A 121896-nucleotide genomic window follows, 5' to 3' on the forward strand; every position below is an offset into this window, starting at 1 on the left:
ACTCACCAGCTGTATTCACTGTGCTTTGTGTTTGCCATTCATGAATATTCCAGTCAATATGTAGATTTGCGGAATATGTGCTAAACCACCTAATTTTATTTACTAACATTTATTAAAGCTGAACAGAACTGTTGATAGAACAAATTGTTTTCCTTGCATATGTGTCAAAAATGAAAGTAAAATACAAAACAGAAAGAGGAGGGTTGATAAGGTGTGAGGTACAGTAGGTATTTGTACATATTGCTGCCTTAAAAGATAATGGAAACAAAATTAAAATTTGCATATTTGCACTGTTTAACCTGATTTTGATCCAACCAGTGGATATACACAATGTCATGGACCCTATATGTCCAAGCAAAGTAACCAACTTGGCTCAAATTTTGAATATTTTCTTGGGAATTATCTCAAAAAGAGGCATCATTTGCTTTGGGCCAGATTGTGAGTCCCTTTCTCACATTACTTAGCATCTACTCTAATGCCTAATCCTGTTGATTTCAGTGGAACCATTCACCCAAATAGCTGCTTACTAGTGAAAATGAGGGGCTCATGGTCTGGCCTTTCATTTATTAAATAATCCAGTGTACTGAACACATTCACAAACATTGCAAGCAGGCCAGGGACAATTTGCACATGGAAGAAAAGTCAAAAAACTTTGAATTATTTACTGCAAATGTATCATCCAGATTTAGTCCTTGTTGTCCCTTGGTCCAAGCTTGGAGGCAGTTGTTCTATATTTTCTTACCTTTAATGATGGTTCCCTGTCTCCTTGCCACTTGCTGCCTACCTTGACCACATGAGCATGTGACCCTCTCTCTCATCTTCCCACAGTTACATTTCTCACAGATAGGAGGAGTACTTCTTCTGGGCAGCAGGAACATTCTCAAAAGCAATTCTCTTCTTCCTTTCCTGACCTCTGACCTCCCATTTGCCTCCATTGTCTACAAGTTTGGAATCTGCCTGCACCTCAGACTTTCTTTCTTCTTCCTCATCTTTTAGGTCAGCCAACATGGCTATTGCCACCTCTGCAATGTTTTCTGTGTATGCCATAACTCCCTCTACACGTCATCCAGGACTATGATTGAAATGTGAAAAAGGCTGGACCTAGGCAGGTAAGGAAACTCTCTCATGCACACAAGTACGTATGGTTTTGGATCAATTATGTAATGAGGACAAAGACGCTTAATGACACAGTATTACTTCTGAGGGTGTGGGGGTCCCTTGTTTTGTACTAAAAGTTTTCTTATGATTCCTTGCGGGACCTCAGAGATATGTTAATCCCTTTCCAGCAGAGCCTGTGGGGAAATCCGCTTTTCAACTATCTCAGCTGTATCTTTGCTTGGATATAAACATGAATGATAGTGTGTGTGAATGTGATCTTCTAAATAGCAAACACTTAAATTACATTGATGTGACCTATTAAAACAGCCTTAAGTACCCAATGATAGTTTGTTATTGCAGCTTATTTTGCCCTCTGGTGCAGGATTTATTAAATATACTTCAAAGAAATTACATCAGGAAAGCATTGTCTGTGCCCTTTATTAGTAATCTCACTATATGTGAGGGCACAAGGATGGTCTCATTAAAACTGAGAAGGATTTCCATGCTTACATCACTGTGTTGCTGATTTAAAGAACAGGCTCCTGAGACACAAAGGCTGTGATATGTCAGGCCAAAAGGAAATCTTAGTTAGCAAGGGTCTGGAGAAGCACAAATACCATCTTGTTCTATGCAGGCTTATATATTACATGGTAAATACAAGAAAATACAAATAACTTCTATGTTTGCCTGAAATCGCAGAGGAAAAGAAATCAAGAAATCCAGAGTTGAGGCTGCCACTTTACTTGTTTGCTCACCTCTGTTGTGTGCAAATATTGCAGCTCCCATAACAGTTTATGTGGGAACAGTGGGTAATCAACTACAGGATTGTTCATGGTGGCTCTCCCAGGGAGAGATGGGTCAGAGGACACATGCTGGTGAAAGGGCAACTTGAACTAGTAGCCAGAACTCCCTGCTGCCTCAGAGCACTGGAACATCCCAAATGTGAGGGCCTGGTGGGTTTGTATCTTATATTTTCCACACACACCAACAGTTTCTGGGTTTCGGCCAGGGCCTCGTATATGACACCCAATGCTTGAGTCTAGTTAGCACCTAGGTTTGCAGCTGCAGTTTGGCTTTTAACAACAGTGCCCTACCAGTGGGTAAGAAAGAGCAAACTGACCTACAAATTATATTTACACAAGGAAATTAGCCCATGATTCCCTAGCATTCCAAGATGGAATTCACTAGCATGGCACTATGGTATCGATGATATTTATTAAAGTCAGATTTGGTGTTTCCAGAGAAAAACATTTATTCCCTGCACATTCCATGTGCTGAAGATAGTGATATTACTCGCCATTGGCCTCCCTTCTGGAGCTGAAGCACTGAACCTTACAAATTATTTCTGGGACTGCAAAGTCAGTTTGAGTTTACAAACACTTTTCCTGTCATTTAGAACCACAGGGGTTTTCACCAATATGAATCAATTTTAAAAAATTAATTTAAAGTTTGTCTAGTGAGAGGGAAGCCTGTGCTGTAGGACAGAGAAGAACTGCTCAAAAGCAGGGCTGCCACAAGAAGGGAGCCTGTACACAGTGAAGAGGTGAAAGTAAGCCGGTCCGGTCCGGTACGGCGTACCGGCAAGAGCCAGTATGCCGGGCCAGATCGCACTGGCTTCCACAGATGGGATTAAAAGGGCTCTGGGCTCCCCGCAGCGGCGGGGAGCTCTGAGCCCTTTAAATCCACCCCGCAGCTCCGGCAGCTGGGCTGGGGCCGGGATTTAAAGGGCTCCGAGCTCCCTATAGCCTCGGGAGCCCCGAGCCCTTTAAATGCCAGCTGGAGCTGCAGTGGGGATTTAAAGGGCCCAGAGCTCCGGGCCCTTTAATTTGCCCATGAGCCCCGGAGGCTCCCAGCCACCTCTGCAACCACAGCCGGTGCACCAGGGCCTTTAAATCTTGAGAGGCCCCACCTCTTCCGGTTGAGGCCACGCCTTTTCCGGATGAGGCCACGCCCCCTCAGGACTCTGGCAGTACCAGTAAATCCTGTAAGTTACTTTCACCCCTGACACAGTGTATATACTGGCTTGGTTCTCCCTTTCAGCCACACTCCACTCAACATGGGGGCAGGGCAGATGTCAAGGAGTCCGTTACAGCTCCCCCATTCTATGGCTCATTCTGTGCCACTCCATCCCCCAATGTGAGTGAGAGCAGCCTACGGGCTTCTGTCACTTACACCATTAGTGTATAGTCCCTAAAGGACCATGCACAAATAGAGGGTCAGCCCATCCCTTAGACTATGTCATTTCGGAGTTAATCTGCTCGCATGAGATCTCAGTATTGGCATTGTTTACGATGGTTGAGATTTTCAAAGCAGTGCAGGGAATTTAGCTACAGATTTTGTCAAAATTAAATCCCCTGCACTGCTGTAAAAATCTCACCTTGTGCCTGTGCTTCTATGGGAATGATCAGAAACAGTATCAACGACGCACATCGCAGGACACCTCCACCCTGGCTACCCACACCTCTCCCCAGGCATAGGTGTAACTTTAAAGCATGTTATTACTTGTGCAAGATATTTCTGAGTAGAATTTCATAGCTCTGAATAAATCCAACTCCCAATCCTTGTTGTTATACTATAGAAGTTCTCAAACTGTACTCCATGGAGCATTTGTTGGGGGCCCCTGGAAAGAGGGGTGTGTCACATGGTGTTGACTCTCCTAGTTTCCACATTCCAAATGGTTTAAAACCACTAAAAATACAGTAAATGCTTTCTTAATATAATTTTTCCACATAAGCAGTTGCTGCAGTTGACACAGGGATGTTATGTGATCACAAATGGGAAGAAAAAGACCTGAATGGTTGTGAATGGGAGTGGAAGTGTCTATAAGATGATCTTGCTATTAAGAGGTGATTCATACTATGAACATACTTCTCCACACTTTTTGCAGCTCCAGCAGCCTTTTATAATGCCAGCTTTATACTACTGTGTGAGAGTGTGTGTGTCTCTGTAAGCTTTATGCTCTCTGCCAGTTTCTGTACTCTAACAGCTTTAACACTTGCTGCCATCTAGAGATAAGAATTAGAACTTAAAGCACAAACATTCAGATAGTAATTAACAAAACAAGGGAGAGTTGACTAGTGCTAGGGCCCTCACTTTACGCAGAAGGAGGAGTGAGTGGGCAAGAGTCTGCTAAATCATTTAGCAGCAGACTCATATGTACATGGATCACTGTTGTAACCAGGGGCTTGATGTCTCTTCTATTTTGCTAATTTATAATAGACAATACATAAAATATTCATATGAAAGAATTCATATGAAAGAATTAAGGGTTCTTTTCTGAAGAGATTGATCTGTAGACACTGGAAACAGGTGGCTTGGTGCATTAAGCATTGGTCCAGCCTGGAGTCTGCTTTGCATGAAGTTTTTAGTTTCAAGTGTAATGAAAGTAATAGCTCCTGTTTAGAACTGGGACCAGGTGGGGTCTGTCTGGGTGTGTGTGGAGGGATTTCAAACCAGGAGGAAAACATCACACCAGCTGAAAGATTGTCCTGAGTTTCAGCTGAGGGTCTCAAAGCACTTTACACACACTAATTAACTAAGCCTCTCAATTGCCTGTGAGGAATAGAAATTGTATATTACCCACTTTACAGATGGGATAAACTGAGGCACAGAGGGGCTTTGGACCTGATCTAGTGCTCACTGAATTCAGTGGAAAGATTCCCATTAACTTCTGAGGGTTTTGAATTAGGCACTCTTTGAATTATTGGTGGAAACAGGAATAGAACCTATGAATCCTGATTCACATTCCCTTGCACGAGCCAGTAGAGACAGCCCTGTGTTGTGAGGGTTCTATTTTAGCTATGCTGCAGCTCTCCAGGGATGAAAAAGCTAAGTGAATTACCCTTCCACTTCCTCTGAGCCATGGCAAGGGTAAATGATTCTTTTCAGGTTGGGCTCCTTTCAGGTTCCCTTGAATTACAGTACCTTTCACTCTTGCAGGATACCAGCTTTACTTCTCCAGCTTTGCTAAGGTTGCCAGAGCAGAGAAAGATTGATGGGGTCAGTTATAATCATAAATATTTTCTTTTAAATAATTGAAACAGCTTTTGATTTCCTTTCCATTCTGAAAGCTCTCTGAGCAGCAATGCACTCTGGAGACTTGAGACCAAATGTGCCTGCCTTTCTAAAAGCAGAAAGACCCATATATAAAATAAAAACCTATATATTTTCTGTACATTTCATACAGAATCAGATTTTTAGGTGCTCAGAACCTACAAATGGGGCCAGATTTTCAAAAGAGCTCAACTTCCATTTAGGCACTAAAACAGGAGCCAGATTACTAAGTGCTCAACTCCCACTATGGCACTTCCAGACAGATTTTCAAAATTGCCAAGCACTCAGTGCTCGGAGATGTTTTGAAAATGTGGCTCATTATGTATTGCCTCATATGACACACAGATCTAAGAATAATCATTATTTTTAATAACGCTAGGTCTTATGTTTCTTCATCTGTAAATTTCACAGTGCTTTACAAAGAAGTATCTTTTCTACAGATGGCAAAAATTCATTACAAAGAGTTTAAGTGATTTTCCCAGGCCACTCACAAAGCCAAGAATAGATGCCAAGGCTCCCGAGTCCCAGTCCTGTGCCCTATCCACTAAGCCACACTGTCTCCCAGTATAAAAAATACAGAATACACCTTTTTAAAGTATATTTTAAAACACAACAAAGATTAGCATCTCCAACAAAAATTCCCAAACCTCTATCATTAATTAACAAAATATGGAAAAAGTGAATGAAAATCCATAAAGTCCACAGTTATTAGTGTGAATGTCCCTTTAAGAGATATCCCTTTTTTGGTGCCTAGTGTACCTCACCCCATATCAAGTCCATATAGTTCTCTCTTTGTCCCATATTTAGGCTACAATCATTCAGAGGATCATACACAGCATTGCTTAGGTATGATTTTATATCATGATTAGATGTAAATGAAGAAAATACAATCTCTTCCCAACACTGTCCTCTTCAATACTTCCGATGTGATGCAGTTAAAGTGATTATTTTTTCACCCACTCTTATGGCCATTTCGTCTCTTTTCATTTGTACCTTCGTTGGCCAACTCTCCCTTTCTGCATCAAGTCTGAACTCCTTGTCCTTAGTAGTCCTTCCCATGAATACTTAAACCAGGCCGGGATTTATGGAGACTCTGTGTGGTGATATTACAGGCTATATTTATTTAGTCCGGAAGCTTAGAAAGCCAAAGAGAACTATAGGGCCTTGTCGGTGTCCAGTGGCCTCAATAAAGAATCTTCTTCGTGTTTGTTACAATCAGATCCTGTTTCTTACCAACACTGAGGGACATCACCATAAAGCACATCATATTCAGGATGCTGCACAATTACCCGGGCCTACAACTGAGCGTTGGTGCATACTTGCTTCCAACCTCATGACCCACACTCTGCCATGTCTCTTCCCACTTGTATCTTCATGCTGCCCCAGCTGCCTGTGAGACCTCTCTCTCCCTGGCCACAAGCCATCCTCACCTTGCCTTCAAATCTTTCCTTTGGACTCACTACTTTCCCACAACTCACCTCTCCTCCCAGGTTACCTGCTTTCATCCCAAAATTTAAAAAAATCTTGTATTTTCAAACTTAATTCACAGCACTGCTTTAGCCTCTTCCTATTTGTTATTGTTACTTTCATCTCTCCCTGAATCCAACAGGTGCTCATCTTGCAAAGGGGCACCATCCACTAGGCTCCTTACATTTGTATAGCATCCCACGGACTCCACACCTGTATAAAGGTCAGCACAAGTTTCTCCAATTCCCTTTAACTTCCTTATCTGTTGCAGTAGTTTCCTGGGTTCAAACTCTCCACACACAAAACAACCTTGTGCAAAGATCATGGAAAACTTTGGCCTTAATTTTTTTTTCAGACCCTTATGAGCAAGTCCTGACACACCCTTAATGGTAATGGGAGTTTAGAAGACACCTGCTAAATAATACATACATCTAAAGACACTCCAAAGAGAAAAATCAGTACTTATTAATTAGTGGCACTGGCCATTGTCGGAAGACAGGATACTGGGCTAGATGAACCTTTGGTCTGACCCAGTATGGCCATTCTTATATTCTTATTAATTTAAACATTCATTAATTTTAACTTGAATTTAAAAAAATAGAAATAATTAGAATGATATACAAAATCTCTCATTGCAGAAAAACATGGACAGATAAAAAGGAGAGCCTTATGACTGATCTTGCAACCACTTAAGCACATGCTTCCCTTTCCGCACATGAGAAGCCTTGTTCAATTCAACATACTAAACTCCTTAGAAAATCCAGCCTAGTTCTTAGCTGAGAACTTGAAAATCTGGCTCTTAACTCTCACAAAATTGTCCTAATTTTAGAATGTCTGAAATTCTATACATGGTAACAGAATATGCTTGAACTTTTTCTAGGCTAAAAAATATTGTGTCATAACATGGTTTTATAAAACTGGCCAATTTTGCAATGTTTATGTAGTTGCATATACAACATGAACCTGATCAAAGCCCATTGGAATTTAAAGGGAGTCTTTCCACTCATCTGAGTGCACTTTGGATTAGGTTCTACATTGCTTTTACAATGCAGTTGATTAAACATGGAGGACATGTGTAATATTTTACACCTAGTTTTTTCACTTCATGTATGGCAAACGATGTGGGCCTGTACGATAGCCTAGTGATTCTCTAAATTCCCCTCACTCCATAGAGATATTTGAGTACTGAAGTAGTCTGATATCCACAGGTGAGCAGGCACATATGGAGGTAATAAACAGTTTCATGGATCAGCTGTTTTATGCTGTCATGAATCTAGTTCCTCTATTAACACCAGGTAATGCTAAACTTAACCTACATTACCACAAGAGCCTACAGAGCCGCCACGTATTTACCATGTCATCAATGTTCTAATGATCTGGCTCTGTACTGCTCAGACCTACCATGTTGCACACATGTTGGAGCAGGATATGGCCATGTGTTAAATCATAGAGGGCGGACACCACAGTTCACAGGAAAAACTCCTGTTGATTTCATTTGGAGCGTTGTCCTAATAATGAGTGCGGAATCAGGCCCAGCATTTCCCAGGGAAATGCCTTTTTATCCTGCACATTAGTGTGCAAGGATCATGGTGCAAATCTGGATCCTGAGCATATGTCAATGTATTCAGCCACCAGTCCACTGGCTTCTCATCACCTAGGAAACTTTGCTGGGATTAAGATGCTATCCTCAACAGCAGGAGGAAGAGTCTCTGTCACTGCCACACACATGATTCTGCCCTGCTTCCTGCAAATGGTCCAAGTTCCTTTTGGTGGATCCAAAACACATAAGCCAAACTCCTGGCTCCTCTTTTGGTCACATCATCCCTTTCCTGTCCTCCCCAAATTGAATCCCAGTGCCTCAACATAGTGGGTCAAATTCTTTTGTGGGATAATTCCACTGAAATCAATGAAGCTACATCCATGATGAGCTAGGCACAACGGTTTTAAAGATTAATCATTTTCATATAAAGCCTTCAGTGATCTGCATACCCCAGACCTCATTGCCCACTAGGGCTCATGGTGCAGTTACTTAGAACTCAAGAAGCTAGCGCCTGCTTTTGGCCAGCTATTAAAGAAAGAACTGGCAGTCTATCCCTTTCTATTTGTAACCTCCACCACTTCACACTCAGGCAGCTCCCTCATTCAGTGTTTTTAAAAGTTATTGTCTCTTCTGATCAACACTGCCGAGCTCATGTACAATCCCATGTGTTGGCAAGGTGCATTAGACATGAGTGGATTGTGATGTACTGCACTGGGGAATGCAGAGATAGCTGCCACATTTAACTCCTTGTTTTCTCCACATCAATCCCTCCTTGGCCCTCCTCCCTATTGCACTTTTTCCAGTGTCAATTTTCCCTAAATGCATATTTGGAAAAGTTGAAGATAAGGCTGTGTCCCTGAATACCTCCCAATCCATAAAAAGCAGGCCGCTCTTTTTTTAATTCTATTGATATTGTGTGAAAGACAGTAGATTTGAATTAGGGTTTATTTAGTGTGTAAGTTCTTTTGAAGCAGAGCCCTTCTCTGTATAGCACCTTCCTTACCGTTGGCACTATACAAATAAAAATACATCATAGACCCATCCATGAAGAAGTATCTTATTCTGCATTTAAACTATAGCAATATAGGTAAGTTATTAATGGATGTTGCCACTAGTCCTCCAGTAACATGCTGGATGAATAGCATTTGATCAGCTTCACAAGTTGGTCAAATGATGCAAAAAACAATTTTCATGGAATAAATTATTTGATGAAAACTCGCAAGATTCATTAAATCACATATTTGCTAAGGAGCATTTGACCTGCACTGAAATTAGACACTTTTTGTAATATCTTCACTACTGCCTGAGAATAATTCAGTGGGCCAACTGCTTTGCCCTCTTCCCGGTCCAGGTTTTGTAGATAATTATGAAGTGGGCAGGCTACACCTTCAGCCAGCAGGCTAAGTTGAACATTTGTGATAAATATTGATAGTTAGGAGGGTAGGAGACCACCCCATCCCCGTGTGAGACAACTGAAGTGTCATGACGCACAGGATAAACTTGTCTTTATGTGTAACATTGTGCTTGTTTTTCATCTGGCTACTATGATCTCAGCTGCTGCGGCACTCCACATATAGAAATACACAGTGGTCTTGTACTGTCTGTGGTCGCAGCCATATGCCATTGCCAGGAGCTCAACTGACAGCTGTTACGCAGCTGAAGTACAGAAATGTTTTTGCTGTAGGATGAGGCTGACAGAGCAGTTGCAATTTATACATTTCAATGATAGAAACTACTTTTACTGCTCATATAATATTGCTACAATGCCACAGTTAGACCCTCTCAGGTCCATGCAGGAATCTTATGGGCCAGGTTATGCAGCTCTTCATCTCCCGGTGAGCACTGACTCAGGTAAGTAGTCCTATTGAAGTCAAAAGCACTACTCATATTAGTAACAATGCCACAATCTGGCCCATTATTTTCTCAGATTGATAGAAGAGTGAGCAAGAGAGAAACTGAAAAGCAGCCGAGATGCGGACTTCCATCATGTACAATGGAAAGACAGATTGACAGCTTGAGGAATCTCTAAATGGGTGTCATTAGGCCAGGGCATCATTTAGAAGACTGTAACAATTCCATTTCAGTGGAGAATATGGAGAAGGGAAAGAGAGAGAGTGCAGTTAAGCAAAACAATTTACTTTGTGAGTAATTTTCTGGTTCCTTAGTTCTCACAGGTATTTTGCTTTGGATTTTAAAGAGCTTTTCCCCTCTCCACCCCCTTCTCTTCCTTAATCCAGCTGTGCAGCCAAACTCCCATGTTTATGACATCAAAGCATGTTGGTACAAGAAAATATTAATTAACGCAACATCAAAAATTCAGTATTTGTATTTCTTTGCAGGATAACCGGATTAGAAGCAGGATGGTGAGGATAGCAAACCTTACTTTTAAAGAGCAATATCTTTAATGATCCTCAAGACACAGCAAGAAAGAGAGTCTGAAAAATCATTTCAGAAGTTCATGAAATGTGATGCATTTGAAGCAATCACAGCTATTAGGAATCCAGAGGGGAGTTAGAAATGTAACAGGAGAGATGAAAAAGAGCTTAGTTGAACTACACACAGAGAAGAGAAAGTTCTCTGAGCTTCCCCAGAATCCCACCCTCAAACTAGGCAGCAGTCTATTAAGTGATCACACATTCAGCTAATGAAACAAGCTTCAAAGTCTGAACGGCTGATCCTGGAGGCACACCACAATTTCCAACAGCTTCTGAAAGCTCTCTTTTCCAGATTAACCTTTTCATGGATGTCACTCGCTGCAGAATGGTTGAACATTGTTAATGAATAAGGCTCCCGTGGTGTGAATCTCTTAACTTGCCAGGGGAAAGGATGCACCCTGCGACTAGTTATCTGCAGTCCAGAAGGTTCCTTGTCATCTGCCTCAGCTACCCAGAACTTTCCACAAGTTTCTGACTGAAGTGAGATTTTCCTGCCTACTGTAGGCTGTGCCCGTGAGGACGGGTGGAGTGGAGCGTCTCACACTTCTCACACCAGCTCCTTCCACTAAATATTTGCATCCTGACTGACAAGTTGGCATTTCCAGCTGACAAAGCTCTCAGTGACTCGACACGTTCCAACTACTTCAGACCAGCAGCTTTGGTAGTTCTTCCATGCTACAGCCAGTTCCAGTCCACCATTTGCCAGGCACCTGTGTTGGATACACATCAACCTGCCTTCTCAACCTAACCCCACGATTTTTGTTCACCTAGGGAGTTAAAGGCAATTCCTTTTCAAAAGTGGCCCTATTTTATTATTTGTTCTGATGAAAATCTTTTTATAGACACTATAAAAGACTCTGCCTTTCCAGGGTAAAAAAAGGAAGTATGGAAGAAATTGTCAGTTAACCCTAAGAATGCTAGCTCACCACATCCCTGGGAGAAAGGGATTTTGCACAGCCCAGCTTGCATAGCTAGAAAGGGATCCTGCATGCCTCTCTGTGCAGCCTTATTAATTATCTCAAGAGCAGCCTGAAGTACATGAGGTGTCTGCCAATACAAATAATACACTGAAGAGAGTAACAAAGTAGTATGAAGGGGAAAGGATGGAGGACAGGGGCAACACCCATAACATTATACAGTTACTCAGTGAAGATAGTGCTTACCATGAGTGGGCAGAAAAATGTTTTATAAAAGTGTACAGAGTGAATAAAGTAAAGGCTCTCTTCCAAGACAAAGTGGCATCATGACATGTGTGTGTTGCATCACCATGTTGCATCACCTGTTGCGGCATAACCATCAATGGCAATAGCATGTTGAAATTAGTATCATTGTGTCAGTGAAGATATTTTGTGATGCTCTTCATGCCTTCCATGACAGCACCATCCAAAAACCAATACTGTCCCACCAAAACCAGAAGTCCAGGCTGCCCATCTGTAACTAGTGAGCCTACATAGAACACAACACATCATTCAATAAAGATGTGCAAAGGTTAAAAATTACCACCTGTAGGTTACATGCATGTAAGGAAAAGTTATAAGAAGCAAATGATTGTCCAAATGTTATAAGCAACATGAACCATTTGGAGACTCCAAAATCAGATACCAATTCTTAAGAGGTTCGGCTACATTCAGTTGGGTAAATTGCACGGAGGCATTACAATCCCCTGGCTGACAAGTCATTGGGAGCCATCTAGACAGGGATAGCACCTCACTTTTCCAAAGTCACGACAGTTTTCATCCTTGCTCTGAATGGAACAGGCTTGTGCTTCTCCTCTTTGACCTATTGTAAGATTTGTTCCCTTCTGTCTGAAGGCTATTCCCAAAAGGCAGATTAATTTTAGGGGCCAGTTATGGCTGTAATAACAGAGAGGCAGAATTAATTACGGTCTTCTGGACATTTTATTAAGGTTATTCAAGTGACAAACACAGAATTGGTTGTTTGCTCATGGTGGCATGCAGTATAGATTATGCAGGGCCCTGATACTGCAACTGACTGTTTGCAGACAGACTGCTGTGCAGGGCACAGGATTATAAGTGAAACAAAGGTAGAATGTGCTTTTCATAATCACAATCCCAATGGTACATCAGAGAAAGCATCTAGGACAGTGATACTCAGACCTCAGTAGTTCAGGAGCCAAATTAGTGATCACCATTACCCATAAGAGTCGCAGTAGTGTGAATTTATTGTTTCATTTACTATTTATATTTTTTTTCTTGGTTATTCTGACCAAGTATTATTTTATCAACTCTGATTGGTTAATAACATGGTAAAAGCATCCTGACTGGTTAATAATTAAATCACACAGTGTTTTAATATCATGTGGTTCAATGAGCCACAGGAGTCACATTAAAGATCCACTTGCAGCTCCCGAGCCTAAAGTCTGACTATCACAGATCTACAGAATGAGTAACAGTGGGCAGTGTAACCGGATTGTATCATCCCAAACCTTCCTATTTATAACTTCTTGAATTATTTCGCATGCAAATTATTTTTCTGTATATCAGACTCATTAGTATGAAACCCAAACTTTTAATTAGTTCCTCCTTATATTGGGCTTTAAAAAGAGTGGTTCAGTATGGAAACAATTTAAAACAAAGTAGTTCCAATGAGTCCAACTTTGATCCTGCTTAAAAGTTACACATTAAATACCTCCACATTTATTGCCTGCTACTCTCGGGCGGGGTAAAGCGGAGAATGCTGAGCCAGATGGGAATGAATGAGGATGACGGAAAACAGAAGAGAAAGGAAGGAGGGAAATTGAGAGAATGTAGGAGGAGCTGTGGGGAGATTTAGAGGGAGGAAGGGGAATCCACAGGGGAAATGGAAAAAAGAGAGGGGCAGACAGAGGAAAGAGGATGGACAAAGAAAACTTTGAAAGCACAAGTAAAAACATCCTTGTTATCTAGTGTCAAATTACTGCAATAAAATACCTATTAAAGTGAGACGTTGATGTTAGGGGATGTGGGTGGGTAGGAAGAGGGGAGCTTGAGAGAGCCTGTTTTAGATAAATGAGGACAGTAGCCCCAATATCGCTCTGTATAGAGGTAGGGTTATATCACAGGGAGACACTGGCCGTTGAGGAGGGAGCAGGGCCAGTGGACCCATGCCTTCTCAGTACACTGCAATTTGGTCAATGAATTGGGCTTAAAAGAAGGTACCTGGGGCCCTATGGGAGGAGAGGCTAGGTAAGTTTAGGTCTGGATCTGTCGAGAAGAAGGGCAGAAGGTGAGAGCAGCCAGAGGCAGGAGGTTGGTTGTGGTTCCTGGGAGAAGGCTGGAGGTAGGAGAGCAGCAAGAGGGGTTTGCTGGTTGGTGTCCCCAAGCCAGAGAGCCAGGGCTGGAGAAGTGAAGGTCAGGAAGCAGCAGAGGGGGTTCCCCGCTGGCTCTAAGCCAGAGAACTGGAGCCAGGGCCTGGAGAGAGCTGAAAGCAGGGGAGCAGTGTCAGAGCTTACCTGCTGACTTCTCCAGGGCCAGAGAGCAGGATCCAGAGGAATTGTGAGAGGGCCAGGGGAATGAGGGATGCTTCCCAGCAAACATGATCCCAGCAGAGAGGTGGTAGAGGTTCCTGATGGGGAGCACAGGTTGCACTCCAGTTGGAAGAGCTGGGGTGGTTGTCCAGGGACAGGAGGGGACTGACAGAGTCCAGGCATAGTCAAAGAGTCTGATATGTGGGGTGTCCTGGGATGAGATGTCAGGTGATCTTAATGACGGGTGTGATGAATGGATTTTATGCTGGGACTTTTGTTATGGACTATTTTGTGCAAGTTTTATAATAAGTGAGCCCCCAAGAGGGGTACTGAGAGAGAAGACCTAAAGTGCAGTTATGGGATTACAGGAGAGGGAAAATGGAGGCAGGGTTCACATGTCGTGCCTGTCATGCCATGGCTTGTTGCAGGGTGTTGCTCCTAGTGGGGTTGCTCCATGACAGGGAGCCTGCTCTGGTTTTATAAATGGAACCTGCTAGTTTTGATGTACATCTTTTTATATTTTAGTAGAACATAAGTTTCCTCTAGCACCTTAAATATGATTGTTTTTATTTTCCTGCTTCTGAACCATCTCCAAAATTATCTCAAATGCTGGAAATGACACTGATTATTACATGTTTTCTGCAGGGAACAGCCATGAACCCACCATTTTTATCATCAATCCAGATTTTCAACTTCAGTCAAGTCTAAACGGCAGCATTTATAGATAAGGGGGTGAGGAGTGTTGCCTGTCTCTCTGCGGTCGGACTCAAACCCCGACAGGAGCACCCCCCCCTCTTCTCCCTAATATACGTGGCCCCAATGCACATACACATTTCATTTTGCTTTGCGGGCTAGGAGCCTGCTTGGGGGCAGAAACTCCTTTCAGAAACATACGTGCCCCCCTTCTCTTTGCCATAGTGCATCCCATCTTCACAGGGTGATTCAATACTGCATCATCATACAACTTCAAGACCCTCTTATCTGGATCTCCTTTAAGCACTGGAGGGTATTCTACAAGGTTCCAGAATCTTTGTGGTCACACTGGACCTTCTAGGAAATTGGGGGATGGGTGGGCAGCATGACCCAGTCCATGACAAACTGTTTCCCAACACTGCTACCAAGGAAGACAGCTCATTTGTCTTCCGATGTCAAAAGTAAAAGGCTAGGCCTGCTAGCAGGCTCAGAGGGCGAAATTAGTTAATAAATACAAAGCAATGAGATCTTTGTCTTTTTGACCCAAGACTGTCTCTTGGATTCAGAAAGCTCCCATAGAGCTAACAGCTCCGGTTTTCACACAGTTGAGCCTAGTACCACCGGAAGGCAAGGAAGCACTTTATCCTTCTCTCTGCTCCAGGGCCCACCCCTTTTCCTCTCTGACAGTGTGAGCAACCCAACAGGCCAAGTGCTCTGCTAGCGTAATTAGTGACTTCAGTGGAGTTACACCAGCAGAGAATTTGGCCCTCTCTCTTCAATCTGTCTTTGTAGGCAGTGCTGGCTGACAGGAAGCGACGAGTGGTGCAGAAAAAGGGGTTGCTCACTCCTGAAACCTCTGGGGGGAGGGATAGCTCAGTGGTTTGAGCATTGGCCTGCTAAGCCCAGGATTGTCAGTTCAATCCTCAAGGAGGTCATGTAGAGATGGGTCCTGCTTTGCACAAGCAGTTGGACTAGATGACCTTCCAACCCTGATATTCTACCATTCAGAGTGACCAATATTGTCCTGAATAGAACCTACCTAAAACCCTGGTGGTGCCCAGGTGCTCTGTTAAGTGAATACGTGCTGGGGACTGAATGTGAAAAGCAACAGCTCCCTATACCAGATCCATCCCCCATAATTAGAAGCACTAAAATTATCCAAAAATAGGGAAAGTAAAGCAGGAGAAGACAGATGTTTCCATGCAGCTGGCTTCTCTGTTTCCCACAAGATGCTGATAAATACAAACACTGAGGCTTGACAGATCCTGCTTGGCTGCGTTCTTCCTGCCTGACAGAAAATTAAAAACAGCTGAACTAGATTTAATCATCTGCTCCCCTTAAATAATGAACTAGATGGAGAAGAGGAAATGGATTTATTCATGTCATTTACTGCTGAAAAATGTTTACTGAGCTAACAAACCCATGCTCTTAGCTCAAAAAATCAGGAAGAAAGGAATTCATGAAGAACATCAGCTCTGGGCATGGGTGGATGGACTGCCTGGGTACAGACATGAGATAAGAACTTTGTTAGGTATATGAGTCCTGCCACCAACACAGGGAGGACTATGCCTTAGACTCCTCTTAGTCCCCCTAGAGTGCACCCCACCAGTGACAGGCCTGGCTTCCTGCACCTTGCTCTGGGTAAAACCAGGTAGTCCAGCCACTTAAACTGGATCTTTGAGATCCCTGGGTCCCCAACATGTTAACCACATGGTTCCAACTCAGTTTTGGCACAGGTACAAGTTTCCATTTGGGAGCCTGGGACAGCATTCGTTTGCAGAGACACAAACAGCACCTTTGTAACTAAGCATTATTACTTCCTTCCTTCCTCAAAAGGTACAAAGCCTACAGAGCAAAGGGCAAAACACAATAGAATACCTACAAGCACTGGTATTACCTACACCTTTGTAAGTTCCCCTCAGGCCAACCAACCACATCTCCAGCTGGGAGAGAGGCTGCCAAAGAGTTCAACATTAGATCCAAACACTAGCTCAGAGCAGCTTTTCACTTCATGTCTGTCTCTGACACCTGCCCTCTAACTCCACTCCCCACCAGCCTGCTACCCCTCCAATCTATTATCCCACAGTCTCCCACCATCTCCTCCAATCACTTTAAATGGGAAAGAGCTGTGTGTGAAAGCACAGATCATTGTTAGTTTCCATTACTCAGAATGGGAGAGGAGGAGTTAGGGGTTATGGTAAATTTTCAGATTAATAGAAGCAATTCGATGCCTCAGGTGGATTCTCCATCGCTGCTGATTTTTAAATCAAGACTGGATGTTTTTCTCAAAGAGCTGCTTTAGGAGTTATTTTGGGGAAGCTCTATGGCCGGTGTTATACAGGAGTTCAGACCAGATGATCACAATGGTCCCTTCTGGCCTTGGAATCTATGAATCGAAAGGGAAGACTTTCTTGTTTATATAAACTATGTCCCAACTGCAGCAGAGAAAGCGACCGATGACCAGATGTGACTGCTCCAGCTCCTGTACACTGTACTACTGGTAAACAAGGGCTGTATAGAAGCTGCAACAGCCCCCAAGGTGAATTTTCTAAGTGCAGGAGCAGCATAGGGCTGCATATACAGCCCAAATACTGCAACCACCACCACCCACCAGCATTATGGCTATATACACTGTGGCTGTTCTGTGTCATACAGCACCCATAGGCAGCTGTGGGAGATGCTGCCATTACTTACAGCAGACCCTGGAGATGCTCTAATGTATGGTGAGAGCCTAAACTGCTGGCCTCTAAACAGGAAGAATCTGGAAGGCACAAAAATGGCTTAAATCCACTTTTCATCCCCACCTCCTACTCTGCTGTGCCTTCTGTCCCATCTCGCTGAGTGGTACAGCCCAGAATGTAGCTGTAAACACATGGACTGGGTGGCACAATGCGAGGGTTACACCATAGTTTGTAGTCATACCTATGAGTAATAATAATATTTACCTCTGAAGATCTCAGCATACCTTATGATCATTAATGAATAAAGCTTCACACATTCCCTTGAGGGAGGGAGGTATCCCCCCATTGCACAGATGCAGAAGAGAAGGCACAGTAAGGTTAAGTGATTTGCTTCAGTGAGTCGGTGGCAGAGATGGAAATGAAACCTAGATCTTTGGACTTGCATTGCTTAGTCCGCAAGGTAGCCCTTCTTCAGGTACTGTACAGAACATGCTTCTAGGGGCAGAGAGAGAATAGAGTTCTGGCAGGCACAGGAATCCAACCTGGGTTCTGGTTTAGCCTCATAAAGTACTTCACTTCTGCAGTTCCCTCCATGTCTGAAACAATTTCAATGCGGACTACATGCCAGATGTTGTAATCTGATTCACACGAGCAGATTCCTACCCCCATATGAGCCCTAGTGACTTCAGTGGGCCTGCATGCTGGCATAAGGGTCAGTCTGTGTGCATCAGACTGTCAGATCAATGCCTATGCGAGCAAGTACACCTCTACCCCGATATAACGCGACCCAATATAACATGAATTCGGATATAACACGGTAAAGCAGTGCTCCGGCGGGGCGGGGCTGTGCACTCTGGCAGATCAAAGCAAGTTCGATATAACGCGGTTTCACCTATAACGTGGTACGATTTTTTGGCTCCCAAGGACAGCGTTATATTGGGATAGAGGTGTGCTACATTTCCAGAATGGCCACACTATATTCTTGTGCCCAGAGATTGTGGTGAGAGTAACCCCCACCCTCTGTATCTTGTTTGGAATACATTATCTATCCCCAACCTACTTCCATCCCTACCTTTCTCAGGACTCAGGACTTTTATTCTGATAGCGAATAGCTGGAATCTTATATTAACCTGAGCCCTGATCATGTTCCTGCATATCAGTGCTACTTTGTGCTAAGCATCAGGGGGTAGCCGTGTTAGTCTGTATCCGCAAAAACAACAAGGAGTCCAGTGGCACCTTAAAGACTAACAGATTTATTTGGGCATAAGTTTTTGTGGGTAAAAACTTCTTCAGATGCATTGAAGAAGTGAGGATTTTTACCCACGAAAGTTTATGCCCAAATAAATCTGGTAGTCTTTAAGGTGCCACCGGACTCCTTGTTATTTTTGTGCTAAGCAGTTATTTCTCAGTGTGGGAGACACTCTGCTGGTAGGAACTAACACCACAGCTGGAACAAACAGAAGGGCTCAGAGCTCCAGGTTGGGATTTATAGGTGACTGCATCTGTGAAATGTTAGAAAAGGGTGTGTGAATTAGTGTCAGACAGGGAGAGGGATCTCTCAGTCAGTGGAAGTGGGTTGAGTTTTTGTCCATATCAAACAGCCTTTGGGCTGATCTACACACTGACATTGTACCAATTTAACTAGATTAATTTAGTTAAAGAATTGCAAGGCCCTTGGGAAGACACTTCTCTTAAGCAGCTGACATCGATGTTGCTGAATTCAGAAACAAATTCACAATTTCTGTGTGCAGATGGGCCTTTCTGTGCAGCCTTTAGAAGAGAAGAAAATGAAGCAGATTTCCATGTTCACCAGATTTACCTTCAGACTCCACCCACAAAAAGAACTTTGCTTCACAGTGCTGCCTGCCATACCAGGTGCATGGTGTAAAATGCAGCGCTGCCCCATACACTTGGAGTCTCAGTTCAGGGCAGCTGCACCTGTATTCCACCTCCATGATACACTAAGGGGACCCAGCCTAGGCTCCTGGCTCCCCAGCTCTCACCTTTCCTTGGCCGAGACCCATATCTCTCTCCTTCCTGGCCAGAGTTTTTTCCAAGCTCCACAGTTCGCTGCCTACCCTGTGATATTCCCAGCAAGCCAGACTGCCTAACTAGGCCAACCTCTGTGCTTTGTTTTCTCTTCTAAGGCTATTAATAGTGTAATGGCCCACAGTTATGTTACCACATTGCTCTTTCTCAGCTAGCACATTTATCCTTAAAGGAAAAGCATTACCAAGAAAACATACTGAAAACAACAATACAGCCTACATGCATGCTAAAAAGCTCACCAGAGGTCACCCCAGCTCCAGCATCAGGCTCTGGCAGATGTCAATCCTTCAAACCCACAGCTAGGTTTCCCCATGCTTACATGTTCATAACTGTTTCAGACCCAGAGCCAGAACTACCAGGAATAGTTCTCTCTCTTCCTTTATGCAGCTCGGGTCTTAGTCTTGGCCTCACGTAACAGGTGATCAGCAGCCAGCGGCCCACTCCTCAGGGCACAGCTTCAAAAAGGTGGGGATGAGGAATTTGCATTAACTGCCCCATGGATATACCCTAGGAAAGACGCTTCACGCATTTTGTTTCAAGTGTGCATAGTTGTCGGGCACATGGTTTAATATAGTTCTTTGAACCTCCAGCTCTCACATCTCCCCCCTCGAAAGGTTACATATAATCCCAATCCACAATATGTAAACCATTCATTTAAGACAATGGACCCCAAAGATCCTTAAACTTAATTCTATAAGGTCTCCCAAGGATATTGCAGGAAATTGACATATCTGTCATACCTAGTACAGTAAGCATGTCCTCCCTAGAGCTGGGTGAATGTTGAACACAGTTTCCACAAATATACCTTCAGGGGCTTGGTTTAAAAAAAAATCACTTTGGCAGTTGGTTTCCCTTTTATGTTCAATGTCTGTGAACGCACTAGCAAAAGAATATTTATTGAAACAGTGAATTTTAAGGAAAAGTTGAAGAATCTTCACAGAGCGAATTATGAAAGTGGGTTTTCATGCTATAAACCTGATTCTAACAAAGTTTCTGTGTTCCCTTATTGGAAAAGAGTATCAATGTGTCCTATCAAAACTAACAAATGTTTCAAACTACAAGTTTTGAATATCAAATACTCCCAATTAGCAGCTTGCAAACCATCTACAGTCCAAGAATTATTTGCAGAAATTGTACAGCAAATAGTTCCTAATAAAATATTTGATGACATCATGATTGACTTATGTACAGTTCACCCACAGAAAGAGATTAAATTAATCAAATAAATTAACGATATCAGTTATTTGCCCAGCATCCATGCCAATCATGTTCCCCCTGAACTCACTTTCTGAAAGTATCTATGCGCTTATCTGGAATTGACTCTGAATACAGTTCTTGAGAGAAGGGAAGGTCTGAGCTGGAATTCTATGCTCGTCATGAATGGACTTTGGTGATGTACCTGCAGCACAGAGGGGAAGGGAATTCTATGACCAAATGATGACCTGAAAAAGCAACCTTCATGCTATGGCAGCAGGTTCCTCTCTTTATAACGGAAAAAGCATTCCACGCAGAATATGAAAAACGCAAAGGGTGAACTCACAGCCTGGTGGGAGGGGAAGCTAAATTAAGTCACCTATGTGCCCTTCTGATCCTGGGCTGATCATATAATCAGTATCATATAATCAGTATAATTTAGACAGCAGGTTCAGCCAGTGGGTTAAAGGAAAGAAGAAACATTTTAAATTTGTTTTCTCAGCAACCCCTCCAGTCAATTGGGTGGCATTGTTAACAGGAGCTGAAGCGAGTCCCATCACTTATTCTTTGGCTGGAAGAATGGTAGATGCAATTGAGGCCATGAAGGTTGAGAAGTAAAGTGGGGACAACTGTGGAAGGATTTTCAAGCTTTATCACAGGTAGAGGGGGAATCTAGAAGAAAATTCAGTTAAAGTTTTTTTTGTTTTTAATCACAATCTTAGTCTGCCTGTGTAGACCAGAAAGAGAACTCCACCAGTCACACTTAACACAATGAGTGTTTTAGATCTCAAACAAGTTTATCTCTATGAAACTCTGAAGCCTGCTGAAATAGATGTTGCAGCACATAAACATGGCAATGAGAATTTCAAAGAGTCATAGGTCACAGCTCTTGGGCAGACACCCTACAATATGCACATAATGTTATCTCCTCACCAGAGAACTCCAATGAAATAACCACAGATTTCGAAATCCTTGTAGCCACCAGCAAAGAGAACTCAAATAGCCCCAAACTCTCTTGTAGCTGTGGGCCAGTGGGTCACTATATGTATATTTTCTGAGACTAACGGCAGTTACAAACATTTTGGACACGTATATAAAAGCTGACAGAAAATCTGACGTACAACTGGATTTTTTTTTAAGGGCTGTTATATTCTAGAACATATGTCCTCAAATCTGCACAACCACAATGCAAGTTTTTCATACTGGTAACAGCAGCAGCAAGGAAATGCATTCTCACATTACAGCACACAAGAGAAAACCCTGCAGTTACAATGAGGCTAAACAAAATCTGATATGTATGTGAGATGGAAGACATCACAGCATGGTTCAGATACTCCCTAAGCCAGTGTGAAGAGCTCTGGGCCTCAGCCACTGGCTACTTGTAACATGCAAGAAAAGATGAATAACAACCTTAAGTTAATACTATATTGTAATAGAGGTATAAAGATGTTGGTCTCTTTTAGATACTTAGATACCTGCACACTAAGCCACATATAAAAGTTCTGCACCAAACGCCTATGTACTTGTCTATGTATAAAAACTCTACACTAGCTACTTGTAGCTCTATCAATCTATTGCCCCAAATATATGTTTTCTTACCTGTATATAATAATACTGTGACTGAGTCACCCCTGGGCTCCCAGCAAGCCACTGCTGTGTTCCTGAACAGGTGCAAAAGACAAAGAGGTTTGTATTCAGGCGAGGCACCACCTGCAGCTGTCTTACTCAGCACCACCAGGTAAGTCACTGGTAGCAAATCAAATCATAGTCCCACATCACACTGGCCTCCTCTCAGGAAGGCAACAGCCTCTAGTCACTTCCTGTCCCCAGCCAGGCTTCTCTCAGTGACAGCCAGAGGTCTGCTCTTCTTCCCAGCCAGCTCTCAGCTGAGCTCTCCCCTTTTAACTCTTCCCACTGAGCCTGGCACCAGTGGGAGCGAGGTGGGCCTGACTGAGCCAGGGTGAGTTTGTATATCCCGTCACAACTATCCTACCTCAAACCCGTGTCTTTTATATGACTTGCGTGTCTGCCTGTTAATATCCTTCTAAAGCACCAACAGTTTTGAAAAAAACAATAGGAAAAATATAGTACCACATATTAGAGGGCTAGAGGTGCCCCACAACTCTGACTATTAAACTATCACTGTTGTGTGTCTCCAAATAGAAAAGTGGTATTTTTTTTCAGCCTGCACATCATGAAAGGACAGACCCACAGTATAGATAGTACCAATCAAACTGATAAACATTTACTAGAAAAGCAAAAACTGGAAAAAAAAATGACAGGAGTGGCAACAAAACATTGTGCATTAGTACATATTGGATAGAATCAACAGTATTCTCAATATACTATTTGCATTTCCCAAATCCCAAATGGATGAATGACATTCACTTGCCCTGAAATGTTTTCCCCAAATGGCACAGTCCCAGAGCCTCTGTGGGATCTATTCAGAGAGTACTAGTCACACAGGAAATTAGGAAAAGTTTGCCTTCTATCTTTCAGGCTTTGTGGATGCAGGTGTCTTGGAGAGAAAGTAATGGAAGCCTACATGCATGTATGGTGAGTGACCATGTTTACATGTATGAATGTGTTTGTATATGCACATATAGGGGTAGGAGTGACTGACTGTTTGAGGTGATTTCAAGGAGAGCCACATCCGTGTAACTGCCAGCAGAATTTGGTCCTCCTACCTTGTGTATCCGTCTGTCTTTGTCTGGGATTATATAGGGGTAGGTATATGCATTATAGAATCACAAGCCTCTTATGTCCATGTCAATAGAAGTCTGAGAGGAACCTGAAGAAGATGCACTCACAGAATTATACTATTTTTCCTAAATGGCAAAATATCATTCAAGAAGCAAGAATTAATGCTTACAGTCTTTGAATGGCAGGGTAAGCTCTAGGCCAGAGGTTCTCAAACTGTGGTCTGTGAGCTCCATTCAGGTGGCCTGCAGATAGTTCCCTCTAAGGTGCGCGCCTGGGCAGCCGCACACGAGAGCATGAAAGGCCACCCACCTAATTAGTGGAAGCACAGAGGCATGGCTCCACTAATTTGGTGCCTGGACCCTGGAGAAGAAGCACATGTAAGGTGAGGTGGTGGCCTTGGGGGGGGAATAGGGGGTAAGTGGGAGGGGGCAGTGGGGTGAGAAGAGGGGGTTAGGGGAATTTGGGACGTGCAGGGCTGCGGCGGACAGAGAAAGAGGAGATTTTCCCCAGCTCTGGGGCTGCCATGGTGGGAGAGAGACCCCCTCTCCTTCCCAGTCCCAGCTCGGGGGCTGCCACAGTGGGGAAGAGAGGAAGAGACCCCCCTCCTTTGCAGTCTCAACTCAGGGGCTGCGGAGGCATGGGAGAGAGGGCACATCCACCACATTAGAAAGGTCAGACGACTAATATTAAAATATGAGTTGTGTGCTTTTATTTGTAGAACAAAAAAAGTTGATTTTTATTCAGATTTTTTTTAATATAGCACTTTTATCCAAAGCGCTTTACAATAGTTAGCTAACGGTACAAACAACATTTGGAAAGATCATTAACTGGTCCACCAAGACCCCCAGTAAATTTTCAAGTGGTCCGCGAAAAGAAAAGTTTGAGAACCACTGCTCTTGGCCAAACACCACTCCTGGAAATTAACTCTTTTCTTATTCCATCCCAGGTTCTTCCAGTGATTTTGATCCAGGGTCTTCTATGCTGTGACCCATGCCCAAGCCCATTTCCCACCACTGTTATATTCATGGTGTGCTTGATTACATTCATTTGCCTGTGGATGGCTGAATTCTACTCTGAGAAACAATATAAATGTAACAGTGGGCTTTTGAATAAAGTACACAACTACCAGCTGAAGACTGTTCATTAAACTCCCACCTTCTAAACCTTTCCACACACCCATACCTTGCAACTGGTTATCTTCCAGGAATATCTTTATGTAATGGTTTAAAAATGCCATTTTGAAATTTCAGAAATGGCTTGGTTTGCGCTAGTGATAAAAATAAAAACATCCAATGCACACACACAAGAGAGTGCATACTCAGTCACCCAGATCTTGCATTTCTGGGGCAAAGAGTAGTAGTGCCTGGTTCTTCATAAATTGTCTGTGGCAGAGGGCTTGAGTTTCACCCAAGCTGTACCCACAGCAGAAGTGCTAAGAACTCTGCTATTACTGAGACACGTCCACTAAAGAAGAAGAACTCAGCTATGACAATAGCATTCAGAGCCCCTCCCTTTCTTTGGTACTATTTCTTATAATTTTTATGAAAATTAAATGAAAAGGTGAAAGGGAGGGAGGGTACAATTCCATTAGATTTCTCTGCTCCAAAGGCACTTTTGCATGGTACCATTTGCCTGCAGGCAATGATAAAGCTACTGATTAAAATTTAAAGGGACTGTCTTTGTACCAAAGGAGAGCTGGAGCAGGAGGGGATATATTATTTAAGTGAGGGACTATGTGTTTTCCACCACAGCAGCGGCTGTGGGATTGCTGGGCTGCACACACTGTAGCAAAGTCAAAGAGGCAAGTGCCCCGAGACAAGCATTACACTGTAATATATGCTTGAATCACCCAATTTACTGCACCCTCTGATTGTAACTTTAACAAGGCACAGTTTTACAGCTAATATTCTGGAAAAAGAGTAATATTTTTAATGGCAAGCTGAGAATCCAGCAATAGAATGAGAGCCTCTTACCTGAGTTTCTTATCTCATCCATCAGAGGACTAAATAGATTTTCCACATAAAAATACAGATCACATGGTGCTAGAAAAAGATGCAGCTGTAAATGTCTCAAATTCATTTCAACAGATAAAACTCCTAAGGAGTAGGAATGCATGTGGTAAAATGGCTAACAATGATCAATTTTACACCTGTTTGGAAAGTTCTTCATCGTGGCTACATTTGTGGATATGCTAATGGCACCTCTCAGGTGCTCCACTGCAGTTGAGTTTTCTATATGTTGTGTTCAGTGCCCAGGTTTTCTAACCAACTTTAGAAAAAACAAAATTAAAATTCTAAAAGGATTTCCAATGGGTGAAAGCCTGAGCCCATTGAAGTAAATGGCAAAATTCCCAGAACATGTTCCTGTTTATTTTATTAATTTCAAAATGTCTTTGAAATTGAAAAAATATTGACTCTCTCTATTTCCAAGGGATCAATCACCTACATTTAAAAATCAATTGCCAATGGGAAAAGGTATCATGTGAACACTCTGTGTGGTATGGAGAAGTGGCTCACTCTCGTTTATGAACATTCCATTTAGCTGGGGGGAGGGGGGTTGGTCTTATTTTGGAGCTAGAAAAAAAGTTCAGATATTGTTGTCATCTTGATTATCATCAAAACCAAAAAGGACGGCGGTAGAATGTCATTGTTCCATTATCATTTCTCCAGAGTTGTTCTTCAGTGCAACAACTACCCGGTACTTAGAATCTTTTCAGTTTTGGTAAATGTTGTATCTTCCCCAGCAATCACAAAGAGAAGCTGCTGAAGGAACTGGGTAATACACTTCTTAAAAAGCTGCTGACATCTCATGGGAAACTTTTACATTTAGAAAGAATTCTCCCCACATGTAGTGTATTTTCTGTGGTTCTTAAACTCGCTTTAGTATACAGGAACATTTGCATGAAAATAGCATCTTAAGGGTTTCTTATGGGTGACTTGCAATATATGTTTAATTTAATTATAGTTATGTGTTGAACATCCCAGGTTGCTGGGTTACGAGGAGAATGCAGCACATAACTGACTGCAAATATTTTCTGTTCATGTTAGGTACCCTAACTGTCTGGATCTCCAGATGCTATTCAGAATGGCACTCCTGGATGCATTAATCTGGTGTCATGATGACTCCCTTGAGCCAAGGGGCTGTCTTATTAAGGATAAGGCAAGTGACTTTTTTAATGGTTTGATTATTTGGGATTTTAAAAATATACTTATCCTTCCTCCCTATCTGCATGCACCTTAAGAACAACAAGTCTTACACGTACCGATCATGAACTATCTTTACCCCTATATCCTATCATAAATATCCCTTCTTGTACTTGCCTTTTCCTCAAAAGCTTGAAAAAAAGATAGAACTTGCTGTATGGCAGAGGTTAGTAGATTCCATTACACTGAGAAGGGAAAGCAAGTTCCAAACAAGTGGACCTCTATATATATATAATGCCCTTTCCCACAAGCCCCTTGTGTTTAAACTAAGGGACTGGCCACTCAAGTACCTTACCTGATCTGAACTACTGAAGTATCATACAAGGAGAAAGGTGATCTCCTAGGATAGCTAGGTCCCAAATTATTTAGAACTTGATTAATTCAATATCTTAAATTGCACCTGGAAATAAACCGGCAACCAATGCAGATCACAACAGAGTTTCAGTGTACTTCATTTAGAAATAAGTGCCTCACACAGGGGCTGCCAAATTGTATACTGGCTGAAGTTTCTAAATGACTTTCAGATATAGTCTCATGTAGAGTGCATGCCAATAATCTAATCTTGGGATGACAAAGACATGGTCCACATCCAAAAGAAAAGGCTGCTGTGTGGTACCCAAGCCTTCTTTGCCAAACCTGTGTCACAAATGACATGCAAACCCCCAAAGGAATCCAATTCTTCTGCTTGTTTCCCACCAGCGAATAAGCATTATTTCAGTCATGTCTGGATTGAGTCTCAACCAGCAAGTCCTCATCCACAGGCACTGGATAAATCATTCAGCTGCACCAACTGGATGCTCATCTGACAATAATGCTCATCTGAGATAAGGTAGCCTATATTTCCTCACTGAATCATAAGTCACAAACCAAACTTCTCCTAGCATCTCAGAACTTTAATGACAGCCACGGATGAAACCCAAGAAGAGACGACTATGTTTAGGGAATGTAAGCTGGCGCGTCAGGGCTCAACCCTCCTGCTGGGCCGGAGGGGAGCCACACCGACTCGTTCCTTGTCCCCTCTACGTGGGAAGTCCAGACCCTCTGGAGCAGGGGGGCTGGATAACAGCAATCAGTCTCAATATGAGTCCAGTCCCTCTGGAGCAGGGGGTGCTGGGTAACGGCAATCAGTCTCAATATAAGTCCAGTCCCTCTGGAGCAGGGGGGCTGGATAACAGCAATCAGTCTCGATGTAGGTCCAGGTCCAGACCCTCAGGCAGGGGCCGCACAAGGCACACAGTCACTAAGTATACGCCCCGGCCCTCAGTTAGGGCGGGCAGCCGGACAGCAGTCCTTGGGCGCAGACCCTTATAGCAGGAGCCGGGCACCCGCACAGTCAGGATAAGCCCAGGCCTCTGGAGCGGGGGCTGGGCAACAGCAAAGTCAATATAAGCTCAGGCCTCTGGAGCGGGGGCTGAGCAACAGCAAAGTCAATATAGGCTCAGGCCTCTGGAGCAGGGCTGAGCAACAGCAAAGTCAATATAGGCTCAGGCCTCTGGAGCAGGGGCTGAGCAACAGCAAAGTCAATATAGGCTCAGGCCTCTGGAGCAGGGGCTGAGCAACAGCAAAGTCAATATAGGCTCAGGCCTCTGGAGCAGGGGCTGAGCAACAGCAAAGTCAACATAGGCTCAGGCCTCTGGAGCAGGGGCTGAGCAACAGCAAAGTCAACATAGGCTCAGGCCTCTGGAGCAGGGGCTGAGCAACAGCAAAGTCAACATAGGCTCAGGCCTCTGGAGCAGGGGCTGAGCAACAGCAAAGTCAACATAGGCTCAGGCCTCTGGAGCAGGGGCTGAGCAACAGCAAAGTCAATATAGGCTCAGGCCTCTGGAGCAGGGGCTGAGCAACAGCAAAGTCAATATAGGCTCAGGCCTCTGGAGCAGGGGCTGAGCAACAGCAAAGGTAATTGCAGGCTTCCGTGCCTGAGCGCTGAGGTGAGGGGGAAACTGCCACCCGCGAGTGGGGTGGCAGGGGGAACACAGGCCCGCCCACTCCACTGTGTTCCAGCCCGGGGCCCTATTAGCGGCTCTCACGGCCGCTGGTCAGTGGGGTCCTGACCGCAACACACTGACATGGGGACCTCAGTGTCCGTAGCCTGACAGGGGTCGGCTATCCCCGGGCTACACTCCATATCCCCCTCGGGGCCTACCTGCACACTTGTATCAGGCTCGGGCCAGTCAAAGGTCCTCGGCTCCTCCGGGTCCGGGCTTGGGGGGAGGTCGGGTAGTGCCTCCGGAAAGTCCGGCCAGGCCTGCTCCGGCGGTTCCTCCGGGAAGCAGGGCCGGGGAAGCCCCGGCGGCTCCTCTTCGGGGGGGGCGCAGGGGCGGTCCGGCGGGTGGTCCCAGTACCTGTCACGGGGCGGCTCTGGCGGCTCCTCCTCGTAGTGGGCGCGGGGAAGCGGAGGCCAGTCTGGGCAGCTGCCTTGGTTCCTAGAAGGCTCCCAGGCAGGAGCTCCCGCCGGCACGTCTGCTCCCGGCGGCTGCTGGCTCCTGACTGAGCTCTGCGACTTCCTTTTATACTTCCTGTCCCGCCCCTTGACTTCCGGGGGGCGGGGACAGGAAGTGGTGTCTCAGCCCGCTTGGGCGTCTGGCAAGGAGCTCCCTCTGCTGGACCGGAGGGGAGCCACACCGACTCGCTACAGGGAACAAACATGGCTCTGTTGCTCTGGTGATGGAAAGCTATGTCTAAAACTGTCATCAAGCGGGTGTGAATCTGAGTTAGAGAATCCTGGAGCATCATACACATTGGGGAGGTGACTGGATCTGCAGGAAAGTGATGTAATTTACTCTAACTTAGATTCCATCGAGACTTAGACACCTCTGAATCAGGCCCTGTTACCAAATACAGTAACTCCTCACTTAAAGTCGTCCTGCTTAACGTTGTTTTGTTAATTAGGGAACATGCTCGTTTACAGTTGTACAATGCTCCCTTATAACGTTGTTTGGCAGCCGCCTGCTTTGTCCACTGCTTGCAGAAAGAGCAGCCCATTGGAGCTAGCTGGTGGGGGCTTGGAACCAGGGTGGACCAGCAGCCCCCCTAAATTCCCTGTGCAGCAGCCACCCAGCAGGCTACCAATTGCCAGCAGTTCAGCTGTCCCTCCCCCTACTGCCACGTGATGTGCTGCTCCTGCCCTCTGCCTTGGAGCTGCTCCCAGGAGCCTCCTGCTTGCTGTGCAGGGGAGGGGGAAGGAAGGGGGATAATGTCAGGGTATCCCCTTTCCCCCCTACTTCTGCCCCCTGCTTGCCCCTTCTCCATATAGAGCAGGGTGGGGACAGGACAGGGCTCAGGATGGAGAGAGCTGGCCACAGCTACTGTCTCAAGTTTCTGGTTTTTTTAAAGTCAATGTACTTAGAGTGGGGTCAGCATACTTAAAGGGGCAATGCACATCTCTCTCAGGGCTAGTCTACACTTACCAGCCGGGTCGACCCGGTGAGTTCGACTTCTCGGAGTTCGAACTATCGCGTCTAATCTGGACGCGATAGTTCGAACTCCGGAAGCGCCGCGGTCGACTTCGGTACTCCACCACTGCAAATGGCGGTGGCGGAGTCGACCTTGGAGCCGCGGACTTCGATTCCGCGGCGTCTGGACGGGTGAGTAGTTCGAACTAGGGTACTTCGAATTCAGCTACGCTATTCACGTAGCTGAATTTGCGTACCCTAGTTCGACCCCGCTTCTTAGTGTGGACCAGCCCTCACACACAGGGTGTGTGTCTCTGTCTCTATCTGCCATGCTGTCTCCCTTCCCTCCATTCATGCTGCCTTATAGAGTGTGAGGCTACAATCATTAACAATGTGTTATCCCTTGAGGGCTCAGCCGAATGCTAGTTTATCATTTAGCAGTAAGGCATTCCCTGGGAAATATCCCACCCTCTGACTTCACCACCTCAACCAAGTTTCACAATCACCATTGCTGTGTACAGTATTAAATTGTTTGTTTAAAACTTATACTGTGTGTATATATATATCATTTTTTGTCTGGTGAAAAAAAATGTCCCAGGAACCTATTCCCCACCCCCATTTACATTAAATCTTATGGGGAGTTGGATTCGCTTAACATCATTTCGCTTAAAGTCACATTTTTCAGGAACATAACTACAACGTTAAGCGAGGAGTTACTGTATAAAGAGCCTTCACTAACTGGATTATTCATCGTCTAGGCAATTCTGTAGACTGAAATTTCACAGATGCTGTGTTAGGGGAGAAGAAACCTTTCTGCATCTCCTACACAGCCACTGGTTCAGATTTCAACCATGCTTTATACTAGAGTCAGTCAGGCTTGGAACTAGCCTTTCATCATGGTTACTCCAGCCATCTTCCATTCCCATTCACCCATTGACTTCTAGGGGTCACACTATTGATGATGCAAAAGATGATGACTGTGTTTTAACAGACCACCAATGGAATATCCAATGCCGTGGCCACTCTTCCCTGGAGTCATCAGACACTGAACATATAATACCACAATGAGCCACTGCTCTTTGCTTTAAAAAATAATTATTAAACATCATTGTAAAACTGCAAGTTACGGTAAACAATGGCATTTACCAGACCAGGCCCTCCCATCCCCCTAAAAGGCCAAGTCCGTGTTCCAGAGAATTTCCATGCTGTTACAATAGTGAATACTTGGAGCAGGAGCTGCAAGTCTATGACTTCTGGAGAACTGAAACAAAATAGTGATAAGTTAAAATAATAATCTTCAATGAAATCTGGCATTAATTAATGTACCACCTTTGACCCTGAAGGCCACTACAAACTATGCAGAGGAATCGCTTCACCTGCCAGTAAACAGTCTCCTCTGAGGCGGATCTCAGGAACTCTGTGAAGGCATGCAATAAGACTAGATATCAGTTTAGCAAGAGAGGTAGAGAAGAGTAAAGAATCTCATTGTAACTTCTTGAGGAAACAAATAGGTTAACTGTCTGTACCCCACAGTGGCATTTGGGAATGTAATTACAACAGGGCTGAGGTTTTTGAAACCACCTAAGGAATCCAGATGAATCCTCTAGGTGGTTTTGAAAATCTCCGCCCATAAAGCAATTTGTCCAGGACGCTGGAGCCAATGCCTCGCTCTTCCTGTGAAAAGTACAATAGGATTTATTTTAAACAGATGCCATAGCATATTTAATAACTACAAGTGGTCAGGGCTTCTATTTTATGTCTCATCCAAAATACTACATAATGTCTTCAACAGAATGGTGCCTGCTAGTATCATGTTGGACCTTCACTTCAGAAGTGTCTCAGAGGGAAGACGACAGTAAGTCACCGAACACCAATTCTAGCAGCATCTCACCCGAGAATAAACCAGGCCTGACACTGCTTAGCTCACGAGCACTGACAAGATGACATCCTGAGGTGGCACACAGGAAGATTTTTAAAATTAAGATCTATTAATGAATGCCTCACTTACCACAGCTATTTGGAGCATTCAGCACGTCATCATACAATTAATTCATTTAAAAAATAACCTTAGGTTAGGGTCACCTTTAAGCAACTCGTAAGTTGTTATTTTCATGCAAACGTTTGTGTATGTAAAAGAGAGAACAGAACAATGGAAACATGGAAAGAAAATTCATTCTAAGTAGAAAGTTTTTCCATGAGAGATCAGCAGCTTTTTAATAAGCCTATTCCGGGTTCATCAGCTACTGTCTGTTATTGCAAGGGAGAGGAGAAAGAAATTAAAGAAAAGAGCAAAAGAAGGCAACTCATAAGGTGGCTGATCATGTGACTTCAAAACACAATTTTATGTAGCCAAAGTTAACCATATGACCCCAGTATTACGGTTGGTGCCTAAAGACTGCCAGAGGATCCAGCCCATGAGATGTTAGAGTCTCTCTCATCTCTGCTTCATCAAAGGTATCAGACTTCCAGAGTACTTGCAAGACCATGGTTAATTAAATCAATAAACCACAAGTGAAAGTCTGGCCCCCGGCCACATTTTTACTAACATGTTGTTCAGGATGTTGCATTAACAGCTGTTATTGTATCTGTATGGGGGAGGACAGGCAAGAAGAGACAAGGAGAAGGAGAGGAACTGCTGAATGAACAGTGCAAATCAACTGATTTTCAATTAACAGCTCAAATAAAAATGAAATGCTTTTAGTACTCAACCTCCAAAGTCCCAATACCCTTAAATAACACAGGTACCTGGCCATTCTACAGATCCATTAAATCAACTTCATTTGTTTTAAGCAAAACTGAACCAGGCTTATTTAACAAGCTCTTCTTCACATAGCGAGTTATCATTTCAGTATATAGAAAGTGCTGTGTAGTGATGCTGGCAAAAGATATGTCCTCTCAGACTAGAAATCATTGAAGCTGTTTCTCTTCAGCATTAGAGAGTTTAGAGATAAGCAGCAGCCATGAGATTCAAACTGGGGTTCACACCTTCCAACCCCATCTATGTAGTGATTACATATGTACTGGTGTCATAGTTATAGCGCAAATTGCCTGTAGACCCCTTTTGGTTCTACCACTCTAGGGCTGGATCTTTGGGTGGCACCTCCAGGGAACTGTGACCAGAAAGTTGATTAAAGTGACTCAGAGACAGCATCTTCAAAACAAGGCATTGCTTATTCATTCACCCAGAGATACAAAGCACACAGAGCAAAGGGTACAAAGGTCCACCTCTACCTCTGGGCTGGGAGAAGCAAATGGTGCCTGGCTGCTGTCTCTCTCTCTTTCTGTGGATATGTCTACACGGCAAGTGGAGGTGCCACTGCAGCTCACGTAGAGACACCCAAGGTAGTTTTAATCTAGCTACCTCAAGTCCAGAGGTGGGAAGCTGCTGCTGCACACACTTCACTGCAGACTAGTCCTGCAAGTAATTAGGCACGGTTCTGGGTGGTCTTGAACAGTCTGTGCTGAAACTAGGTTGGGTGTGTCTACATGAGCTGCAATCACCCCCATTGGATCTCCTTGCATGCCTGTCAGCTCTCATAACACTCCCTGACCAGCCTCTCCCAACTCACTCAAACCCCCATCCCTTTTCTAGGCCCAGGAGCCTTTCATGGTGCAGGAGCCTCCTTTGATCCTAGGCTTACTCTTGGGAAGAATAAACCATTCCAGCCTAGATGGAGCCAGGTAGGCTGTACTTCCCAATAAACCGCTTCCCTGCTCTGATCTGTCTCATTTTTTTGCCTTTCCTGCTCGATTCCTCTAACAACCCCTTTTGATTTAACTCCATAGCAACCAATCCATCAGAAACACACAGAGGCCTGAACTATAGTAATAAAAAAATAATATAAATATTTCTAGTTCATCACAGTTGGTTTCAAGGAGACTCCTGTGTTTACCCTTAGCTGCGACGGCTCCAGGCACCAGCGCTCCAAGCGCGTGCCTGAGGCGGCAAGCCGCAGGGGGCACCCTGCTGGTCCCTGTGAGAGTGGCAGTCAGGCAGCCTTCGGCAGCTTGCCTGTGGGAGGTCCGCCGGTCCCACGGATTCGGTGGTAATTCAGCGGCGGGCATGCCGAAGCTGCGGGACTGGCGGACCTCCCGCAAGCAAGCCGCCAAATCCGCGGGACTGGGGACCTCCCGCAGGCAAGCCGCTGAAGGCTGCCTGACTGCCATGCTTGGGGCGGCAAAAAAGCTAGAGCCACCCCTGATCCTTCATTTCTTGGGAATGCCAAAGGTTTTGCTTATGCACCAGGAGGAGGAGTTAAAGGAGGATTGTCAGTGTTAGGCCACATAATCATAGGCATTGTCTCACCGGATTTCAACATACTCTTTTATAAGACAGGACACAAATCTGCAGAACTGCCCTGGATGGAAGCATACCACAGCTAAATTCTCATCTGTCCAAGTATGACTGAGTTAAGGTGCATACGAAAGTTGTTACTTCTTCATCTGATCTAAATTTAAAGCACTTAAGCTAACAGAGTCCAAAACCTTAAGTTACTATTTATCATTTCCTCCTGCCTCAGAATTTCTACATTCTAATCTTTCTAATCGACTGCTTGTGAGATCTGTGTATGTTCAAGCAATGACCCCTCATGCCTGATTTCACACATATTCATGTCCAGTCTAAGGCTATTTGTGCTCTAAGAACCCCCTCTCTCCTGATCAGTCTGTGATACAGCCAAGTTCATTCTCAGTCTTCTTCATGTTTAGCTTGAGGTACTTCTTCAAGGAGTCTTCTATGTCCAACGTCAGACTCCTCTGTGGGCAATCAAAACACTTTTGTGTTGAGTCTGAAGCATTTCCCCACATTCAAAATGATGTTTGAGCCATATCTCCTGATATATAAATAGGGAAAACAATCATTGTAGAAAAGGAATATTTCAATAAAGACCATAAATCATACCTAATGCTCCCAAAGACTGTTGGCTTTCTTTCCTAGGATATTTTTCCCCACAATGATGGGTGTCATTCTCATGGTAGAAGTATTTTGAAAATACATTTTCATGTCTCCTAAAAATAATCAGTCTAATGTTCTCTCTCCTAGCATACCTAGTTTGACTCCTTATGCTATTCACACCTATCCTTAGCACAAAAACCATTTGTTAAAGACTGGGATGCAACAACTAAGACAGATTTTTCCTTTGCAAAAATGCTGATTGAAGAAAAGCAGGATTATCATTATTTTTAAAAGCTTTAATAAAATAGGAATAAACTTAAGAATATAGGTGAAAGCCCATCCTACATAACAGCATGGTACTAAAATTTTGGAAAATAGTTCCGAGTCTCACCCATAACCAATGTAGTCAGAAATATAAACTATGAAACTGAAAGGGTGGGGAAGGGGGCGGGGATTGCACCAGGCTCAGGATACAGATAACTACTTCTCATCTGCCCCCATCCTTATATTTTTAAGCTCTTCCTCCTTTTAGTGATGTTCATTGTTAGCTCAATGTACTAACTCAGCCTTGTGTTTCATGTGCACTATGAAACATGTCATTAACATGAAACACAGACACAAATTGGGAGCATTTGGGCAGTGATTGTCTCACAAAGGGATCCCATTGTGCTTCACAAACCATGCATCTTGAGCAGTGGTTCTCAACCAGGGGTACACGTATCCCTGGGGTACACAGAGGTCTTCCAGGGGGTATATCAACTCATCTAGATATTTGCCTACTTTTACAACAGGCTACATAAAAAGCACTAGCAAAGTCAGTACAAACTAAATTTTCATACAGACAATGACTTGTTTATACTGCTCTATATACTATACACTGAAATGTAAGTACAATATTTATATTCTAATAAATTTATTTTATAATTATATGCTAAAAATGAGAAAGTAGGCACTTTTTCAGTAATAGTGTGCTTGACACGTTTGTATTTTTATGTTTGATTTTTGTAAGCAAGTAGTTTTTAAGTAAGGTGAAACTTGGGGGTATGCAAGACAAACCAGACTCCTGAATGGGTACAGTAGTCTGGAAAGGTTGTGAACCACTGACCTAGAGCACCAAGGAAGTACTAACAAATCCATAAACAGCCTCTCATCAATATATATTCATGCAGGAATAGAGAATATCATAGCAGTGGGCAACATGGGAATAGTAGGCTTTGCCATGAAGACAGCAGCATTCTGCCCCCACCCCCTCTCCATTGCATAGTCTGCTGGTTGGGGAGATCAAAGTCATTCAAAGACTCATCCCCTAGTTGCCATCCCCCAAAGGGCTCTTCCACATAGTGACCTTTCTGTCAAGAATGAGAAATATGCCACTCAGCCTGGAGAGGAAAGAGCCACGCACTTTGTACTAGTGTGTCGCTGCTCACCCACCCAACTGGTGAGCACATCTGATTTCCCATATGACCAGAGGGAAAGTCTCTTCAGGGTCCTGGTGGGTTGCTACTGCTGCAAGTTATATTACACTACATCAGAGGGCCTTGTTCTCCACATGCCAACTATTCTTCCACTTCAGAAACAATACACTGAAATCGGATGTATTGTAATTATTATTTTAGGTCTCAAAACCAGGAGGGACAGAGAAGGCTAAAAAATGTCACACAGACTTCTCGCAAACATGACACAAACTGGCTTGGGGGCAAATTAACACAACTGGAAGAATTTGCTTGGTCTCATCAAAATAATGAAATGTGATATCTGCCAGAGAAGGCAAAGGCAGGAACACGTCCCACTTTGTGGTAGTAGCAACACCCTTTAGACAAATGACTCCCTAGCTTATTTCAAACTAACCCTGGGATGCAGTGTGTTTTATAGGATAGGATAGATCTGTAGCCATATAATTAGATTCATTTATTGCAGAAGAAAGCACAGAAGTCTTTTTTGTCCCCCTTACCCCCTCCCCGATGAGGTATTGCTATTATCATTTATTTAGTGCCCATGGTATAGTACTGTAGGCTCATTGTAGAATAGAAGACTAAAGGGCCCTGCTCCAAAGCGTTCACCGCTAAGTTAGACAAGATACAAGAGGAGGTTGGGCTGTAACAGAAATCACCGTGACTGAAGAGAGAAGTGTAGCATGGGTCATGTTAGAGCCAGGACTTTTGCTTAAACTGGACTTTCTTTTGCATTCTTTCCTTTCTCGTTTAGAGAGCTCAGGTTTACAAACCTCCTGGCACCAGGTCTCGGCCCCAAACTCCATTCCCTTTTTGCCACTCTGGCAGCACAGAGGCCATGGGGTGCTCTCCTGCCACGGCTGTTGAAGATTCTCCTAACAATCTTTAACTATCTTAATCAGCTGTCCATCTGCTTCTCCCACCTGGTGTAGGCTGCCTTCCTGAGTGGAGAGACGGACTGGCTGGAAAGGGGTAGAACCAGTCACTGATGAACTCCAGTGATCTCTGGCAAGTGGGGTGGTCCCGAGGGGTTCCTTAACTGGCCCTTAGCACAATTTAGAGCAGCTCAGTCCTCTAGTTGTGCCTACAAGCAGAAAGGTGGCTTAAAGCACCTGTTCTTTCCACTCACACACACCCCCTACACCCTTGAGATCCTGCACCAAGCACAGTGCAGCCAGACCCCAGGACCTGGCCCTGTGTAGGAGAGTGAGACAGAGTGGTGCTTTAGTCTGCAGTCTAGCTTTATTTAGGATATTACAGTTATGGAAACATGTTTATTGATTAGATGTATGAATTAATAAAGAGGGGCCAGTCAATGTATAATCACAAAGCTGAGTCTGCCTAGAAAGTTCAGTCTCAGCTTTGATCTCCAAAGACAGACCAGCTCAAAGATCAGACTTTCAGATCAAGTCTGTTCTCCCCATTCTCTTTCGAAAGGTTTTTGTTGTCAGGTATAATGGTCTATGGCAGGGGTCTCAAACATGCGGCCCGCGGGCGGCCCTCGGAGCTCTTCCCTGCGGCCCGCGGAGCTCCCCCAGTTACTTCCTGTCGCCGCCAAACTCCCCTCCCCAAGTTATTTTCTGTGCCTAAGCTCCCCGCGCGCTGCTCCCCAATGTTTGGGGCCGGGTCTCTCCCCTGGCCCCACCTTCCTCCCCCACGCACCTCCCCCCAGTGTCTCCCGGCCCCCACTTGCTGCCCCCTCACCGCCCGGGAGCTCACGCTGACTCCACTCCTCCGCTATGCCGGCTTCCGGCATCACCTGCTGCCGCAGGGTCCTAGCGCCCCCCTGCACTAGGGCCAGGGCAGGCTGCCCTTCCCCTGCCCTTCTACCCTAGTCCTGAGACTCTCCAATGCCCCAAGCCTCTCCAATGCCTCAAACCCCTCACCCTCAGCCCCACAGCCCTCACCCCTGCACCCCCTCCTATCCCCAAACTCCGTCCCAAAGCCTGCACCCCCACCCCCTGCCGCAGCCTGGAGCCTGCACCGAGCACAGAGCCTGCACTCCAGACCCCCTCCCCCACCCAAACTCCAGCCCAGGGCCTGTACTCCAGACCCCCTCCCCCACCCAAACTCCCTCCCAGAGCCTTAGGCAGTAAATCTAAGTGCGTGTTTTGTCCTTTGAGTGAGGTGCATTACTGAGTGTATATATTTATTAAAACTGCTTGGAAATGACTTCGTCAAAAAAAAGAACACTCATGGAAGAAAAGAGAGTTTTCCAAGACAAATGGGAGAATTTATATTTTTTCACAGAGGTAAAAGATAAAATTCAATGCCTTATTTGTCAGCAAACGATTGCTGTTCCCAAGGAGTATAACGTGCGTCGGCACTATGACACGATGCACCGTGAAAAATATGATGCATTCACCGGAAAAATCCGAGAGGAAAAAGTTCAGCAACTTAAAGCAGCATTTGCCAAGCAAAGAAATTTATTTTCAGGGATTAACAAGTCTAGCGAAGATTCAGTAAGAGCAAGTTTTGTGATAAGCGAAATGATAGCTAAATCATCGCGACCTTTTACAGAAGGCTTATTCATAAAAGAATGTCTTATGAAGGCCAGTGAAATTTTATGTCCTGATAGGAAGAAAGTTTTTGAAGGCATAAGCTTGTCTGCAAATACAGTTGCCTGCAGGATAACGGATTTAGCTGATAATGTGCAAAAACAATTGATTCAAATGGCAAAAGACTTTGAAGTATTTTCAATTGCTCTTGATGAGAGTACAGATGTATCAGATACCGCACAGTGTGCAGTGTTCATTAGAGGTGTGGACTGCAATTTGAATATAACTGAAGAATTGCTAGACTTAATGCCACTGAAGAGTACCACAACGGGACGTGACATATTTCAAGGATTGGAAGAGTGCATTGAAAAAGCTGCGCTGCCATGGAACAAACTCGTATCTTTGGCTACGGACGGTGTGCCATCAATGTGCTCTGAAAACATTGGTGTGGTTGGATTATTGAAGACCAAACTGAACAGCCTCAATATACCAGGAATTAGCTTCACCAGTATACATTGTATTTTGCACCAAGAAGCCCTGTGTAGTAAAAGTCTACAAATGAAAGAAGTTATGGATGTAGTTGTTAAAACTGTTAATTTTATACATGCACGAGGGCTGAATCACAGACAGTTCACTTCTTTTCTAGCAAGTATGGACAGTGAATATGGGGAACTTCTGTATCACACTCAAGTTAGATGGCTGAGTCGTGGAAATGTTTTGAAGCGTTTTTTTGCACTTAAAGAGGAGATTGATTCCTTCATGAAAATGAAAAACAAGGAGGTTCCACAGCTTGCTGATTCCACTTTTATCTGCAACCTTGCTTTTCTAACAGATGTAACTGATCACCTGAATGCACTGAACTTGAAACTTCAGGGTAGAAAACAGGTGATAACACAGATGTATGACAGTATTAAGTCATTCAAAGTCAAGCTTAGTTTATGGGGGAAACAGCTGACTGCTGGCAATTTGGTCCATTTCTCAACTCTGAATTCCTTAGGAAAAGTTGAACCCAAATCCTTGAAAGAATATGCAGAGATCATTTCTAACTTACACAAACAGTTTGATGTGCGGTTTAAAGATTTCAAGGCACTTGAACCACATTTTCAACTTTTTTCCACACCATTTGCTGTTGAAATTGACAGAGGAAATGCAGATGGAGTTAGTGGAGCTTCAGTGTGACACGATTTTGAAGCAGAAGTATACAGATGTTGGAATTCCAGAATTCTACAGGTTTCTTTCACAAGAAAGATTTCCCATGTTATTCTCTGCTTCTGCAAGGATAATGGCAATGTTTGGAAGTACATATATATGTGAACAGTTTTTCTCTTCCATGAAGATTAACAAATCTGTGTTAAGGTCAAGGCTCACTGATGAACATTTGCAAGCAACACTGAGATTGGTTTCGTCTCAGGATATCAAACCTAATATTGATGCTCTGGTTGATGCAAAACGCTGCCAGCTAAGTGGCCAAAAATGAAATGACTGTCAAAATTAGCACTGACATTTCACATTACAGTTAAAGAAGTTAATAAAAAAGTTAATAAATTGACTTTTAATAGCATACTATATTTTAATACTATACTACTATATTACTCTTCATTTTTTTTTCTGCCTACCTCCAGGCGCTTCCCGCCGCCAAGCCGCCAAACAGCTGTTGATGGCGCTTAGCACTTTCCAGGAGGGAGGGGGGAGGAGCGGGGAGCCACGCGCTTAGGGGAGGAGGTGGAGAAGAGACAGGGCAGGGGCGGGGCCTCATGGAAGGGGTGGATTGGGGGTGGGGCCAGGGGCAGCAAGGGGGCGTGTCAGTGATGCGGCCCTCGGGCCAATGCACTAGTCCTCATGCGGCCCTCGGGGTCATTTGAGTTTGAGACCCCTGGTCTATGGTGTATATAACTTGTCTTTTAGATGCATTAAACTCAATTATAAATTATCACCCTGTAACAGGGTTAGCACCTGCCTCTCGCAAGTGGCCCCTTTCTCTAGCCAATAGTGCCTGCAATCTCTGTTCTTTTCAGCGGGGTGGCACGCACCTCTCACGAGCACCCCCCTCAGGCCAATGGATCTCTCAACGGGTCTTCAGTGACTCAGTCCTCTGGCTGAGCCGCCTACACTGTCTCCCCTTCCAAGTTACACTGTCTAACCAAGCCTATCTCAAAGCCCTCAGTAATGTCCTGTAGCCCTCCCGGGGCCCCGGCCCTCAGTCTGACCAACAGGGCCTATCTCAGTATCCTAGCTGGCCAGCTTACATGTGAGGGTTCCTGCTCTGGGGTGGAGCAGCACCTCTAGGGCTTCCTTCCTGTAGGCTCCTTGCCTGCCCTTTAGTTCTCTGACCCGAGCTCTCCAGCTGAGTCAGTCTAGATCAGCCCCTTTCAGGGGGTAATAGTTCCATAGATAGTCCCTTCCCTGGGCCTGGCTTAAGTGAGTCCTGGCAGCCAGCCAGAAGCTATTCCCTCGCTTCCCTGGTCACTGCCAGCAACTACCTGCCTTAGCCCTTGCAGCCAGCCAAGCGCACCTACCTCTTGCTCTCTCAGTCCCTGCAAGCAAATTGATCTATCCAGGCCCTTTCTACTCCTGCAGCCAGCAAGGAACACCTCTTGCTCCCCCAATCCCTACAAACAGACTACACTCACTCTGGTCCTGCAGCTCCTTTTATATGAGCCTCCTGGGTCCTCTGGCTTGGAGAATAGTCTGGTCTGGACACCCATGCAGACTTCTCTCACTTTATGGAAACAGCAAAAGGAAACCATCTTTGTCCTAGCCTTTCCTTGCCCCGTCCTTATAGATACAAATCCCAGAACCTGTGATATGATATGCACGAAAGAGGAAATTAGCTGAAAAACTTGCTGGTGACCTAAACCTTGCACATTTTTTTCCAGTAGATTTCACCCACAATGGACTCTTCCTTTTTTTGGTTCTATGATGATTCCTGGGTTGTTTAGAAGCCCTTCAATCTCTTTCAGAGCTATGCGCTTAAAAGAAGAAATGATTGAAGATGATTTTTTTAAGTATTGTTGAAAGATTACCAAAGTGTCCACCATCTACATTTACCACTAAGAAGCCTACTTTACTCCTGTAAAATTAAAAATATCAAAAGTGATATTTTCTCCCCATATTAAGAGCTTAGAAATTGTCATATTGAATTAGACTGACTGTCCACCTACTCTGGTATCCTGTCTACAATGCTCACTACCAGATGTTTGTTCAGTGCTTAATGCAAGGTGTCCTGGCCTACAACTAAGACAATTAGATGCTACAATAATACAAGTAATAGTAGACAACAGATGCTACAACGGAATATGCAAAACCCCTATAAGTGTCAATTATGCTGAAACTTAACCACTAGGTAAATTCTTTCTTATTCCCTGGAGTTGAGAATCATAGACTATCAGGATTGGAAGGGGCCTCAGGAGGTCATCTAGTCCAACCCCCTGCTTAAAGCAGGACCAATCCCCAACTAAATGTTTATGGGTTTATGCCCCTTGTATTTTTTATCTTATTTGATGTAACTACAGATGTTCTTGTTATTTTTCAGACATTCTTACACTCAGTGACAACTTGTGGAACTCCTTGCCACAAGATAATTATATAAAAACATTTCCTCTAATCAGTTTTAAAGCCGTTGCCTTTCAAATTTCATTGGCTGTGTCCTTGTTCTTATATTATAAAAAGGATTAACAGGGATGCTGATTAACCTCACCTATAATCATTAATTAGCTTCTGTACCTCTGTCTTGCCCCCTTGTTCTTCTAGTCACTCAACAAAATAATCTTAGTATCTTTTAAATCTGTCCTTTCTTAGGTTTTATTATAGTGCAGTCACTGTAGAATTGAAGTCTTCCCTTGCCTCTAACCATTTTTATGGCCCATCTCTAGACACTCGTTTTTGCTAGATCTTCCTGAGCTCTTTCACCCTATACATCGGAGATTTTTATGGCAACATTTCCCCCATAAGCATATTTTCATCAGTGGCTTTTAGACCTCCCTTTAGCCTGTGGAAAGAGAAGTTTATACAAGGACAAAACTTGGCCAGGTTTTCCCTGTGTAACTCCTTGGGCTGCAATGGAGATTCACTAGGCTGAAGGCAGGCCTGGTGTCTCACATATCATTAGAAGAATGCATGGAAGGAATTGCTAATATGATGTCATTGTGACCCCGTGGGAGAATGGGAGTTGGAGATTGTCTTGGGCTGGCTTGAAGATTTCAACTTTCTTCCCTGACAGGGAAATTTGCAATGTAGTTAAAATGAAATGTTGATGTCTGTGTTCCATGTTGAAATATTGATGTATGGATGCATAAAATGTTTTATGAATACATGGTTCCATTCTGTGATTTACTACAACTAAACAATACCTTCTCAGAACTTATTCACTAATTCGAGAGTTGAGTGATTGGTTTTTTTATTTTGTAAAACAAGCGAAGAAGTGGGACTGAATTAAATACAATATATTCAGAGACAGTCCTTTGTTCCGAACTTTACAGACAGCACATACTTCTTTGCATGGTACATCAGGAAACATCCACCTGGGACACTGTTCTAGATAATAAAACAAGCAAACTATTTGTTTTCCCTATGCCATATCATGGAATACTGAGCAAGGTGGTGTAGAATTATGTAGTCATGGCACCCGGCAGTGGCACACAGTCAAGTAGTAATTCCCTGCTTCAACCCAGGTGAAGACTACCCCTGAGTGGTACGATGAGACAGGTGGGATGGTGGAAGCATGTGCTAATCCCACCACTTAGACAAAGGTAGATTTTAAATTAGAAGCCACCACCAGATAAGATTCAACCACAGGAAAGTCTAACAAATTCTTGTTTAACAAGGGGGAGGAGGGAATAGTCAGAAGGCTCATAGGTGCTGGAACTATGGGTGCTGCCGCATCCACTGGCTTGAAATCATAACAACAACTCAAATACATGGTTTCTGCCCTCAGCACCCCCACTATAAAAATTGTTCCAGCACCACTGATCTTAATTATCTAATTACAGCACATCTTGTACAGCAGCCCCTGCTAGAACTGCAGTGAGGGCAGGAAGTAGTTCTTCCTGGCACATATTCACCACAGGTCTCACCCTTCACACAAGCAGGGTCCTGTTAGATGGACTCCCAATTTCAAGTTCTTTAAACTAAGGGCCAAAGACCTGACTTCAGTGTCTATTAACTTACAGTTTCTGGGCAGATGGAACAGCAGAGACAGCATGGAGGAGAGGACAGTCAACACTTACCAATGAGAGGGAGGGCAGATGTTTCCAAGGGACAAGATGACAATGTAAAGTTCTGTTTCACTGTCATTTTCCTTTTTACTCTGTCAATCAATTAACAAGCTGCAATGAGCAGTCGGGCACTTGATAATACATTATTAGTGCTGACAAGGGTCAGGCAGGGGCACTGACCCTATGACCCAGCCAGCTGCACACCTCTTACAGAATATACACCATTTTCCCCTGAGAGTCGGTCTCACAGCCATTCACTACTCTTTTTCCTCTTCTTCCCCCTTCCCCCTCCCGATTCCTCATCCCCTCCGCCCCCGGTTCCTGTGCTTCTTACTTGTATTACCTCTTTTCCCATTATTACCCCTCCCCATCCATCTCAGATCCTCTTTCCTTCCCTCTGCTTCCCAGAATTGTTAAAGCCAGAGAAAAATTCCATAAACACACACACAGGTTAGAAGTTTAGTAAAGAACGTGAGCTTGCATTGAAGGCTGTGGATAGGGAACCAGGAATCCTGGGTTCTTCTCACACTCTGCCATGGACCTGCCTTGCAAGCTTGGGCCAATCACCTTAGGTTATTTTCAGAATTGGTGACTTCTTCTAGGAGTCTCAGTTTTTGTGCCCTTTCGGCCAAACTCACCACTGAAGTCAACAGAGTTGCATCAGAGTATTTAGCCCCTTGTCTAAAATTGAGTCCCCAAAAATCCAATGGTTTCTTTTGACCTAAGCTTCTCTGTGCTTGTTTACCCATCTGTAAAATGTTCCCTCTCTCCACACATGCCAGACCTGCAAACAGCCTGATAGTTGGAGGTTGAGTTCTGTTCTATTTCAGCCACTGGCACTGTAAACAAGATTCTGCAGAGTTTCTTTAACAATCCTGTTGGTTATGCAGGAGAGGGACTAGAATCCATCTCACTCTTCCGCATGACATCACTCCTGTTAGCAATGCAGAACCAAAGAGAAAAGAATAATATAAAAACCTGCTCTCATCAGTAAAGTACTGTGAGAAGATTGGGCACTGAACACGCACAGGATGTCAGATTCTGTGTTCCATTGGTGTTCTGCATGGAGCACAGAAGCCAAACGCGGAAGGAACATGGGTAGCTCTAAGACTAAAGTCACTAAATCTCCCTACTGCTAGACGTAGCCTCCCAAGTCTCTCATGGGGCGGGATTGTCCCACCAGTTCCCCCATGTTAGGTGAGTGGGATCCTATAATGGAGGGTAAATCTCCCTTAAAATCAGAAGTCCAAGAGAGGGGACAACTTGGGAGCAACAACCCAGCGCAGGCTCAAAACCCATCAGCTCTTGAAGCAGAGCAGCAGCACAGTGGTGGTACAGAGTTCCTTCACCCAGAGCAGGTGAGACGAGCAGGTGTCAGGGGCTGGAAGTGTGTGTGTGCGGGGGAGGAGGATGGGGTAGACCTGGTGAATGGTAGACCTGGGCTCCTTCACAGGGTCATGACCTGGAGGCTATAACGTCACATGGTTCTGCTACCTGATCCCCAGACATGTTCTCCATGCAGGCAAGAAGGCCTTTCCATGTTTTTCTGTCCAACAGTTAGCTCCTGCTCCTCCTCTTGATAAAGGCCATGCTTCTGCTCCCTATGTCAGGTCATAATCTCTCTCAGGCAAACAGTTCTTATCCTCGGAGCAATTCTAAAAAGTCCAGTGGATAAAAAGGGGATGGCTGCTTTCCCACGCCAGGTTTAGGCCACTCTTGTTTCCTTTACTAGCCCACCACTTCTTCCTTCCATCTGTGATGTAGCTGGACACATAAAACCACCGTCCACTAGATGCTCATTTGGCTTTTCATTTTAGAGCTCTTTTAAGACCTCCTTTCAAAGCCTCTGCATACAAAGCACTCACTCTCGGGAGAGCAAGAACCTGTATCAATGCTGTTCCAACTGGAAGGAGAGAAACTGCATGCCTTCCAGAAGTGACTGAACAGAATAGACTGCTTCCTCTATCTGCTGCCACCAGTTGCCATAACTGAGTGTTTGCTATACCAAAGAGTGATGTGTGAGGCCCCTAATGTCCTCTCAGACTATATTGTTACATCAAATATATCCAAATCTGTTCTCACCATTCACTTAGCATGGTTGAGGGAAAGGTAGCCATACTGTCCAAGAAATCCAACTGCTCCTTCCCTGGGTTGGCAATGTGCACCAGGATCTGCCACCCTGCAAGGTGGATTCTGATAAGCAACAGAATAAGTTAATTTTTAGTCTGGAGGAACATAATTCAGACATCAATAAATATTGATCTTCCTTTCTTCCTTCTTGACCTGGACAGACATTCTTATGTTACTGACAAAATGAGGGCAATTATGCATTATTTATCTACTTTTAAAAAGGATACAGTTCTTTTTTTCTTAAGGCTGTACACTGAAGTTCTTTGAGGAAAGAGGGAGAAGGCAGAGTTACTTATCCTCTGTCTCCTTCTTAAAAACATACAATAAAAAAACCCCATCAGAATGGTCAATGTTCATTAAGAAAAAAAACAAGGAAGGGGAGGGGACTAGGAAAGAGACTGACTTGTTTCTGTCACTCAGGTCACTCTTCCTGGTGCTGAAATCAGAGTTAATGAAGACAGATGGACTCATCCATGCTGTTGGTCCCTGGATACTAATGAAAATTATTTAATGGTCAAGAGCTGTCACTGGGAGAGTTGATTAATTAGCAAAGAAAGGGAGGAGACAGAATCTAATGGCATCCCAACTACTACTAATAGAGTCAGATAGCATAGCCATAAAGATGAGGAGGATGTAACTGCAGGATCACAGCTCACCTTGTCTACAAGTAACAAAGGCAACAGGTCTGTATCTCTCTGACCTCCTGCTTTAAAGTGATGTGCCCAGGATAAATTGCTACCTCCCCTGCAATTAATGTGGAGTTTGGATCTGGGAAGCTATATGCTCAAGTGCGTAGAGGAAAGGGATGGGTGCCCAGTTTCAGTGCTGGGGCCATCCCTGGATGCTCTAGGTTTAAGCACTCAACTGTGTTCTGACTCTGCTGGTAAATTGGATAAAAGCAAAATGAAAGTTTAAGGAGGAGTGGTCTTGTGGCTAAGGTACCTGACTGGGGATTGGGAGACCTGAGTTCAGTTTCTGGCTTTGCCTGTAACCTGAAACCCTATGTGAGACAATTTCTGTTTTAGCTCCCCACCTGTAAAGTTTGGACAATTGACAGTTCCTTTTTTCTACTCTGATTTGTCTATTTAGATTATATTCTCTTTGAGGCAGGAACTTTTTTTTTGTTTATGTACAGAGCCTAGAACAACAGGCTCTCCACTGGAGCCTCTATGTGCTACTGCAATACAAGCAAACAATGAAACTGAATTCCTGAGAAAGGGGTGCTGTATTTAAGGTGAGCGTCCCTAGGAGAACAAACAGACAACAAAATGTCTATGTTATATACATACACACACACACACACACACACACTTGCTTGTTAAAACAAAGACCACACAGATGGGAAGTCAGGGACCTGCACACCAATAAAAAGTATTACTGGGCTATTTCCAAGCACTAAAAATTGTATTGGCCCAAGATTTAGGACTTGCTGTATTTAATCCTGGGCCAGTGCTAAAATCAACCTGCTGGTCTGATGGACTGGGCTAGTCAGATTCAAGGTCTGATGTCTCACTGATGCCTAGGCCAGAATCCAGTGCAACATGGCAACAGAAAACTGTAGCGAGGGCTTGCAGCCTCCTGCCCTGTCAGAAGGGGAGAGACCCGAGATCGCCCCCTGGTGGGCAGAACCAGGCCACCAGTGGCCACCCCCCTAGAAGCAGAAGGGCGGGACAGGAAGCTGGACTATAAAAGGCCAGTTTCCTAGCTCAGTAGGGAGAGGGCTGCCAGAGGAGCAGGATGTCTCTCCTTGCTGCTGGGGTCCAGAGCTGAAGGAGACGGCTTTCTGACCAGAGGAGTTACCTGAATTGCTGAAGACCAGCAACACTGATGGACTGCTGTTGGCTGTTTACCCTGGGGAGACTGAGGATGACCCAGGTACCCCAAACTGGGGAGGATAGGAAGGAGCCCAGGGATGCCGAACAGGGTTTGGCTGTGGAGTTATTGTGAACTGGCCAGCGTGTTGTGGGTGGATCCCTGCTGATGTCGTGGTGTGATACCCTGCCATTAATAGGGCCCTGGGCTGGGATGCAGTGGAGTGGGAGGGCTTGCGTTCTCCTACCCTGGGAAACCCACCTGTGAAGGGTGGCTACCTCCCCACTAATAGGCCAGGAGGCCTGAATTGGTCTGGTGCCTGCTGGAGCTCGGGCACCAGGTGCATTTGTTGTCGCTCCCAGTTGGGAGCTAATTCTCCACCCTGAACTGCTGGGCTGTATTGGATGGACTCAGCCTGAGATGTGAACTACCCTGATTGAGGGACAGAAGGCTAATTAAGGCCTGGGATGATTGTTGGCCAGGCCTGCTAAGTGCTCACTGCCCTGATTGAGGGAGTGGGCAGAAGGACTAACAGCAAATTAGACTAATCACCAGGTGGACTCACGAGCTGTGCCTCACTTGAGAAGCGGCGAGAGGGTGTGGCCTCCTGTCCTGTCAGAAGGGAAGAGACCCACAAACCTCCTTACAACCGATATATCCTCAGCATTCCACTGATACACTGCACTTATTTCTAGCAATGGTGGCTTGTGAGCTATCAGACAAACTAAACTCCATATTCTCCAAATGAGAAGAGGATAAACAGAGTTCACCGGTGTTTACTTTCAACTACACTACTGATTTCCTCCTCTTAATTTAATTCGGTTGCTGTACCCGAACGGAACTCATGCAGCCTCTCAGATTTCACTGGGAGAACGTACCTCAGAGGCAGTACAAACACCACGTCAAATTCATCTTTGGTACAAATCCTTTATTTTCAACAAGTTGCATGTAAAATGTGGCCCATTAATGTATCCAACTTTTATGGCACTAATGAAAGCTTTTCAAAGTTTTAATATTCTCATTTTAGGAATTAAAATTGATTGTAATAAATTCAGTGTCACCTACACTTTGGAGGTCAACAAACAATTTGGCAGAGCAATCAGTTTTATTAAGCACTAGTCACCCAGATCAAGGGTCAGCGAGAAACCATTTTGATCCCAGGCTTCATTATATATCAGTTCTGACACTGTGAGGATGACACTCACTGTATCTCTCTAAGAGATCCCATTTGCCATCCATTGGAATCTGCTGAACTTAACTACACCTCGAAAAAATTAATGAAACATTTTCACAAACTTACTGCATTTTTCTCCCCAATCTGACATTTCTTTACAAGATCAAAAGGGATGTGAAATTCAATAGCATCTCTTTATCTAAGTCAAGGCACTTTGAAGGATCCATGCTAGTTTTATGCTACAGTCTGTATGCCAAGAAAAAACTTTGAAAAAGTTACTTCCAGCTTAGCACTAATGGAGCTGCTGCATATAGAACATGGGGAATCCTAGGTCAAATTTGAGCTTCGGGGCACACAGAGGGCAAATTCAGCTGCAAAACTGAGGACCTGTCTCAAAGGAGCTAATGACCCACATATTAATTACTTAAACTGACAATTGTAATTATTCTAAACTGAAATCAACTTTGCCAGCTTGATCACATATTGAAAGCAAAGGTTGAAATGTTGTACGACACATGGTTGTACAGACATAGATAGATGGGTACAGACAGACATTTCATCAATATCTATTTCATTTACTTTTTCTACCGATCTATTGTAAATTATCGATCAACAGCTGGTTACTGAAGACAGATACTCCAGACAGGAGTGGGAGCTTCCACACTGTTTATTGAATGATGACCCTGACAAAAGAGAGGTCATCATTAACACTGCTAAAGAGTGAAGAGCTTGCTCAGAAATGCTATTACTAGTATTTCAGATACCAGGAACCTCCCAGTTAAGCTGAAACGGCTAGTATGCCAGAATCTCAATCCTGGACTCGCTGCTTTCCTAGATCTGTGCTGGTAGCTGCTCTAAGGGTATATAATCTCTCATCATCAGGCCCCTCTCCTTTAGCTCTGTGATCCTTCCTTTCCCTACCAGCATCTCATATTACTGCCCCTACCCTCCCCGAGAGCTCCATTAAGCCCACTTCCAAGGCATGCCTTCCTTTGACCTCTTGGTCCCACTGCTGACACTTATGTGGAGAAGAGTAAGTGAAGTTGAATTAGGCAAAAATACCCACCCTTTCTTTCACAACCTGTCAGGACTATGTCTTGTGCCTCGCTAGGGAGGTTGGCAGTCTGTGGCCTGGTCTAGATTACAGTTAGGTTGACATAAGGAAGCTTATGTTGACCTAACTCTAAGCATCTACACTAAAATATCTCTCCTGCTGATGTAACTCGCCCACTATGCTGACATAATAACTCCACCTCCACAAGAGGCAGAGAGTCAGTGTTGATGTAGCTAGGTCAACGCAGTGTCAGTATAGACACTGCATTGCTCACATTAACTTAGGTCAACATAATTTTGTAGTGTAGACATGCCCTGTGTATGACAGAGTTCCCAAGATGATAGTAAACCCTATTTTTCATCGGCTGATGGGTTGGAGGGGGGGCGGGGCTTAGAAACTAGTAAGGATGTGATTCCATTCCTCTGGTGTCAGTCAGGCAGCAAAGAACCAATGGAAGAAATTCAGCACTGACCTTCTCCCCTTTTAGGCACTAACTCCTCAATCCATGATGTCCAAAGCTGTCCAATAACCTGGTTAGCCCACACTGCACCCTCTGCACTATGTACATAATCTGATTCCTCAACCTGAGGGCCTGACAGGGTGGATAGCCACAGAAAACTACTTAGCAGTTAGGAAAATTCTCTTCCCAAAGATGCTATTTATCCCTATATCCTTTGGGCAGTTTCTATTTCAAAGGGCCCTTGGAATTTCACCTCCTTCAGCACTAAGCCAACCACCCAGGGAATCACCTCTGTGTGACTGAGGAGACGCTATTTCCCAGAACTATGGCTTCTAACACTTTTTCCCCGGGGTCTTGGCTTATATTGTATATGGAGAAAGCTGCAGTAACATCCAGCAAACACTATTTCGTTTCAGCAGGACCTTCAAACCAGTAACAAAGATTATACTCCCAAAGTCATATTAGTATAGAGACAACAATATGGGAGGCTCTATTGCAACCTAGCTAACTCCTGAAATAATTCTTACCATCAAATATTTTCCACTCTGCTAAGTATGTAGCACTCGCAGCCACCCCCACCCCCCCTTTTGAATAGTTTAACTTGGTAAGGGCCTTAGTCCAAGCTATCCAAAATAAGTTTCTACTATTAATTCATAACACAGTAAACTCAGCTTACAGTAAAGCAACCAGGGGTTTCACACGCATTGACAATCTCTAGTCTGTACTGATGCTGCTCAGGATTGCCCAGTGATTGGGGCTCTGGCGTAGGATTCGGGAGAATGGGTTGGAACTTGTCACGACCTTCCTGTTTGGCCTTGGACAAAGCTCTTAGTCCCCCTCTGTGCTTCAGTTTCCCATCTGTAAAATGGAGAGAATAGTATTTCCCTGCCTCCCAGGGATGTTGACAAGAAATGCATTAAAAATTGTGAGGCGCTCAGATACTATGGTAACAGGAGGGGGGGGGGGTACCTGAAATCGGTAGAAACTAGCACAGCACCACTGTGCTGTAGAGGGTAAGCACATTTCCCAGTCCATCCAGAGAATCAATACTACGACGACTCTGTTGCCGGTGGGAGGGCACAGTTTCTAATTCCTCCTATCTTGTCAGACCTGTAGAAGGGCCTTTTTGTCCCCATAATCTGACTTGGGTCACTATTTACTTACTCTACAACCCCTAACAGGAAAGTCATACTGGTATTTTGGATTCTTAGAGTTACCATATGTATTTTCCAATTTACTTTTACCCTGCTTTGGACAAACAGTGGAGGCAGTGTGGTCTACATACTAACTGAGTTTGTAAAATGCAGCATAAACTCATCAGGACAGGGTAGAAATGGAGCTATATTCAGCTATTGGGCATTCCCTTGGGAACTACTGCCAACTGGAACAATTTAGAGCAGCTCCCGGGCTGCTCTTACCTACTGGACAGAGAATCTGAGAACCATAACGAGCTCCTCCTTCACACCACCCCTTCCTGCTTTGCCACACAATCTCAGCAAACCAGAGACTTGGCTTTGGATCTGGATGGAGTTGAGGCCAGGGAAATAAACATGGGACCCCAAGCTGTCATTTTTACTAACGGCGGGCACCTCAAGGTCAGCCTGATATTCGGAAGAACTCAAGCTGGATTCTTTCTGCATCCTACATCAGTATCAAGCAATAAAGATTTGGAAAGTAGAATTTACAGGAAGATGATATGGCAAGGCAAATTAGAACTGATTTTTTAACTACTACAGCTCTATTGTCTCCACAGTGCTGATAGATTAAAATGATTTTTTTTTTTTTTTTACTACTATCAGCCACCAAAAGAGATATGACTCAGAAGACACTTTGGGAGCAGATCCAGGCAGTAACAAGGGGCTGTTGTCACAGCATTAGTTTTCTGAGCATAAACTACTCTTTAAATTCTTAACTGGACTGATAGAGTTAACTATCACTTTTAACATCATAGAATCATAGAACTTAAGATCAGAAGGGACCATTATGATCATCTAGGCTGACCTCCCGCCAGATGCAGGCCACAAAAGCTGACCCACCCACTCCTGAAATAATTCTCTCCCTTGACTCAGCTGTTGAAGTCCCCAAATCCTGATTTAAAGACTTCAAGTAGCAGATAATCCTTCAGCAAGCGACCCCTGCCCCATGCTGCGGAGGAAGGCAAAAAACCTCCAGGGCCACTGCCAATCTACCCTGGAGGAAAATTCCTTCCCGACCCCAAATATGGCGATCAGCTGTACCCCGAGCATGCGGGCAAGACTCTCCAGCCAGACACTCAGGAAAAAGACTTTCAATATCCCAACATTGACCCTCGGTACTAATTACCAGTGGTGGCACGTTATTGACCTATTGACTAAATCACATTATCCTATCAAACCATTCCCTCCATAAACTTATCAAGCTTAATCTTAAAGCCAGAGAGGTCCTTCACCCCCACTGTTTCCCTCGGTAGGCTGTTCCAGAATTTCACTCCCCTGATGGTTAGAAACCTTCGTCTAATTTCAAGCCTAAACTTCCCGACTGCCAATTTATATCTATTTGTTCTCGTGTCCACATTAGTACTGAGCTGAAATAATTCCTCTCCCTCCCTGGTATTTATCCCTCTGATATATTTAAAGAGAGCAATCATATCTCCTCTCAACATGAAAGCTGCACTCTGTTTCTTAAAACTGCCTCTCTCTGCACAAGTACACAACAAACAATTTCAGGGAGTTCTCCAACTTCTTAGCGTTTTTCTGACCCCTTGTGACAGGAAGAGGGCATTGCAACACCTAAATGAAAACTTTTCACAAGACAGCTAGCTACATTTCTTAGACTTCTATGTTGCTACTCATATTTACCTTTACTCATGGAGTGAGGAGACATACTAAATCCCAGCACTCAGACAAGTGCTACCTTCACAAACTCTGTTCCTGTAATCTATGATCTCCACAGAGAACAGCCTGACATTAAGCAAAGGAAGCAAAGGCTGAATATCAGGAAAGTCTGCCTATCAGTGGGGTCTATTAGTTTGCATTGTGGTCTCCCACGGGAAGCAGAAGTCTTGTCATTTGAATCATTTAAAACTGGACATTTTTTCTTCAGTCCCAGGGAACAAAGATGAACTATATGACCTAGTGGACATTTACTCTGGGTTGGCTCATCCTCACAAGATTTCAAAACTAAATTTTCTGAGTCTAAGACAGCAACACCCTGGCTAGTCTGTGAACCAGGGTTATCTAGAGGAGGTGGGAGAGGAAGGCAGCCCTTGTGATCTCACCAACAGGCATTCCTACACAACTCACTTTACCTTTGGGAAACCCTTAACAGTAGCCAACACCACCTCCACCCACATTCGCATGTTGATCAATGGATCCCAAAAGGGGGAACACAGGGGTAATACACCCTGATTTTACAAATATCTTTTGTACAAAACAGAAAGTATACCAGAGTGGCATTTTGTGGGCAGCAAAGACTGAATCAAGGGCACCAAATTCATTCTCACGCCAAGTCTTGGAAATATGGGTGTTCTAGAAAAGACCCATTGGAACATGTTATCTATGCCCTGCCTGGGTAGGAACAGCCCTTTCAGTATAGTCAGAAGTGTGCTGGAATGGTGCTTTCACCACTTCCTTTGGAAAACTATTCCACCATTGAAAAGCAGCTCCCCTTCTCCCCCCACCCAATGCTCAGTCTAGATTCCTTAGCTTCATTTCATCTTCTTACTCTTTATTATATCGCTTTTACAGCCCTAATCAATTCCTCTCCACTCTTGGTGTTAACGTCCTCGACTCACTTGCAGCTGTATTCCCCTTTAATGCAATATATTAAATCTAGTTTTGCCCAAGGGAAAGACAAATTGATGCTGTGACCACCCACCCTGCACTGCCAACCCCCCCGTCTGAAATTAACACACACAGTATGTGAGTTGACTAGAGAAGTCCCAGTTTGTATGGGTCTCCAATCTGTTTTATTCATTGCTCTGATGTGAATCCTGAAGTGACTTGACACAAGAGTGCCTCACAGGGAAAATTAACAATTCATCTCTGTTTATCTGGCCCCCTTGGTCAACGTAAAGTTGTCACAACTTCCATAAATCCCCAAAGCTAAAGAAATCCTCCAGTTAAACCTGTTATACCCCAGTTACAAATACAAGCAGAGGGGTCAAAGGTAAATGCTCCTGGAGACTAAGCTACCCGCACCTCTCTAACAGTAGCCCCTCCAAGTTGGTATTGAGGTATATTAGGGGGCTAGTCTGGGGAAGCTTGTATCTTTGCTGCCTATGCTGTGCCTTAACTCTGATGGCCTTAACTCCATTATACAGACATGGATTGATTATTCAAAGGTCCTAATATAGAAATAACTTTTGAGAATACATGCATGCACACATACAGTTCTTGAGACTCTAGTAGAGGTTGTTTATCCCCCTGACTAAAAACTCTCTTCTCCCCTCAACATGTGAGCTGCAGTCCCTCAAATGGGCAAACCAAAGGCAGAATAGAGTCCTAAAAATCAACCCTTTCCTCCCACCCAGAAACACACTTCCCCCTCTGTGCACAGACAATAACCCACTGCCCTCACGGCCTCCGCTAGCTCAAGGCCAGTGATTGAAGCAAAGTGTGATTATTATTCCACCTCACAAAATTGAGGGAATTTGAAGGGGGTGGGGGTTGGTAAACAAACACCATCTACTAGGAAAAGAGTGACACTGTTCAAACAAGGAGAACAGTTTATTCAAATTTGAACAGCAAAATACTCCATGTGATTCTTAAACCAGGATTGCAGATGGAAAGTGGGTAACTGATCATCTTAAATATTGGGGGCCTCTTTCCTGTAGGAGTCCCAAATGTCTTTTCCAGGAAGAGAGGTGAGCCAGGCATGCCCATTTTAATTAAAGTATTTGATTTCAAATACAATTTACAGTTCATCCCCAGTAGAAAGTGCACGTCACCTCACCTGGGAGCTTTCACAATGGGGAGCTGAGCTAAACTAGTATGACAAAGTCCTTCCTGTGTTCGGAGCTTCATTGGAATGCAGCGTGAAATATTCAGGGGTACTGATGTTCACAATAACTCATTCACCCCTTCAGGTCTGGCAGATGTCAACATCAGTGAGTACGGACCAGGTTACAACATCAGAGAGGGGATCCTGTGGGAAACTGGCAGAAGTTCTATCCCTATAGCAACAGCAGCATCAATTGTATATTACTTAGGGTTTGAACTAGTGAAAATTGCTATTTTCATCAGCACTTGGGACTATGTTATGCCAGACAGGGGCAGGCCGGTTGGATGCCAGGGGGAGCTCCAGAAGGCATTGTGCATCAACCTTTCCTTTGGTAGTGGTAGATACTAGATGGAATTGTCAGTAATAATGCAGAAGAGGCAGACAGGTTCGATAAATATTTCTGTTCTGTATTTGGGAAAAAGGCAGATGTATTCCTATCACGCGACGAAATACTTTCCATTCCAACAGTAACTCAGGGAGATATTAAACAGCAGGTCCAGATAACTTGCTGTCAAGAGTTTTTTTTAAAAGCTGGCCAAGGAGCTCTCTGGACAACTAGTCCAGATTTTCAGTAAGTCTTGGAATGCCAGGGAAATTCCAGAGAACTGGACAAAAGCTAATGTTGTACCAATATTTAAAAAGGGTAGGATAGCATGAGCCAGGTAATTATAGACTTGTCAACCTGACATAAAAACCAGGCAATATGATACTACAGCTGCTATAGGACTCTGTAGGAGTGTAACTCACCTCATAGTTGGGTATGACAGACGGCTGTCCTCCAGCCCTGCAGTGCTCTGCTTCTTCTCATGATGCAGCCCTCCATTCAGGTCACATTCATTCCCACCTCTTCTGAGGTGACAGAGTCCCCTGAATTATAGTCCAGTGATCTTACAGCAGGTCTTCAGCCCTCAGCTCTGGGCCCAGTCATCCTTACACCCCTGGTCTCTGTGCTTTCAATGGTCCTTACCCCTTGTAACAAGGTGTTTCACACCACCCTCCTCAGCGGCCATTAGGGAAAGCCAAGCCCTCCCTGTACTCAGGTTCCCAGTCCAGGGACGAGTAGCTAAGATCTGTTTCCTCAGACTCCTTGCTGCTTTGCCAGACTGCTTCCTACCTAGCCTTGTCTCTAGGCCAGTGGTTCTCAAACTTTTGTTCTGGTGACCCCTTTCACACAGCAATCCTCTGCGTGCAACCCCCCTTATAAATTAAAAACACTTTTTAATATATTTAACACTATGATAAATGCTGGCGGCAAAGTGGGGTTTGAGGTGAAGGCTGACAGCTCATGACCCCCCCATGCAATAACCTTGTGACCCACTGTGGGGGTCCCAACCCCCAGTTTGAGAACCCTTGCTCTAGGCCCCTTTCCCCGGACCCTTTGTGGGCTCTTTCAGCAAGCACCATTGCCCAGGACTTTCTTCCTGGAGAACCAGTTCCTGACTTTCATGGCCCACCATACAATTTCCATACCCAGATGTGGCCCTCGGGCCAAAACATTTGCCCACCCCTGATGTAGACTCTATGTAGATGCATTCAAATCAGTCTGTGGTGGGAGACAGTAATCCATGCGGACACTAACTCAGCATCCCATTGATTTCCCCATGAATTCTGCCCCACTTCTAGCTGCTGGCAGCCACAAACTTTCCCCATAGAAGGAACTGCAGATAGATAGTCAAACTTCAGGTAAGGGTGTATTTTCCAAGCCCATCTCATAGACTCTGACTTTAAGGTCAGAAGGGACCATCATGATCATCTAGTCTGACCTCCTGCACACTGTAGACCACAGTACCTCACCCACCCACTCCTGTAACAGACCCACAACCTCTGGCTGACTTACAAAAGTCCTCAAATCATGATTTAAAGGCTTGAAGTTACAGAGAATCTACCATTTACATTAGTTTAAACCTGCAAGTGACCTGTGCCCCATGCTGCAGAGAAAGACTAAAAACCACTATAGGGCACTAGCCCACTCCACTGGCCGTAAGTTTGAAAACCTCTGTGGCACATGTGAGTGGCTTGCCACCGGAAGCCTGGAGTAAAATATGCCATAATTGTAAAGTTCCTGAATGGCCACGTCCTCCAGAATGTGGAATGCCTGAAAATATGGAGAAGGCTTTGGTAATAAGTTCACCCCTGCCCAGAGATTTCCCCCTCAGCAAAGCTGATCTTCAATTTTAAAACAAAGCAACAATACATTTTAAACTTAATATTTTTGTGCATTCTTTTCACTGTGGTTAACTCAGGTGCATCCACAGAGCTGCTGGGAACTGAAGCGTTCCTCTCAGAGTACACTGAAGCTCAGTTTTATGGTATTATTTTTTGGCCCTGAGGTTCCCCAAGGCACTTTTGTCTGCAGATGCACAGACCTGTTTTGAAGTAATTGAGACACTAATGCACCGTTTGATGTTTGCATTTAGGCCTTTTGACCTCAGCTGCATCAGCACACGCCAGCAGGTCCCTCGGATTCAGAACTGTTACAAACCGGTCTAGTAGAAGTGTTTCCATGATGAACTTCTGGAGGACATTCTGGACAGGGCCAACAAGCAGGTGCAATACCAGAGGGAGAAGGATTTGCGGCCCGTGGAATGGCAGAAACAGGCTGCAGAGCAAGACGATGGAATTGCAGCGCATGAGGGGAGGCTTGTAGTGCAGTTTCTGGAGCTGGAACATCAGTTGAGAGAGGAAGATAAAGTGCAGCAGAAAGATCTGTTTGAGAGGCTGCTTACACTTATGGCCACCAGTGTTCTGGCTCCTACTGCACCTACACCCTGGCCTGACTCCCAACCATGCTACCATAGCCTGACTCCCAACCATGGTACCATGGGCTGCAGCCCAGGAATACTCCTAACAATTCCATGGTTGGGTGGCCTATGCAACTGAGACTTAGCAGCTGGACAGGGCAAATATGCCCCATGCAGTCCTCCAGCCCAGTGCAGGCCTTCACAGCTGTGGAGTGGCACTGTTTACAATAAATGTACAAGGAAGAGAATGGGGACACGCAAACATTAGGGGATGTATTTGTTGGCACTCTTCAATGTTTGATTTACGCACTTTGTTTTATTAATGGTTTTGATGTTGATTTCTTACTGGTGTTTTGGTGTGGCAATGGTAGCTGGCCTACCTGGCAATGGTTTAATATTGGGTTTGTTTGTTTTTTAAATACATCCATGTTCACAAATAAAGACCTATTTTATTAAAGATGTTTATCATCACATCACAATGTGTATTTCAAATAATAAAGAAACATACAGTAAGGGACAACCGGGAAGAAATAGCCAAGCAGTTTCCAAGTACTTTTATCTACAATCAATAGTGTAAATTCACAGTTTTTGCCACATGTCCTCCTCCCCACTGCGTAAGTGATCATGTTATCCCCAACGCCAATGGATGGCAATGAGCCCCTCTCCCCCAGTACACATACACTCATGTTTATAAGCAGTCATGTCATCCATAAGTATAATGCATGGCAATCAACTCTCCCCACCCATTTTATTGCATGATGTGGCCTCAGTTACTGTAAACATTGCTGTAACAATCCTAAACATGGTATTCTCCCTCTGCCATTGGTCAATGCAACTCCATAATGTGGGAGCACAGAGCATCCCTGATGCATGTTGCCCCAGCTCTGATGAGTGCACTTTCTGGCTGAGTGTACTGGTTCAGCAATCCTTGGCTGTCATAGCTCCATTTCAGGGGCAAATGGCTCATCTTTGGATTCACAAAGATTGCAAAGAGCACAGCAAGCCACAATAATACAGACGGCATTGATGACACCAATCCAAATGAGTCCATTACCAGCCCCATTCTGAACCTGCTAAGAGTGTAATTGCACCTCTTGAGATCAGGGTATGGTTTCATAAGCCAATGTGAAAGGAGGTACATGGGGTCCCTCAGGATAAGAATGGGGACAGTAACTCTGTTTATGACAAGGTCCTATGGTGGGAAGTGTCCTGCCTATGAATGTAGACAATCATCAGAAACCCCCTAGTATCGTGAACTTTTCCAGTGCAGCCCACGTTGGTGTCCATAAATCAGCCTGTGTGTGACAGTGGAGTAGGGCCATTTATGGTTTATGTGCTCATGTCCCGATACAGTTTGGAAACCCCATTCTCTCATAACCAGCAGTTACGTCAAGGCTGTTGTTTATGCCCACCATCTTTGGTGGAATTACACACCAGATTGCCTGAGAAACCTCCCCCACCATCTTACCCTCAGCTGACTTTCCAATGCCAAACTGGTTAGCAAGAGGCCCTTAGCAATCCAGGGTAGACAATTTCTAAATGATAGCAACCCACTTCTGGAGCGATATGTCCTGATGCTGGAAAGTCAGGGCAAGCTGGTCGCAAAGGTCCAAAAATGTGGCTTTCTTCATGAAAAAGTTTTGGAGCCACTGCTGGTCGCCCCAGGTCCACATGATGATGAGATCTCATCAGTCTGTGCATGTGGCCCTGCTACAGAAGCACCAATCTACATCTGGGGCATCAGCAGTTATACCAAGAGTTACAAACAGCATCAGCCAGTTCGAGTCTTCCATGCCTGTATTATTCTCATCCTCTGTCAGAAACCTTTGGTAGATCAGAGGCAGCCACTGGAATGTCCACCAGCATCTCGTGGATGATCTGCCCATTTCCTGAAACTGAAGTGGAAAGCCCAAGCAAGAGAAGCCCTCCAAGTGGTGACTTCTCCACATTGCTGGCTCTGGTAGCCTCAAGAGAGGTTAGCAGGATGTGTTGGCAGCTTGCAACCATTTCCTGTAACATGCAGGATGGAGAGTCAAGTTTTCCTACACTGCACCACGAGCCAAGGCCTACTGAGACCATAGCAGGGGAGAATGCTAGGAAGCCTGGGATATGGTAATTTGACTTGGATCTTCATGGGGATGCTGGAGTCAAGGTTTGGGGGCCAGGTCCAGAAACTGTAAAACCTTTGATCACCAATGACTGGAGATGCTCCAGCCCTGGGCTTACAAACTCAGAGTCTGCAGACTTGAGTCTCACTAACCCTGACATACCCAGATGCCCCAACTGGTCTTTGTCAGAAGTTCCTCTGCATCTTTCACAAGAGCCAGATTTTAGCCTTGGTCAAATCTAAATGTGAACAATTCCATTTTGTTTCAATAAATTCCATCTACCATCTAATAGGATATTGTATTCTTTATTTCCTGCCAACATCATCATGTAACATTGCTTTGTCCAGTCAAACACTTGCAGCATTATACACCAGGAATGACTGCATTTCAGTAGTGGGTGATGTAATGATTAACTCAAGCTCTACTTTTTCTAACACACACACACACATTTACTTGGGGGGGGGGGGGTAGGGAAATGTTTTAAGTTGTCCAAGCATGTTGTTTTAGAAAAACTGTGCATTAAGTATACACAGAGTTATACATAAAACTCCAAGACTGTTATTTTTATTTGTATTTCATTAGAGCCTCAGTGGCTTCAGCAACATTGAGTTAGAATAATTTTCCAAATGAACAGATCATGAGACTCTTGTGCGTGGCTCTGCCAAAACAAGAGCATTTGAGATTGCCATGAAGGATCTGTTGAGATCACTAGTTAGATGAAGTTGAGTGTATATAATTTCAGTCTCTATTGGTGATGGAAGTGAATGCCTTATGGATGTGTGCTATTCTCCCTGCAGATTCCTCCTTTATTTACATGTTTTTAAAGAGGTTGGGTAGGCTGGCCTCTATTGCCATCTGAACCGCCCCTCCTGAAGTTTTCATGTGTGTTAATTTTCAGAAACTGTATTGTGCAATCCCAGGAGGGAAGGGTAAATAAGATGTTATCACACTATCTCGTGATCAGTCAAACAACCCTCTTATGTAATCAAATGTATCCCCACCAACAACTATACATGTAAGCTTTGTTTTAATCATTATCCTGTTCTTGCTTCAGCAAGGCGTCTGTGATGGCAGAAACGGTTAGTCTCCGTCTGAGAAAGGAAAGGTGGACACAGACTGTTGATGCTTCTACATAAAACAGATGCAAACACAGAGCAATTTTAGCATACCTCGATAGACAGCCAATAGGTCCTGCTGTGTCCATGACAGAGTGCGGCAGAAAACAGGCAATCTCTGCCCTTTGATTCTGCTATTGGTAAATCATTAGGACCTGGAGAGCAGTTGCAGCTGTTTGTAGTGGGTGGATTTAAAACACTTACCACGCCTCCTCCCCCCCCCCCCCCGCCGCTCCCCTTTACCATCTGCAAGAAGAGCTCAGACACAAGCTGTGCCTCTGCCTGTTGCTCATCTGGTCTTTCGTATATATACACATGCATTTGCTGCATCTGCATACCAGTTACTGAGTCCACAGGCAATCTACAGCCATGGTAAGTCACGGCTTCGCAGGCCAGACTTTGCTTTGCAAATAACAGCTATGCTATTTGGAAAGGCGGAAAGGTTTAAGCCAGCTGCTCTATTGTACAAGAGGAGGGAGAAAAGAACAAAGCTTTATTCTTCAGTAATGACTAACCCAGGCAAACCTATAGGCAGCTGCTCCAGTACTAAGTGGGTGTTCACCAATGGGAATCTCTCGGGGGGTGTTGTTGGGCTTCCCTTTCTGCAAAGCAGTTACAAATATGAGTAGTCCCCATTAACACTCCATCAGAGATGCAGCATCCACTGCAATCACTTTATCTTGTGAACCACATTGGTACAAATTTATAACACCGCTTGGTTCACTTATATACAGCCCCACTGACTCTTGCATAGAAAACCTTTGCATTTTTTCCCCCAGCTGCATAGGGCCAGGGCTCTGGTACAGCTAAAGGGATGCTGCAGGTTGGACTTGTATCTTATTAACAGAGCTCCATGGGATCCCAGGCTTAGAATAACAGAAATTACAGATCAGGGCTAAGGGGAATGGGCAGAGCTCTACAATAGCAGAAGATGCTGCATGTCAGGGTTGAGATGCACTGCTCTGGTCACATTGGTCATTTGCTGCCCTGCTTGCAATATATCTACCTCTAGCCAGTAATATTGGCTTCTCACTTTCATAAGCACCAAGCAAACTCTAAAAGGAAATTGCTGGATTTGTGTATGTCTTTTTTTTCTTCTTCTTCTTACGGTTCACATGAAATTGCAAAGACTAGTCGAGTTGGTTTCTGTGCACCATTGTGTGGCAAGTCTGCTGTTTTGGACAGGAATAAACAACATGGCTGCTGGAAAATCCAGCAAAACATTTTAAGATTTATTAAATTAGCTGTAATGGGAAACATGTTTTAACCAGTGAGAGCATGTGGAAGGCATTAGCTGGCAGTACTGACAAAGAAGCAGCCTAGTGGGGCCAGACTTCAGGACAGAAAACTAGGACACTTCTAATACTGTCTAAGCGGGAGAGGAGGCTGCACAGGAGCATTTGGGTTTAAGAGAACTCAAGCAGCTTTGGTAACTAGGAGGAGGGCAAGTTTGTGTGCCTGTCATGACGGGAGGCAGCAGGAGGATTCAGAAGCTAAAGATTACTGGGACCGACATAAGGCTATGCCCTATCCTATAGCAAGTTCTAGCCTTAATGAGGGAGACTGGCTTTACTGTTTTGCCTCTTTGCCCAAACCTGCTATGGCCCCTCACCCTGGCTTTGAGCTACTCAGACATGCAATTGTGTCTGGGATACTCCCAATTGTAAAGATAGGATTTAGAAAATCCCATAGCTTCATTACAGCCTTAATTCAATAGGGAAGTAAAGTTCAGTGCAGAAGCAGCTGGATCCAGAGTCACAGGTGAAGGAGGGTGAGCTGCCTAAGAACTGCCAGGCTCAGATACACTGGTAGGCCAGGGGAAAGTCAGCCAATCCTGTTGGAACAAGAACACGGTTCATTTCAGTATAGGCAACTAGGGCATACCTGCAGAACTGAGGACCTGTCATCCACCACAGTGCATTTTATGGTGATGCAGTTTCTGTTACAACAGCTGCTGTTTTGTAAGAGACCATTGCACAGTGGGGGAGGGGAAGCATGGGTGAGGAGACCATAAGGGTCATGTTCCCATAATAAAGGGGAAAGTACACCTGTACCCTGCTTAGTCATCACTAGCTTATCTTGTTTTCATCATAGTCCCTCCCCACTGTAATGCTTGCCTAGCAGCCTGACGCACTTCCATAGTGACAAGACTATTAACCTGTTCACAGCTGTTCAGGCATCCAGGTGTCTCTAGCCATTTTACAGCACACAAAGAGGAAAGCAATAGACCAATTAGAGCCACACACTGGCCAGACAGTTCTTCCTCCGCTGTTGCAAGTCAGATTGGAGGAATCGTACTTGCACTCCTGCCTGGCAGCCTGGAGCCCTAACCACTAGATTACCAGGCAGCCAGAAAACATTTCAAAGTGTTGAAATAACCTAAGTGATTCTCCCCCCACCTCACTCACAAACATGCAGCATATGGGGTGTGTTAACAGCTTTTCCCTTCTAGCTAGTGTCTATGCCGCACGGGAGAAAGTGTCTGGTTCTGATGGCGTTATGGTAAGTCAGTTTCCACCCCGCGTTATCCTGGTTGCTAAGATACCTAGAATAAGCTTATCTAGAGATCACACAAAGGGCATTGGCTGAGGTTTTACTGTGCTGAGCAGTGTTTACACTGCATCTTCAATAATAATAATAAAAAATCCCTGCCTCAGATCACACAACAAAGCAGCCTGATGGGGGACAGGGCTGAAGTGAGCAACAGAAATACAGGGCTACCATTAAAAAGTAATGCTTTTGTGAGCAGGGAGGGTGCTTGTTGGTTGACAGGTACAAGGAATGCTTTCACAAAATACATTTTGAATGAATCACACACCTTAAATTGTACCTGACATTGATCGGTATCTCAAGAGAAGTTATGAAATAAATTCAGTAGCATCACATTTAACCTAGTGTTTCATCTTGCAGTCTGATACAGTTTATCCATAGCCCATCCACTGGTTTTAAGTTTGGGTGTCACTATAGCGTACACATACCTGTACCTCATCATAACTGGTTAGTGGTACATTTATGATAAATCTTGTATAGCAGAGGATTATAGTGTGCCTTTGCCTACATGCGTAATTATAGTCCAGTGTGCTTAAACATGGGCTTTCAAAGCGTTTCCATACAGAATGGCTTGTGGAGTACAAAAATAGCCCCCAAACACACACAAAAAGAGAAACCCACAATACTAGAGAAATAGTATCTGCTCAGTGACCAGCCTTTTGGGCTCTGCATCCTCAGACTACCTGAATCAGAGAAAACCATGGTTCTATTTCTTTGTGCAGATGATTCAGAAAATAAATACTAGTATAATTGACCAAAGACTAAGACGACAGAGGGGAGTTTAGATTGAATAACATGCTCAAAGTAGCACACACAAAATGCACCATTTTAAGCAGCTATCAAAGTTTGAGACTCTCCCAAGGCATCCTGGCTATTTACCATTTAAGATTCCACATCTTACATAAGTGTGTGTAAGCAATTAAAAAAATACATCAACTTCAGCCCCAGTGAAGCTAGGGTTTTTAAAAGGCCCATTATAAAACAGAGTGTCATCTAATCTGCAAGGATTTGGGTTGCTGAAATAAGGCTCTGACACCAGCTCACCTATTGCTCCTGCCCTGTTCAATAGGCCCAGGATAGGTGCTATTGGGCAACTCCCACTTCTCCATTTATGCTCATCTCAAACTGAAGCATGCTCCAGTTTATCTTGGCTGACTTACTCCACCCAAGCGTGGAGTCATGAAGAACGGCAGAATTATTCTAAAAAACAGGAACAGCTTTAGCCAACAATAATGAAAGACAATGCAAAATAATCACTCCTCCTTCCCAATTTTGGGTCACAAATAGCCTCCCTTTATTTACTGGTTAGATGGAAGAGGCATTCTGAAACTTCTGCTGTAATGTAGGAGCATAATATGGAAAAGTTTAAGCACTGGTTTAATCTGACCAATCACAAAATGTTCCTCCCAAGATCCAAAGACACCCAGGGAGAGCAGAGTGGGGGAAAGCAATTGCTTAAACATTAACAAAGCAACAAATCTGTTACTATGAAATGGTTTTTCCATTCATGCAACTTTCCCTATACCCTCCTGGAAGGAACACACTGCAGTTTGGGTAGGATGGCATATTGCAGCCAGCTTTCAAAGTAAATAAATCTTGGTTAATTTGAGGATTCCCTCCCCTAACTTTGAAAGGGGCATTCTGTACCAAAGCTGGAGTCCAGATAGATCCTTTTGTGGAGAGTACTGGATTGCCTTTTCTTCCCTTCTGAAAATTTTTCAGTTACACAGAACTCGTAAATATCTATCCCGCTGGATAATTTAGTATTAGTTGAAGTTTAAAGTATACTTGTTTGGGAGCCTCTCAGCAGTACATAGCAGAGATGGTTCACATCATACAGCCATCACTCATTTTAGCCCAGTTTGTAGTACATGGTGAAGGCAAGCTCAGCCCTGAAATGACTAGAGTGCTGCAGGTCCTGACCAAGAAGCATTGGTAACCGTAAAATAGCCTAAGGGGCTTAAGTTACTAGGTGGGTGTTTCAGCTCATGACAGAAGTAAGGAAAGCCTCATTGCATGTATACTTTATCTGTGCCTCACTGATTTGAGTACCCACTTTCTATTTATTCAGAGAAAGGAAGTCTTACCTCTGCTCAAGCAAATGTCAACAGCCTGTGTCTTCTTGGTCCATTCTTCGAATTTTTATTTCTCTCCTAGGCAGGAAAAGCCCACAGGTTGAGCACTGATGAGAGGGAGCAACTGCTGCCAAACCTGAAAGCCGTAGGGTGGAATGAAGTGGAAGGGAGAGATGCCATCTTCAAAGAGTTCCATTTCAAGGACTTCAGTCGGGTACAGAAACTGACACCTACGTCCATACTGCCAGTGGTCTGCATGTCAGTTTAGGGATCTCACCCAGGAAGTTAATGCTTATTTTATTTAAACTGTTTTAATATGTTCATAGATGTTTAGACCAGAAGGGACCATTCTCATCTGTTCTGAACACTTGCATATCAGAGGCCATAGAATCTAACCCAGTAATTCCTGCATCCAGTTCATAAGCTTCCGGCTGAGCTAGAGTATCGATTACTGAAGACATCCAACTACTCAACCAGTCAGTCAGTCTGTTTTTTGCAGAACTTTTCCCCACACAAAGAGGTGGACATCTGTGGAAATCTTAGGCAAATGCAATGTAGTGTTAGGCAAGTTTTGTGTTTGCCTGTATTCCCAAAAAGGAAAGGAAGTTAATTCCATCAAGGATATGCCAACCATAAATAATTGTGAGCCACCACTAGAGTTGGCTTACAACTAACTTGTCTTTTGTTCCTTCTGGGCAGGCCTTTGGGTTCATGACCAGAGTCGCTTTGCAGGCAGAAAAACTCGACCACCACCCTGAATGGTTCAACGTTTACAGCAAGGTAAAGGATGGCAGTGGGCAGTTAGATCTCATAACATGGAAGGTGCTTCAGATTTAAGAATGGACAAATAGTATAACGTTTTTTGTTTGTAGGACAAAAGGGCCTGAGTCATGGCCCAGCATCCTAAGGTGCTATGGCAATACAAATAAATAACACTTAGCAGTTCCTTCTGTTAAGAGTGAGGAGGTTGTTTACATGTAGTGAGGCAAGACATTTTTGCACTCTGTCAGACAATTGTATAAGTCATGCCTATCCTCAGTAATAGTATCGTAGCATCACAATGAAGCTCTAGTAGTGGATCCAACTCACAAAAGTTGGAGTGCCATGAAGTTTGCACCCATCTCTTGTTTCTGCTGTCCCACTATTAGAGATTTTATGGGTACTGCTGGGGAAAAAGTAATGGAAGTACTTAACACTACTTCAGATAGACAACCATTTACAATGTTGGGATAAGTTTAGAATATGGCTGCTCTTTCCATCAACTGCAGGTATTTTTGTTTTGTTTTAGGTTCACATTATCCTGAGCACACATGAGTGTGCAGGCTTATCTGAGCGGGATATCAATCTGGCCAGTTTCATAGAGCAAGTTGCAGCTTCTCTGTCTTGAACGAGGCTGGGAGTACATAAGCCTGAATTGGCTGAACAGCCACCGTCTCCTCTCTCATTCTTAACACTGTAGTTAGAACCATTTGCCGGTTCCACGCAGTTCCTGATCCAGGCAGAAGACAATGCTATGCTCAGCTCCTCTTCCACCACAGCTCAAAGTTTCAGAGGGAATAAGCTGTCCTAGCGTAAAAATACTTCCTACTTTTCAGTCACCAGGAGGAAAGTTGCCTTTTTTATTTGATCTAGCGACTACCAGTGTAAAATTGCTTGACCTCTGGCACTTTTGGCATATCTGGCCTTTAGCGGATGAGAGTAATATTATACAACTGTCAGTGCAAGCAGTTTGAGTTTATTGTTACCCAGACAGTTGTGTGCTTGCTTCTTACTTTACAATTATACTGTTTTTTTTCTACAGTGAAGCCTATGCCCCCTGGTCTCTTCTGTTAGCAGACCAGTATCTGTGATGTGCAGTTTGGTTACATTTGTAAGCTTTGTTCAAATAGTATTATATCAGGTATGTGGGGTTACCTGTGTTACAACTGGCCATAATACAGAGCTGGGAGCCAGGAATGTCAGCTGAAAATATCTAAGTGTTTACAATAAAGTTCTCATAACATACCAGTTGTCAGATTGAAGGGAGCATTCACTGACTGAACAAACTAAGTTGAAAAAACGAAGCAAGTTATTCATATTTACTCTCTCCTCCCGTTCCTCTAAAAATTCACTCCACATGTCTCCAGGCAATTGCATGGGGAAGGCTTCCTGAGGCATAACTAACTTCTGGAGCAGTTGCATGTGCTTTTATACGTCTGTACCTCAAAGTGAAGTGGTCAAAAAACTACAAAAAACGGTGTCCAGAAGGGGACATCATGAAACAGAGCTGGTAAAGCTAGTAGTAATAAATATCCAATAATTCTAAATAGGGAAAGGTATCCTTGGCTCACAGGGTTTGAAGACTGAGTATTCAAGATTGTACTGTAGGTGTGGTAGGACTCTGAAAAACAGGAGAACATGTAAAAGAGCATAGTGCAGTGTTTAGTATAAAGGCACTCTGCCTTTAAGCCAGAGTATGATGAAAGCAGTTTGACTCTAAGGATATGTCTACACAGCAATTAAATCCCGTGGCTGGCCCGGCTCAGCTTACTCAGGCTGGCGGGGTTCCGGCTGCAGGGCTGTAAAACTGCTGTGTAGACGTTGGTGTTCAGGTGCTGCTGTCCAAGCTCTGGGACCCTGAGAATGGGGGAGAGGCTTTTATTCCAGCATAGACTTCCCCTAAAAGGTATTTTGGCACTGTAGTACTGTCATCTCTCATGGATGCAATAAAATTTGATTTTGTCAAGGCAAAAACCACAAGACCAACATTCTAAGAGGAGCTCTACAAGTGGTGGACTCAGGTCTAACCCTTATATTTGTCGAACGCCAGAATTCACTATAGAAAATCCATAGCTCCTTAATATAGCCTTCCTTTAATACCCTTAAACACCACGTGTTAAGAGCAGTCACAGTCAATGCCCTTATCTGGGCAGCAGGAAGAAAAGCAGTTGCAAAGCTGTAATTCACATTAATGAACAGGAAACCACACCAATGCACAAGCCAGGAGCAGTGGCCTAGGCCATGTACCAGCACTGAAAAGACACCACCTCCCTGCAAAATCATGGCTAGATCACCAAGGATTCCGGCTAGTGGTTTAGAAAACCCTTCTTCAATAAATACAGTGGGCTTGGATAATTAAGTGAACCATTTTAATACAAAAAGAGCTCTCCACTACAACATTTTGCCATCTCTTCAATAATTTCAGTCTACAGAGTTTTAACCAGTAATAGGCGAGAGTGAATGTTACAGAATATCACCATCAGAGCAAATGCTGCCCTGGAGGCTCCTTAAAAACAATGGGTGCATATTTAATGTGTGTCATTCTCATTATATGTATTTTAAATCTTTTTGAAAGCATCAAGAAAGCGCAGCTGGAATCAATGGCTCAGCAGTATCCACTGCACCCTGACACTTCACATAGGATATAGTGTCCCATTTGGCAAATAAAGGTCAAACATCTGCAAGCAGCTACCTTCCTTGTGAGCCCTTCACAGGCACATTAATTCCTCTCCACCCTGAAACATTGCCAGTGTTTAAATACCTTGTTTGGAAAAAAAACAAAAAAAAAGCCACACACACACAAAAACACACTTACAGGAAGATGGAATTTGATATTTTGGGAACCTCCTGCCCCTAGAAAGTACCATCAAGTTTCAGATTACAATCCACTCTGTAGAGTTTAAAACCCAGTAAATAATGTATTAATGTCATCATTTTTCTAAAAACAGTATGCATGATAAAGCTGATACAGATTCTATATTAAAATGACAAAGGCAAATAAAGACTGCATACTAGTAAAATACAGTGTGCAGAACAGATTACATTTACAGTCTAGATCAAATGTACATAAAACATAATCCAAGAGTCACAACCATTAAAACAGTACATGAAGCCCAAAATGGAGAACACGGAGACAAATACCTCTTCAAGTACATCCAAAAAAAACCCCCTGTGAATTGAAACACTGATTTGTTAGCCCCATGTAATTCCTAGGGAAGAAGATGAGGAGGATTGGAGAGGGTTTTTTAGAACTTTTTTCCCTTTTTTTATGTCTGGATTGGAAGTCAACTATCAAAATAGCTGGGAATTTATATAAAAGATCCCTTTCCAAAGCACAGTATATTGTGAAAGATGTAGTGATCCTCAGATGGCAGGATGCTAATTAGTAGGTCCAATACATGTTGACTAAGTCAGCAAGACACAAATGGAGTATCTGGCAATTTGAATTAACTGTTTCAAGAAGAGGGCTGAAAAGAATTCTCTGAGTAAGTAGGTATGTGCCCACCTTATCTTACTGAAATCTGTAAGATGGCTAAGATGTACTGACTCAGAGTACAGAATAGCAGATATATTTTAAAAAGAGAATATCCTTGTCCACAGACTTTGAACCTAGCACTAAGCTTGCTTTAGCAATGGCTCGTAATTCACTCTCACTTTGCATAGCTACTGTGCGTTTCAGACATGTTGAGTCACTCAGGAGCAGTTTGGATGGAAGCAAATCCAGTACTGGGGGTGAAGGGGGGCCCTTCTTTAAGATTTACAGCTTTTTTTTTTTTCCAGGAAGTATTGCATAATGCAACCACCTCTTTTGAGAGTTGTTTGCATTTGAAGTGCCTAGAATATGCAGAAATGGCTCAAAAGAACGAGTATTGGAAAATGCACTCCACCCTAATTATAAGGCTCTACAGGGCTAACCACACCAATGATTAGCATCAAAAGCTTTTCTAGTTTGTTCAGGGGGCTGCAACCATTTTACAAGGCTACTCAATGCAGTCTGCATAAAGAACAAAGTAATGCAAAAAAGTAGGGAAGGTGGGGCTAATTCTTGATAGAGACCCCCTCCTTAGAACCCAAGACCTTCATACCTTCAATATTAATTAGATCCCACCATAACACCTCACGCTCAGCACTGTATCAACACCTTTATAACACTGAAAACACTTGGCTCAATAAGACTATTACATTGAGGGTGGAGTGTACTGTACCTGAGTCCAATTTGCTATGGATTATTTTCAACATAGTACCATAAGGAGATGACCATGGCAACATCACAGTCAGCAGCTGATCCATCATACTCTTCCTGAAGTCTCAGGAAAAGCTGGAACAGTGTCAAGGCACACTGGTGAATGCCCGTTGAAAATGTGCCTTAAAAGAGAGTCAGTGCAAAGAGCAGCCAGAAACCACTACTTTCTTTTACAAAAGTCATCTCTTCATATTAAACCATGGTGTAAAAATAGTTAACTTTGGTGCCATATGTTTGCACATAAATCCCCAGCCATTACACAGAGCAAGGCTCAACTGACTTCACTGCAGCATTTTAGGATAGTGCAAAACCTTCAAGTTACATATAATAAAATAATAATTTTGCTCTCCTCCAGAGTTGTGCAAGATACAACAGCATTATGGGTGGCAATGTAAAAGTTCTAGAACAAGAGGCAGGAGAGCAATGATACTGTATAAAGAGTGGTTCTTGCGGAGTACCTTCAGACTCTTTCCCCTACCCTACTCGTTTGGTTTAAAATGAATTTTCTACTTCTACTGTAATTTATACAAGACTCAGGAAGAGTTGCTTACATTAAGAAAGTCATCCAAAGAAATTACTATCTATAAATTGACAATTGTATCTAACTGGATCTCCATATGTAGAGAATTCAAAGACTGGATTGGTGAATCAATAAAAGGAACGACCATCATGTTCAGAGTTAGCAAGATATAATCCCCCATGACACAATTTGGTAAACACGGTTTCCTACAGTAGTTAGCAGTATGGTTGGAGGAGTCACTGAATACTTGTGTTCAATTCACTTTCTACCTCCAACTTCTGGGGAGGTTGCCTCAGTGTCTCTATGTTTCAGACAATTACAGAGAAACCAAATTCTAGTGGGGCATTCACTATAAAAAGATCCACAGCTTTTCTTCCAGGAAAAGAAACGGTACGGAATAAACAAAGACAGAATACCTGAGGAGTTAGGGGGTTGTGGAATGGACATTCAATTGCCATAACAATGCCATTCCACCCAAGCTTTTAGGACTAGTCTTGGTAGCTAACTAAGGTGATACAATAGAAAAATTAAAACTAAACCAACTATTGAGAAGTGACAAAGACAGTTAAATTACTCAAAAGTTGATTTCAGAAAGTAGAGGGATGAGACAAAGAGAAAGGGGAGGAAAGTTCAGTAGAGAAAGCTGCCCCCTGCATTTTCAGGATCAAAGACAGTAGCTTAGTATGATCTCCTTCCTCCAGGAATTCAGAATACCACCTCAGAGCTGGCTGGCAAAGTACCAGTTACTACATTCAGGAGTGTCCAGGAGAACCGTTCATGTGTTTGTCACTAGAAGGGACGTCTGTGCTATAGAGGCAGTCCAAGTATGCATGAGAAATCTCTGATACCATGTTCCTGTCTGGGATGGACTGCGCCATTCCATAGATGGCACCCTATGGTTAAATAAAAAAAAACAAAAAAAAAATTACTACACAGGAAAACTCTTTCCCAACAGGGATGTGTGAATTTAGAGATTTAATCATTTCAATCCAACTTCACTCTTGTAGTACAGGGTCTCCTTACCATGCCAGTAGTCTTGGCTTTAGGGTCCTTCATGATCTCTAAGACACAGTCTCTGACATCCTCCAAGAATTGTTCTGCAATGCCAGGTTTTGTGTGCAACTGCGTAATGCAGAGATGGATGCTAAAAGCAAAGGGGAGAAGAAAGATAAGCCATTTCACAATGGAAAGGGCAGAAAACTATTCCTTACATTTTCAGAGTAACTAGGAGGGTTTAAGTCATGCTAGTCCCCTTGACTGATGAGGCCCCTTTGAAAATTTAAGGTATAACCTGTTGGGCCTGCCAGCACCCATACTTAGGTGTTCTAAAGAATAATCAGGCTGACTGATTTTCGAAAAGCAGGTAACTCACTGCTATTGCCCCTTCAAATACAATAAATCCAGGGAGTTTCCCGGACTTTTGAAAGCTGAGCCCTTCTTTACAGAAATGGCAGTCACACCTCCCTCTGTAACCTCATCACATGTTGTTAAAGACCCACGCATCTTAATACATGTAACTATAACATCCCACCCTTCTCTAGCTAATCTTTCATCCTTCCCCTCAACACACACACTTTAGGAAATGCTTGTATGGATCTTCATAATATACTTCCCTCTACTTTCTTACATGCTTTGAAATATTTTAAAATCTCAACTCTGATAGCTATTAGTAGTATCTGAGCTAGCACCCATTGAAATGAATGAGGCAGCTAACACCGCAGAGCTATTGTTTCAGCTTCTCTACAATCTCATCTCTACCGTAACCTCATGTTTTGAAGGTTTTCTTTAAAAGTGATTTTTTTTTTTAATTGCAAACTGAGAATCTGGAGAACAAGTGAGAGATCTGTCCTTGCCTCCCCCCTCAGGTACTGCTTCACATCCTCGAGGGGCATGTGTCCCACCCTTTGGGAAATTCTCACCAAGTTCTAGCAGACTGTTGTACGTAATCAACTTTTAACACAAGCTCCCTCAAATGCTCTGTAATTAGTGTGCATTTTCACTAGGAAGTGTGTACTTACCTTGTGTTAGCCAATACATGTTAACTAACGTGAAATAGAATTCTAGCAAGGACAAGAAAGTTTGTAGTTTTCACACATCACCTCAACCTGCTAGAGAGTAGTAGAAAGCCCAGCGTTTACCTTGACCTAATTCATGTTCAAGCTATGAACTGCCTTGGCTTCCTTAAGATTTTAATGTCCATGCTTTGATGAGCAGTGAGGACAAGGCCTAAATGTAAGTTGTTAGCAGATGTGCATAATCAACTCTTCACAAAGCCAGAGGGGCCATTTCATACATAGGACATAAAAAGCAACCATTTTGTTTACTCGGGCTATGCAGACAGCTCAAACACAGTAGGCTAAATGGGAATATTTACATATTGTAGAAATCCACAACACTTTGCAACTTTCTAGGCTTCCAGAAAACTCTAGGAACTAGTATAATTTAGGTTCCCCTCCAACTTTGCACCTCAGTGAGTTTTTTTTCTCTGTATTGTGCAGTTTGTTTGGTTGTGCTTGTTTTGTTTTTTTATGAACACATTTTAGAAGTCTGCTTTCAGAGACTCTTGGCTAAGGACTATAGACAACTACAATCTCCTGAAAACCAGAGATCTATCTCAACAGATAGTCAACATGGTGTAGAGACACATATGTGTGACTGGGTTTCAGGAACTCTGAAATTCTAATCCAGACTGCCATTGACTCTCTCTGACTTGATTCCCACCATCTGTAAAGTGAAGGTGCTATTTATCTACCTTCTGCACAGGGATGTTGGGAGAACTGGCTATAAGAAGTGCTGTAAAGTTGCTCTTCTTGGATCTAAAGGCATTTCTTGACCACAAGTGTATTTGTCCATCTGCTAGGCTACAATTGGCCTAAATTAATAGTTCCCATTTTGGCAGTCAACTCACCTTGACGGGAACTGCAGGACATTTAAGTTCCATCCTCTAGTGCTTAACAAATTTGACAGCCGATAGATGTCAAAAACATCTGATCCAATAGAGATGACAGACACCTCAGGTTTCCCAAAGATTTGGATGTTGTCAATTTTCCGCAACCTTGAAACAGTTAAAAGTGATTTATTTTTTCAACAGTAATAGAAGATAACTATTTTGTGGGCCTTCTCAGGCCCAGAGGGAGGGAATTCCATAGTGCTGGAGCCATAGAGTGAAAGATACAGACAGTATCCATGGCACCAAATCCCTCAGGAATGGGTAACGGTTCAGGGAATCAGTATGTAACTAGGACACAGCCTGTTAGCCTAAACTTAACCTATGCCCACAAAAGGTAGTTTTAGTGATCTACATTATCAAGTGCTGCTAATAAATCCACTAGAATAGAACCAAGATTATCCAAACCCCGCTTATCCAAAACAATCATGTTTCCCAAGAGTCTCAGGTACATAAGGATGACTATCTCCTGCCACTTCTTGTGGGGGAAAATGAACTTGTGTATTTACGATGTTTACTGAAAGGCAAACATTTCTCTCCCTCCCTCCCCCTGCCCAAGCTTTCTTATCAGGGGAGCCAATTCACTATGGAAGTTGCATGTTATGGTGAGACAGGAACAACTTGGTCACTCACTAGACACCCATGGGATGGTTACTGGTGCAAGACATTAATTTCTGGAAAATTTAAACCTTTCATTTAAAAAAAAGTTTAGCTCAAATGATTAACAGCAACCTGCTGAACAAAGATGCCATGTTATTTTCCTCTTGTAAGTCTACAGACAGCTTTAATGCCTGTGCTTGCTGCTCATCGCTCTGCCAAAAGCATCAGAACAAATCCTGTGGTAGCAACAAAACTGTCTAGAATTACATGGCTGCTGCTGTTGCAGCTAACCCCTCAGGAAAGCTATGAGACCAACAATCAAGAGCAGACAAATAGAGGCTGTGCAGAGAGTGAGGTAGCAAAAAGCACAAGCCCTTTGGGGCCAAAAAGCACCAAGGTTGTCTTCAGAGAGAACAGCTGCTTCTTCTTTCAGCCAGTGGAGTGGAAAGTTTCACGTTTCATAATCCATTAGCTAGTGGCTGATACAAAAGACAATGCCCCCAAAGCAAGGTTCAGGGACAGCAGTTTGGTAGAAATTCCTACACGTTTTTCCCTCCCCCAACCCCAAACTTTAAGCTGCAGGGAAGAGTTGTGTTTGAACCAAGGCATTATTGCTAACTTTGCTCTCAGAGATCTGGTCCCCTCCTCACCCTCATCCTTTGTACGAACTTATGGCTAGTTGGTGTTTGGATAAGCCCACAGCATATCAAGTAACACTGGACTTTGGACTCTAGCTTCTTCAGTCTGGAGGGTAGGAGTTAAGGAACTTTGGGAGGGGTTCTATGTTCAAGTTCCAGAAAGGGTCAAGAGGGATGACAAAAAATAAAGCCAAAAAACATACCCTGATTCAATGAACCGTGCAGTACTAATGATCTTCTTAGTAGCCTCAACATAACCGTCTTCTCCCATGTACATCATGGTTGCCCAGCAAGCTGCAATGATGCCACCAGGCCTGGAGCCAGCAATGGTGGGAGAGGCATAGATGCCCCCTTGCCAGTCAGGTGCAACAAAGAACTGATAGTGCCTGTATTTCTTGTCACTGTACAATATCACTGAAGAGCCTTTTGGGGCATAGCCATACTACAAGAGAGAGACACCACAACAGGCAAAGGGTATGTATGAGCACGTACACAGGTAAAAGACTACAGATAAATTCAAGCTCACATTAGATAAGCAATGCTGGCATCCACATTCCCACCCTTTCTCATGCTCTGAAGTATCCAAATATAGAAATAGTTCATTTTAACACCTCCCCTTCCCTGCCTTTCCTGGATATCACTACTACTTTATGGTACAGTGTGGCACCAGAAAAATTTTGACAAATTTTGACCAGCAGAGATCCAATCACTCAGGCTGCCTGGGGAGAAATGCCAAAGCACAGCAGGAAGGAATCAACTTATTCTCTGAACCATGATGTTATATATTCCCCTTATTTAGTTCACAGCTATAGTATTACGGGGTCATAAAATTGTCCATTCTCATTCTACCTGTTGAATTTACAAGATATGAGAAGATAAATATAGAAAAATATATTAAGTACAAGTACTAGATATATATACTTTCAGAGGACAAAGAAAAGTTCAAATCCAGCTTCAACACAAAGTACACAGAATAACAAGATACTGCATAAAGCAGAATTTCCTCTCTTTATCCTAAATGGACTGCTCTTTATTTTCATTGATGGTTTCTTTGTGTGTTAAGGAACAAGGCTTAAAAGGGGGCTAAACAATACTTACTGTACCCATCATGAAGCACATCTTTTCTGAACTGCAGCAGTGAATCTGAGATGTTCTTACCTGCTTTGGAATTTGGGTCCATAAGAAAAAGGGGATGTTTAAATAGATACTGTTGCAATACAGGATGATTGGACCAGACCCAGGCAGAAAAATGTTACTCCAGATGCCTAAAATCAACCCCTAATGCCAGCAAGGTGCTCATGCACATGCATGGTTCCCTGGAAGTTCCCACAACCACACACAATTTTATTCCTGTTGTATTTCTGCCACATCCTCCTCTTAGCTCAATTCTAGTGGAATGCAATGGAAGTAATACAAAGTGCTTTAGGAATGCTAAAGACAGGGTTGACATTAGAACTTTTCCTTGAATGTCCATTAAGGCAGGCCTGGCTATTCCACTTTTAAACAGTAACTGTCTCTTATAATTTCCTACAGAAAGCGGATCTGGTGCAAGCAATACCATTTAATTAGATAGATGCCCCCAACTGCTTCCTCTTCTCACCTTGTGGGTATCTGCAGAAATGCTAGTCACACCTTCCACACGGAAGTCAAATGGACGCTGTAGTGGAAACCCTGCCTTCTCCATGAAAGCAATGAGGAAGCCACCCAGACAGGCATCCACATGGAAGGGGATTCTATACTTCAGTGCCAGCTAAACACAGACAAGAGGTTCTAGTTAGTTACTCAAGCAAAACCAAAGAGATAAATTTAATAGCGTTCTTGGGACAGCTGAGTTAATTTTGTATTTCACATTTGAGACAGTGTTTGGACTCTCCAGAAGGGTCCAGAAAGCATTACTACGTCAATTCTCAAGCAATGGAGGGGGGTCCAGAAGATCTGGCTGACCATATGATGTTGTTTCTCTTGCTTCTAGATTTAAAAATCCATTATGAGACTGCTAAAAAAGTATTACATGTCCTGTTATTGACACAGGAATGTAATGTGATTTGAATGGGAGGAGGAGTCCATGATACACTATTAAGGCGTGGTCCACATTAAGAAAAAAAAAAGTTAGAGTCCCCCTGATTTGTAACACTAAAAATAAAGTGAAATATAAATAAAAAATGTATCTAATATTATCTCCTCCCACCACTCAGCTATGAGCCCACTTAAAGGTATTTCTAAACCCTTTGAATCTCCCCTCAGTGGTTTTCTAATCATATTTGTTTAAATGAAACTGTTTCTCCTCCACCCCAACTCATCCTCCTGCTGCTCTCCCCAGACTTGGCCCTGCAGTGAAGAAGTCTAGTGCCAAACAACTGTGAAATAGCCTATGACAATAAAGCATCTTCAGCAACAGAAGAAGGAAGATACAAAAGACTGGCAGTGTATTCCACTTTTGAAGACAGAAGCATGCATTTAAAATTTGCCATTTTGCAAGAATCCTCATCAGCATGACATATCACTGTCTGAAACAGCTCAAGTTTTAAAGAACACCCAAATAGCCAGTTTTACAACATGTCCAGTTGTCATTTCAAATACTTAAATCCTACGCTCTTGGGGCAAGTTTTAAACGAATATGTAATAAATTATACCAAAACCTGACAATCCAATACTCCCCACCCCGCCCCAAACTGCTTCCCAACCTCATCACTGTTGATTAGCAGCTGATCTGCTTCAAAACCGTTGCCATATTTCCCACTAGCTTGTTCCTCCTCCTACCAGATTCATTCAGCAGTGTCACAATTCTGCATTTACATCCTTTTCTACAAAGGAAACACTTGCCCAGGATAGCCAAGTCTTATTTAACCCCTCTTCCCTTCCAACCTCGTATTTCAAGGGGCACTCTACCTTTGCCACCTCCTCAATTGGGTCCATAACTCCATGGGGAAACTGGGGAGCTGAACAGGCCAGCATAGCAGTGTTCTTTGAAATAGCCCTTCTCATTGCCTGAAGGTTTAAAGAGAGAAGATAATCACACGCCAGTTTCCAATTTCCACCCTGCCAAAAAAATGAAGCTACTAGATTTAAGATAAACCAAAACACAAGAGCCTATGAACAGTGTATATAGGAAGACCTTTGTGCACAGGCTGTAGAGGGGTGTTCATTTCTGCTTTCTGTAAGAACTCTAACTACAGTAGTCTGTATCCTGTCACTTCCATTTCATAGCTGTTGTAATGAAGTAGCACACTCAGCACTTCAATTATAGACGTAAGAGACCAATTAAGTCCATTAACCCAGCCCCTGCAAGTTCAAGATTATATCCCAGGTTTTCTAATATTTTGTCTGAAACCCAATTGAAAGTGCTTCTGCAGTGCCTAGACACAAGGGTATATTCAATTCTAAATTCATGTGCTAGGTCAAAGGAACAGTTTAAATCTAAATTATTTACAGCATGCCCAGTGTAGAATGCAACAATAACTATTTCTGCTGCAGTTTTATTTGCTGTTTCTGATAAGCACTGTTCATCACCACCATCTCTATCAGCCCATCCCCGATAGGCAGAACACTGCTATTTCAGGAACACTATTGAAAGTTTTCCACAGAAGAGGTGTCTAGTGCTGTCTAAGAGCAATACCTGAACATCCACTTGCATGGTCTTGGTCAACGGTATGTGCACAATCTTCAGTCCAAAATAATGAGCTGCTTTATCAAATGCTGCATGAACACTCAATGGAACCAGTCTGAAAAGAAGGAAAGGCAATACTTCAACCAAGGAATGTTTAGGTTGAATTTGAATACCTATCCACGTGCAAGCCAAAATTCATACAGCAGGCATTTTTATACCTTATCCCTTGCAGGCAGGATACTCGGCCTATTGGCATGATTAAATAATAAAAAAAAAAACAACAACCAGGAAAATGCGGGCCAAAGATTATTTTGGGCACACAGGCCCTGTGCTTTTCTGAACTAAAATATACAATGTTCCACCATTCACTTCAAACTTTAAAGGGATAGTTAGTGGAAACTGCTTCAAAAGGACTATTTCTCTTTTTATTGACTTGTATGAAGAAAATACAAAACTCATAATTCTCCAGCTCTTTATTTTAAAGTTCTCTTATCTCTTCCAAAATGAAGTCCTGTTTATAAAAAGTGTTGAAAATTGTGCAATGTCACTGAGGTTTGCTCTGCAGGATCACATCAAAATACAAACACGTGGGGATGCAAGTACACCGAAGGAAAGTAACATGCAATCTATAGTAAGTCCAATAGATGGCAGTGACTGAAGGCTCAAAAAGATTAATTAACTTGGATTCATGATGCTTCACAGTTGTTTAGCAATCTGCAACAATGTTAGGAAGAGAGTGCCTTCCTTCAGGCTTAGAAATTTGAAATAAGACAAAAGAACACTATTCTTATCTCTATTATAATATTTCCTCCACAAGCAATTTACCAAAGAAACGCTTACTGTTGCTTCATGAGCTTTAAAAGAGTATGAAGAAGAAATCACTGGAGCATGATGATGTAGTGCTCAATACAATAGTCTTTCAAATTCCAGCTCAAAACTCCAACACCCTTTAAACTCTACTCCAGAGAGGTCCAAAGCTGAAATGATCTGGGTTTTGTAGGCGAGCATTTAGGTATTGGCAAAGCTTTTGGGAGTTGGAAGTGGAGATGCTTCTCACCTATCTCTAATTTTAGATTCAAGTGTGTCAATGCCCCAAACATATACACTCAAATTCAAATCAGAAGTGATGAATCATGAGCAATGCTGTTCATGTTAACAGACTTAAAAAGCTATCAGACTGCTGAAAGCTTGCTGTACTATTTTGCATTATTTCTTTCAGTTTGGGTTTTTGTCCTAGGTTTGGCCCTCAAAGTTAACAGATGAATGGAGGGGGACGTAAGAGATTAAGAGAAATGAGAGAAGAGTGCAGCATACTACCCGCCCCAAGCCAGGGCTGGGAGGTGATCATTTTTCAGGAACAATAAAATCAGACAAATCATTGAAAGAAAAAACACGCCATGGAGGTAGCTACATACATTTCTGGGTGCTTGATTCCTCTCTCGTAGGCTAGATCCCTGTAGGCTTTACAGGCCATCAAAATGCTCTCAGTCCCACCGGAGGTCATCTATTTTGAATAGAAGAAACAAATGAAACAAAGTACATTTGCAGAAATGGGGGTGGGAGGGGAAGGGAGGAGTTGAGAGGTTAACATGCCAATGTTCTGAGTGAGGTCTCAGGCCAGAGCGTCATAAGAAAGGCTCAGTTCTACAAGTGAACTGGAAACAAAAGAAAAGATTAAAGTAGCTTTCTAGTGCTTGAGGACCATGACAACACAAAATGTGTATCTAAAACACAAGTTGTCTTCATTCTGAAGACAGGTGGCAGAATAGGTTGCTCATTCACAAGTTGGTAGAGATGGTTTTACCACAAATGAAACTACAAAGGGCAATAGGGCACCTGAGTGGTGCTTTCTTCGATCACAATACAGCACACAAAAAAATCTGCAGACTTCTGGTGTTCATAGCACCGCACACCAATGTCACAAAGAGCTTTTTAGAGTGTTTCAGTTATTTACAAAGGAGAAAGAGAGGTGATCATATGCAGGGGCGGCTCTACAAATTTGGCCGCCCCAAGCAGTCATGCCCGGGAGGCGCCCCCGAGCCGCGGGAGCAGCAGACCTCCCGCGGGCATGACTGCGGAGGGTCCGCTGGTCGCGCGGCTCGGCTGGACCTCCCGCAGCTGCGGGCGGTTCGCTGGTCCGGCGGCTCCGGTTGAGCTGCCGCAGGCATGCCTGCGGGAGGTCCAGCCGAGCCGCAGGACCAGCGAACCGTCCGCAGTCATGCCTGCGGGAGGTCCACTGGAGCCGCCGGCCGAGCGTCCCCTCCGCAGTCATGCCTGCGGCAGGTCCGCTGCTCCCGGGGCTCCGGTGGACCTCCCGCAGGCATGACTGCGGCAGGTCCGCCGGCCCAGCCTGCCGCCCCCCCGGGAAAGGGCCGCCCCAGGCGGGTGCTTGCCCCGCTGGGCTCTGGAGCCAGCCCTGATCATATGGGGAAAAAATGTTTAATACAGACCAGTAATCATTGTGTAACTACAGCCACCTATATAGTTAATTCTGCCTCCATTAACTTTGGAGCATAGAGGCATAAGCATGAGAGAGAAAAAGCACAGACAAAGCTTTAAAGAGAACATTGCAGGGTGCTCTTGTGGGAAAAACCAACCATTTAATTTTCATATTAGTCATCTTAGACTGTAAGCTATTATTTGCTGACCGCCTGCTGCATATAAAAGTCACTGCTACCCTGGTCAGGGGTGGCCTAAAGGTTCCAGTTAACTGGGCTAAGGTGAAGGGGGCATTCAATTTGCCTTCGGAGATCTTTAGTTTTGGATCATCAGCCCTGCTTGCCAATCCAAGCACCACTAATGGAAGGTAAATCAGAAAAAAAGGTAACAGTCAATGTTTTCATGCCTTAAGATGTATTGCTGGTCTGCTACAAAACCCCAAAAAGCAACATCTGCAAAACTAAGTGGAAGTGCAAATGTGTGACAGTGACTAAACACATACAGATATCACAAATAAAGGTCACAAACAAAAAAATCCCCCTGTATTTATTCCTGCTGCTCTTTGTGCCAAGCAGCAACAGCTGCTTCAGGCAGTATCCATACCAGGGATCTGAAAACAAAATGTGCTCTTCATAATTTGCAAAAGCAGCAACCGAAAGGCTTGAGGTAACAGAGCTTCAAATTGTGAGGGGGAAACCGCTGTGTTTATTGTTAAGCAAGCAGGTGGTGGCAGGAGTATTATAAACATGCTGTTTTATAAGCCACATCAGCCATTCCCAAATTCTTCTGCAAGCCCCTTAACCTTTTTTTTGGGGGGTGCGGAGGAGAAGGAGGGGGGGACTGCTGACACATTTGGAGACCTCCCTACTTAAATGTAGTAGTATACTAACAGAATTGTTTCTTTATTATTTTATTATTAGTTGGTGGTATTTAAATGAACATGACTTATTTATTGAAACACCTACATTCTGCTACTTATTTACCACAATCTTCCATTTATATTATTAGGTGCTAAGTGGTTTACACTACCAGGTCCTGGTGCTTCGCTGAGGAACTCCCAATCTTTCTTCAGCTTCTCCTTCACCTTCGGCACAACACCCCCACTGACAAACTGAGCAGATACCTATTTGCTGTGAAGTTTAGCTTGTTGCACCCAATATGCCAGGCCGCAGAGTCCTTAAGATTTCTGTCAGCATAGCTATAGTCAGATACGAGTGTTAAAGGTTTTCTATGATCCTAACCGACATGGCTATACCAGCAGAAGCCCTAGTGTTGATGCAGATATACCAGTGAGAACGTCCTTTTGCCAATAAATCTTATTTTGTTTGGGGAATGGTTATAAACTATATCAGCAAAAACACTCTTTTGCTGGAGGCACAGCTTATACCACTAGGCGGATATGCCAGTATATAGCTATACTGGCAGACTGTTTCTTGTGTACACAAGACCTGAATCACGTCACAGGATCTCTCTTCCTCTAGTGTCTGCGGTGAGCTTGGCAACTGGCCAATGCAGGGTGATTCAGCACCAGCTCACAGCCTTCTTAGATATTTCTCTCTGCTTCCTTCAAAGGAAAGTCAACAGTAACAGAAGTTGTCCGGTATGAAAGGATTACAATCAGACACTGCTTTTGTGTTTTTTCCTACCCTAGTACTCTGGTTTCAGAAACCAGTGCAGAAAAGCACATGCAAAAAAAATCAAGAACAGGAGTGTGTTTTGGGAAATGGAGGATAAGAAAGAACAGAATCCCTCCATCCTTTCTAAAAATGTGTCATTTGTTTCCTTATGGATTCCCTTAGAACTTCAAAGTACCTCTTTATATATCTGAAGTTAGCGTTTAAAAGTGAAAATTGGTTAAACATCACAAGTTAGATTCTATCCTTGTCTCATTCTCAAGGGAAGAAAAGCTTATGGGTCCTTACAAGTTACTATGAACCACCACCCTAAACATATGCCTCTTCCATTTACCTCTGCATTAAAAAGAAGAAACCCACCTGATCCCTATCTTAAGGCCTTTCGCAGAATTGTGGATTCCAGAGTTTAATTGTTGACTAGGAAATAAAACCTTTAGAGATGGGAGACAAAGCTGGCAAAAAATCTTCAAGATTTTCCAGGTTGTACTAGCCCCATGAATAATATCAACAAATTGTAGTTTGTTGCTAGGGAAGCATGTACACCAAAATCCAGTGCAGCATCCATGGTGGCAGCATCACACAAGGCCACTACAAGCCAACCTCCTGTCAATCCCACTACTTACGCCTCACAAGGTGATCCAGTCTCATCATTAGTAGATAAAACCCCACAGACCTGCAAAAGGGCAAGTCTTAGATAGGTCCACAAGAATGGTGCTCACATTTCACTTTTAAAAGCCGATTTCCAGCGTGAAGCTAGCTACCTGACAAAAGTTCAAAGTACTGGAATTTGGAGAGAATAGCAGAAGGAACAAACACTGCACTCAAACCAAGTGTTAGTCTTTAAAATGTCATGGATTTTGCTGACTAACAGGGGGGGGGGGAAATTCATTAACTGAAGTTACATGGAAAAACCCCTCTTCACTGGAATTACAGGGGAAAACCATAAACATTCTCAGAAGGACTTCTCCAAAAAGAGAAAGCTTGCCGTTGAGAATCCAACCCCACATCATAGGAGAAAGAAATCCCCAGACTATGCAGTGAACATTACATGATTCAGAACTGATTGTAAGCCTCCATCTGGAGTCTCTTGTTACTGCCCCCTAAAATTAAGGGCCACAAAAAAGAGAACTGATTAAGAAAAAAACAGAAACACGTTTTCCTGTTGGAAAAGACTAGCTTGAAATATTTCCAGAAAGATGAGCATCATCTTAAAAAGTAATTCGGGAGGGAAGGAGGGAAGGTGAGTTGAAATCTCCTACAAGGGATTAGCAATAGTAGTATTTAAACATCAGGGGAACAGTTTTAGGAACGTGTCCAGAATGAAGACAACTCCCATAAATAATGAAGTTGTGCATCTAATTTAACATTCGCTACACTGATAATTTACTCTATTTTGTTTTTACACTCGTCCAAAGCATCAGTATCATTGAAAGTGCTGCAAGAAGTCATACATGATTAGAACTGCATTTCTCTCAGGATTTCTTATTTCTTAGAGTAACAAGGAAATCAATTTGACCACAGTGGAAAGCAGTTACAGAAACAAAAACCGTTTCCTATATATTCCCCGGCACCCTGGCCACTGAATTTTTACTATGTTTATCCAACATGCTCCACCTGAGGAGGCATCACTGAAATTGTATTAGCAGTCCCAATTCCCTACTTCAGATTAGTAACATCAGTGGTCACCTCATCCAGAATGAAAGAAACCAGACAGTAATGTCTCCAGACATGGCCAGACTATATGTCTCAAAAACAGCAATTATGGCCAACAATTTCAGGAGCAAATGTATATTTTAAACTACAAGACTGTAAGTGGAATAAAAGTAAATCAGAGACTTTATACATTAAAAAGGGACAACAACTTTCAGACTACTCAAGTTTGTTTTAAAAAAAAATAATCACAGTAGATTCAAGCACAACAGCTGTCCATGATCTGCCTCATTTTGTTGCCTCACACCCCGCCTCAAACGTTTCTCTTTTAAAGTTTGAAAGAGCCACACAGAGGGAAAGCTGACTGCCCCATACAAGGTCGGCAGTGTCAAATACATGAAGAAACAAAGTGAAGGCACAGATAAAAATGCTTTTTCCTGGCCCTTCGGAGACAGTGATCTTAGGTGTTAATCTGAACAACAGAAGGTGGGGGGAAAACATGCAAGTCTGAAAAGGCTTTGAAGAAATATTCCTTTAACTGTTTGGCACAACTCTCTGGAACAACTATTTGAGCCATCAGAAAGCTTTATGAAATATTTAGGTACAAAACCTTACCTAGAAGTTACTGTTTTGAAATTATGACCCACTTCTGACCCTTTGAGACAGTCTGTTACACTATGTGCTCAAAACAACATCTGGCCTCCACATCACCTCTCAGGGGCCTTTCCTTAGCTCTCTGACACTTCCCCAGGATCGTGAGGCACCAAGGGGTCCCTTAGTCACAAACTGCTAATTCCACTTTTGAAATCTGCTGTTTCAAAGCACCTGTCTTGTACATTGGGGGAACTCAATACCTGCAAGGCTAGTTTCAGGAAGTTAATTACAGGGTTAGGTCAATTTTATTAGTTTCTCGTTAACCCCTTCAGCTCTTCCACTGGCCTTGCATATTGGGTAATTGCTCAACGAGGTCATATGTAATTTCCACACCAAATTTAACACTTCCCTGACTGCTTTGCTTAGGCTTCTGCTTGAACCTCAGCAGGACTTATGCCTTATACCCCAATTTGCAGAGCTTCAGGGCACGCTGCAAGGCCCGTTTAATTACTCAGGCGTTAGTGAAGGGGGAAGGACATGTGCTAGTATTTTTATTAGGGGGTATTTTGGGGGCTTAATGTCATTTTTATAATTTATTTTCTAGTTATGAAGAGAGAAGCAGCTGGTGTACATTATACTTGTATTTTCATTTAGATAATAGCACTTAGACCGAAAGCTAGACACTTTTTAAAGCTATCAAGAACAATTAAAAACAAACAAAAAAAAAACCTAATCATTTTAGGTGTTGAAAGTTTGTGAGTGAAGTTCTCCAAATGCAAGAGAAGTGTTGCAAAATTCTGCTAAGTACATGACAACAATTATATTAGAGACCAATTAAAACCACAATTGTAGAGAGATTGGTGTGATCCAAGCTACCCTCCTGAACATTTAGTCAATGTTCTATACAACTGCAAGTCAGTATTGATAAGAGGTGGGGGGTAAATGTCTTTCAGACACAAAGATTAAAAAGAAAAAAACACCTTCAACTGGCCATATAGTACACCAGCACAGTCACCAGCAGCAATTATGTGGCAGGTTCTGACAAGTTAATTCATGATTTGCCACCAGAACCTTGCCCACAATAGAATTAGTTCTCTACAACTTACAAACACCGCCTATTTCTTACTTGCATTGCAGTAGTGCTAAGAGACGTCAATTACTGACTTGATGCTACTGTGCTCGGCACTGCACAAACACAAATAAATAAATAAATGAATAAATAAACAAACAGTCCCTGCCCTGAGAAGCTTACAATCTAACTTTGAGACAAGAGGAGCATAAGAAAATACGGGCTGTATTTTTATGGGAAGGACCCATTTGTTAATACAACAAAAACTGTAATGTTTAGAAAGTATGAAATGAGGGACATGGACTAAAACCCGTTTTGCAAGTAACTAATTCAGTCAATGCTTTTGAATTGTTAATTTCAGTGCCTGTGAGCTTTAAAACCATGCAAGCTAACTTGTTCAGACAGCTTACAAGTTGGACAAGGACAATATATACCACACCCTGTTGATCAAAGCCATTTAATACCCTCGACTGCTTCTTAGTGGTCTCCAAGCCAACCAGCTGGAATTGTTTGCAATCCTAGTTTTGGCCTGCTGATAGATTTCTAGATTAGAGCAAAATTAAAGAAAACCTACCCGCCCTCAAACACACCACCCCAAGCCAGTTACATTTTAGAGTCAGTTGTGTCCCTTCCCCCATCTAAGGCCTGGTCTACGCTTACAATGTTTTGCCAGTATAGCAATGTCAGAAAAGACACATGCCCATTAAGACATAGTTATGTGGCTATGCCAGAGTAATTTCTCTCTTTCAGGGAACTGGTATAAAACTATACTGATGAAAGAATTTGCTGGTATAGCTACACTGGAAAAGCCTCCTAATGGAGACTCAGTTTATAATGGCAGAATTCTTTTTAGTGTAGAAAAAGCCTAACATGATACAGGAATAGTCTTAGCACAGCTAGTAGAAAAGGAAGTGTGCAGAGTCAAATTAGGAAAGTTCATATGTTTAAGGGGGGCTCTGATTTAGCTTCTAGATTACTTACTACTCCACAGGAATTAGGTCCCCCATTGAAGAGTGTACAGGCCATCCTCACCACCTCCGCTTCCATCTTCCTCAGGCCTGGGAATACATCTGGATGAAGGGGATTACTCCATGCAAACTCCTCATAAACCTTCAGAAAGAAAGGAGCAAGTCTGTCTTACACTGATATATTGCAGAACAAGATCTGGGTTATTGTTTAACAAGATCTGCAATGGGAATAATCAAAGGTGGCAATACAGACAGCATTACAAGTGAGCTAATTCAATGAGCTGTTTTCAGCCACAGTAGCAAGGAGCATCAGCAGCAGCAAGTCTTAGGCAACCCAAAGCAGTGTTTTGCAGACTTTAGATGTAGTAGGAGTTTCTACAAGTAACTGAAGCTACAGATGTGATGGAGACACTCACACGGTCTACCCACTGTGGCTAACTCCAGAATTGCCCTAGGGCACATCTGGCCTGTGGTATGATTATGCAACAATGACATGAGGAATATAATGGCCTCTTTCAGTAACAAATGTTGTTTAAATAATTTATAAAGGTGCAAATACACCAGTTCTCAGCTTACCTTTATTAAAAGAAAACAAATGGCTGCTTTACAAGATGAACTTTTACAAGTACCAGTTTTTATTCTTAAAAAAAAAAAAAAAGAGCAACTAAAACTCTCGTTAGTACAAGAAATAGTTGATACAATTGTTTAAATAATTAACTTTAGAACGAGATCTACAACAGTAACAGACAAGTTTGTGGCCACAGGAGAATTCTGGAGTAACTACAGGCAGATGGTTCAGCTGGGAAAACAAACTCTTAGAAACAGTAAGACTGTCCATCTGATATGCATCAAAAGTGTTCTCAAAAGCTACCATTTAATACCAAAGTATTTTGCAACCACAGCTTTACATGACAAGCAAAAACTAGTGCAGGCCTGATTCTGTTCTCCACTCGCCAGAACCAATTCTACTAAAGTCAGTGACAGCATAATCAGCCAAAATACAGAACAAGTGTCCACCTATCTAGAACCAAAGAATTTAACAAGATTTCCTGAAGAAAAGCTGTGATGGGGTTTATACACTCAAGCACCTGAAAGCAAGGAAAATTAACAGGCAATAGGAATCAAACACTGAGTTAAGTACCCAATGGAGCTCATTTCAATTACTAAAAAGGCTACTCCCAGAAGAGGGCTGACTGAGGGCTTGGCTACACTTGCAAGTTGCAGCGCTGGTAGAGGCTTTCCAGCGCTGCAATTAGTAACCGTCCACACCTGCAAGGCACATCCAGCGCTGCAACTCCCTGGCTGCAGCGCTGGCTGTACACCTGGCTGGGTTGGGGTGTAGCGATTGCAGCGCTGGTGATCCAGCGCTGCTCATCAAGTGTGGACACACACCAGCGCTTTTATTGGCCTCCAGGGAATAAGGAGATATCCCAGAATGCTTTTAACTAAATTACTCCCTTTGTTTTGTTATGCAGCCTCTCTTTGTTTTGTTGTGAACCTCCGGAGCAGCTCCGAGCTCCGTTTCTACCGGAGCTGTTTATCAGCTCCTGTTTGCTGTGATCAATCTGTGAACAATCAAATGAGATCCTCCTCCCTGTTGTGAACGAGCTCTGTGGAGCTCCTCCGTTGCCGCTGCTGCTATCTAAAAAACAAACAAAGCTCCTGTTTGCTGTGATCATCTGTACCTGGCTGTAAACAATCAAATAGAGGCAGGCAGGGAAACAGTGGGGAGTCCTGTTGCCTGCAGGCTGTTTGCAATTAAGAGTTAAGACTAAGGGGTCGGAAAAATGTTCTGATTTTTTCAAGTCAGGAAGCTAACACACAGTGTTGGCTCCAAAAATCCACTCTCTCTCTCCCCCCGCTCCCTGTCACACTAGAGCCCACTCCACCCCCCTCTTTTGAAAAGCACGTTGCGGCCACTTGAATGCTGGGATAGCTGCCCATAATGCATCACTCCCAACAGCGCTGGAAATGCTGCAAATGTGGCCACACACCAGCGCTGGTAGCTGTGAGTGTGGCCACACACCAGCACTGCTCCTACACAGCTGGATGACCAGCGCTGCAAACTACCAGCGCTGCAAACCGTAAGTGTAGCCAAGCCCTAAGGGAAGGACGTTCTTTCTTCCTGGGAGAAGAATTTCTGATCTAGGCAACTAAATAGGTCTTTGGGCTGTTTAGAACTCTTTCAACCTTCCCAAGGAAAGAAGTTCCTGGCTATGACACAACAGGGACTTGGATGAAGCAAGCCAGCCTTCTGATTTTACTACCATCTGAATATTGCCTGCACTATACAGTTTGTTACAAGTGTTCATTTGCCTTGGCTGCGGGGCCCAGCTCAACAGGCTGTCCCAGTCAGAACTTCCACAGAAGCCTAGTCCTGGAATAGGTAGCTGCAGGCCAGATTCAAGGTGCAGTCAGCCAATGTCAGTTTACCCATTCCCTTGTAATTTGTTACTTGCTTTATCATTCCAAATATTTTACCCAATCTGTTCTTGAATATCTACAGTGACAGTGCTTTGACAGCCACAGCTGTTTTGCTATGACTCTCTTTCCTTCAACCATATCTATCTCAATCTTTTCCTTTAGCTTCAGACCAATGTTCTTTGTTCTACCATCTTCCAAGACAAGATAAATAGGAATTATAAATAGGGAATGAAGGTGTTTATGGATATTCATCCCACAAATGTATTTGTGTGAATCACACATAAATTATACCACTTGAACACTTATTTACCTTCACTAGCAGGTGAGTGAGTTTCTCTTCCCCGCTGTATACTGTCCCAGAGACTTTCCCATCCTCCCAATGTACTTTACCTGAAAAATAAAAAGCATAAACAGCATACATTTGCATAAGCTACCCAAAAGTGCAAAAAATAGCATCTATCCTAGTAGCAATGCATATCACAAGTGTGATCCTCTCAGTTACTGATTAGCACTAACAATTCCCTCCATACTACTATTAAAATAGCTCAGAATTACATGAGGAAACAACTTTTTAAAATCATGGCAAAGAAAGTAACTTAACTGGAGTACCTGAGGGTACGTCTGCACTACCTGCCAATCCGGCGGGTAGCGATCGATCTATCGGGGATTGATTTATTGTGTGTAGTGCAGACGCGATAAATCGATCCCCGATCGCTCTCCCATCAACTGCTGAACTCCAGCTCGGCGAGAGGTGGAAGCAAAGTTGATAGGGGAGCGGCAGCCGTCGATCCCACGCCATGAGGACATGAAGTAAGTGATTCTAAGTCGATCTAAGATACATCAGCTTCAGCTATGCTATTCTCGTAGCTGAAGTTGTGTATCTTAGATCGGTCCCCACCCCTACTGTAGACCAGGCCTGACTGACTAGCAACTTCTAAGAATTGGCAAGCCCTATGTATGATTGTCTATTACTGGCTCATAATGTAAAAAGGCTTTGAAAAAAAAGCTGTGGTTAGTATGTTACTTCCAGACTATACTTGGGTGGAAGCATTCAGAATGTAAAATGCTAAACCCTTTCTCCAGTATATTTCCTGCTTCCCTGGCATCAGGATGATTAGAACAAACAACATTTCATAGTAATAAATTAGAAGCCATAAGTGTTCCGTCACATTTTACTGAATGCAATGGCTATAAAATATGCAATTGTTGAGCAATGTGCAACTACAACAGAGTATATGTAGTAAATGTAAACAACTTTGCAATAATTCCCATTCAAGTTCCAAAAACCTGTCCACACTGCTGGATTCTATTCACTGAAGGTGGTAACTATACCAACAGAACATTCAGCAATGTTACAAGATACTTGAAAAACAGTTCAAACCAATCTGTACTGCTAAAATATGCAATGCAAACTCCAGCAACTTTTTTCACCTAAAAATGCATGCAAATTACTGCAACTTCAGAACATAGCAGGTATGTCTGGCAGAACTAGGGCTGCGCCCTTACCAATAAGCACCTCTACATGTTGTCCAGCATCCAACTGAGTAACCTTCTATCACTAAAACAAAGCTGTAACACAAATACCCCATTTCAGGGAATGTTTTCAATAGGATTCGGTTCCCCGCTTTACCCAATACCATCTTCCTTTTAAAACCCTAAAAAAAAAAAAAGTTCCTCTTCCACTTGGAAGGGGTAACTTTCATAACTCAGGGAGTGTCAACTTCACTTGCATACATAGGACTCAGGACCAAGGCTCCCTCCCAAATAGCTTTTGGAGAAAAGAGAAGTAAACAATAAAGGTAAAAACAGACTGGGGAGGAGGGGGAAGAACTGTAGTAGTAGGATTTTATGTTTGTATTAATATAATTTAGAATGAAGGATAAAGAAGAATAACGTAGCATGTATTAAATGTATTGGTGTATGATTTGATCATATTCAAAAAGGGTGGCTGGCAGGATAACAGGAAGGAAGGCCTAATGGACCATTGGTAGAGATATATCAGCCAGAATCTGTGTCTGGACTGATTTCAAGGCTGTGACAGACCTTTGAGGGTCACCAATTTGTTGTAGGTTTAGCATTTTGAAATAAGTAAAAGAATGCCATGATTGTTTTTCTTCTGCATTGCAATTCAATGTTCCTGTTCAAAATGTTCTGTGTAAATTAATTGTTTTGTGTGTGAATGAGGAATGTGTGTGTTAAGAGATAAGTGTGAAGGCCATAGCTAAACCAGATGTACGAGGGAAGAACCAGAGACAGATGCAAGGGCGCCAGGAGGCTGCAACACGCCTCTATTGAAATGTCAGAGGAGGGCAGATTGACAACTCTAAAGATGAGACAGGCACCTATCAATGGGGAAGAGATAGCTGTGAAAGAATGAGAAGGACAATTTAGTAAAACAAGCACTTGTCAAACAACAATTGATTACAGCATGACGGAGCAAAACTCATTGGCCCCAGTGAAGGAAAAGCACTATATAAACAGGGTGCCTTGCCATGAAACTTTGGGTTTGTCCTGCCAGGACTTCCCTGGAGCATCATGTCATGACCAATGGAACCTGGCTCCTCCCTACTGGTGATCGGCCTAGCTGGCCACTAGGTTGATCGGACTGGTAACTATAACATCGACTGGCAGGAGAGGGAGGGAGAGGGGGGGGGGGGAAAAGAGAGAGAGAGAGAGAGTGTGTGTGTGTGTGTGTGTGTGTGTGTGTGTGTGTGTGAAAAGCATATGCTAATTGTTGCATCTTCAATAAATGCGGTGTGTTGCGTTCTCCCCTAACAAAGATCGCGTGAGCTTTGTATAAGCATAACAGCACCTTTGAGGGTGTCTGAGGAAAAAAGCATTTTGAAAATAGAAAATTGAGGACATAGAAAACAGACATAGAAAAAGAGGACACAGCAAGCTCTAGAAGAAGTTTGGAGAATAGGAAAATAGTAAGACTGATTTTACTGAAATTTTCCTACATGCAATATTGTTTATTTCAGATTTAGCGGTGCCAAACTGTTTTGAGAAGAAAGTCCCAAAGCCAGGAATGGTACAATATTAGCCAGTCCTCCTAACCAGATTCTTTTGGAAGCTGTAATTCCCTCCCCCACCCTACATTTTCTGATTAGAACGTGGCAGATACATTAACTGGAGCAGAGATTTCAGATGACAGAAGCAACTCAACAGTGAAGTTTCAGATGCTGTCTGTGGCACCAAGCCAAGGAAACACTCTGGCATATAACAAACTACAAGTCACAGTGACAGAGATAAGCGAGAAATTTCATGTTAGCAATGTTTTGTACTTTGCTTTTTGCTTTACAAAACAAACAAACCTTGCTTCTGGCAAAAGCTTAGCATTGGGTTAATTGCTCTGAAGCACATTCAGACCTGACTCCAAAATATTTTCCAAGTTACAAGTGTCAATCAAGAAGAAACTGTCTTGCTTTTCTGGGCCAAAGACTTTGTGTTAGGACACTGCACCAGTATAAAAAGAGACCTCACTATTTCAATCAGGGCAGTTAAAGTGTTTTACCCCCATTGCATGCTCACTGATTTGTTGTGGTGGGGTTGCTCATTAGAGCAGGACTGCTACAGCTGATTTATTTCCCTTAGGATTAGAGTTGGAGGAGAAGGGAAAAAAGTGCATTGATGCATCTGTTTTGGAAAAAAGCTCCCAAGAAGAGTAGTGGTCAAATTGGCCCGTCCCCACCTCAGATAACCAGGAGACTATCCTTTCCTCCTTACTGTGACAGACTGGTCAGTGAAACAGAATAAAGATTTTCCAATTACCTTTGTAACCATTACCCTCAAACCCAGATTGTCTGCATTATATATCACTACCATGATGGAACAGAATTACTTTTCCATTACCTTCAACATTAGAACACCGGGCACCTGAGTTTTTTTATGGGATTCCTGAGTATTAGTTAATAATTGTAGTTAACTAGAAACATGAGGATTGGTATTAGTCATTTACAGGACAGCATCAATTAACATTTGATGAACACCAAGAAAAATATTTAAGCTGAAACTATTTATAGCAGTCACCAGAGTCCATGTTACCTTTATAGGTGTGTAAGCATATAGCATAATTCTAATATTAGGCCTATGAAGTAGACCTGCATACATAGGCGCCAACTCTGTGGGTCCTTAGGGGCTGGAGCATCCCTGGAAAAAAACAGTGGGTGCTCAGCCCCCACGATCAGCTCCTCCCCCACCCTCTCAGCGCCTCCCACCTGCCACGGATCAGCTGTTCAACAGCATGCAGAAGGCACTGGGGGGTGGGGGAAGGGAGATGAGGTGGAGCAAGGGTGGGACATGCTCAGGGGAGGGATTGGGAAGAGGAAAGGCAGGGATGGGTGCTTGTGGGAAAGGGTGGAGTAAGGGCGTGGCCTGGGGGGGGGGGGTCGAGCACCCCCCGGCAATTCAGAAAGACAGCACCTCTACCTGCATATATACCAGTATATGCTCACTGTCATACCCATAGAGCTGTACTCCTTCATCTTCTCTAGTAGTACAGGTTGGCTCATGCCTTGCGCTGGCAATGCTTTGATATAACCCTTTCCATCATTCAGGAAGTGCAAACCAGAGGCTACATCATCCAAGGCCTTGTTAAACTGCTTCTGTATCTAAAAAGAAAATGAAATGCCTTCAACAATAGGGTGCACACATTTTATGGTACACAGAACATTCAGTGCTAATGCCTGGAACAGTGAGCTCAACACTGTGAACTGTGTTAACTTCTTAAACAGATACTGTCAAATATTGTGCATGTTCATTTCATCCTTTAATGCCTATTTAGAATCTTGAAAATAATTTTGTTTGTCAAATATAGCAAAGCAAAATATTGGGCTCCCCTCCACCCCAGCCTTTTTATGGTGTTAAAGACCATGACAATATAAACAGCTGATTTTATACCAGTTACAGTTTCAAGATGGATTACTTTATGGACCATCTCGCTTCAGAAATCAGATATACATTTAGAAACTCTGAAAAAATGTTGCCCAATAACATAACACAATGAAAGAACACACAGATAAGATTAGGACACTTTCACTTCTCCCCCAATCTACAGTTCGAAGGCCCAGATCTGCCCTCACAGCAGCACAGATCTCTCTCCCAGAAGCATTATCTAATATAGCTGTTGAGATATCATCAGTAACAGAGACTTTTGGACATTGGAATACCTGGACATCAAGGTCTCTTGTAAGCAACATGATAGGCTTGTGTGTCAGACTCTACTGATCAGTGGACGCACTAGGCAAATGAGACACTAAACCGTTTCTTTGCAATGGGCCAACATCTCAGTAGCACTATCCTGAAAATGTGGGTCATGTAAAAATAAGGAACAGTTGTAGGGAGCCCAGGACTACTTTGCCAGTAAGCAAGGAACAGACATAAATGGAATATAATATTGAGTTATGAATTAATCTGCCACAGCTCACTTGTTATGACAACCAGGTCAAACGATGGAATGTATTGGTCAGGACATCAGCATGAGCACATCAACCCCTTTAAAAGGGGAGATACTTGTAGCTTATAAGAGCTGGATAAGAGCTTTTAAAACTAGTTCCACGCATCAGTAATAATGCCAAGAGAAGATCTGAGAGAAAAAGCATTCTTTATCATGCTAAGCCAGTGGTTTTCAACCTGTGGTCCCCAGCCCCCTGAGGGTTCACAGACTATGTTTAAGATTTCCCAAAGGGGTCCACACCTCCATTCAAAAATTTTTTTAGGGGTCTGCAAATGAGAAGGGGGAAAAAAAAAAGGTTGAAAACCACTATGCTAAACCATTCGTCTGTTGCATCAAAAGACAAACTTAAGACAAACCTGGCCCCTGAATCCTTCATTTTATTTAGTCTATCTATTGTGACTGATGTCCTCAGGGCAGGGACTGTATCTTGTATGCCACCAAACACAGTACTGTCATTACCAAACGCATTTTAAAAGAAGTTATACCCTTCTTGATGCTAAGAATTCATGACAATTGCTGATTCTTGTAGTAAATAGGTTTAAGTTTCAGTAAAACACTCCATTGTATTTCTAGTTTTAATGATTACATAGCTTCTGCTCTCTTAAGAGGAGAGTCCAAGCTATTCCTAACACAGATAGGAGTTCTAAACCAATCAAAGACAAGGAGAATAACCTCTTCCTCTTGCATAACACAAGATTCAGTTACCACATTCATGTGGAGGACACAAACAGAATGGTAAGTTAGGCAGAAAAATAACCCAGAGTAAACTCTGTGGCCTTCATCCACCACCTAAGGCTATTTTTAGAAAGCCTGATAATATACAGAAAGGAGTTGGGGAAACTCAGCCACTTGGTATTACTGGCAATGAAAGTGTCATCTCCCTTTTCTGAGGCCAATACTGCTACAGAAAGATTACTTGGACTGCAAGCTCTTTGGGGCAGGGACTTCATGTTTATCCAGCGCCTAGCACAAAGGTCTCCTGGGCGTTATTGCAATACAAATAGGACAGTCAGATAGAGTTGGCTGAATGTTAAGGAAAGCTCTTCAGATACTTACTATGGCGCCAACAAAAGGCAGTTTTCTTAAAGTTTTAAAGAACCATTTTTTACTTCGTGATGTTAAACCTGAGATAAACAAGAAACAAAAATCAAAATTGAGCAACCTGCTCTGAGCTAATAAACCAAAAAAACCCCTAGAGTTTAGTATTGCTGATATATGGCAAGAATTCTTGGCTAAATGAAACAATGAAGAAGGGATTGAGGTGCAGAGATGTAATACACTGGAGAATGAAATTCAAATCTGACTCAGATTACCTGCAAAGGTGATTTAAGAGCCTTGTTTAGTTATTAGTAGGCATTTGTCTAACTCACCATATACAGGTTTCAGAGTAGCAGCCGTGTTAGTCTGTATCCGCAAAAAGAACAGGAGTACTAGTGGCACTAACAAATTTATTTCAGCATGAGCTTTCGTGAGCTACAGCTCACTTCTTCGGGTGCATCCTATTCTTTTCACCATATACATATGTTCTTGCATTATTTGGCATTCTGGACAGGAAAGCTGTAAGAGGAATACCAGAGGTGAAATTCTGGCTCTATTAAAATCAATTGGAGTTTCTCTCTTGACTTCAGTGGAGTCATAATTTCACCTCAGGTGTCCAGCATGTCTTGGGTGAGACAGGAGGAGAACAAACATGAATAGCATCAGCCTGCACCACCTGTCTGCAGAGTTCTAAATACGGGGGGGGTGGGGAGGGAGGAGACACACCTCACTTCTATGAGGACTACCATTCAGAAGAGAAGGAAGTAGACGCTAATTGAAAGCATTTTTCCATTTCATATGCAGAATATTACTGGCCAGTGATTGCACTCTGACAACACAATCTCTGCTTTTTGTTGTAAATGGTCACAGCAAGTGGCCAGGTACCAGGAGAATACTGGACATGTGTTCTGGTTAAACTACTATCTCCTTTTTGGTGTGGACAAAGTCACCTGATTTGTGCCACACATATCCAATTTTCCATCTGGGTTATGTAGAAATCTCATTGAAATCCAGATTCTGCTTCTGATCTTTGCTGGAGAAGCAATGATAGGGTTAGCTATGCTCAATATCATCTTTGGAAAACAGTCTCTCAACAGCTATCAGGATTTAATCCAGCAGAGGGATGTCACAGATCCTTTAGCCACCGAGAAGTGACTTAAGGTTAGATCAGAGGAATTAAAGACACCATACTTTATACACACTTAAGTAAACATTGGCAGCGACAGATAACACTTTCATGAAGAAACATCTGAAATGATCTTAAAATCTCGCTCTAGAGACTTCACAATCTTTATCTTTGGGTTGGTCTACACAGGGGGAGGGGAGGGGGAAAAAAAATCGATCTAAGATACGCAACTTAGTTTGACTTACCTGGCTGTCCTCACGGCGGCAAGTAGACTGCCGCGGCTCCCCCGTCAACTCCACTTACTCTTCCTGCCTAGGTGGAGTATGGGCATCGATTCGGGGATCGATTTATCACATCTTGTCTAGATGCAATAAATTGATCCCCGATAGATCGATTACTACCCACCAATCCGGCGGGTAGTATAGACGTGGCCTTTGATACTAGTATGACTCCTTTACTTTGCTTCTTTTCTTCATATTATCTATCTTGCAATCTTGAGACACCAGCAGGAGAATACAAACTCAGCTAACTTTAGCACTAATGTTCCGCAGTAAATACTTAATAGCTTAGACTTTGGAAAGAATTTGTATTACATGCATTGTTGATAATCTGCTTTTTGTTTGTTTGTTTTTTCCTAGGAATGCAAGTTTCTTCAATTTTTTACTGTATACTTACATAAAATTCAGGATGTTTAATCTAAGATTTCCCAACACTATGATAGTATTTAAAAACAAATTATATTAAAAAATAAACTCAGGTACTAGTACTGTTCTAGCTTGAAACTCAGAGCCAAGAAATCTTCTGTTTATTCTTGCTAAAAAGAGGGTTTTAAGCTATTCAATGTACTTTTCCCTCCCCTGGGAAACTGTGGGAGAGGCATAAAATTAAACATCGAATTAATATGCTGTTACTCCTAATAACAGCCACTAGAAACTATGACATACTCCTATGGGACTCGCAGGGCACTACGACCTCCTCTCTCAGATAGGACCAGTGATCTTTATCACCACCTTGCCACAATAAAGAAGAATGCATGGCAATAGACCAAGAGAGCCCATTTAATTTTTACAGTTCAAACAAGGAAAAAGGCTCAGAAGAGATGAAAACATGTGGGTATGTACCTTAAATAACAACTGACTCTCAGACAGTAAATGTGTATGATTAATGAAAAGGAAAGGGAGCCCCCTTCTTCAGCCCAAGATGTGTTCTGGACAATCCTCCACACCTGATGTTTTGCTATTGTGTCATGATTTCCCCATCATGAACCTCACCAGAGACACCTTTGAGTTCTGTGCTATTTCTGACTTTGGATCCACAGGAGTGACCAGCAAATGAGTGTTTAAGCCAGCAGTCCAATGGGAGGGGAGGAGCAGGGCAACTTTTCTGCATCACACAGGCACACTCTAGACTGTCTTCCACCACTCCCTAATATGGAATGGTTTAGCTACTGAAACTTCACCATGTATTGACCTTAATATGATAACCAGAGATTTTACTGGTAGGCTTCTGACATAACCCAGAATGTATTTATAACATCATAATGCATGGCCAGAAAGGGTTAAACATCCTACAGGATGAAGAACTTATTTTCAACCCTTAAAGACATATGGGGAGATAATGTTTGTGTTTTCATGTATTTACATAAATATGGGTAGTGGTCAACACTGTAATCAACAGACTCTGTATGCTGTATTCTAATAATTCAGAGATCAAAAGAACATCCTAGCATTTAAATGAATTGTAAACATGGGAGATCACTGTATGCATCTCTTTGAAATGTATAGCAAATCATCTGTGAATGGTGGAGAAACAGGCCATCGCCTTATGTTAATCTGTGAGAATAATTAACAATGATTCTTAGGAAATGGGGGCCCTATTGTTCCCCGAGGGACTCCAACTCTATCAAAGAAGGCCTGAAATTGTATAAAAATCCTTGGGTCCCAATCCTTTTTATCTCAGATCTGCTTAAGCTTCATCAGGAGAAGTTTGAGTTGCAAGATTGAGGTCCCAGTTCAGCTGGAAACACCCTGAATATAATATTGGACATTGGACTACAGACAGTCCTCGACTTTATGACAAACGGCACTTATGACATTTCTGAATTGACACCCTGATTCAACTTACGACAACTGGTTTTGACTTTACGACACTCGGTCCCACAATGAAGTGCATTGTGGTTCCAAGTTACGAAATTCCGATGTACTACGCAATTTTCAGGAACCAATTGTGTCGTAAGTCCGAGGACTGCCCGTATAACCTCTGGACTAAATTTTAAAAGAACTCTTTGCAACTACAAAGCTCACCATCTCTGCTATGTATCTGAATCTCAAGAATTGAACGCATGTCTGTATGTATATTGATCTTTTAATCATACTCTCTCTCCTTCCCTTTTTAATAAATTTTAGTTTAGTTAATAATAATTAGCTGTAAGCGTGTATTTGGGTAAGATCTGGAATATTAATTAATCTGGGAGGTAATGTGTCTGATCCTTTGGGATTAGTAGAACCTTTTCTTTTATATGATGAAATAAGATTTTCAGAAATTTTCATTATATTTTACTTGGGTATCTGGATGGAGGGCTGAGACTGGGTTGCTTTAAGGGTACTGCGTTGTTGGTTTCTGGGCAACCAGTGAGGTAACAAAGAAGCTGTTTTGTGCTGGCTTGGTAAATCTAAGTATTGAAAATATCCACTAGTTTGGGGGATTGTCTGCCCCATTCTTTGCAGGCCACCCCTAATTGAGTGACCTCGGCTGGCCCCCCACTGAGATCTCACAAATGTATAAACAGAAAAATATTTACATGAGAAATAACCCTGTCCCCACAAGCACGTTAGAAAACCCGACTCCAGAGAGCCGTGCCAAGGTACTCACTCTCTGGTTGGAAGAGGATACCGTGCAGCCACACCACCACCAGAGTAGAAGCAAATGTTGAGCCAATCAGTTGCCAGGGTTCAATTCCAGCACATTGTCCATTCACAAAACTCCTTGCTTTTTCTAAATACATGAGGATGATTTCCTTATAAGGAACAAAGGTGTCCTGGGGGGGAAAAAAACCACACAACATATTACAGAAGGTAAGCCCACCCCACACCTTTTCAAATCACTACGAATAAGGGCATTGAAGAGTTGTTCCTAAAATAGACATTGAACTGCCTCCCAGTTAGGTAGAGCTCCTACTGAAAAGAAGGTATTCAATATTACAGTGTTGCCAACTCTCAGAACTTCATCATGAGCCTCTTGATAATTATTGTTTTCCTTAAAGCCCCAGCTCCTAGAGTCAAGGGGATACATGATTATTTCAGCCTCCATTCTTAAAGAAAAAGTAAGTTTCTAGCCCTTGTGGCTGTGGAGAAAACTTCAAAACGTGATCCCGGTGCACCCTAAGGCTCAAAAAGAAGGCAAATAAAAAACACCAAATCTATTATTTTTACATAATCTCATGATTTTAAAGCCCCTCTCATCAGTGATGAGCTGCCAAAATCTTAACAACCGGTTCCCTATAAAAAGTTCTGATTTAAGGGGGGGGAGCGGGGAAGGGGCCAGGGCCGGGGGAGACATACCCGTGGGGCCGGGGTCCCCTACAAGGCCTCGGGCAAATTGCCCCACTTACCCCCCCGGCAACCCTAGAGCTTGCAGCCCCCTCCCCCCTTCCCTTGCTGGCAGCTCAAAGCAGCAGGACGACTCAGGAGCTCAGCTGAGCTGCCCAGCTGCTGGCCATGCTGTGGCTCTTCGGGGTGGGGGAAGCGGAGGAGGGCCCGAGGGAGACATCCTTGTGGGGCCACTTGCCCCCTTCCCTCCGGCCAGCCCTGGAGCTTGCAGCAGGACCCACCCACACACAAACACACCTTGCCGGGCCGCTCAAAAAGCGGCAGCAGGACGACTCCCGAGCTCAGCTCAGCTGTCCAGCTGGTGCCAGCGGCTGGCCACGCTGCAGCTGGGGGGAAGCAGGGGAAGGGCCGGGGGAGCCTCAGCCTCCCCAGCTGGGACTCCTGGGAGCAACAGGATGGTCCGGCCCGTGGACCGGAGTTCTTTGCCCACCCCCTGGCCCTTTAACAACCGGTTCTCCATGGAGGTCTAATTTTAGCAACCGGTTCTTGGGAACCAGCTCCAGCTCACCACTGCCTCCCATGATTTTAGAACATTCGGGGTTGGCAATACTGTGACATACTTCCCACAAGCAGGACAGGCCGTCAGTTGTCATGAGTTGTGTTCCTGATTAGCGTAGGAGGAGCAAGTGCTAAAATATGTACTGTATATACTCGTTCATAAGCCAAATTTTTTTTAGTAAAAAAGGGAAGCACCAGAGAAGGGGGTCGGCTTATGAATGGATATAGAGAGGGAGAGATGGGACACAGCCCCTCCCCCCAACAGAGGGAGCAAGGAGAGGCAGCAGAGCCAGAAGGGAAGAGGCAGGGGCAGTGTCTCTGCTTCTGGCCACGCTGCTCTCCCCGCAGCCTCCAAAGCAGCTGCAGCTCCAGGGCTGGCAGGCTGCAGCCGTGCCACACCACCCCGCCCACCAAAGCACGCTGTGACCATGCCACCCAGCCCAGCCCACTGGAACATGCTGCAGCCGCGCTGCCCGGTCTGGCCCGCCGGAGTAGGCTGCAGCCGCACTGCCCAGCCTGACGGAGCAACTCCGGCCAGGTCAGCGACATCCTCCCCTGGCCCTCCCCAGACAAGGTGGGAGGTGGTCACAGGGGTTACTCCCCTGACTCCCAGCTTCTCCCCCAAAAAACATTTCCCCACCAGTTGCTGTCCCGGCCCATCAGGGTAAGCAGCTGGCGCGCTGGGACACTTTGTTTACTTAGGTTTATCTCCATGCCTGCGGACGCTCGAGGTAAACAAACCATCTCGGCCCACCAGCGGCTTATCCTGATGGCCCGGGAGCCAAAGTTTGCTGACCCCTGAATTATAAGGTTGGCTTATGAACGGGTTATAAAAAAAAATGTCCATTTTTCCTTATCCATCTTGGGGGGGGGGGGGTCGGCTTATAAATGAATTGGCTTATGATCGAGTATATATAATGTTAAGCCTTTTAAAAAAAAAAAAAGAATCATTTTTGGAGCACTCTTCAACAAGAAGTTTTGAGCAGTTCTGACCTGTAAATAGTAAAATTCTGTTTGAGCACTTCCCAATGACTTCAACATTCTGCCTATGGGTATGTATTAGGGACCAAGCTTTTTCTACTGTATTACCTGAAAATCTTACTATTGGGCCCAATAGCAATTAAAATAAAAGACACCCATTCACCACAAAATAGCCAATAGCTTCGTGATTAGAGTGCTCGCCTGGGATATGGAGTGACCCACATTCAAGTCTTCAGTTTGGTGCCAGGGTATTGGCTACTCTGCAATGGGTGGGGTGTTGCTCTAGCTCTCTATTATTATTAGGAAAGGTCTCTTTCATTCCAATACAGAACAGGAAAATTTTTGAAATCTCAGATTTTCACAGGAAAGGAAACTATTTTCCATCCTGCTCTAGTTGCGAGACTCCCATTGAAGGAAGACAGGATTCCCTGCAAGCAATGTTAACGTACATGTACCATACTTTGGAAACCTGTGCAGCACATACAACACCAAATGGATTAGAAATGTTTAATCAGCTCAAACAAAACCATACCATCCCAACAAAAGAATCCACCACAGCTACTTGATGGAATGTATGGATGCACATGTACTTTCCAGTGTGGGCCAGAGAGAATGTTTTGCTGAATGGTTTCTATTTGCTTCAGTAGAGCTGCATTTAGCTACAAGTAGTGGAATTAATATCTATTTGCTTGACAAAGAACAAACTATAGACATATCAAATGTCCCTGTAGGGAAACAAGGATGGCAGCTTAAATCATTACTGATAAAGGCTAGAAGTACTACCACTGGCATCTTAGAAGGTAGTCACATTTCACACTATCCAAGTTCCCATAAAGTTGTTACTTCACTTAGAGCTAAAATCAAGGTGTCCTTTAATCTCATCTTCAGTTCAACTAACAGTGTAAAGGCACAAATCCCTAATTTTTACTTTGCTTGTACTGCCTTCTTGGAAATTTGAACATCTACTCCCCTTCATGGATTTTTAATAGAACAGAAACAAACACTGATGCTTTTGGCTTATTGTCCAGTAGCTGGTGCATGAAAATTGCACAGATCTGGAACACCATTAAGAGGAGGAAGAGCTGCTAGTGCACTACTTTCTTGATTGCCATTTTAAACTCTTAGCAAAGAGAGAGTTGGAGTACCACCAGAAATTAAGTGAGGTTTTAGAACCAAGGATACTCACTAAGTGAATACAATAATATCAAATTGTATTGAGTGGAATCTAAACAGAATGTTCTCCAATTATGTTAGCTTGCCTGACATCAAGCCTTCTGTTTCCACAATCAGCAGCTTTATTTCTCAGAAGACAAAACATTTTAAGATAAGGGCAGACTGTAGCCAGTAACTACATAAAGCTCTTTGGGGAAAATTACAGATTACTTTAGTGATTACACCTAGAGAACCAGAGCGGTTAAGCCTGTGATGGGAGGAACAATTTCTGGTGGCAAATTCACCTCACACAGACCAAGATTTTCAAAACAGGGGTATAAAGGTAGACTCCTAATCCCATATTTAGGCACCAACATTAAGTGGCCTAATTTTCAAAAGCACCGAACATCTAGCTACTCCCATTGAAATTACCACATTCTGCAGTACTCTAGAGTTTCAGGGAGCAAGAAGGATTAGAGTTCTCTATTAGTCGACATAAGCTGCCTTACGTCAACCTAATTATGTCAGCGTACACATTACAGCCTTGTCCTGCCGACGTAAGTGCCCTACTACACCAACATAACTACTCCACCGCCACGAGAGTTATAGGACTTACGTAGGGCAACGCAGTGCCTGTGTAGACACCGTGTTACTTACATCGGCCATTGGCTGTCTTGTCAATTTCAGCGCTCCATGCTGGAGCCCTGAAATTGGTCATATAGCATGGAACCATGAAATTGATAAGAAAGCAGGACAGCTAGAGCCCAGCTCCCCACACAGGCTGCTGCTCCGAGGCTCCCCGCTCAGGGAGCCAAGAAATTCCGGTGGATGCCCCCCTTCCCCCACTCTCATCCAGGAGCAGAGAGCCAAGAGCCCAGGGGGGCAGCTGGACCCCCACCGGGGAGCTGAAAGTCCTGGCTCCCAGGACTTCCCCTCGCGTCCCCCTTCAGTGGGTAGAAGCGCTCCTGATGAGGATACACACCACCAACAGAAGGAGGGTGTGTATGGACATCAGCCACCAACTTAGGGAGTGTCTACACTACAGGCCTAAGTATTAACAAGGTACTACACCAATGAGCTCACAATACTGAAAGACGTCACTGTCAGTGGTAGGATGGCTACAGGCATACACAAAAATGCTACAAAGGCCTGCTCAGCACTTCCTCTGGTCCACTTTACTATAGCCAAGCAAGTCCGTGCTCTGCTCCGCAGCTCAGACTTGTTCTTTAACTCTCAACCTAATTCAAGTCATTATAAGCAACTGCATGCCTGGGTGTGGTACTTGCTGCAAAAACTCCAGTGCATTGTTACAGGACAGTATTTCCAGAGCTACACTTCCAGTTCTATTTTTATCAACTATTAATACTTAATATTGATGCTGTTAACCTTACCTCACACAAGATTTTCTTCCATTTCTAAAACTAAAGCTCTGCAATGAGGTAGCAAGTACTGGGGGGGGGAGAGGATTTTCCCCTACTCCCCAATCATTTTCCTTTGGTTTACTACCTTTAAAAAGTAACTTCAGTTCAGGAAAGAAATGCTGATTCAGTCAGGAGAACCATGAAAAGGGGACAAAAAACAAAAAAACAAGGCAGGTGGAGACCAGGATAGGGAGAGAGTGTATATGGAGTAAGTAATTCAAGCATTATTTATTAATTCTGAGCTTCCTGGATGGTAAAGTGTTGAGCATTTTTAACATGTCAACTGATAATATATTGGGCTTCCCTGCCCAAAAGTAATCAGCAAATTAGAATGCATCACTAATTTTAGAGTTTAATGGGATAAAACCAAACGGTATAAAAAGGAAAGACAGAGTCCACACTAATTCATTCCAATTGGCACTGGACTGTTTGTAAGTCAGTGTAGCAATGCTATTTTCAACCTTACCATAGTTCTACACCGTTTCCTAGCAGCAATGCTAGCTAAATAGCTTGATCCACACAGCCCTTTTAACCCTGCACTCTGCAACACTTGGCAAGTCCCACACGTTTCGCACTTTCCTCTGAGCAGAGCATACAAGGAGGCAGGTTTGCACAGGCCCTAGACAATGATTCTGTGTGTCTTCCATTCTGTCTTTTATGCAATAACTAAGGTTAAGATTGTGTCAGTTATTTTTAGTAAAAGTCACAGACAGGCTGCAGGCAATAGACAAAAAGTCACAAGAGCCCCTGACTTATCTGTGACTTTACTAAAAAATAACCCTGGGGATGGGGAGGGGGGACGACACAGGGTTCCAGGGGAGGAATGACAGCTGGAGTCCCACCGCCATGCAGGGGGGGGGCGGGGCACAGCCCTCACTCCAGCAGCCTCAGCCACAGGGAGAGTGGGGGAGCGTGCACAGCCACCCACGGGCCAGGGGCACATGGCCCTGACCCCAGTCCCAGAGGGGAGGGGAGGTGCATAGCTCCAGACCCAGGTCCCGTTGCTGACAGCCAAAGAAGTTACAAAAGTCTGGTAAAGTCACAGAATCCATGACTGCCACGACCTCCGTGACTAAATCGTATCCTTAGCAATAAGTTCTACTTTTACTGAGGTCAAAGTTCAGATACAACTGTACCATTTGCTAGTTTCAGGACACTAGTACAGAAATGCACTGATTAAATCCTGCAAACCACAGTCCTCTGCCTGAATACAAGAGATAACAATCCCCTCCCTTGTAATCTCTTTCACAGACTGGTTGCATTTATTTTCTTGCTGCTTCTTCCTCCAGCAACACTGGAACTACTGACCATATGTGCTTAAAGGGAATATATTTCTAGCTTTACAAAAGTCAACCAACCCCATTCTCCTCCATAACCCACTCTCCAGGCTGGGTAAGCTTAGTGGCCCGGACAGAATTTAAATCAATCTTTATATAACTATAGAACCTTGTGGAAAAAACAAAAACCCGTTCTATCCGGATTTGTGTGTTGTGGGAGCAACACAAGAGGCTTTATATTTGAGGGCGTGAGTCAGTCAGCTTCTGTGATGATTTTATGCCTTAAAAACTCCAAGTCACTCAAAACTCATGAGCACACTGATACGTTCTTATGTTTCTAATTGCCTGAAACAGTCCCCTAAAGGAGAAATTCACCACGAGGTCATTTATTCCCTGCCTTCCAGAAGGAATGTCCAAATATTTGATAAAACATTCAATTATTTACATTGTTAGGACTTGCAATATTCACTTTTTTTTTTTTTTTTTTTTAATGTAAAGGCATTCAGAAGCCTGGGCAATTGAAGAGCTTTTATCAATAAAGATGGGGAAGACATCCTGATGATCCTACTTTTTAAAGTCCATTAGTTGGTTGGGTTCGTTCCAGGTGTAGCACTCATGCTATCACAAACATATTAACTGTTACCATCTTCCACCTCAAAGGGAATTACACTCAGACAGCACAGTAAAAATCCATCAAAAGGAAATCATACATCTGAGCCAAAGCTAACCAGACTGGACATCATAGTTGTGCCAGAAAAGTATTTTCCTGGCAATGAAGTTTAAAACTTCAGTAGGTCCCTGTGCACCAGATTAACAGACCACACAAGTGATAATGTGGATAACCTTGCTCTGCGCTGCCACAGTGAATAACTAGAAGGTAGGTTTCCATGGGTATCAAAATGACAGCATTTACTAACATTAAATTCACTTATAGGAAGAGCTAAAAATAAGGTCTCTTAAGGAAACAGGATCCCCCCCCCCCCCCGGTAGGATCAATAACATTGTTTGAGGACTAAGACTAGCTTTTTAAAGAAGTATAGGTTTTTTTTTGTAAGTACCAAGAGAAATTCTGTGCTTATTACATCATTAAGGGTATGTTTAGATCCACTTCTAAAGTCCAAATTGTATATTTTGCAGATACCCACATCTCAAAGTATGTGACAGTATGATAGAATGACAATTTCAGCATTTGGGAGGCACATTTTCTGGCTTGGCATACACAGAATACTTAAGTCATCTCATTTTAGCACCCATTTATAATTTCTACAATCATCTCAAAATACTGAATAATTTTTCTTCAAAACATTGAAAAACAGGAACTGAATAATATTTTCTGATGTTTCAATAGACATTATGGCTAACACAGACTTCAGACAAAAATGAATGCAAGCTAACTAATGAATGTTGTATGAAGCAGTGTTTGTTAGACATTATGCCCTAACTTGATTATGTTACCATGTGTAATACCTAGGACTTTGTGCATACTTTATTTGGTCGGTGTGCTATTATTTTTCAGTTCAATGTCATTGGGCTCCTTGGGGTTAAATTAAAGACAGCAAGTGTAGAAATAGTTTTGGTCATGTGTTTACAAACTAGCCTGTTTTGAACTATGATGTATTCTTCACACGTGACAGGCATGAAAATGCTACTCACCTGTCAACTCGTAAACTCCAATTTAAATGCTGTAGTTTTCAAGTAGGAAAGCCTTGTTTACACATCAAGCTGTCTGTTGCTGCCAAGGAGAGTCAGCAGTAAACAGAGCTGGATCAATGTTGAAGACAGCATAGTGCAGTGGCAGTATCATAGCCAATAAAGTTAATCTGAGGTGTGATTATTGCTAGTTGAAAATTTCATGAACTGTGGCTAAATGATATTCACTTATTTTTCAAGCTTGTATATTATCTGATCAGACATTTCTTATGTTTGAGTATTAAGATTTAAGTTGATCATGTTCCTTATTGTCTCACTTTAACAAACTTTGCTTTTTAAACAGATATTGTATCAGATGTGACTACTCAGAGTAAGAATTTCAAACATATACTGGCCTAAATATTGACCCTACTAGCTAGGTGACCTCTATTTGGAGCTAAAAAATAAGCCCAGGTCTGCATTACAAGTTTTTGTCATCACACCTGTGTTGGTCAGGGGTGTGATTAACTGACCAGCTGTGCCAGCAAAAGCCCAAGAGTTTAGCCACAGCTTATACTGGCAAAACTGCAGTTATGGTTGATTTTGCCCTGGGGAGGCCTGGTATAAGCAATGCTGGCAAAAGATGTAAGAAGCATCCATAGTAGGAATGCTCTGCCAGTACAATATACCAGTGAAGTGTTGCTAGTGAAGACCTGATCTAACCAGGTTTTCAGACTGTCTGCCTCAGACAGCCAGAACTTAAGAGTATAAAACTAGAATAATGATTGTTCAATGCTGTCTGCTATTCCAAAGGGAGTTGCATATGTTACACTGAATTATGCCTGAGTAACAACTGTATTCCTAAAAAAAGAACAGGAGTACTTGTGGCACCTTAGAGACTAACAAATTTATTTGAGCATAAGCTTTCGTGGGCTACAGCCCACTTCATCGGATGCACAGACCGGAACATACAGCATGAAGATATTTATACATACAGAGAATATGAAAAGGTGTATCTAGCCATACCAACTGTAAGAGGCCAATCAACTGAGATGAGCTATCAGTAGGAGAAAAAAAAAAAACCTTTGAAGTGATAATCGAGATGACCCATAGAAGGTGTGAGGATACTTAACATGGGGAAATAGATTCAATTAGTGTAATGGCAACCATTCCCAGTCTCTGTTCAAACCTAAGTTAATTGTATCTAATTTGCATATTAATTAAGGAATGCCTACCCAAGGTCTTTATTAGTTTTTATATATTTGAGATATTGCTTAATTTAATTAAACATTTGTTAGTCTGCTGAAGAAGTATTATTCTAATTCTGGGGCTACATGTTGTAGGTAAAACTGGTATGTCAGGCCCCAGCTCCCCAGAAATGAAGCAACTCTGATAGGAAAAGCATGCGCACTTCATGTGTGTGTGCCACCTAACTCTGAACAGTGTGTCATATGACTGGAGAATAGCTAACACTGTGCCTATAGTTAAGATATTTAGAACATATTGTGAAGGAAAGAATAATTAAATTCATAGAAGTAAATGGTAAAGGGGGATGCAATGCAACATGGGTTTGCAAAACATAAATCAGGTTATTCTGACGTGATCTCTTTCTGATTTTTTAGATAACGAAAATGCAATAGATTAATATCCTTGGACTTCAGTAAAGCATTTGACATGGTGCCACATGGGAAATTAATAGATAAATTAGGGAAGATGGGGATCAGTACAAGATGTGTAAGGGGAGAAGGCAACAGGTTGTGCTAAAAGGAGAATTATCAGCCTGGAAGGAGTTACCAATGGAGTTCCTCAAGGATCTGTCTTGGGACCAATCTTATTCAATATTTTTATTGTGACTTTGGTACAAAAAGTAGGTGTGCGCTAGTAAAGTTTGCTGATTATACTAAGCTGGGAGGCATCATCAATACAAAGACAGATTGGAATGTCATACATGAAGATAGGGATGACCTTGAAGACTATGGTGACAGACATGGGATGAAATTCAATAGTACAAACTGCAAGAACATGCACTTTGGAGCTAATAAGAATTTTTGCTACAAGCTGGGGACTAATCAATTGGAAGCAACAGAGGAGGAGAGAGGCCTGGTTGTGAGAGTCAATCAGGATTACTAGCAGCCACTAACGTGATGCAGCTGTGAAAAAGGAAAATGCGATCGTTGGATGTGTCAGGCGGGGCATTTCCAATAAAGATAGAGAAGTATTAATGCTATTATTCAAGGCACTGGTAAGATCTCACTTGGAATGCTGTGTACAAGAAAGATGAATTTAAACAGGTGCAGAGAACAACTGCTGGGATGATCAGGAGAATGGAGAAGGCTGGAAGAGCTTGGCTTGTTTAGTCTTGCAAAAAGAAGGCGGAGAGGAGATAGGATTGCTCTTTATAAATACATCGAGGGTAAACACCAGGGAGGAGGAAGAGCTATTTACATTAATGGAGAATGCTGGCACAAGAACAAATGGATATAAACTGGCCATGAATATATTCAGGCTGGAAATTAGAAGGTGGTTTCTAACCATCAGGGGAGAGAGATTCTTGAACAGCCTCCCAATAGAAATTGGGAGCAAACAACTTAATTCATTTTCAGAGAGAGAGAGAGCTGGACAAATTCATGAGTGCAACTGTATGACAAGGCTGTTTGTGATGGTAGGGGGCAGGGCTCAACAACCCTGGTCACTTTCAGTTTATGTTACTAAAACTCATGCTTCAAGGTTCCAGTTGGCCACCAGCAGGGGTCAGGAGGGATTTTTCCTGCCCCCACCAATGGATTCTCAGAGGGATGTTTTTGTTTTTTTAAATCTCTTTCCTCTGAAGCATCAGAAGATTGCCACAGCTGCAGACGGAACATTCAGGGGGTGGGCCAGGGCTCTGAGGTGACAGTGAGCATTCCCTCAGGTGCTTGGCTGGCTAGTTTCTGCTCAAATGCTCAGGGTCTAATTGATCACCATAGGTGGGGCTGGGAAGGAATTTTCCCCCAGGTCAAACTGACAGTGACCTTGGGAAATATTTCACCTTCACCACCTTGGTACAGGTATCTTGCCAGAATTATCTGGGTATTTCTCACACTCGTTTCGCTGTCATTGTGCGAGACGCAGGCCCTGGTGCTCCTCGGTCTCTCCTGTTCTCTGCCCGTGGTACATAATAGTCTAGTCTCCTGTGTGCTGTAATATCTTGGTCTTGATTGTTGTGTTTGGTGCAGGGGTAGATAACTTACGGCCCGTGGGCCGTGTCCGGCCCATCAGAACTTTTAATCTGGCCCTCGAGATCCTGCCAGGAACTGGGGTCGGGTGCTTTCTGTGTGGCTCCCGAAAGAAGTGGGATGTCCTCCCTCCAGCTCCTATGTGTAGGGGCAGCCAGGGGGCTCTGCATGCTGCCCCCCGCAGCTCCCATTGGCCAGGAGCCACGGCCAATGGGAGCTGCGGGGTGGTGCCTGCAGATGGAGCAGCAGGGTGGTGCCACCTGGCCGCGCCTCCGCGCAGGAGCCGGAGGGGTCATACCGCTACTTCCGGGAACTGCTTGAGGTAAGCACCACCCGGAGACTGCACCCCTGAGCCCCCAACCACGCCCCAACCCCCTGCCCCAGGCCTGATCCCCCTCTCAGCCTCCAAACCCCTAGGTCCCAGCCCGGAGCACCCTCCTGCACCCCAAATCCCTCATCCTCAGCCCCACCCCAGAGCCTGCTCCCCCAGCTGGAGCTCTCACCCTCCTCCCAGACCCAACCCCCAATTTCGTGAGCATTCATGGCCTGCCCTACAATTTCTATACCCAGATGTGGCCCTCCGGCCAAAAAGTTTGCCCACCCCTGGTTTAGTGTTTGGGTGCTGGGTGTATTGGTGGCCTGTGATATATAGAGGTCAGCCTAAGTGATCTAGTGGTCTCTTCTGGTCTTAGATTTTATGACCGGCCACTTATTCAGTTACGTGAATGTTAAATTTATTCCCAAAACCACTACACTGAAATGAATATAAAAAGCTATCATTTAGAAAGAAAAACTTCTTTGCCAGATTAAATTCTATGCTAGACTAAAGGTAAAGGTATGGAAACTGAAAGAACCCCCATATGTACCAACCGCTCCAGCAAATCAGGATCACTGGCTATGCAAAGGACCATTATAGGTCAAGCACAAAAATATATTGAGGCAGAATAAACAGAGCAGTAACTAAGAATAAAACAGAAGAATTCTAAGTTCCACTTTACAAAGGAAAAACAAAACCATTAAAAGCGAGACAGGGGCCGACTTTAAGCATGTCCTAAAGAATGTGTAATTATATGAAGTGCCCAAGGGAACCCAAGAGCAAGACAAAGATAAGTAAAGGCTAAGATTTCACATGCAAAACCAAAGATTTTGATCAAAAAGTCAAACCCCAGAAACCTGTCAGCCCTTACAGTTGTCCCAGCTAGAAAGCTGACAAGAGATTAAATTCTGACCACCTTAGATAAACAAGAATTACACTCCAATTGCAAAGTGACAGCATTTACTCTGAATCAGCAGCAAATTGTTGTGTATGCTAATTTACTAAAATAAACTGCATTTACAAAAACATACATTTCTCAGAGGTAAAGTTTTCAAGAGCACCTAAAGGACAGAGCCCAAGTTACTTATGAAAATGGACTCAGCTTCATTTTGATAGGCTATGATTTTCTAGGTGGCACATCCTCTCTCAACAGACTTGGTAACATTTTAAAGCTCCTAATTCACTTTTGAAAAAGGCACATAGGAGCCAAAGTCACTTAGGCAGTTCTGAAAATTTTACCCCAAGTCTCTTAAGAAAAAAATTGATGGGTTTCCAAGTGGCAGCTCTTACCAATAGGAGGCTAACTCTCTTGATTGATTTAAGGGCTATTCACTTTACCTCTAGATTCCCAAAGTGAACCCATTCTCCCAGGTCACAGAAGAGCAGAGACTTGAAAGCTCTCCGGATACAGAACACCAGTGTGTTCAGTTTTGTTTTCTATGACTTATCTGTAGAAACCTGTTGACTGATTTGGTTTGCACTTTGCGTGTTGTGGATCATAATGTACTTTCTCATGCCTCTCTAGAGCACAAAACTCTTTACCCTTTATGCAGCACCATGCAAAGGTATCAGCAGCATTAGATACTGAAATCTAGTAGTAGACAATTGTAAAGCAGACTAGACCATTGTAATTGTGCTTTTTTGATGAATTCTAGCACAAGGCCTGGCACAGTTAACCAATACAGTAGAACCTCAAAGTTACGCACACCTCAGGAATGGAAGTTGTTTGTAACGCTGAACAAAACATTATGGTTCTTTCAAAAATTTACAATTGAATGTTGATGTAATACAGCTTTGAAACTACACTATGCAGAAAAACGCTGCTTTCCTTTTATTTTTTCAGTAGTTTACATTTAACAAAGAACTGTATTTGCTTGGAGTGGGGCGGTCTCTGCTGCTGCCTGATTGTGTACTTCCGGTTCTAAATGAGGCATGTGGTTGACTGGTCAGTTTGTAACTCTGGTGTTCATAACCCTGAGGCACTACTGTAGTTACGCAAAACCATTAATATAATCTCCAATTTAATGAAACTATTACATATTAAGGATCCACCTTCTCTGTGACAATCACAACACAGAAACCTTCCCTTCTAAATACTGTCATAATAACAAGAGGTTTTGCAATACGCCTCAATGCAGGTCATATGCCCTTACTGACATTTTGCATACATGGATCATTCTTGCTCAGCTTGAAGGGACACAGTCTCAAAATGCAAAACTTCCAAGTTATATTTGCATGCACATTTTATGAAATAAGAATTTCATTGCTCTTTTACAAACAACAACAACAAAAACCCAAGACACTACAAATCATGCCAGCTGCCAACAGGCCAGGCCATATGCTGTTCTCAAAAAAACACCCAATTTTGAGAAGCCTTAATTTCAGTTTCTCCACTCCACAGACTTCATTATAAAACTGAAGAAAACATAAAAGTGTTGCTTATAGTTCTTTGAGAGAGCCCATTTGATAGAAATGCCATGAGAGCATTTATTCTATAGAAAGAGCAGCCGGGCCATTAATACCCTAGAACAAAACTGGCAACTTTAAAAAAAAAAAAAAGTTTCTTTAATCTCTTAAGAGAAGGGGAAAGAATTAAAATATTTTGAGTATGCTATTATTTACAAAGAGATGGGGAAACACAGATAAGAATTCAGAGAGATTATGTTGTTTAAGTTTTTTAATTAAGTTTCCTAATTTAGTCTTACTTCCAAAATGGGCTCTGCCGTATGAGGAAGAGGGAGACGTCTATGCTGGTTTCATTAGGTTCTGCAGCACTTCGACAATTTAAAAGATTTTTCTAAGGAACAAAATAATCCTGTGAGAATCACTGCTTTCACCCTGTAATGGCTGAAATAACCAAGGCATTGTCTACACGGAGTTGTCAACAAAACTTATGTTGACCAAAAAGTGCCATAATTACATCACTATTGCATGTTCACCCTATGCTCCCTCTGTGGCCAGAGTGCAACCACAGTTGGTGCTCTAGCATCGGCAATGAGAGCAGTGCTCTGTGGGTAGCTATCTCACATGTGGGAAGGTGGAGTGAACCACAACACATCAAAGGTACGGGCTCAACATCCCATGATGCATTATTTTCTGTCCTCACATTCCATGGATTTCCAACTGCTTTTCGCATTTTTCAACAGCCCCTGTTTACTGTGCACTCGCCATCTCTGTGCGACAGGATGGATCCTGCACTGCTCTCTACTGTTGTGGTAACTTAACACATTGCGCACGGTCATGCAGTACATCATGAGCTCCCAATATGAACAGGAATCAGAGTTGCCTGACTGTTGTGTGCCATGGAAAGAAACAACACCAGATTACTTTTGGCATTCATGGAGCACCTGCACACAATGAAACATTGTTTTGGGGCTCTGGAAACAAGCATAGGGTGGTGGGATTGCATCATTATGCAGGTCTGGGATGACGAGCAGTGGCTACAAAACTTTCAGATGAGGAAAGCCACCTCCCTGGAACGATGTGTGGAGCTCGCCCCAGCCCTACGGTGCAAGGACACCAAAATGAAAGCAGCCCTCTAGGTGGAGAAGCACGTGGCGATTGCAGCATGGAAGCACGCAACTCCAGATTGCTACCAGTCAGTTGCGAATCAGTTTGAAGTTGGGAAGTCGAGTGTTGGGGCTGCGTTAATGCAAGCGTGCAAGGCCATTAATTGCATCCCGCTACAAAGGACCGTGACTCTCGGCAATGTGCGTGAAATAGTGGATAACTTTGCGGAAATAGAATTCCCTAACTGCAGTGGGGCGATAGATGGAACACATATTCCAATTCTGGCTCTGGACCGTCTTGCGAAGGAGTACATCAATAGAAAGGGTACTTCTCCAGGGTACTGCAGGTGCTTGTTGATCACCAGGGGCATGTCACTAGGGTGGACCAAGAAGGTGCATGACGCACACATTTTCAGGAACACTGGCCTGTACAGAAAATGGTAAGCATGGACTTTTTTTTCCAGATCAGAAGAGTCCAGTGAGGGATGTTAAAATGCCGAGTGATCCTGGGAGACCCCTTACTCCCATGGCTCATGAAGCCTTACACAGGAAACCTGGAGAGCAGCAAGGAGCGCTTCAACAACAGGCTGAGTAGGTGCAGAATGACCATGGAATGTGCGTTTGGCAGATTAAAAGCAGGCTGGCACTGCCTTTATGGCAAGTTAGATCTAAATGAGGAAAACATTCCCATGGTCACAGGAGCCTGCTGCTCGCTCCATAATCTTTTGAGGCTAAGGGAAAACTTGCCCCAGGAGTGGAGCACTGAGGCAGGTCCCCTGGCTGCTGATTTTGAGCAGCCTATACAGTGGCTATTAGAGGGGCGCAACGGGAGGGAGAGGGGTACAATTCAAATCAGGGAGGCTTTGAGGCAACATTTCAATAATGAGCACCAGTAACAGAAATCTTCCATGCTTCATTAATTTTATTTATCTTATTTTGCCTAAAACTTGTGATGATTCCTGAGTAGGATTTGTAATAAGCAAATGATGAAACTGCACGTATGTACTACCAGCAGCAATCACTATGTGTAGTACACAAATAAAGGTTGGTTTCCTTTCAGAGAGTTTGTTTTTATTAAACACCAATTAACACACACAAAAGCTTTGGTGGGAAGAGAGGTAACGGTGCAGGGCACTGGAGGCTTTCACAGCTGTGCATAAGTCCAACTATCTTTTTGGAAGCTGTCTGAAGAAGTGGAGTGAACGAGATACCGAAATGTTCTGGACAGTTGCAAGGAATGTGAGGAAAAAGCTTGGGGAAGGAATGGAAAACAATTCTGTATCGCCTGCCGGGGGGTGGGGGGGGAAGCAGCAGCAAGCATGCATCTGTTCTGACTGTAGCATGATTATGGACTTCGGCCTGGTCTACACTGGGGGGGGGTTGAACTAAGGTACGCAAGTTTAGCTGAACTCGAACTACCTTAGTTCGAACTACTCACCCGTCCAGACACGGCGGGATCGAAGTCCGCAGCTCCCCTGTCAACTCCGCCACCGCCGTTCGCGGTAGTGGAGTTCCGGAGTCAACGGGAGCGCGTTCGGAGTTTGATATATCGCGTCTAGATGAGACGCGATATATCGAACTCCGAGAAGTCGAACACTACCCGCCGACCCGGGCGGGTAGTATAGACGTAGCCTTCAACATCTCTGTTTACTCCTCCACCACTTTTATTATCTGCTCACGGGCATTTAGAATGAGCGCCTCACTGTCCTTTCTGTCCCGCCTTTTCAAGAACAAGTTAAGATAAGGTACTCTCAATGCACTCTTAGAAAAAGGGACTAAGATCAAAACAGACTTTGATCATGCAGTATGGCTTCTAGAACACAAGGCCAGTCTAGATCATCACACCCTGATCATATTGTGAAGTGTTTATGTAGTTCAAAAAAAAAGTTAGCAGGACAGTTAAATGCTGTTCTGCTGTTAGAATGCAAGTTCTGTGGAAGAGAGTCCACGTATTACAAGTTTGAAGAGAGTCAGAGGTATGCCAATCAGTAAGTAATATGCTACACCTAGCAATTTTTCAAGAGATCCTGATCCAAGAGCAGCCTAACCGGTGAAGTTACTTGCTCCATCGCTTTTGGCAAAAGAAAAAATAGGTTCTGTTTGTGTCAAGTGACCTCTTGCACATGCCATACTTTTGTGTCAGCCCTTGCTATTGCAAAGTTTCCTCAATATAATGTGGTATTGCTCATATCCTATAAATGGATATATAGGCAATACCAGACATTACTTCACTGAAATTCTAACACTAAACAGAAACCACAAGTCACATTCCCCTGCTATGCAGATCCGGCCACCAGATCACAAGACGAGGAGAGAGAGAGATAAGAGAATGAACAAGTAGGATCATATCAGTCACCATAAAATCTTTTGTTCTACCTTCTGTAATACTCTATATTTTACCTTGAAAGGGCCTGTGGCTAAAAAATAAGAGCATGGTAACTGGTTTAAGAAGACGTTTGGTCATGCATTTAGTATTTAAATGCATACCCAGGACACTGCTATTGCAAAATACTCTGGAATACATACAATACAATCAGAACACTAGTACTGAGGGAACAGCTACTGTGTAATGCATTTTTGACAGCTGATTGGATTTTGAAAATCCCACACTGTCTCTCAGACTCCCTTTTCCACAATCCAAACTTCACTAAAAGGTAAGCAGTTTCCGTAGCAAGTGCCTTCGCATGCATACACACATACATCTGAGCTCTTTGCTTTCTGCATATAGTTCCCCATCCCCAATCTACCCAAGGGAATCACTGTACTAAACTCTGCAGAGCATTTTCATTCTCTGAAACACTCTTCCTAGAACATTGTAAAACTCGTATTTAAGGATGCTGCCCAGCACAAGTAAGGGGAGGTAAAACCAGCCATCCCACTCTTAATGTCAAACAAGTCTGCCAATCACTATATTTACCTTATATACAGAAAAGGAGATCAGAGTCATATAAGAGAGTATGGGCATGGCTACAATGGAAACTTCAAAGCACTGTCGCAGGAATGCTCCCGCAGCAGCACTTTAAAGTGAAAGTGTGTGGTCACGCATGAGCACCGGGAGAGAGCTCTCCCAGTGCTCCTGGTAATCCACCTCCACGAGGGGATTAGCTCCCAGCGCTCAGAGCCAGTCTACACTAGCGCTTTAAAGTGCTCAGACTTGCTGTGCTCAGGGAGGTGACAAATGTATGTAACTTTAGCGCCCTCGTGGCCAAGATGGAGTCTGCTCTGCAGGCAGCTCTGGCCAAGAGACAGCGCGCGCAGGAATGCAGCAGGAGAAATCCCTTCCACCCCAGGGGCACCTGTTCCAAACCCCCAGAGTGAACACACACACACACAGGAAAAGTACAATGGATGTAACAAAGAGAGATATTTATTTACAGAGGGCTGGGAGGAGGAAAACAACAAGGGGAAATATAGGGGGAGCAGTAAAACAGGGCTGCATTCAAACCAAGGCCCCACGGGCCCAGTGGTAGCACAGTCTGGAAGGGCAGACACTAAGCAATGTGTCTGCGCACAGAGTTCAGGAGGCCTGAGCAAAGTTCCAGTCTGGTGGTGAGTCTTGGGTGCTCCTGGTCGTCTTCGGCGCCAGTGAACTCTCCCCAGCAAACCCCTCCGGTGCCCTCTTCTGCCACTCTCTGCAAAGCCACACAGAGCGACCACCTCCCCACTTAACTATCTAGCAGCCTCCCTCCTTATTCCCAGTGCAGAGTCACAAGCCCCAGTATTCACAGCCCCAGGCAGCTCCGGGCAGCCGTGATCCTGGGTCCAGCTCCGGCCTGTCCTTCTCGGGTGATTCCCCCCGGCACAGGGCTCCTCCTGGCTCCTGTCCTGGGCTGTCCCCCATCGGGCCTGTCCTCCTCAGGCAGGTTCTCTCTGCTTCCTTCTCCAGGGCCAGCCATGCTGCTTCTCCTCTCTCTCCCTTCAGCTCCAGCCCTGCCCCCTGGAGTTTCCCTCCTTTTTCTTACTCTCCCCCTCCCCCTTGGGAAAAAGATTTAAAGGGGCCATGCTCTCTAGACCCCAAAGGGGTTACATGTAGACAAGCCCTATGTGAAAATAAGTTGAACTACAACAGAGTAACATCCAAGAAGTAATAGCTGTCTTTGGAAAGACAGGATTTTGAGTTTTAGGATACAGTTCCTGGCAATCAGGTTTATAAACAACCCACATGCTTGTTCTTCAGCCCCAATCCCCAAATTCTAGCCCTGCTTTTAATCTCCTCTGGATATCATCTTATCTGATCCTCCCCAGGCCACCACACAAAAACCCTTTTGATTGTTGCTATAGAAAAAGTTCACTTTTATAGCAGCAGAACACAGCCCCAAGAGGGCAGTCAGATTGAGAGAGCCTAATATAAGGGAACATTGCAAAATTACACCTTTTAAATAATTAAGTACACAAAACACACAACAAGCCATAGAAATGAGCAACGCATGACGCGGTCAAATGACAGCTTACTATCCCACAACACTTAATAAATAAAACTAGAATATGAAGAAGGTGCAAGTGTGTCTGAAATAAAGAGGAATCAATCTTCAAAGAGATCAGTTTCTCTGATATATACTGGTGTGGGGGATAAAAGGGGAACAATGGATGAAAAAGATCAGTTTTCTCTGTGTTAATTGTCTAGATGGGCAAACACACTTCAGGGGGAAACAGCTGTAGAAGCAAATCCCTTGGAGAGAGAGGAAGATGGCAGGGGTCCCAACCCAGTTAACTCTAACACAGGATATATTCTTTCTGATAGGTGCTCTTGCCTTACTGAACAAGCCCACCACTAGAAATGCTTTGTGAAACTACTGCCTCCAAAGCACGACTTAATTATTCACACATTTAACAAGCCCCAGAAGTTCCAATGACTTCCCATTCCTGGATCTAAGAACATAAGAATGGCCCTACTGGGGCAGATCAAAGGTCCATCTAGCCCAGCATCCTGTCCTCTGACAGTGGCCAAGGACAGGTGCCCCAGAGGGAACGAACAGAACAGGTAATCATCAAATGATCTATCCCTGTCACTCATTCCCAGCTTCTGATAAACAGGCTAGGGACACCATCCCTGCCCATCCTGGCTAATGGCAATATATGGACCTATCCTCCATGAATTTATCTAGTTCTTTTTTGAACATCCTCTGGAAAACAGTTCCACACAGGTTGACTGTGCCTTGTGTGAAATATACAAGAATGGCAGTTTGCAAATCCTCATCAGAACCTGAAATCGCTCTGTAGCAATAGGGCAGTCCTGCCTTTGTCCAATATGTTTTACTCTTCTAAGGCCACAGCTACACACAAAGTTGCACTGGTTTAACAAGAGTTAAACTCATGTAACTTCACAGGTAGACACACTTATCTTGGTTTAACCCCAGTTTATTTCAGGTGCAAGCTACACCAACACATCCGGTTTTAAAACAACGTAAGAGCGTGCAGAGATACACAAACTCGCACCGATTTCACTGAAGTCAGTTTTCCACTAAACCAGTACAACTTCTACGTCTAGGCAAGAGCTCGGCTGGTACAACCTCACTGCATAACCTCCTGGCGTGACCGAGAAACTAAAGACGCTACCACCTTTCAGAAGCCAGGTTAACCCCACGGTCGTCACCAGCTCCCCCGAGAGCCCCCTCTCCCCGGGGGGCGGCACAGCACCCGCGGGGGGGGGGGGGGTCACACCGCCGCAAGAGACACACGGACACTTACGACCAACCGGGCCGGGGCTGCCCCTGAAACCCCCCTAAAGCCCAGGCGACAGCCCGAGCGGGCGCGGCCCCTGACCCGGCCCGGCTCACGGCGATCCTCGCCGCCAGCTACCGGGGGAAAGGGCCGGTGCTCACCATCTTCGCCGGCTGCTCCGCGCAGGGGCCGCTCGGGACGGGATTCGCCTCCTCCCCGGGCCCGCCCCACGCTCAGCTCAGCCCACCCGGGCGCTGCGCTGCGGCTCGGCTCGGCTCGGCGGCGGGCCCCGGCGCGCAGGCCAGGCTGAGATTGGGAGCAGCGCCACTCGCGGTGCCTCTGCTGCCGGCCCGGAAATGGCCCCATCGCCCGGGCCCCGCTCCCTCAGCGCTCGGAGAAAATGGCCCCGCCCGCCACCAGGGAGGCGGCTCAGCGCCCCCTGCTGGGGCAGAATTGATCCGACGACACTCCAGCCGCCGGGCACCCAATTGCCCCCAGGCAGCCCTGCGCCCCCCCCCCCCGTTAGCCCCTCGCCCCAAGACAGGGCAGAACCTACAGCTCCTCAGCCTGGCATTGCTTTGACCGGACGGTGGGTTGGTGTCATCTCTCCCCTGCAACCAGCCCCCCTGGCCCGGTTCTCCCTGCCCCTCACCTAGCACAGCAGGTCAGGGGCTACCCTTTCTTCCTGC

The 121896-nt window shown here is 43.7% G+C and overlaps 2 protein-coding genes and 1 pseudogene across 3 annotated transcripts; 2 read left to right on the plus strand and 1 right to left on the minus strand.

Moving 5' to 3' along the window:
* The first annotated feature begins 61834 nt into the window (after nucleotides 1–61834).
* On the plus strand, nucleotides 61835–68233 carry PCBD1 (pterin-4 alpha-carbinolamine dehydratase 1). Its single transcript, XM_045023973.1, has 4 exons — nucleotides 61835–61976; nucleotides 66312–66443; nucleotides 66929–67009; nucleotides 67518–68233. The coding sequence occupies exons 1-4, from the start codon at nucleotides 61974–61976 to the stop codon at nucleotides 67614–67616; spliced, it is 315 nt and encodes a 104-aa protein (XP_044879908.1). The 5' UTR covers nucleotides 61835–61973; the 3' UTR covers nucleotides 67617–68233.
* Nucleotides 68234–69340: 1107 nt separating this feature from the next.
* On the minus strand, nucleotides 69341–121564 carry SGPL1 (sphingosine-1-phosphate lyase 1). 2 transcript variants are annotated; one of them, XM_045023970.1, is made up of 14 exons: nucleotides 121369–121564; nucleotides 100812–100977; nucleotides 96833–96900; nucleotides 94784–94931; nucleotides 90632–90711; nucleotides 87911–88039; nucleotides 80959–81047; nucleotides 79553–79658; nucleotides 78826–78924; nucleotides 77537–77686; nucleotides 76140–76378; nucleotides 74660–74806; nucleotides 72775–72895; nucleotides 69341–72644 (listed from the first exon to the last, which is right to left on the minus strand). In XM_045023970.1, exons 1-14 carry the CDS (start codon nucleotides 121369–121371, stop codon nucleotides 72504–72506), a joined length of 1686 nt encoding a protein of 561 aa, XP_044879905.1. In that variant the 5' UTR covers nucleotides 121372–121564; the 3' UTR covers nucleotides 69341–72503. The 2 variants fall into 2 exon arrangements, with proteins under 2 accessions (XP_044879905.1, XP_044879907.1); XM_045023972.1 differs by lacking the exons at nucleotides 96833–96900; nucleotides 121369–121564 and having other exon boundaries at nucleotides 100812–100943.
* Nucleotides 108658–108789, plus strand: LOC123375224 (annotated as a pseudogene).
* Nucleotides 121565–121896: the final 332 nt, after the last annotated feature.

This window comes from Mauremys mutica, chromosome 7 (genome assembly GCF_020497125.1).
Source record: "Mauremys mutica isolate MM-2020 ecotype Southern chromosome 7, ASM2049712v1, whole genome shotgun sequence".
In the NCBI taxonomy this organism is placed as follows: domain Eukaryota; kingdom Metazoa; phylum Chordata; order Testudines; family Geoemydidae; genus Mauremys; species Mauremys mutica.

What these genes read in the sequence shown, in the direction of transcription:
- PCBD1 (XM_045023973.1), top strand. An exon ending in ATTTCAAGGACTTCAGTCGG is followed by an intron (nt 66,444 to 66,928) that starts GTACAGAAACTG and finishes CCTTCTGGGCAG; the next exon opens with GCCTTTGGGTTCATGACCAG. An exon ending in GGTTCAACGTTTACAGCAAG is followed by an intron (nt 67,010 to 67,517) that starts GTAAAGGATGGC and finishes GTTTTGTTTTAG; the next exon opens with GTTCACATTATCCTGAGCAC.
- SGPL1 (XM_045023970.1), bottom strand. An exon ending in TTTCTGCAGATACCCACAAG is followed by an intron (nt 76,379 to 77,536) that starts GTGAGAAGAGGA and finishes TCTCTCTTGTAG; the next exon opens with TATGGCTATGCCCCAAAAGG. An exon ending in GTCCTGCAGTTCCCGTCAAG is followed by an intron (nt 72,896 to 74,659) that starts GTGAGTTGACTG and finishes CTTTGCTTTTAG; the next exon opens with CATCCATCTCTGCATTACGC.